This window comes from Protomyctophum bolini (assembly GCF_963924005.1).
Source record: "Protomyctophum bolini genome assembly, chromosome: 8".
NCBI lineage: Eukaryota > Metazoa > Chordata > Actinopteri > Myctophiformes > Myctophidae > Protomyctophum > Protomyctophum bolini.
The window spans coordinates 35,860,175-36,004,353 of NC_137869.1; the positions used below are offsets into that span (position 1 = coordinate 35,860,175).

General features: G+C 38.0%; 7 protein-coding genes across 7 annotated transcripts; 2 read left to right on the plus strand and 5 right to left on the minus strand.

The window, feature by feature from the left end:
• Positions 1-8,780: 8,780 nt before the first annotated feature.
• On the minus strand, positions 8,781-18,657 carry phb2b (prohibitin 2b). The gene is made up of 10 exons (XM_080769960.1): positions 18,589-18,657; positions 17,549-17,684; positions 16,688-16,772; positions 15,543-15,622; positions 15,076-15,260; positions 13,700-13,829; positions 12,598-12,701; positions 12,207-12,284; positions 10,893-10,969; positions 8,781-10,335 (listed from the first exon to the last, which is right to left on the minus strand). The coding sequence occupies exons 1-10, from the start codon at positions 18,607-18,609 to the stop codon at positions 10,308-10,310; spliced, it is 924 nt and encodes a 307-aa protein (XP_080626086.1). The 5' UTR covers positions 18,610-18,657; the 3' UTR covers positions 8,781-10,307.
• Positions 18,658-26,863: 8,206 nt separating this feature from the next.
• Positions 26,864-41,609, minus strand: pde6d (phosphodiesterase 6D, cGMP-specific, rod, delta). Its single transcript, XM_080769981.1, has 5 exons — positions 41,283-41,609; positions 29,651-29,739; positions 28,779-28,904; positions 28,243-28,348; positions 26,864-28,095 (listed from the first exon to the last, which is right to left on the minus strand). The coding sequence occupies exons 1-5, from the start codon at positions 41,336-41,338 to the stop codon at positions 28,014-28,016; spliced, it is 459 nt and encodes a 152-aa protein (XP_080626107.1). The 5' UTR covers positions 41,339-41,609; the 3' UTR covers positions 26,864-28,013.
• Positions 41,610-42,913: 1,304 nt separating this feature from the next.
• Positions 42,914-54,542, minus strand: slc5a9 (solute carrier family 5 member 9; the record flags this gene model as incomplete). Its single annotated transcript, XM_080770535.1, has 14 exons — positions 42,914-43,255; positions 43,411-43,557; positions 45,014-45,182; positions 46,004-46,154; positions 47,336-47,443; positions 47,865-48,000; positions 49,319-49,524; positions 50,117-50,197; positions 50,740-50,845; positions 51,279-51,443; positions 51,842-51,946; positions 52,749-52,820; positions 53,673-53,797; positions 54,530-54,542. The coding sequence occupies 14 exons, from the start codon at positions 54,540-54,542 to the stop codon at positions 42,914-42,916; spliced, it is 1,926 nt and encodes a 641-aa protein (XP_080626661.1).
• Positions 54,543-57,032: 2,490 nt separating this feature from the next.
• Positions 57,033-58,820, minus strand: mrpl55 (mitochondrial ribosomal protein L55). The gene is made up of 3 exons (XM_080769556.1): positions 58,684-58,820; positions 57,544-57,832; positions 57,033-57,406 (listed from the first exon to the last, which is right to left on the minus strand). The coding sequence occupies exons 1-3, from the start codon at positions 58,728-58,730 to the stop codon at positions 57,257-57,259; spliced, it is 486 nt and encodes a 161-aa protein (XP_080625682.1). The 5' UTR covers positions 58,731-58,820; the 3' UTR covers positions 57,033-57,256.
• Positions 58,821-58,959: 139 nt separating this feature from the next.
• Positions 58,960-70,620, plus strand: ctns (cystinosin, lysosomal cystine transporter). Its single transcript, XM_080769555.1, has 11 exons — positions 58,960-59,207; positions 59,815-59,942; positions 60,405-60,483; positions 60,642-60,732; positions 61,431-61,534; positions 62,369-62,512; positions 62,978-63,077; positions 64,728-64,847; positions 68,307-68,477; positions 69,599-69,716; positions 69,940-70,620. The coding sequence occupies exons 2-11, from the start codon at positions 59,879-59,881 to the stop codon at positions 70,089-70,091; spliced, it is 1,143 nt and encodes a 380-aa protein (XP_080625681.1). The 5' UTR covers positions 58,960-59,207; positions 59,815-59,878; the 3' UTR covers positions 70,092-70,620.
• On the minus strand, positions 70,448-83,220 carry LOC308320218 (high choriolytic enzyme 2-like; the record flags this gene model as incomplete). The annotated part of the gene is made up of 2 exons (XM_080770536.1): positions 70,448-70,482; positions 82,701-83,220. 2 exons carry the CDS (start codon positions 83,218-83,220, stop codon positions 70,448-70,450), a joined length of 555 nt encoding a protein of 184 aa, XP_080626662.1.
• A 1,682-nt stretch (positions 83,221-84,902) lies between these two features.
• LOC308320220 (hatching enzyme 1.2-like) lies at positions 84,903-85,787 on the plus strand (the record flags this gene model as incomplete). The annotated part of the gene is made up of 1 exon (XM_080770538.1): positions 84,903-85,787. One exon carries the CDS (start codon positions 84,903-84,905, stop codon positions 85,785-85,787), a length of 885 nt encoding a protein of 294 aa, XP_080626664.1.
• Between the last annotated feature and the right edge of the window lie 58,392 nt (positions 85,788-144,179).

Consider the following 144,179-nt stretch of genomic DNA (forward strand, 5'->3'; position numbering starts at 1 on the left):
GGATCTGTCAGTAGCTTGTACTTCACTTCTCCTCTTGGGAGTTTGACTTGGAGCCACAACTCATGGAGACAGAGGACGAGGGAAAGGGCAAGTCAGACAGAGAATGAAAGCAAGGAAGAAATCATGAATCTTTGCTGCTCTCTGCTGGTTCCTGGTGATACTATACCCTGATAAGCCATTGCATGGTGATAAATGCCAATTATTCTTAGCCTCTTTTTCTCCCCAATTTAGACTAATTCCTCCCCACACACATTTCTGTGTTGTCACTGCTGTTGTATCCTACTGACTCACCTGCCATTGAGGAGCCCCCACCGGGAGGATGTAGGGCCTTCGTTCTGCTCCTCCTGCCCAACACTGCATGCTGACAGGTGCTGCCCCAGTCCATAGGAGTACATGCAAAGACCAATATCACCCTCCCCACCTGGCTATCCCTCCCCCAAACACGAACCAACTGTAGAACAGTTATGCTTTTAGTTATGCTTTTGTCGACAATGTGTCACATGAGACATTGTATAAATCAGACTCTAGACTTACTCGGGTGAACTTCTCAGTATCACTTTCAACTCACACTCATCTTCTAAATCTAATGAACCATCAGGGACAAGATCAAACAACAAGCTTCAATAATGGAATATAATAGATTGCATATTCATAGCGCTTTTCCAAGTGCTCAAAGCACTTTACAATGGTCCATTCATTCATTTAAACATTGATTAAGAGGTGAAGCGGTGAACAGTCGACGCCAGCGTCCTCACTTCCCACATTCACACATCAATGGTGGCTCTCACTGACTGAGTCAATGTGTGAGGCAATGTGTGGTTCAGTGTCTTGCCCAAGGACACTTCGACATGTGGACAGGTCGGAGCCGGGATTCGAGCCGCCGACCTACGGATCATTGGACGATCTGCTTTACCCCTGAGCCACAGCCGCCCCAAATCTGAGCGTATACAGCTCATTTATCCCAGTGGCAAATGACCTTGTCAAGAAACATAATCTGTGCCTTCATCATGTACCGCGGTATGCAACAGCTGCTCATGGGGACGATGGTGACGTGTGCTTGTTGCAGTGGTGGAAAGAGCACTCCAATGTTTTACTTAAAGGACCACTTCACCAATGTTCAACCCATCTTCATATAATAGGTCCTCACTAATAATCATGATAAAATGGCACAATTATATTCTACTCGGTCTGTGTCTCATAGGAGGGCTGTGGGCAATTCAGAAACCCGTCCACCAGTGACATCATCGATGGGGAATCCAAGCTAATAGAAACTGCAGGCTTTCTAGTCCTGAAAAGTTGCAATACGATAATGGAAGCCATCGTTCTCACGATAAAAATCTAGACATTTTGGTAAAGAAATCTTGTTTTAAAAAATATCTATATGAAGATAGGTTGAAAGGTGCTTAAAGGACAACTTTTGTTTTTTTCAACCAAGGTTCATGTTTTAGGTTATTAGAGTAAGGATCTACTGATAGGATCTACTGATTGTGAAGGAGGCCTACTGGGGGCAGCCACACTGTGGGCTGTATTTTGCGTGTCTTAAGTACCAAGTCTTATTCCCTAACTTGAGTAAACTAAAGACCTGGAGGCGTGGTCAATGCTCTTTGGCCACTCAGAATAGCCAAATGGCATTGACCACGCCTCCAGGTCTTTAGTTTACTCAAGTTAGGGAATAAGACCTGGTACTTAAGACACGCAAAATACAGCCCTGTGTGTCATAGGCTCAATATGTCAGTTTGACACATTCAGTAGATCTCGTGATCTTTTGTGGCCAGATGTAATTTCTTGGGGTCTATTAGGACTATAGTAAATAATAAATAAATAAATCGCTATAACATTTTGTAAAAAAACACATTTTTTGCCCCATGCTCGAATGCCCCCGCCCCCCTGTCAAAAACAGCTAAAATCCCTAAAATGAAAGAAAGCAGCAAATGAAAAGAAATTAACACTCATCTTTTACTTTCTCTAATAACATCTGAAAACATGAAAACTAAAGTTGTCCTTTAAGTGGCCCTTTAAGTAAAAGTATAAATACGGCAATATAAAAATACTCCAGAAAAAGTACAAAAGCGCATCAAAGAGTGCAAAAAGTACCAAAGTAAAAGTACTCAAGTTTTCAAATGTATAATAATCTTTAGAAAATTGCAGATCTACAAGCTCACAATGGCCGAAATGTGTATAGGGCTGCCGCTGAAGTGTTTAATGCATGTTTTGTAATGATACAAATACAAATCTACAAAGCAACTAGCAACTGAAGTTTCACATAATTGTAGTGGAGAAAAAGTACAATATTTGCCTCTGAAAGAGGCAAATATTGATTGTACTGGATCTGGACCTTTGGTTCCTTGTAGAAGTAAAAGGAACCAAAGGGTCCATTTGGTTCCATTTGTACACTCTCTGAGTTACAGAAACATAAAGGTCCCCACACACTGAGCATGTTTTTCGGATTTTTTGCGGCGTTTCTCCATCGGTTTTCCGAAAAACGCGTCCAGTGTACAACCACCTTAAGGGTCCATTTGTAACTATCTCTAATTGAGCTAGGTACCCCCTGGAACTCCCTCAAGTACCCCCAGAGGTCGCCGGACCCATGTCCTACACGCATACTGCATGTTACAGAGATGCACTGCTGTCTGTACGACGAATGGGCTCTATGTGCACACGCCATTTTGGAAAGAACTTTGGGGCCCCTTCTCTACTTCCTTCACAGCCTCACAGGTGTTATATGGCCTACTGATGATATTAATGAAGGCTCTGTTCCATTCTGCTCAAACAGAGTCTGCTATTGTGCATGGTGGCCCACTGGAAACACTCTGCTACACCAGTGGGTCTCTTAAAGTGTCCTTGAGTGGGTTCCAAATGGTCCCGTACGGGCGGCGAATATTGTGTCTGGAGGAGACCATTTTAAAAAAATGGTTAAATGTGGTTAAATGCCTAAACCTAACCTCACAAAAACTATGACTAAACCTAACCTTAACCTAACCTCACAAAAACTATGACTAAACCTAACCTTAACCTAACCTCACAAAAACTATGACTAAACCTAACCTTAACCTAACCTCACAAAAACTATGACTAAACCTAACCTTAACCTAACCTCACAAAAACTACTTCATTGTCCAAAAAAGTAGTTGTTGGGTTGTTGAAAAAACAGTGGTAGTAGCGGGAGGTGTGGCCTGGAAGTCTATTGACTAGTCCAGCACGCTTGCAAGGTGGCTGCCAGAACCTCTGGCTGTGTTAGAATGTGAGAAAGCCCTGCCCACTTCCCACTACTTGCTACTAGGGCTCTGAAAGTGTACAAATGGAACCAAATGAACCCGGAAGTAGGAAGAGTTATTGTGTGCATAGAGCCCAATTGCTGCAGGGATAACGTTAAACTCAGCTAGTTTTGTGTCTTTTAAGTGTTGCATAGCCTATCATGGTCTGTAGTCATAACTAATACATGTAAAAGTTGTTTTAAAATGCAGCAGACATTAAATCTGGTCTAAACTACGTGGAACTTATCTATTATTAACAGTTCCCCTAAGCGCCCTAGTCTCTTGCTACATCTACATCAATAAAACATCAACAAAGCAGATATCTACATTACAGCAGCAGTGGGTTTAAATATTCACCTGGCTGGCGGGGGAGGCGTCTGTCTCTTACTACACAATTATATATTCAAGACTGGTAGGAAATCGGATCAAAGTACAAGTGTGTGTTTGATTCATATGGGCTGCTGCTGTTTGACACATGCTGCCTCTCTCTGCTGCCCTCCAGTGATGCAAAGTCAAACCTACAGCTCAAGTATCCATGGCAACAGAAGGCCCACTCCCTCCCCCCTCCCCCAGCCACCCACACAGGGCAGACCTCTCAGAACAAAGTCTAAATACTTCTAACATACTGTATGAACTTTGATGATGTGACCCAGATATGTTGTTTCCGTTTGGGCGTTTGAGAAGTAATTTGTCCCATTGCAAATACACAAAAAAGGGGGGAGAAAAGGTTGAAAGGCCAGCTCTCCGAGAGAGAGTCCATTATAAATGTCGACTGCTAATGTAGCCATTTTGTCGTTTGTTGTGGCTTTCATCTCATTTATTCACTCTCTAGAGGAGAGAAAAAATAAAGTACCAAATATTCCTTCAACACATGTAAGAAAGAAAATAGACCACAAAATCCCAGTGGAAAGGAAAATGTGATTTAACTGTAGAACCTGGGGGTGGTGGCTCACCTGGTGAGAGCTCACATAAATAAGGCTATATAGTCTTTCCCACCGCTGGCCCGGGTTTGAATCTGTCATTCCCTCTCTCTGACTCTCTCCTGTCTGTCCTCTCTCTCCACTAGCCTACAACTATCAAATGAATGTATAAAATCCCCCCCAAAAAACGAAATAAAAAAAGTGATTGCTGAACACCCACAAAGAAGTAGTCCTACTTGTAGACTAAACCACTATTCACTATGTGTGACTGTGTTGACACCAGCCTATCAAGGGAACTCTGGACAAAGTGAGCCCTTGAGCAAGGCACATCATATAATGAGCAGATCAGTAACCGATAGTACTGTTATTTGCTTAAACAAATATGTGTGCTCTGTCAAAGTTTCAGGGATGTTTATTTTCTTTTTGGTGTGGTGGGTTTCCTACCAATGAATACTTGTCTTTGCAAAGACTTAATTTCCTTTCTTCACTCACTATGCCTCCCCTCTATCCCACCTTTCCTCATCTCTCCTCTCCCTGTTCTCTCTCTCTTACGGTCGTCTCGTTCTTGACTCCCCTCTCTTTTTCTTCTGCGGAAACAAAGCCCTATCTTTCTTCCTCCATCACAGAGCAGAACACAGCAGGTTGGTGTGAAATGGCGGCTGAGAGAGAGAGCATGAAGAGGGGAAGGGAGAGATATTTGACACTGCAGAGTGCTAGCTGTGTGGCGGCAGGGAAAGCCTGGAGTGGAGCTACAACCCAGACTGGATCTGGACCGACTGATCTTGGCGAAAGACTGTCGGTTGTTATGACAACCCGGAGACTGACACTGTGCAAGGGAGATGGATCGGAGGAGAGGAAGGAGGACAAGACGGGAGGGGAGAGGAGAAAGGAAAAGAGAGCATATATGACTAGAGAATAAGGCGAGTAGAGAAGGAACAAATGAGCAAGATATATGAGGCGAAAGGAGGGCAGGGGAATAAAAAGGAGAGGACAGGAGGGGAGAAATATGGAAAGGAGTTGAGAGATGAGGACAAGACAAGAAGGGGAGGAGAGAAGCCAGATGAAGAGTGGGGAGGGATGGAGTGTGCTGTGAACCACAGTGTCATTAGTTTTTGCTTAGAGACAAGCAACTCCTTTACATCGAGCATGGGCTGCTAATGCATAAGTCACGTCTGCAATAGGTCTCCGATTCTACCACAGAAATATGGGGCGTTCATTTATATTCTGGTAGCACAATGGAGAGAAGAGGCCGCACTTTAAAGTAAAATCCATTACTCTGTAATTCATTAGCTTGTTTTACAAAGAAGCTAAATCCATTAGATATTTCAATTGCCTTGAGGCCATAAGCCTGGGTCATGTCAGAGTTACATGAAAATATGCCAATAGCCACTGTACATTCTGCGATATGGAATGATGTAGTAGCACAATATTCAGTCTAATCTAATCTGAAGGGCATTCCTTCTCTGTCCAGGCCTGTCTCTCCGTTTAAGTAAGTCAGCCAAGCAAGCAGTGAGCGTGTGAGCCAACCAGACCAATAACCAGTCCGTCAACAAACCAGCCAGCAAGCAAGCCAAGGAGTAAATGTTTTGTCAGTTTGGCTAAAAAGGCCTTTCAGCCTATAATGGATCTAAGGCACTTGGGGCTACACACTATAAACACAATTACTTACTACAATTTTAGGTAAAGAGGGCAAAAATAACCAGGGAGGGAGGGAGAGAGAGAGCGAGAGAGAGAGCACACGGGGGTAGAGAGAGAAAGGTGATGACAGTGCTGTCAGTATGTGTTTCAACATGCCTTCTTGAATTCCTGCTAGAGTGCTTTCTCCCTCTCTCGCAGTCACTCACCTTGAGACATGTTCCAGCCTATACACAGAGCCGAACAACACCTCTACAAGCATACTGACTGACTGATCTGTCTATCTACTGTCCGTAGGTGTTGGATAGCATTACAGAATTGATATACATACATGTCTTCTCTCTATGTCCTTAGAACTTCTGTTAAATTGATTTTCACTGACTGGCTGATTTAGGTTTTTACATGAACAGATGTTGAGTGCTATGAGTGAATGAATGCCAGCAAAACCCAGTCAAAGCCTGTAAATCTGAGGCTGATACATGAGAGTACAAGACGATCCCACTTCTGGACACAGCAGGGTGTATGATCATACAGCAACTTTTCATTCAGTAAAGAGATTGTAAATTATTATTTGTATTTGTGAATAGAAAGGAGTGTAAAGGAACAACAATGGAATGATTGAGAGATAATTAAAAATGAATGAATTAAAAACAATCTCTTACACACGTACACACACACACACACACACACACACACACACACACGGTTCCGGCTCTCAGTCTCTACCCATCTCAGGAGAATCCATTCTCAGATTACCCCCCCCCCCACTCATTTCCATCAGTCAGAAAGAGGATTATCCTTGGAGGTGTTCCTTCTTCTTTCCCCCCTCCCTCTCCCCACTGCCACATAGTACACACACACACACACACACACACACAGACAAACACTCGTATCAGATTACCTGACCACTCCCCTTACTGTCACTCTCACACACACACGCCGTAGCACTACTACTGCTGACCTTCCCTCAGCCTGTAACTCCCCCGCCCTTGTCTTCCTTTATTTCAGTGTACTTACTCCTCCTAGTGCTTAATTTATAATCCTCTGTGCGGCGGTGCCACTCGCCAAAAATAGATCGTCATACGACAAAATATAAATCAGGCTTAAGACTGATATGGATCATATGGATGCCATGTACCACTGCTGCTGCTGCACGACAGTGCCGGTTGCATAGGGAAATAATGATATGGATATTACTGCTATGACGATGACATCTCACAGAATATGGTTTCGGTACAAGAGGCTCAAGGCTGTGCACGACGAGTGCAATCCATTGTTGAAAGAAGGGCATGTTAGAAGTGATCACAATATCAATGTCCCTGTTCTAGTGTTTTTGGATGCACCGTACCATATCTAAGGATACAATGCACCAAGGACAACACATTAAGGTCAAACTGAGCCTGGTTCTCTGTTCCTCCTCTTTTGTGCTTCTCACCAGTGCAATGAAACCCTTCTCCTCCCATCCCCTCCTCCTCCTCTTCGTCACCATCCTCTCCTCTTCTTGTTCAGTCCAACATGCTAACAATGGTCCCATTATGGTCAACTATCAGCATCATTCTAATGTCATTAGGCCTTTTGTTTAAGCTACAGTTGTAAACAGCCGGCTCAGCTCTCTCTCTCTCTCTCTCCCCCCACACACCCCCTGAACTGCCAGAGGCTGCTCTGGAGTACGGCTGTAGTCTAGAGGCGCACTTCCTCCTCTGAAACAGGAAATGACCTTATAGCAAGTCATTTTGTTCCTCTATCTGGCTCCCCCCACGCTCTCTCTCTCTCGGTACTCTGTAGAAGTGTTCTGGTGGGGGTGTTATAACTGAAATAGATGCCTGCTAGGCCGGTAGCCGTGTTACCATAGCAACTGACCATACCTGCTCTGAAGTCACACAACCCATAATAACCATAGCAACCGTTCACAGCATGAGGTCACCGTTACCATAGCAGCACAGCAGCTGAGACAGCAAACACAATCCACTGGGGAGGAGAGGGGTGTGCGTGTGTGGGGGGGGGGGCTGGGGGGGGTTTGAGAGAAACGGAGAGAGACAGAGGCAAGCAGAGCGATAACCATATTGATTTACAACAGTCTCAGCACACAGGCAGAGGTAACCGTTTTCCTTTACAACAGTCAGCACACAACCATTTTCCTTTACAAGAACAGTCGGCGTGCGCACACACACGTGCATTGATTCGCTGCAGATGATTTGGGATGAAATAATCTGGCACTACATGCACAGCTGTAACAACAGTCAGTGATAGGGGCGGCGGTGGATAAGCGGTAGGGTGGCCAGATGGTAACCGCAAGGTTGCCAGTTCGAACCCTGTGGGCTCCCCCAGAGTTAGTGTCGAAGTGTCCTTGAGCAAGACCCTGAACTAATTGCTCCTGATGTGCAGGTCGGTGCCTTGCATGGTTACCTCCACCGGTCCACCATCAATGTGTGAATGGGTGAATGTAATGGACAGTATGTAAAGGTGTGTGTGAATGGGTGAATGTAATGCACAATCCATGTAAAGCACCTTGGATAAAGGCGCTATATAAATGCACCATTTACCATTATAGCAGCTGACCTCCACGCTGTACTTCAGCTCCACCTGCTGGAGACAATAGGAATCTAGTGCTCAGGCAGTTCTGGCAGTGTCATAGTACTTTGGATGTTATAAACAAGCCAAACATAATGCCAGCTTGGTTTATACAACATATGCATCCAAATTTAAGAGCGGATTTATAGCTCATGATCATGATTTATCTATTAACATTACCCAAAACCCAATTAAATAGCTGTAGTAATACTTGTTTGACAAAGGACAAATATGCAATTACATACAGTATGCGATTTTGGAAAAAGCAATAATTTGCATTTAAGTTTAGTATTAATAAACAAACTAATTAATGCTGTGGTAAGTACTTGAACGCTACACCAACACCCACCCCCCCAAAAAAGGCAGAAGACACACTTAAAGAAAGACAAAGTAACAGATGTTGGAATTTTAAAAAAAAGTCTTTGTTTCCGTCAAGCAGATGTTATTAGATCAACTCGAACCAGAACAGCTCTGACCAATAGTAACTCAGACAACACAGCCTTAGAGCCAATAGGAGCTCAGACAGCACAGCCTTAGAGCCAATCTAGGACACAGAACATTAACAGCACAGAACCTTCAATCAGCAACCATTCAGTCAATCAAATAATTTACGATAACTGCAGTGGTAACAAACAGAGTCTGCAGCCTTACTTCATTTTCCCAGGCATCCATCATGGCACTTACTCTGAACATGGACAATTGTAAGTTGATCTGGATGAGGGTATCTGGTAAATGTCGGAAATGTAAATTTACAATTTAGGCACTTAGCATCGGTATCAGCAGATATGATCCTGCAAATGATCGGATATCGGTCATCATTTTATAATCGTGCAGCCCTACCAAATTGTACATTTACATTTCTGAAATTCTACTACTACTATGTGTTACTGTGTAGAATGTCTAAGAACTGTAGAACGCCAATCACATAAAAACGTGCCCTTCCAATGAAATAGCCAACCCCAGAATAGAGCACCGAAGTCTGACGTCAATATCGGTAGAGGGCGCAAATCTACGGGGTCATGTACTTTTTATTTGCATTGTAATCCCCATAGATTTTAGATCGCCTCATATAATAACTGTGTTATTCAGACAGTCAGTTGATTCTTTATATGGATATGAAGAAACAGACTGTATCATATACAGTATGCGTGACTGACTGTCTCAAGCGATACAGACACCTCCCCGACAATAACGCAGAGACAGCTTGTTTCTTTTTGGACCACAATGCTTATATGAAACGATTTGAAGATGAGCCCATGTTATTCTCCACAGAGAAATGACTTCCATGAACCAGGCAGAACCAGGGGATGAGCGAGTGACGGCAGGACTTCGGAGCTCTATGGTGAGAGCGCTTGGCTTTCATTGTCTTACGACTACGCAATTTGTTTTATTGGGGGTTTGTTGTGACCCTTTTCGCTTTATAAAGCTCAGACTAAAAATGCCCAAAATAAGGGGAGAGTGCCTAGATTTAATTTGGATCGAGTAACGTACATTTCAAAGCTGCAGCAGCAGTTGTAGTTATGGTGGCTAGCAGGTCCATGACCTTGAGATGATTCCAGAAGGTTGCAGTACTGTTTAGGTGGGTATGGCATCAAGCCAAATTTACAATGTGTAAATGTGTATACTGGTGAAAAATAAACTTGTAGAATTTACAATATGTTCATACATTGCAATATGTTAGTTCACACACTGTCAAATCTACAGCTTTATTCTAGAATGTTTATGTACAATTATATTTGATTTACTTATGCAGTTCCGTTAATGATACGCACGTACACTCACAATTCTCCAAGGTCACATTCCATGTACAAAGTCTGACATAGTTTTGCATAAATGTAAAATGTCAAATGACGAGAACGACACTAGTGCCTCTTTCTCCTGCAGCTTTACCGATCCCTTCCTCCTCTTCTCCCTACATCTCCTCTCATCACTTTTTCAGGCCCAGTGACAGACTACTGCAGAAAGGGAAAAATGGAAGCAAACACTTTAAACCAGTCGCCATATTTAAAGTCTCACAGAGACAGACACTCAGAGAGCTCCGCCTACTGATACATCTGGTCAGCAGTGGTGTCATGCTCGCTGCATGGGGTACCATCATGGCAAGTAAACCCAAGTAAAAAAATAATATTACGGTAATCACGACATTATGTATCACCATTACACCAGTGCTGGTGAGTCTGACATCTAATTTCAATTAATCACGAATGGGATACAACTGGGTAATTTTTTTTGTGGGTAATCGGGTAAACTGGGTAATCTGTTTGTTTATATACTGTCAACTCTCTAACAGCGATTGATAAATATACAGCACATTTTATTGACTCCACCAGGCCGAAGGCATGGGGAGAGAGTATGTTTTGCACTCCGTCCGTCCGTCCGTCCGTCCGTCTGTTACCAGCTAATCTCCGGCACCTCTAACCCGGTCGATGCCAACATAAGCATTATTTTTTTTTGGTCAGCAGTGACATACTGCAGTGTCTGTCTGTCTGTCTGTGAGTGAATATAAACCTACCTGTTAAATGAATCATCTTGCAGATTGAGAACCAAACTGTCAGCACTAAGATAAATTTTGTTCTGCGATTGTGCTACCTGGAAACAAGACACAAAAAACAAACGATAAAGAATGTAAATAAAGCTACATAGACAACAAGGGAACAAAATGCTTTTACGTGCAAAATTAACAGCATTAACAGCAGTTAACAGCAATCAATCTTTGACAGACAACCGCAACTTTATGCATACTTGAAATCAGGGCTCAAACTCGACAATCTTAGTCGCATACGCTCCCAACATGTAATCTGTGCAAGCTCAAAATATAATTTGGAGCAAACAATTATTCTGCAAATAATTCTAAAGCAGAAGGCAATCAAAACTGGATTTCGTGTTAGGTTTGCACATTGGCAACCAAAGGCAAATTAGTTTTTATAAAGAAAATGGGCTGCCAAAAAACTAGTCCCTCATAATATGGGGTTGTGGTATAAAAACGTTTGAGGCTGAATCCCCTCCTGAATCCCCTCCTCATACGTGTTAAAAAAACTGAATAAACTGAACCAAATATAGAATAGATATTAACAAATGTACTGCTTCTGACGGAAGGTTCCGCCAGTTGGAATTCAACCGGCAACAGCTTCTGGCGTAACGTTCCATCTAATATATATATTATAAATATATATTAATGATATCAAACCGGATCGCTGATTTCTTTTTTTTGGCCTTTCCTAGTTTAGCGATCCTAGACTGGATTGCACAACCGTGCTTCTGTTTACCTCCCTTTATACAGGCTGACTAAAAAGTTGAATAACTCGAAATCTACGGAGCTCTCCATGGTTTGGATAAAACGTGCAATGTTCGGAGGTCTTTGCTGATTATCCGGGGGTCTAGATGGGAACATTGGCGCTTTCTAGAGCAAGGATGGCTTTATTTTAGCTCGCTAGCATTGACGCTATTTATTTAGCATCTAAGATCCAAACAGGATGTGAGTCCAGCGTCTACGGTTGGCTCTGTGTCCACCAGGAGGCAGCAGATGGGTTAACAATGGAAAATATATACATTTCAATAAGGCGCGCACACACACACACACACACACACACACACACACACACCTGGGCAGGCATCCCGGCCTGGCGGTTCATAAATAGCCTATGTACAGACAGAGCGTGTAGCTCTGCCAGGTAGCTGAAAGGTTACGGTTTTGTACATACAAGTTTACAAACAACACCAACCCGCATCGGTCCTGACGTGCAAATCAGTCGTCCGACCTGGGAAAGACTAAAAAACATTCTAGCAGCTGGTAGCTGTACACAATATGAGAGGAAGTACTACTGACCGTCTTAGCAATGTTCTGTGCAGCGCGGATCCGCCTCAGCTTCAGATAACCTGGGTTCTTCGTCACTGCTTGGCCCAACTACAAAAAGACAGATCCAGTTATACAACACATTTCCCATCATGCATAATGGGTCGATTTCGCTTAAGTTCACATTACTCTGCACCAGCACTATGGACTAGTTGTATGCTCACATTTCATCCCTTTGTGTACATAAAGCTCATAATATCTATCTGTCCACTAGCATGAAGGTGAGTAGACATTGACAGAATTTATTTTGTATATTTTCCAATCGCAAGTTTTGTAACACCAGCATTTTAAATATGCCCATTGTCTAATCATCAGAGACGCACAGTGCTAGACTATAAAGCCAGTTTAGTTTGGTGGTTATTACCATTTTTGCAGCCTCCGCCTCTCCCTCTGCCTGGATGATCTTCTGTCTCTGCTCCTGTTTGGCCTTTTCTACATAGAAGATGGCTCTCTGGGCCTCCTGTTGGGCTACACACACACACACACACACACACACACACACGCACACAAACTCATTGTTCCGGACGGTGTATACGAGACCAATAAGTGTACACTGAACAGCCGTCTTAGGTGGGACAGAGGACAAAGAGAAATCAGGCAGAAATCTTTTTATCTCTATATGCATGTTCTAACTTTTTGCGTTTTATCGTACATTAAATGGTAAATGATGCATTTATATAGTGCTTTTATCCAAAGCACTTTACATAGATTGTGCATTACATTCACACACACACTTTCATACACCGACGGTGGGGGGAACCATGCGAGGCACCAACCTGCACATCGGGAGCAATTAGGGGTTCAGCGTCTTGCTCAAGGACACCAACTCTGGGGGAGCCCGGGATCGAACCTTGAGGTTCAGATCCGGCCACTCGACCCCTGAGCCACTGCCGACCCTTTAACCCATTCTGACCGGGCACCCATTTTGGTGTTAGCATCATGTTATGCTTTACCTATTGAAAAATAGCAGATCTACAAGCTCATATCGCGCCACCGAGTGGCGCGATACGAGCTTGTAGGTCTGCTATTTTTAAAAAATTCGAAGAACGACTGACATTTTTAGAATCTGATCTCAGGTCAGAATGGGTTAATCAGACCAGTGTGTGTCCAGTGGAAACCTCGTATGAATCTGATCTCAGGTCAGAATGGGTTAACGCTGTACTTTATACAACGTCACACAAAAGCATCAAATGTAGATCTGCTACTTTGGCTATTTTTGAGTGGTGCAACCACTCCTACAACCAGCAATGTCCGTGTACACCTATGTATGTATGTAAATAATATTCAAAGATTTGTGCCGCATTTCTACGATTTTTCAAAAATAGCAGACCTACAAGCTCGTAGCGGGCCACTCGGTGGCGCGCTATGAGCTTGTAGATCTGCTATTTTTCAATAGCTAAAGTATAACATAATGCTTAGTTAAAACACCAAAAGGGGTTCCCGCCCAGAATGGGTTAAGTCCTTACCGACTTGTTTGGCCTCCACAGCTGCAGTGTATTGGCCACTGAAGCTGAGCTCAGTGATGGACACATCATCCAGGATGATGTTGAAGTCTTTTGCTCTCTCATACAGCTCCCTTCGCACCAACAGTGACACCTAGCACACAGAGATGAATAAGCTATTCTGGAGGAAATGCATCTTTTACAGATTAATTCATAGATATTTCTATTTATTGTTGGACAATACAGTGGACAGAAGACATTGAAAGAGTTGGTAGAGCAAAAGGCCGCAAGAGTAAATCACATTCATTGATTTAATAGATTATAAAAACTAAAAAGTCAATGATTTGATTTTGTGTCGATACTTTTAAGAATACATTTTTTGCTGATGAAAGTTATGAGTGCATATGGTTTGTGATTGAAATGTAAGCTGACTCGCATCAAATTCAAAGGAAAAGAGGGCACTGTTTTTCCTTTGTTTTGCCGATGGGTACCCAGATTGGTCCAGACTGACAATGACACATAGGCTTTTTTAGACGAGAACAGTGTTCATAGAAAACTGCAAAATACGGCCAGCGGGCGCTCGTTTGAGGTACCCGCTGGCCAAGTGGTCCAGGTGGCTATTTGTGACATATAGGCTTTGGTCTGACAGCGCGCTGCGTGTTCCGAGGTCCGTTCATGACGACCTTGGCTGCATGTCTCTTCCCTTCTCTCTCTCCCTCTTTCATGTCCATCTTCACTTGATGCTATCAATAAAAAGGCAGAAAAGCCAAAAACAAATCTAAAACAAAAAAATAAAAGTATTGTTTGCTGGGGTCCCTTTAGACAAGGACAGCGTTTCGCTGTGAAAATAACTTCCAGAGTGGAAATCTTTGAAAACGCTGTTTCATCCCGTCTCCATGTAAACGGGCGAAATGGTGAATCCGCAAAACTTGTGACATCATGGCTCACGTGGGTTCACACAACACAACGCATATGTTAATTACATTGATGCAGAGCCCAGTGACGCAAATAGCCTGCATCCTTAGACTCACAACATTGAGAAAGGACTCAATCATGTCACCCTCCGGGGGTCCTTGGATGCAATGCTGTACTCAATACTCAGCTAAATTGAAGTAGGACTCATAAAATGTCCCTGGCTGGGACCCATCTAAAAGACCACCCCTGGTCCTTTAGATGTTCCTAGAATGAGCAAGCGCTCCCTTGCCCCGCTCATCCATTTTACATTCACCGATGGTGAAAGTAAAACCACGATGTAAACAAAAAGCCTTGTAGGAAGTCGAACGGAGCGGTGGTTCTTCTTGTACATGGGTGACTGGTCTATCTGGCAGTCCGTCACCGCCACCTAGCGACCTGGCATGCTGGCAATGTATAAATGTATGTAGCAGTAAAGAAAATAATACCTGAGCTCTTTGTGTGATGAGTTGAGAGGCATTGAATTTGGCGACCACAGACTTGAGAACTTCATTAACAATGGACGGCAGAACTCTCTCGTCGTAATCCTTCCCCAGCTGCTGGTACATGATTGGCAGGTTGGCGGCCAAGGGCCTGGACAACACACGCACCGCTATGTTCACCATCTGCAGGTCTACAGAAATAAGACTTATTATGTTCTCATCATCATCATCATCCATCTCCAAATACAAATGCCACTGATTTACTCAAATATGTCAATAGAAAATGTAAATCAAAATGCTGCATCAGAAAAAAGCCTCATAAAACCTCATAAAATGGGTGCTGCAAGATAAGGTCAGCGTGACTTACAGCAATTTGTTACTCAGTGACACTTTGAGGACACTCTTGATTTGTCAGCTCAACAGCGGTGCAATTGTTTTACTTTCAGATTAAATGTGCGGTGTGTGTCCTCTACCTTTACTGCCTGTCAGAGAAGATATCTTCCTGGGTTTGGCTCGGATGTCATAGATGATAGGGTACTGGAACCATGGAATCCTACAACACAAAGCGTCGGTTATCAAAACCTTCAGATCATACAGCAGACAGCCAGAAGGATGCACCGATACCAATACTAGAAGTACAGCCAGGAGATAAATAAATCATAGCGGTAGTAACCTTGCATCACCAGACTTTCCACCTCAGAGGAAAGCCTGGTGATGGTTCCAAAAATCAAGACTAGGTGTGGTCTAGTTTTGGTGCCCCATGTTTGTTTTTAGTCTCGCCAGTCGCTACGAGTTAGCTATACCAAACAAACTATTCCAAGAAGTACTTCAAGAACCTCGTCGGATTCATACGCCCCCAACATTATGCTGCCCTTGAACACTGGGAACTATTTTGGGTAATTCTGGTTCCGGTTCCGACCTGATGAGTACAAACCAGTGACCCAAGCAAATGGTTGCCAGGCGACGGAGACGCCAAGAACTGGTAAAAATTATACTAGCGAGGCTGGATGCATTATAACACAAATTACTCGTTCAATGTCGTCCTAGACAATCTGGGACTTTTAACAAATAAATCATAGCGCCCAGCGATTTATAGCCGTGGAGCACATTTAGCGACGGACCGGATCTATCCCGGATGTGGCTGAAGTAGCGAGATGTAGCCAAAACACTCTCGAGGCGATCGACAACAACGGGAGGTATGATTAATTCTAACGAGACTAGCGACGGGACCGCGATGGGCTGTCGAACACAATCTTTTCTTAGAATTGGACGGAATGATTTATTGACGTTATTGACATTTTAAGATTTATTGACGTTTTAAGATTTTCGATCTCGTAGGCTAAAATGGGGGGCGAACATTTTCAATGATGTCACACAGGAAAATAACATTGAGTGTTGCGCAACAGACGTGGAGCGATGCGTTTTGATATCAATAATCTCCGTCCTTCCTGAGCGCTGGGCGTTACTAATTGATAGGTTGGAGAACTCCGTCCTTGCCGTTCAGGGTGTTAATAAAAGTTGCCCAATGTCTTTTTTTAGCAGAGAATGAGTTAAGTTATCATCCGCTCCCGACCGGATCAGAAACCCCACAATGTTACCCAGACTGTAGCAGTAGTACCTGAAGTGCAGCCCTTCAGCCAGTACAGTGTCCATCTGCATCCCTCCAATCCTGTTAAAGATAATGGCTCTCTGACCTCCCTCCACTAGAGACACCGTGACATGAACACACACAGATATAGGATAAATTAATGCAAATCTCTAAGAACATGTAAACGTTTTCCATCAAATAAATCAAGAATTAATAAATGATCAACATAATGTAATTGTTGTCCGTATGTTGTCCGCATATTTGATCGAGAGAATAGGAATGAAAGTTAGCAAAAGTAAAACAGAACATGTGTGCCTGAACGGGAGAGAGAGGACAGTGGAGGATGGTAGTAGAGGTGGCGACTGGGTTCAACTATCCAAGCTAACGTTGTAGGAGCCAAAGAGTGCGTTTATATATTTGAGCACTGACTGATGGGTGACTGATTTGTGATTAATGTAGGCACCGCCTCTGTGGGTGGCCTTCAGTAGGCTGCAAATGTCAGTCCTTACCTGCTCACCTTCATGGTTGGATCAAATATGTGGTTCACGGAAGAATAAGTAAACATTTAAACTTGAGCTTTCGTTTGGATATTATGAATCTGCTGGCTGATAGATTTATTGGGGATTGTTATCAGCCACTACAAAAGTAAAGGGGATTGTGAATTAGAGAGTGCAGGACGCTACATACCAAAGCCTACACGGGTTGTGCAGTCGACTCGCTGTGATTGGCCAGTCGCTGTGATTGACAGCCTAAACCTAACCCTAACCTTAACCTCAGTAAAACTATACCTAAACCTAACCTTAACCTCAGTAAACTGAACTTGCCCGGGGGCGTGGTTATAAGCACAACCCGTGTAGGAATTAGTATGTAGCGTGCAGGACGGTTACGTACCTGTGTAGGTGGCTTCTTTAACGCCATAGGCCAGAGCTCCTGCTCCAATTAGAAGCTTTAGCCCCAACCCTGCACCTCTGCCACCCCCTGAGGATGACATCCTCCCAGCCAGATCCCTCAGATGCTGGAGAAGCCGCTAGAGAAATGACAAACGTTTCATAGATTCATCAGTGTTGCTATCTACATTACAATGTTTATTGTAGGTCTAGACGAGGTCTAAAGCCTAAAGACAACTATATATCATTGTATGCCACATAATTCTGTATGTGACATAATCAGACAGTGTACAGCAGCAGATTCATATTGAACTTTTCCATTTGTCACTTCTTGTTTCAGCAAATCATTTGCGACACCTGGTGGTCATCTGTGGTAACTGTTAACGTTACCTGCTACCTTATTTAGATTTTTAAATTAAGATTATTATTTTTTAATAACTAAGTTGCGGTCTATTCCAGATACGTGTAAGATGAATAGCTAAAACGTTTTGCTTTAGACATAGGCCTATGACAGTGCAGCATGAAGAAACTGCTAATTCTCTTCAACATGTTTTTACTTTACTACACTTTACTGACACTAAACAATGCATCAACAACTCAGCATAGCCATACATTGAATGTCTATAACCTTTTATTTGTCTTGCTACATCACTGTCATAAAGGCGATATAAAGTAGTGTTCAAGCAACCTGCTAGCTAGGCTAAGCTAGGCTTGCGACAGCATATAAATCCTATTTATGCCATGATTTATTAGTGTTTGAGACTGGAAAGTGCTTTCGTGGATATACACAGAGAGAGACTTATTTGTAGTTAACATATTAAGTTGCTACGTCAATAAATCTAACGTAAAAGGCACCTTAGGCTAGCTAATGTTTGACAGCAAGCTACGTGGTTAGCTCATTCTCTCAACCCGCAAATATAATAAAGTCAACTCAAGGTTTATGTACAGTAAACAACAGCCTCCTAGCACCCAAATTAACCCTGCGACGTAATAAACTAACGTTACTTGTTTTACTAATAGTTTGATACAATCCAACAAACTCACGGTCGGATCTTTGCCTGCCATGCTTGAGTTTCAGTGAAGCAGCTGAAGCTTCTCCAAGGTCGCCAGTACTGGCACTGTCTAGTGAGCTAATCTAGTGAGCTAATTTAAGGCTTCCGGTGGACGATCTCTTCAAAATAAGAGTATCTCTAGAGTATTGAAAAAAAGTTTAATTTGCACATTAAAACTACAAATTAAGCATTTAAATGATGCTATAAGACACACATTATGTTTCTGTGTAAAAACAAGTAATTAAATAATAATAATAATAATAATAAAGTTATCTAAATGGATAAATGCTATTCACTGGAGTGCATGGACTTCATAAAGTGGACACTGGACAAAAGACGGCTCCGCGAGGCAACTATCTGGACATACCCACGCGTCCGGGGAGATGTCCTCTACCACACCCCACTCTCCGCTAAGCGGGAGAGGTGTAAAATTCACAGCAGCAGAGCTTCTACTGGGGTCAATGCAAAAAAATGTACCGTTTCCGGACCCAGAATGGACACTGGACAAAGAGGCCTCCGCGAGGCAACTATCTGGACATACCCACGCGTCCGGGGAGATGTCCTCTACCACCCTACAGTCTCCGCTAAGCGGGAGAGGTGTAAAATTCACAGCAGCAGAGCTTCTACTGGGGTCAATGCAAAAAAATTACCGTTTCCGGACCCAGAATGGACACTGGACAAAAGACGGCTCCGCGAGGCAACTATCTGGACATACCCACGCGTCCGGGGAGATGTCCTCTACCACCCTACAGTCTCCGCTAAGCGGGAGAGGTGTAAAATTCACAGCAGCAGAGCTTCTACTGTGGTCAATGCAAAAACATGTACCGTTTCCGGACCCAGAATGGACACTGGACAAAAGACGGCTCCGCGAGGCAACTATCTGGACATACCCACGTGTTCAGGGAGATGTCCTGTACCACACCCCAGTCTCCGCTAAGCGGGAGAGGTGTAAAATTCACAGCAGCAGAGCTTCTACTGTGGTCAATGCAAAAAAATGTACCGTTTCCGGACCCAGAATGGACACTGGACAAAAGACGGCTCCGCGAGGCAACTATCTGGACATACCCACGTGTTCAGGGAGATGTCCTGTACCACACCCCAGTCTCCGCTAAGCGGGAGAGGTGTAAAATTCACAGCAGCAGAGCTTCTACTGTGGTCAATGCAAAAAAATTACCGTTTCCGGACCCAGAATGGACACTGGACAAAAGACGGCTCCGCGAGGCAACTATCTGGACATACCCACGTGTTCAGGGAGATGTCCTGTACCACACCCCAGTCTCCGCTAAGCGGGAGAGGTGTAAAATTCACAGCTGGAGCCCTTCTACTGGGGTCAATGCAAAAAAATTACCGTTTCCGGACCCAGAATGGACACTGGACAAAAGACGGCTCCGCGAGGCAACTATCTGGACATACCCACGTGTTCAGGGAGATGTCCTGTACCACAACCCAGTCTCCGCTAAGCGGAAGAGGTGTAAAATTCACAGCAGCAGAGCTTCTACTGTGGTCAATGCAAAAAAATTACCGTTTCCGGACCCAGAATGGACACTGGACAAAAGACGGCTCCGCGAGGCAACTATCTGGACATACCCACGTGTTCAGGGAGATGTCCTGTACCACACCCCAGTCTCCGCTAAGCGGGAGAGGTGTAAAATTCACAGCTGGAGCCCTTCTACTGGGGTCAATGCAAAAAAATTACCGTTTCCGGACCCAGAATGGACACTGGACAAAAGACGGCTCCGCGAGGCAACTATCTGGACATACCCACGTGTTCAGGGAGATGTCCTGTACCACACCCCAGTCTCCGCTAAGCGGAAGAGGTGTAAAATTCACAGCAGCAGAGCTTCTACTGTGGTCAATGCAAAAAAATTACCGTTTCCGGACCCAGAATGGACACTGGACAAAAGACGGCTCCGCGAGGCAACTATCTGGACATACCCACGTGTTCAGGGAGATGTCCTGTACCACACCCCAGTCTCCGCTAAGCGGGAGAGGTGTAAAATTCACAGCTGGAGCCCTTCTACTGGGGTCAATGCAAAAAAATTACCGTTTCCGGACCCAGAATGGACACTGGACAAAAGACGGCTCCGCGAGGCAACTATCTGGACATACCCACGTGTTCAGGGAGATGTCCTGTACCACACCCCAGTCTCCGCTAAGCGGAAGAGGTGTAAAATTCACAGCAGCAGAGCTTCTACTGTGGTCAATGCAAAAAAATGTACCGTTTCCGGACCCAGAATGGACACTGGACAAAAGACGGCTCCGCGAGGCAACTATCTGGACATACCCACGTGTTCAGGGAGATGTCCTGTACCACACCCCAGTCTCCGCTAAGCGGGAGAGGTGTAAAATTCACAGCTGGAGCCCTTCTACTGGGGTCAATGCAAAAAAATTACCGTTTCCGGACCCAGAATGGACACTGGACAAAAGACGGCTCCGCGAGGCAACTATCTGGACATACCCACGTGTTCAGGGAGATGTCCTCTACCACACCCCACTCTCCGCTAAGCGGGAGAGGTGTAAAATTCACAGCAGCAGAGCTTCTACTGCAGTATAGATTGTAGAGTTGCATTTAGCCAACAATTATTTTCATTATTTGCAAACCTGCATATACTATTGCAAAATCCTGTCTCTGTGCCTCTGATTTGTGGCTTTGTTTTGTCTGGCACACTTGCTGAGCTTTGATTTTGTAAGAACATCTTTGAATGTGGGGATGGCCGGTGTTGATAAGAGCCCCTAAGATGTTTAGGCAATTTTCGTTTTTTGTTCCAATTTTCTACAGGTGGTGCTGGGTTTACGCACTCTACCTGTGTTGTTCTGTATGCTGCTTTGTCACATAAATCTATGGCTGACTGGTTGTAAAATAAGCGCATGTGCTGTACACATTCGTCAAGTCTGTGTTTCTCATTTCGTAAAAGCAACACTTTTGTGTTTTTGAATGTGGCCTCAGAAATAGCTGTGCTTTTCTTACACAGGTTTATTTGTGCAGCATAGGCTCCAGAGAATCTCTGCAAATCACCTGAGAGGAGATCTGACCATATTGGAATAGTTGACAGCATCTTGAACAGCTTGTTTAAAATCAGTTCCCCATGGTAGGTATTTTCACCTGTGTCATTGGTGGTTTTCATTGCTTTATTGGCTTCAGTCCTTACTGTTTCAAAATGTTTTTTGAAGGGAGATGTACTTTCACTGACATCCTCAAAATCACCAAAGAAGTCATGATCAATCACAGTGTCATAAGGACTGTCTTGTCGATCATGCTTTGTATCAACAATTTCTTTCTGTGGCGCTAGTTTCTGTGTCTCAGACATGATGGTGTCAATACTGGCTTGCACCACGCTAGAGTTCCTTTTACTACCAAGTACAATACAAGCAGCTTGTACTATTGTACTTGTTTGTTGTAGTGTTTTGGCATTAACTAAAGTGCTGAAGATGTACATAGCCAAATTATACCTCTTATCTCTGTGTATGTATTGTTGTTTGCAAATGTGACTTGCCTGTTTCATTAAAAAAAAACCCAAGTTTGCACGCTCTGTGCTTCTAATATATCTACCTCTCAATTTGTCCTTTGTGTGATGTATGTTGCCAGTGTAAGCTATATGAAATATGCCGTCTTCGAATGAATAGAGATGTATTTTAAAGGTCATCTCACATGAAGTATGCCGACAGGCGCCAATGATTGTCAGACATGGCTTGCTTGATTTTCTAACGACAGCGGTAGAAAAGTAGTGATTAACAAAACGGATTATACAGTATGGATTCGATTCCTTGACTTTGCTGGCAAACAGCTCTTGCCATTCATACATCTTCAAATATTTATTTCCTTTGACTCTTAAGGAGTTTACAGTGTCCCATTCTGAAGACTTCAAAGTAAAGGTAGTAGGTTCAATGGCACTGTGTTTGAAGGGTCCTAATGTAGCACTAGATAGTCCCATGACACTCTGAACAGTACCATCATCTAGACTCAGAGTCTGTACAGACTGATGTACAGTGCTATACGAGTGATCTATTTCTACAGCATCTAGACTCAGAGTCTGTACAGTGCTATACGAGTGATCTATTTCTACAGCATCTAGACTCAGAGTCTGTACAGTGCTATACGAGTGATCTATTTCTACAGCATCTAGACTCAGAGTCTGTACAGACTGATTCTGTACAGTGCTATACGAGTGATCTATTTCTACAGCATCTAGACTCAGAGTGTGTACAGAATGATTATGTACAGTGCTCTCATGAAATGCACATGAACACTGTTGGTTTGATTTAAATGTGATTCATCTACACTAGTGCTGTCTTCCTGCACATGAACACTGCTATTCTTTTCAGGCTTTATAGGCTGCACATGAACACTGTTGGTTTGATTTAAATGTGATTCATCTACACTAGTGCTGTCTTCCTGCACATGAACACTGCTATTCTTTTCAGGCTTTATAGGCTGCACATGAACACTGTTGGTTTGATTTAAATGTGATTCATCTACACTAGTGCTGTCTTCCTGCACATGAACACTGCTATTCTTTTCAGGCTTTATAGGCTGCACATGAACACTGCTATTCTTTTCAGTATATAAAATCCCCTGTGTCAATGGCTCATGATTGCAAGTAGTGGATAAACACGCATAATTGAGTTTGTCAAAGTCTCGACTAGGTGAAACTCCCAGACAGTCCATATGAAACCAGGCTCCACAGAGGTCACATGCAATCATAGCTTTATTTCGGTCATTTGGCGCTTGGCAAATGCAATAGACAGCCCTTTTACTTGGCATGACCCATTCATTAGCATCTAGTGGATGTTTGGCACACCTTCTGTTCACACGCATTTTCATGGGTGTAGCAGATGTGTTAATTTGAATCTCTAAAGCAATCTTGTCAGCTTCATCTGTTTCGTATCTGTGGTCAAGGCATCGCCAATAACTGGACATTCACTAATTCCATCCACATCTCCCCGGACGCGTGGGTATGTCCAGATAGTTGCCTCGCGGAGGCCTCTTTGTCCAGTGTCCATTCTGGGTCTGGAAACGGCACTTTTTTGAGTGTTGACCCCAATAGAAGGTCTGCTGCTCTGAATTTTACACCTCTCCCGCTTAGCGGAGAGTGGGGTGTGGTAGAGGACATCTCCCCGGACGCGTGGGTATGTCCAGATAGTTGCCTCGCGGAGGCCTCTTTGTCCAGTGTCCATTCTGGGTCTGGAAACGGCACTTTTTTGAGTGTTGACCCCAATAGAAGGTCTGCTGCTCTGAATTTTACACCTCTCCCGCTTAGCGGAGAGTGGGGTGTGGTAGAGGACATCTCCCCGGACGCGTGGGTATGTCCAGATAGTTGCCTCGCGGAGGCCTCTTTGTCCAGTGTCCATTCTGGGTCTGGAAACGGCACATTTTTGAGTGTTGACCCCAATAGAAGGTCTGCTGCTCTGAATTTTACACCTCTCCCGCTTAGCGGAGAGTGGGGTGTGGTAGAGGACATCTCCCCGGACGCGTGGGTATGTCCAGATAGTTGCCTCGCGGAGGCCTCTTTGTCCAGTGTCCATTCTGGGTCCGGAAACGGTACATTTTTTTGCATTGACCCCAGTAGAAGCTCTGCTGCTGTGAATTTTACACCTCTCCCGCTTAGCGGAGACTGTAGGGTGGTAGAGGACATCTCCCCGGACGCGTGGGTATGTCCAGATAGTTGCCTCGCGGAGGCCTCTTTGTCCAGTGTCCATTCTGGGTCTGGAAACGGCACTTTTTTGAGTGTTGACCCCAATAGAAGGTCTGCTGCTCTGAATTCTACACCTCTCCCGCTTAGCGGAGAGTGGGGTGTGGTAGAGGACATCTCCCCGGACGCGTGGGTATGTCCAGATAGTTGCCTCGCGGAGGCCTCTTTGTCCAGTGTCCATTCTGGGTCCGGAAACGGTACATTTTTTTGCATTGACCCCAGTAGAAGCTCTGCTGCTGTGAATTTTACACCTCTCCCGCTTAACGGAGACTGTGGGGTGGTAGAGGACATCTTCCCGAACACGTGGGTATGTCCAGATAGTTGCCTCGCGGAGCCGTCTTTTGTCCAGTGTCCATTCTGGGTCCGGAAACGGTACATTTCTTTGCATTGACCCCAGTAGAAGCTCTGCTGCTGTGAATTTCACACCTCTCCCGCTTAGCGGAGACTGTAGGGTGGTAGAGGACATCTCCCCGGACGCGTGGGTATGTCCAGATAGTTGCCTCGCGGAGGCCTCTTTATCCAGTGTCCATTCTGGGTCTGGAAACGGCACTTTTTTGAGTGTTGACCCCAATAGAAGGTCTGCTGCTGTGAATTTTACACCTCTCCCGCTTAGCGGAGAGTGGGGTGTGGTAGAGGACATCTCCCCGGACGCGTGGGTATGTCCAGATAGTTGCCTCGCGGAGGCCTCTTTTGTCCAGTGTCCATTCTGGGTCCGGAAACGGTACATTTTTTTGCATTGACCCCAGTAGAAGCTCTGCTGCTGTGAATTTTACACCTCTCCCGCTTAACGGAGACTGTGGGGTGGTAGAGGACATCTTCCCGAACGCGTGGGTATGTCCAGATAGTTACCTCGCGGAGCCGTCTTTTGTCCAGTGTCCACTTTATAAAGTCCATGCACTCCAGTGAATAGCATTTATCCATTTAGATAACTTTTTTATGTTATTTAATTACTTATTTTTACACAGAAACATAATGTGTGTCTTTACAATAACTGTAATGTAATAATAATACTAATAATGTAATGTAATAATTATTTAATTAACGAATTAAATAACCTTATCTTATTCTGAAGGCAACCGGATGTCTTAAATTAGCTAGCTCTCAGACAGGAAGTTCTAAATTAGCTCATAAGACGGAGCCGACAGTACTACAGTCAGTCACAGTCAGGACACATGTGCCGCAATGACCGCCGGGATTTGCAGTTGTTCAACGTTGACCTGCTCTGCTCTAGCCTCTCTGAGAAGTAAAAATATAAGTTCTTGGAGTTGTTTATTAATTGTATATTGTATCGATTTTTTTCCTTCATTTTTTATCTTTTTTTTTTTGACCTAAATTTAACACAATCAACGGCCTCAAACTCTGCGCGGGCCAGTTTCCCTGAAGGGCCCCTGAGAGGCAAGGGCCCCTGGGCCACCGGACCCACCAGGCCAATGGCTAATTTGGCCCCGATTGTATAGTAATATTCTAATTTGGGGTCATCCTGTTACATGTTTCTTAGCTATATTAGTCCAAAGACTTGCACTGTCTGCCACTAGCCTGGTTAGTCTGCCACTAAACTTGAGGTTAGATCAAAATGTTCATCCGTCCCGGACCATAACTCTATGCTCCGGACCAACAGCAGATCATTACAGGCTTATGACATAGCTCATCGGTTATCAAACAGTATAGCCTACGACGCTTGATAAGTGTCAAATGTGAGAGCGGAGGGTGGAGGTTTATGCAAAAGATCATAGGTTAGAAATCAATCTTACGAGTTGATCAGAAGAATATCAAATTATGACTAGTGTCACTGTGGTCTTGTCCAGACCAGAATAACTTGAATAAGGCATGGACTATATGCCAGGCCAGTTGGTGCATGTCATTCTTATTATTTGATTTCTTTCAGCCTATTTGAGTTTAAGACTACAAAATAGGCCATAATCTGAGATATTTACAGCAAATACATTTTCCTGATAAACTCATACCGACACATTTGAAAGATCTGAACCATCAGATAAGATGGATAAAGCACAATGAACACAGAACAGATGATGACCATTTAAAAAACGATAAAAGAAGACGATTATGTGGTATGGTCAGACTGAAAGGTGGGTGTTATGTTGCCTGTTGCCTCTCCACTACCACTGGAGTGCTGATGTGCTGGGCAGTAAAGATGATAACATGATCAATATGTCTATGGGTGAGATGGTTTGCACTTGAAAGCATCAGCCAAATTAAGTGTAGAGAGCACTACAGTAGATTTGTCCAGTCAAAAATCATCAATTATACAGCTCTATGTGAATAAATAGCAAAAAATCACACCCGTTTTAAGTGAGGGGCGCTAATATACAGTATTAAAGTCTAACTCATCTTGATTAGGTGATGCAATGGTAATGTAAAACAAACAGTGCAAACAGCAATATGACGTAAATGACACATAAATTGTTCCTTCATTGTCAATGCGCCCCTCAAAAAGTGACACTGGGGTTAAAGGCACCACACTTTTGGGAGTATAACTGCTTTAAGACAAGACAGTGGGACAGACTGCAGAAGTGATGAGATAGGCAACACGAAACTAGAAATGTGAAACAAAAAATGCAAGTTGCATCTAGCAGCCTTTTTGAGGCACCAGGGTCACCTTTATTGAATAACTTCAATTGACCAAATTCAGGTCCCATGAAAATGTATTTTCTTGTACACAAGACACCTTCTTATGGAAGCCCAATCAGCCCCAACAATAGCATGAGTCACAGAATAATATCAGACACACCATGAAGTTATTAAACAGTGGACAACTTTAATTCATTAATCCTGTTGTATTAAACACTCCTATTTTACAGAACTCATTAGCAGCTAAAAAAAACAAAAAAAATGATGGCATACACGCCGAGATGATAAGAAACTGAAGTTAAAAATCCAGCGGGGATACATAAAACAGAGCTGCATCCAACAAGCTGTTCGGGGAATTCCATTTAATGACAAACATTCAATGCCACTGCACTTGACCTTATACTAACAGTTACATTACATTTAACTGTTGCGTCGTTTAATTTGTGTCAACTTTTAAAGCCAAATGTTGGCACACATTTACAAGTCCTAACATGTACATGTACCACATCTTCCTGAATGACAGCTTGATAACAACCTAAATACAATGTTTTAATTGGGCAAACATCAACGTGGCTTTCAGGAATGTGAGTGACATCTTGTTGAATGCAGCTATTATTAAGTGAGGTATGGACTGTAACTTAACACAAAACATAACATTTAAGAGTTCAAATAAAATGTACAAATCGGTTAATTTACAGAGCACTCTCCAAGGCTGACTTCAGATCAGTGGCAGAATATTTACAGTGCAACAGTCCAACAGGGAGAGGGAAGAGAGAGTCAATCTGCATGCCGGAGCAACAGTGGAGAAAGATGACCTCTTCATCTCTCTCTCTCTCTCTCTCTCCCTCTCTCTACCCTCCTCTTCCCCCTTCCTCTCTCCCCCACTGCTGTCAGGCATGAGGTCAGAGAGATTGTGAGGATGGGGGTAGGGAGAGCAAGGTTTATAAATTATGCAGGTCAAAAAACAACAAAACAACAGAATTCGGAGACCGCGGGGGAACTCTGCAATTGGACCAGAATTCGGTTTAATAAAACACGCAGGTCCCACGTCAGCAGCACTTGAATTGTTTGCCTCTGCAAATTGTGGCTTGACTTGGTAATTTATAGACCGTGGCTTGAGGGACGAAATGGTCGAAGGTCAGACGTAGAACAGTCGTACCCTGGAGGTGCTCACGTGGAGTTCGGCGTCGTAAAACTTGGTCTCTATGATAACGTTTCCACTGAAACAGAGGAATGAATGCATTAAGTATAAAGGAAACCTCAGGGGCTGTCACAGCGAGGCCAACACAATATCACTACTATTGGAGCAAAGAATAAATATAATTATCATCTATTCTACAGTAAACAAAAGGCAGAAAATGTCTTACGTTAGAACGTTGGCTGGCATCATTTGAGATTCTGGAGCTGCTTCTATCAGAGACTGCCATGTATTGGTGGAGTTAGGAATGACAAAGCCAAACTCAAAGAACCATTCTAGACAGAGAAAGAGGGACAAAGAGAAAAACACTCACAATCGATGGAATTTAGGTTATGTAGATGTGGCCATGAATGATTCTGGTTAGCCTCAGGTTATAATATCCACAGTGTGACAAGTTTTAGACAAAATTAACATCTACAAGAACTAATCGCATTTGGAAGCAAACACAAGGCACTGCTGTTTTAGAACTCACTGAGAAGCTTTCATACAAAGTAAACCCAATGGAGACAACACAATATAATTCCTACACACTACCTGGACAGTAAAGTACTACTTTAGATGCATAGCATTTATACCCTGTAAAGTCCTCAGTGTTAATTTAACTCTGGGAGTACTACAAATGTAACCAAATGGAGTTAAACATCTATAAATAAATACTGAGGATTGTACTGTGTGTGTACAGTTCTTCGGGTGAGCCTTCGGTACCTTCTAGACACTGTCCTTTAAAGAAGACCTTCTGCTCCAGTCTGAACTTTTCTAGTTTCTCTGAAGATGAGAAGTTTAGCTCTCTGGACACTGCTTTACACTTCAGAATCTTCTTAGGAACACGGGCTGGAGTTGGGATAAAGATACAGGCGGTCACAAAAGGGCAAGGACAAGAAGAAGAAACGATAAGCTTCAGAGGAAGCCAAAAGAAAAGAAAAGGGAGCAAGAAATGAGAACATGTATGTAGGTAGGTTATAGGAAAGAACAAACATATGAACTTTACTGCAAGTGTAAAAACAGACGCATTAAAAGTGATGCCACTCCCATTGTTAACTATTGGTCTTTGATTTGCCAAAGCAGTTTTGTCAAAGTGCCGGTAGTCAAAGGTAGGTGAACAGTAGAATGGAGGTCGGAACAGGGGGCTCAGTCACCCACATCTACTGTGTGACATCATCCAAAACACAAATTACATACACTTGCTACTGTTGACCACTAGAGGGAGCAATGAGCTGTAGTTTTCAATGTCAAATGGAAGATTATTCAGCATTTAATTGGGGATGAGAACCACAAGAGGAAGCAGTGTCTGAGCTCTAGTTTTCAATGTCAAATGCAAGATTAATCACACAGCAATGTCACGCTCTCCAAAAGGCCTGTGTATCTTCAATTTAAATAAAATGCATAGTCATAGCACACTTTTACTTATAGTACAAATAAATATATGAAATAAGATTCATGAACAATAATAATAATATATGGAGCGTACGCTGGGTTTGGAGGCCTTAATTGGTAGCATTTTCAAGATATGTCAAACTGTGTGCGCAAATGTAGTAGTGAATTTGTGTGTGTGTGGGTGTGTGTGTGTGTGTGTGTACCTTCGTGTTCTACTCCTGGTAGAGAAAGGTCCTCGGTTCCCTGCCAAAGCACCTTGCCTGTCTCCGCATCTCTAAGATTCATCCAGTTACTGAGAGAGAATTGAGGTTAAGGAAATGAAGAAAAAAAGGAGACCTAAAGCTGAACAGCAATAAAACAAGCTACTACAGATATGAAGAATAATAACATTTAAATATCCAAGAGAGAAATGAGAAATATCCAAGGGGAACACGAGAATCTGTGGGGTTTTTTTCTTTTCGTTTTAAGTAAATACGCACTGCAGAAACCAAACAGAATCAAACATCATTCCGAGGAAGCTGGACACGTGCTTGAAATCTTCAAGCTCCATCCAAGGGCTTTCTGAATTCAATGTTATAACATGCTTCAGTGCAGACCACAAAGACAAAACCTTATTTCACTGCAGACATAAGGACTTTCTAAACACAGGACCTAGCACAGGACAACCTAGCAGCATGCTTTGTCTCCATTGGAATTCCATTGTAGAGGTAAAGACAGCTAACTATAACCTATATACAGTATAGCATCTTAGTATGCAGTCTAACACAACTTAATGATAATTAGTGTAATAATCCTTATGTTCATTTATAGAACTGTCAGATTATTATCTCTATCCAGTCTCAGATTACATGCTAAATGGGAGAACTATAGGGTTAGACCTACACAAAATAAAAACATAAATGTTGAAAGTCGTCATCTGTATTGTAGCCTATTTTATTACTTGGACTACAAACCAACAGTTTATAGGCAGAGAGCCCTGATGAAGCCCTGATGAAGGTCGAAACATGTTGGTTTAATTACTTTAATAAAGACCCTCTTCTGTATCAGTTTCTATTTCACAAAAGCAAAAAAATAAAGTAAAAATAACAATTCTTGAATGTTTGAGATCCAGGTATGTCTGATGTTCAAAAAGTGTTCCTGATTATGTTAAAAGGGATCTGCAATTTAAGTCTTAATTAAACAATGTAAATCAGTGGATTAGTAAACTAAAAGCAGGGTTACCCTGCAACAATCTAATAAACCTAGATGATGCACGCTAGTTGCTATAGCTGTCCTGTCAGCCATCTGGTCCTGACTGCCATGACATGACACATAACGCAAATATAAACAATAGAACCTTCAATCACATACTTGACTACAGGTGGAGGGTGAATGGGCGCTGCAGAAGATACATTGTAAGGAGTTTTTCTGTTTAGGTCGATATATAAAATAAAAAAAAGAAAGACAAATCTAAGATATGTAAATGTATACATTACAAATGGCATTAAAACATGCACGCATGGCCTTCGAGCAAAATATCTGTTTATATCAGTTCAAATGTTTCACGTTTGTGGCACACAGTGAAAACACTTTTGAGGTTCTCTCTAGAAACTCCGCAACATGTGATTCAAGAAAATAAATACCAGATCTACATGCTCACATTGCTCACAATAAAAAGCACATTTCAAGTCTGGAGTTGATCTGGCATTGTATCGTAATAATAGGTATGGAATATCACAAAGCTGCTCATTGTCATAATGTAAATAGTTTACAATATATATTTTTCTTTTATGTATTTCTTTTCTTCCAAATACATAATACAAAAAAAAGCTGAGAGACACTACAGACTGCTCAGTGTTCAGTGCATCACGATGCGTTGTGAGCTTGTAATGATCGATTGGCTATTTTCAAATAGCCAATGTATACATGTTTAAAGGTAAAGGGCAAAGGGCTCGCTTCTTTTGGGCGTGTTTTCATAGACAGTTGGTTGCTTGTTTCTCTTGCAAAACCTAGCAACATTGTTCTCCACTTACAGAAGCAGCCCTGTCACACTCAGACACTACTTAGTGTCACACACACCTGAAAAAGACAGCCACATCTACAAGTGACTTGAAGTGAGGTAAATGTGATGCTCTCGCCCCCCGGGCCCAGACTTCCCATCGTGGCTTATTATCCGCACAACAAACACCCTCCAAGCCCTAGGATGCCGACTTGACATTTTGTCACAGGCATTACTATTTGATGACCACCAGCAGAAAGGAAGAGGGGCCCCATTGGGCCCTCTGCATTAATGAATACTGTTACCACCTAAAGGTTTTTGACAAACAAAAGGCTAAACACATTTTAGCCTCAACCGTCACTGTTTTACTTACAAACTAGAAGTGAAATAATGAATAAAACATGTTTGTTCAGATAACTTGTGATGAGCCATTGCCATCATTTACCATAGAGAGATTTCTGGGGGAAATGCATCAAAGTGGATAAAGGTGCATTTATATAGCGCTTTTATCCAAGGCGCTTTACATAGATTGTCCATTAAATTCACCCATTCACGCCCATTCATACACAGATGGCGGAGGAAACCATGCAAGAAGGCACCAACCTGCACATCAGGAGCAATTAGGGGTTCAGAGTCATGCTCAAGGACACTTCAACACTAACTCTGGGGGAGCCCGGGATCGAACTGGGACCGTGAGGTTCTCATCCATACTCTACCCCGAGCCACTGCCGCCCATAGGGATAAGACATATACCACTTGAGTCAACTTATTTATAACACTATGAACTTGAGCTTGGTTAGAAATAACTTCAACTAAGCTTCAAAGTGAATTGACTGAACAAAGCCAAAATACTCCTGTGGCAGCTAGCGCTTGGGCCATCTTCACCATTCCCCACCATCTCTCTATTGTCTCGTTCTAGAAACGTGCTGCTGGGTTGAACACACGCAGCTAATCCTCTCAAGTCAAACTGAGTCCGATCTCCATTTAAACTCATCCTCCCTCTCTCATCTGTCACTTCCACATCCATCCCCTCCCCCTCTCTTGCACTCCCTGCCTTCTAGAATAATCCAAGCCACCCGGTAGAACACAATCCTGTTCTTAACACGACAGCTTGATCACCGGTAGAACTTCTAGTGTTTGAGTGTACTACCAGTGTCTCTCCTTAACGTCACCAAGTAGTGGGCTCGATCTCAGAGAGCCCAGCTATGATTTGTTACCATTCTTTATTATAACTTTATTTTTATTCATTTATTTTGGAGGCAGACTTAGAACCTAGAAGCTTCATGCAAAATCCTTCAATCCTGGAATGCTTGAATTGTTTGTAATGTTACTCCAACTATGTATTACTGGTGAACAGGGTACAGTTCAGTTTCCCATGGATTCGGCAGCAGATTTACATGTTATGAATGTCATGTGTGTTTCCGGTTTAAATCTCCTGCCAGGCGAATCAAACAGAGCTACAGGAAACTGAACCTGAAACGGGTAATAAAATAATTATGAATAAACTGCAGTTAATACTGTATGCACAGAGCCAATTATACACCGCAACTCTGATTCCTTAAATAATTTCATTGTCTCGTTAGAGCCCACAAACGTTGCAAAAGTGAAATACTACAAATAATACAGTAACCACTTCTTTAGGACTTAAACACTCATGTATGTCCAATCCATCCGTTCAACATTTTCTCATATGACAATCTACATTAAGTATGTAATGCACAGATAAAAGATAATGGGCAATTTGTTCACATTTTGCAATGGACTGGGAGGGCAGATAATAGTGGAGTCAATAATAATCGATTCAGCAATGCATCGTGATCCGGCCGTACACGAATCTGCCTCAATGCAACAACGTGACATAATGGATAATCAAAGCCTAAATATAAATATTTATAATATAATTACCAGTAAGACGCCTGAGGGAGAGAAGGTGCAGCAGACTGTTGGGCGAGTACTGGCGCTTTGGCATGGGGGGTCAGATCAACATATGGAATGAATTCTGTACTGGCCATACAGTATATGGAGCGTGTCTTGAGTGTACAGGTTTTGATGTGGTCAGATCAACATATTGAATGTCAGAACAGGTCAGCTCCATATATGGAGCTCTACGGGTGGCAGTGGGGGCAGTGTCTTGAGTGTACAGGGTTTGATGAGGGTCCAGGTAGGGCCGAATCTGAATTTCCGGGCTTGTTGAGAACTCTAGTTTTCGCCGGCTGCCGGGCACAGCTGCACTAATAACTTTGGGGCAGGTCCGTCTAGAGTTTAAATGGACAGGTATCAGTCAAAAGGGAGACATCGAAGAGGAAGGATGGATGGGGAAGGATCAACATATAGAATGTCAAAACAGGTCAGCTCCATATATGGAGATCTAAGGGTTTAAGGTTTGAGGTCAGATGTAGAGTTGCTGGCCAATATTGATGGCATCAGGGATCTCAAAATCTCCATATATGGGATTTACCATATATGCGATTAATATTGATGACATCATCCCTGATGATGTCACGTGGTGTCACTGTCACAAGGACCATATATGGTCATGCCTGCCAACCAACCAAACAACTGACTGACTGAATGGACATGCACAATTTCACTGCAGTTGCAATAATACCATAATATAATTCTAAATAAAATATGTTGTTTAGTATATGGGACTGCTTGTATTGAGTGATGATGATGCATCACAGAATAGAATCGTTACCTCGTTACCTAGTGTTCCCTGTAAAGCGCTTTGGGTATTCAGAAAAGCGCTATATAAATCTGAGCTATTATTATTATTATTACCTGGTGATTCCTAAAGGAATTGAGTCGTGAGGGCAGTGCCAATAATGCACACGTCTGGCAGATGAACCCTTTGCTTTTCTCTGCAACTGAAAATCTATAAATAAGGCAGAGGGATGTGGTCATATTTGTGCTGATAATGAGGAAAGAGCATCTCATCATCTCCCTCAGATCCCATTCTCTCTAACAGGCCACTGCAGTATGACAAGTGACAAATGTCTGAGGACGAGAACGTCGTAGTCCAACTGAATCTGGTTGGTTGGCTTAGTATGGTTGGCTTATGTACTGACTCACAGTACATCAACTAGGAGTCCCAGGTGGAGGCGCGCGCACACACACACACACACACACACACACACACACACACACACACACACACACACACACACACACACACACACACACACACGTTAATGAGTCCCTAGTCTATTGAGTAGTAGCTTCTGTCAACTTTCAGTCTGTATTCATTTTTAAAGAGACGCTGAGGATTGCAAAAATACTGACAGCAATTACCAAACCACTAAGTGTTGGAGACAAGTTTTTGTTGGATTATATTATGACAGCCTGCCCCATGCCACAATATGACGAGCAATATAGCTGTATGCAAAATCAAGTCGAACCTGGCTTCCTTCAGACAGACGAGATAAGACCTTAATGATGCCATGGGGAAATTCAGTCGCCAAAGCCAAGGCTACATGGCAGTTAAGAAGATACAGTTTCAGGGCAAGACAAGTTACCATGGACACACCGGGGCAAAATACATCAGATTCAACGCAACACTATTCCTCTTCATCACCATCCAACAACACCATCTTTCTCACATCATCATCCTGACCAATGACCATTATTCCAACTTTAAATAACCATCATCAATAATACAATTACCATCGTCACCAACATTCAGACACAGCAGTCAACCAAAAACACAGTATTAGGGCTGTCACGATTACACATTTAAGTTGACGATTAATTATCACACACATAATTGTGATTAATGATGTAATTGTGTTCTTGGCATTGGATATTGGAACATTATGAATAGAAATTACATTTCAGTTTGGCTTTTAGGCTTTGTAATAAAAAGGTGCACAGGGCAGATATGACAAATTACTGAAAAATAGCTGAAATATACCAAGAACTTACTTGCATTTTCGTGAATTTTATTGCTTAAAAGAAATAGCGGAAATACAACGTTGTAAGCTGGTAGATCAGCTATTTCTGCTTTCTTATGTATGACGTTTTTTCAACATGGACACGATTATAAATAAATAATTATAATATAAATAATTATACCTAAAATAATTGCAATTAGACGATTATTATGTAGTAATTGTGACAACCCTACACAGTAACAGTAACCAGCTTGTCCATTTGAAAGAGCATCAATGGAGCTGAGCTTCCCCCCCCCCCATCTAGTATACCGACTGTGTGCCAGTAAAGCCTGCAGGACCCACTCCAGCCAGACCAACCAGGGACTAACCTCGCGTCACCTCGGAGGAAAGCCTGGTCTGTGTTCCAAAATCGCTGTGTGAACCGGTCTGGAGCGGATGGTGATTTATGTCATGTTGTAGTCAGATTTGTAGTCATCAGGCAGGAAACCACAAGGCGGAATAAGAAAGTACCCATTCATAATACTGATTAGTGTCAATGTGGGGGTCCTTAATTCCTTGACATGAACAAGTTTGGGAAGCACTGTAGTATATAACCGACTGTGTGTCAGTCAGTGTGTCAGTAAAGCCTGCCGGACCCACTCCAATCAGACCAACCTACTGTTACAGCACCCGCATGGCTTGGAACCAGCAGGCTCCGACTGGGACAGCTTTTTTCACTCAGGAAACCAGGCTTATGAACAATGCTGCCCTACAAACCCAACGTACAGTAACTACGGGGGACAAAATGGTCCATGTTCTTGAGGTAATCGTTTATCCCCCAAAATCCCGAAGGCAAATTTGACCTTTGAGATACACAAATAAGTTACTTTGGCTTTGACACGGCATGTTGCCTGTGTCAGTCACACTCGAACACAGAGCTATGCACGCACACGCGCACACAGATAGATGGATCTGTTAGTATTCATGTTCAAAGTCTGCAACCTTTTTCACCTTTGTTTTGTGGACTGGTTGATAGACTTCCAAGCTCTGGTAGAGCAACTACACGAGCCTCAATGGTAACGGCACTGTTCCAAGTGTAAGAACTCATTCGGACAGTCTGCCTTTTCAGTAAAGTGGGCAAACCTTTGGAACTCTTTGTCTACGGTACTAAAACTAGAGCCGGAATGTACGTATGTAAATACAAACTCAACAATTCAGGATTTTGAGGTCACTACTGTAGAACTATAAGCTGATCTTAACCGCAACAAACCCGTGCCTAAATAAAATCAAAAACCATTTGTGATGCAATACCTAAACACAGACCTTTCTATCAGAATGTAGGTGGCCTGTGCTAGCCTATGGCTGTATATGAACTGCATCCTGGGTGTTGGACAGCTGGATGGACAGAAAAGGCTACACACTGTACACAGCACCTAACAAAGGAAGCACCTCATCCCCCAACACGTGGCACTCAAGCCCGAAAGTGAGGCCTGCCAACGTTGAAGCTGCCACTACCTACTGGCTAAAAGTGTAACTGCAGCACGTTCATGGAGGTCGACGGACGTTCAGTGGCGTCATGTGCATAACGTGCGTCATCCCGGGCCTCAAATTTGAGGTCCTGGTTGCTCTTCTACTTTTACAGTCTTCATCATTCAAAGCTGACTATGACTATCCTTCATGGGCATGGGCCGACTTTAAAAGGGATTAATATTGTAGAGCTCTTAAGAGGCTGGTTGGCTTGAATATACGGTCTAGCAGTTTCCGATGTAGCGTGACAACATGCGATGTGGGTAGATGATGAGTACCAACATAAACAACAGCAACTGTATAGCTAGCAGCATCCATATTATCCATAGTATAATGTGTAGAAAGTTCTAGCAACATCATGAACATCGTTAGCCTTAGCCAGAAAATCCCTGCCACAGTAAATCATGGATTTAGGATTTACTGGGCTTCACATGAGGCCTGGCTTCATGCAGGAAGGTCACATGCAGACACACCCTCACATGTAAGGGTGTGTAAGACATGTCGGTTGTACATGTTATCCTACAATTTGAGTGATAAGGAACAAGAAGCTGGCAGGAAGACAAGCAGAAAAAGCAAGTAACACTAGTACATACATGCCCTGATGAAGACCAGTGGGTCGAAACATGTTGGCTTTTTAACTTTTTTTGTAAATGAATATAGTACCATGATTTTACACCCGCCCTCTCCTCTTTTACTTTTTTAGTGCTCGGATCGCTCCTCTTCTTTCAAGTAACACCACAGCTTTGACACATAGACAGTAAGGTTTAGTGTTTAGGATATAATCGAGAGTAAAGTTGTGTGAAATGCAATAGGGAATTGGCAACCTACAGATTGGTTGCAGCAAAATGTTGTCAAATATATACATTTTGAATCTTAGGCTTTGAAAGACAGGTGTTAAAACAGTTAAGTTGTCTAGTCATTCTCTTGTTTCTAGCGCAGTAGGGGCAATATACTATGTCACAGACACAGTACAGGACTAATATACAGTATATAACCTTAGCTGTAGCCATGATGGTAGCAATAGGCTGCAGTGCAGGTGTGCTGTTTATTCTAGAGGGTATTACCGAGGCTATTTCAGTCTCCTGCCTGGTTACATAAGGAGACAGTAGGGAGGACGAGGTGAAATGGAAGAGAACATAAACATAACTTGCAGTCCTTGGTTTTTGATGGACAAAACTTGAGCAATCCCTCTCCCCCTCCGCTCCCGATTTCTCCCAACAGATCTTATGTATGGGCTACAGAAGTTAACACGGCAACCAATGCCATACAGTCCTCCGAAAATCTAATCTAATAAATGATCACTTTAAAGACAAAGCATGTAGATAAAGAATGAATAAAAAGGTACAACAGAAAATGTTATAGTGCTACTGCTAAATGCAGCTCTCTAGGTCATCCTTGACTATCACTGTGAGTGTGAGAAAGTCACCTTCTGCACAGCTAACATCAACAGATGTTTCCTAGAATCCTTACTTAGATTAATTTTGTTTTCAAATATGATGCTTTGTACGGTCCTGTTAATATTAACCTTCCAGCAATATTTAAAAAAAGATGCATCATCATCCCTGATAATGATGCATCTTTTTTTTTAAATATTGCTGGAGTGGTGCACTGACAGTGAGATCAGGTATTTCCACAATTCTTTCACACATTTTGAGTATAAAATTAGTAAATATGGCCTATTTTGGCCACAGTCTATTGAGGTTATTAATATACCTGTATGTCGCATGCAAAAAACATTACAAAGCCTAAAAGCCAACAGAAAATGTTCCAATGTTCAATGGGAAAACTGTTAATCTCAATTATTTGTATGACAATAAAAGGTAGAGTAAGTGATATGTTTTTGTTCAAATAAGTGTTAAATATCTATATTTAACACTTAACAGCGGACAAGCATCGGCTGACACATCGCCCAATCACCCAAAAAGATAAATTATTTGTATCTTTTCGGGCGTAAAACGTACTGTAACAGTAGTAGTAGTGTTTGTTCAGGAACAAGAGTCTCATTTGTCTCTCCAGCTCATTGGTAAACCGAAAACACATTTTCAGGTCAAAACACCAATTTTACCCAATCAGGAAAGAGAACTCACACAGGATGAGGATACAGGACAGAATTTGGAAGTGATGTCACAAAGAAATGGGCAGACATAATTGGAACTAGAACAGTATAACATTTTAGCTGATAAATGGGTACTCTCTCCAGTGGCCTTGTGGCAGAGTGTCCGCCCTGAAACTGAGAGGTCGGGTTCGATCCCTGGCTGGGTCATACCCAAGACTGTAAAAATGGGACCCAAATCACCAATGCCTCCCTGCTTGGCACTCAGTATCAATGGGTTGGATTGGGGGGGTCAAATCAACTAATCAAATGATTCGCACGTGTGGCTTGGGTTGGCTGCTGCTCACCACTCCAAGAGATGGGTCAAATGCGGAGAACAAATTTCACTGCGGTAAAAAACACCTAAAATTGTCTTTTCTGTTTATTAAAGAGCTGGATGGAGAGGAATAACCCTGAATACTGAACAAACACTCTAGCAATGAATAGCCTACTGTAATGATTAAAAGGGCGACCATCTATAAGGCCTCTATAAAGTCTCCATATATTCCCTTTAGGTGGTGGGTGAAGATCCATCGTGAGTCGCAGGTGTGGAGAACACATGCCAACACAACAGTAATGAGGGACTGACTGTACGTACAATAGATATGAGATGCAAGTGTTCGTGCTCATTCTGTTCTTGTCATGGTTTCCATAATCTACTAGGGATACTGTCCTACTGTATATGTTGCTCTGTGTGTGAAATAAACTTCAGAATGTGTATGAAATAGACTTCAGAATGCATGGTAACATATCACTGTTGTGTTGGCATGTGTTCCTTATAGATGGTCGCCCTTTTAATCATTAAACTTAGTATCCGAATTTACTCAATTTAGTGCTTTAACCTAGCCTGAATTTCGATTTGGTTTCACTTCATTATTCAGCCCAGCTGAACATATTTCTTAATGGCCGCGGCTAGCGATTCAGGGGCTGGAGCCAGGCTAGCTTTAACCTGTAACAAAGCCATTTAAAGCTCAGATGTAATATAAAACTTTAGTTTATAGTTACTTTATTTTGTAGTAGATTATTACAAAACATGCATTACCAACTTCAGCCGATCTACAAGCTCACGGTGCGTGGTAGAGCTTGCAGATCATGATGAGTCGTTCAAAAGATGTTTTGACATTTCATACATTTGAAAACGTATGAAATGGGATATTCTGCATAATAGCACTTCTACTACTACTTTCTACTGTTGATACTATAAACTACATTTTGATACAAAAAAAATACCAATACTTTTGTACTTTTACTCAGAAAAATGTTGTTTCTACATTGCAGTGTTGATACTTTTAAGTAGGAAATGTGAGTACTGTGAGCACCACTGCACTGCTTCCGACATATCCTCATTAGCTGATCTGGCATCAGTGACTTGAGCAGAGCACAGTCTGTCCCTTTTTAAACAATTACAGACATCAACCATGCAGTGCTGTCCAACTATAATGGGATCCTAGCCTTGGATCAAGACGATATATATGGCACGGCCCGCAGGTAGGCTACTCAGACCGTTTCCAGCCTACCCTACCCAGAAGAGTTGAGATGAACAACCATAAATTATTCTGACAGCTCCCCAAAAAGCCCCATCTGTCCTGCTGACCCCTTATACATAATTTATAAATGATGGATAATTACTTAAATGGTTCTTCATCTCAACTCTTATTATTTGCTCTTCTTCACACAAATGTATAGGCCTATAGTATATTTTCAAGGCACAGACAACCTGGTCTTATACTGTAAACCAAATGCATAACACGTGCATAGCCAGTATAACAATATGGTTAATATCAGACAATTATTACATTTCCAAAGTTGACACATTGCCTCACTATGCCTCGCATTTTAGTAAGGAGGCTACAATGTATCCTTCTTGATACATTACATACCTTCCAACTTTCCACTTGGATGCTCTGCTCTGAGATTACAGTGTAATCTCGCGTAGCCTGCGTCCCATACAGATCGAATTGTATTGTTGGGTCTGTGTAGTCTCCGCGAGATTACATTATAGTCAGACTTAGTCAGGTAACGGTTAGGTTAGCATCCCGGCAAGGCCTGACACGTCAAGTGTGGCGCCAAATGAAATCTTTCAAAAAATAGTGAACCAATATCCAATAGTGGACCATATCTGACTGGTGTCAGTTGTCTGCCCCGGCTAAACAAAAGGACACGTGAACGGATCATCATGTCAGATAACGGTCAACGCTGGCTAGCAAACGTTAGCCCAGAAAGCTGCGTGTGTGTACGTGTGTGTGCGCACATATACATACCCACACAGCGAGCTGCCTTTCAGCTGGTCTAGTAATACAGTTATTACTACACAACAAGCTGATATTAAACAACCACAGCAAACAGACACCACAGTATTAAAAGGATACAGTTTAAAGCCCTTCAAAATATCCCCGGCCCTGCTGTCTTCTTCGTCTAAAGACATTTCGGAGATCTTCAGTTCTTCCGAGATATTCAGTTTCTTCGGATAACAGGGAGCCACAAAAAGGTGATGGTGTTGTTGCCTCGCAAACTGCCAAGGAGGGATCTATAACAACAATGTGCATATACACACACGCTCCCGCAAACAGCATGCAGTCCGCGGACTATGCAGCCCACACAATATGTAGTTCACTTGTAGGATTCTATCCAGGTTTAATCTGACGGGCAGCTCAACTGATCCGATAATAAACCAAGCTAAGCTAAATAGCGTCAGACAGCTACGTTGACTGGCGGTTGTGTTTACCACGCAGAGAGGCGCTGCATGGGTCGTAAACAGCCAGTCAAGGTGGGCCGTGGGGGCGGGCTCAAACTGCACGGGGACGCGTCACCAGGGGCAACGGCGAGCAAGCGCGTGGGCGTGCACACGCGCTCGGGGGCCTCCCTTCTTTACCTCCCATGTGATTTTCTTTTTTTGCCCCGTAGTTTTGTTGTGCGGTGCCGGTGGAAAATGAACGTCATGATGTGGCTCTGCTGGTTATGTTTATAACTAGGTGTAGTCAGTGTGTGGTATTACTGTTACTGATTCATCATATGTTTATGATCTCTGGTGATTATGCTATAACAGCTTGCATAAAAAGTACAAGTCAATGCTCTCTGCTGATCCCACACGGGTTATTTTCTAAATTAAAAAAGGTGACAATAAATAAATAACTCCCTACTCCAAAACAACATTCATATCATAGGCTATAATCTAATTAGATTTCAGTTACAAAAAAATGAATACAATGCATAATGATAAACACAGCTAACTGCGAATGCTTAGTTTAATCATATTTGTACTAGAGAGAATGCTCCCACAGGCTTAAAAAGAACCACATCGACATAGTGCTTAATTAATACATTGTTGCCTATAAGTAAGTAGCCTGTGCATTAACAGTTAATAGATAATGTGTGATAGTTGATAATTGAATCAAATAATTGAATCATAAGTGATCCTATTTTGTTCAGCTCCTGGGAAAAGTAAAAAACATAAAGAGTCAAATTGCAAGCTTGTAGATGTGCTATTTTCACTATTTTGGCACAATACCATATTGTGCAATGAAGTATAAAACATGGCTTACGTTTATAAAGTAAAAAAATAATGAATCTGAGAATTAACAGATAATTGCTAAGTAAATAATTGAGTGGCACACCAACTAAATATATTTAGTTCACACTACCAATTCTCAATTATTTTGACATTTAGTACATCCAAATACTGTAGCTATAATAATCAAAGAAGTATACATGCGGTCAAAACTGATTAGAGTAGTGGTTGATTCACATATACACATACTGTATTGCTGTTTGTTGAATCCCACCATATTGTCAAGCACACTTTAACGTTATTATATAATCAGATGTAAGTAGAACTTGGCTAAAAGTGCACTGCAGGCTATAGGTAATGACTCATGAGTTATAATTGATCAGTATTTAGGGAATATATATCTAGATCAACAGACAAGAATTTTGTAGGTGGCTATTATAATTTCTGCCAAAGCAAACTCATTGACGTTCTGCTATACCCGAAACCCAAATATCAGGAGAAGTATCCCCATAGAAACACATTAACAGCCAATAATATTATCGCATGAGCGTCACAGACGTTCCTCCACACTGCCCTCTCGTGGAGGGAGGTCAGTTTGATGGCCTGCAGTGCCTGCTCCTCGGGGCTCAGGACAGGGACGGAGCCAGAGGTGGAGCTGCTCAGGCCGCAGAACCACAGAGCTGCTCTGCGCCACCACGACACCGCTGCGGCGTCGGCGTCCGAGACAGAGGCGCTCTTAGAAGAGCTCGCAGCGGGCTCACTGTCGCTCCAGGGATCGGGGAGGTCAACGCGAGGTTCCCGGCTATGCCTTGACCACCAGGTTAACCTGTACAGCTGTGGAAGAGACGGACGGAGGTAGAATGTTCAGACGAGAAAATATTTAAATTGAGCCATTTAGAAGATTCAAATGTGTGTGTGTGTGTGTGTGTGTGTGTGTGTGTGTGTGTGTGTTTGTGCGACGTGCGTGATTAATGTGCTTTAATGCTCACATGATCTTTAGGTATCGGGGGCGTGGCCAAGCTGACGGCAACAATGACGAGGCAAGTGACAGCCAATAGGATGAGAGCAAAGTACAGGTAGTGAACATCGGCTACTATGGCTGCATAGTAGTTCTGCAATGTAGAACTATACTCCGCCTGTGGGCGAGATCGCGTGCACTGCACCATATATGGAGTGTATCTTGAGTGTACAGGGTGTGATAAGGTCAGATCAAGATATGGAATGTCAGAACAGGTCAGCTCCATATATGGAGATCTAAGGGTGGCAGCGGGGGCAGTGTATTGAATATACAGGGTTTGATGAAACCCTGTATATACCCAGGCCTTAATTTTCAGGCCTCTAGTTTTTGCTAGCTGCCGGGCGTGGCTGCACAAATAACTTTGGGGCAGGCCCGTCTAGAGTTTAAATGGACAGGTATCAGTCAAAAGGGAGACATCGAAGAGGAAGGATGGATGGGGAAGGATCAATATGGAATGTTAGAACAGGTTCTGACATATATCCATATACTAATATTGATGACATCAGGGATCTCCATATATGGGCTAAATTGCGACAGCAGGTCGCATTTACTATGATCCCTGATGTAGTATCATTCCTGATGATGTCATAGTGATGTCACGAGACCTGGGCACAATATATGGGGGCTTTCCCCATGTATGGGGATTTTGAGTGACAAAAAACTCCCCATGTATGGGGATTTTGAGTGAAAAACGCAAGATTCTATAGTTAACTAAACCCTAACGTTTTCTATACGTTTTCAAATAAATGTAGTGCATGGAGTAAGCACATTTGCCCTGAGATGTAGTGGAGGTGAAGTAAAAGTTTTGGAAATTGTACATACTCAAGTAAAGTACAAATAACTCAAAATTGTACTGAAGCACGCACGCACGCACCACTGCACGCACGCACGCACCACTGCACGCACGCACGCACACACCACTGCATGCACCACTGCACGCACGCACACACGCACACACGCACCACTGTACGCACACACGCACGCACCACTGCACGCACACACACACGCACCACTGTACGCACACACGCACGCACCACTGCACGCAGCCACGTACGCATGCACGCACGCACGCACACACACACACACACACACACACACACACACACACACACACACACACACACACACACACACACACACACACACACACACACACACACACACACACACACACACACACACACAGAGTTCTTGTTTATGTTGTGTTTTTGTGGTTTGTGTGTACAGATATGGTGGATCATACCAAGTTATGCATTTTACGATAAATGACCGTATATACAGTATGTACCAGTAAGACGCGCAAACGCGGGAAGCGAACGCAGCTGCAGATCATGTCTGTGTGTCTGTCCCGCTGTTACTGTATATGTGGACCTGGCCCCTTTTGTGCCCATATATGGAGCTGAGTGATTTGTTTGTGATTGATGCAACACACTCCATATTTGGACGTACACTCCATATTTGGACGTATAGCGGGACAGACAGACAGACACACACACAGACAGACAGACAGACATGATCTGCTAGGTCTCATAGTAAGTGCTCACTGCATTCGCAACAATATATGTGTGTGAGACCTGCTCGTTGGCACGTGGCCAGAAGATTGCCAGTAGAAATACGGACGTGATGGGTGGGGCTAGGAAGCTGGTCACTGACTGGATGTAATCAAAGAGTTGCCCACTGTTGGATGACTGGATAACTGGAATCCACAATAGACTAATGCACACCAACACCAAGATGAATATCCTGAAAACACACATGATTATTATTATTACCAATTTTCTAACCATGAGATAAGGTGTACTCGTGATGATCTACTGTGTACTCGTATTAATCTAGAACTTAAGCTCCAGAGATTTTTACCCCCAAATTGATTTGGGTGTGTCCCAAATGATTATATTGTCCATGTTTTTCCTACTCCAACCTAAAAGCGAAACCACATGATCTCCTGCATTTTCTTTGTATGTAAAACTCCTCTTACTGATGTCAAAGCATCTTTTATACGTACCGTTTTTTGTGCGTGTCCATGTGTGCGTTTGGTCGTGTACGCAATGTTTAATTTTAGTCACATTTTTGTCATCTGAAATGTTTTAATTTCAGTCTAGTTTCAGTCGACTAAATATCATAAGATTGTAATCGACTAAATCTACTGTTGCTTTTGTCAACTAAAATGTATTTTGGCAGGCCTCGATGGCGTTGTAATGCCTGATTTTACACTTGGTTGTAGCCTATGCTGAAAATAGCCAATCTGCTATTTTCAGAGTGTTTTCATTGAAGTGTATATTTGTACGTCTTTAAATGTTCTGATGAATTGAAAATGGAGGACCCCGTATTTGTATTGACCTTTCTTTTGAACTGCACCCATTCTACAAACTGTGAATACAAGTTTCAATCAATCAAGTCTAGTTTTTATTTGTTGACAAAACTGTCAGTAGTCATAGATATTTTAGTCACCATAGCATAGTTTTAATTCAGTTTCTCTCTGTGAAAAAAAGGTAGTCGACGAACATTTTTCGTCATAGTTTTAGTCGGCGAAATCAACGCTGCATGTGCGTGTGTGCATTTACCTTCCCACCACCATGAGCTCTCTCTCGGTAGCTTTGGGTCTTGCTCTTTTGTAAAGGTCCAGTGTAAACAGAGTAGAGCTGCTGTTAAAGATAGAGGTCAAAGAGGACATCAGAGCAGCTAGCATCACCGCTATCATCAGACCTCGCAGCCCTGCGGAGAGAACAACAACTAGCGCTGTCACCGTTACACATTTCACTTGACGACTGATTGTCACACAAATAATTACGATTGATGATTTACGATCTACGAGCTCAAAAAGCATGACATTGTGATGGGTTTTGAGCTAGATCTGCTGTTTCCACTATTTTTTGAAAATCCAACATGGAAATGATTATGACGATTATGCAAAAAAACTATTGTGATTATCTCAAACAATTGCGATTTAGAGGATTATGTAATAATTGTGACAGGCCTAACAACAACAGCAACACTATGCTGTATTTTGCTTTGTCTTAAGTACCAGGTCTTATTACTTAACTTAAGACCTGGAGGCGTGGTCAATGCTCTTTGGACACTCAGAATAGCCAAATGGCATTGATCACGCCTCCAGGTCTTAAGTTAAGTAATAACACCTGTTACTTAAGACACGCAAAATACAGCCCTATGGCTCTTTTCCACAGTGAAGAGAAAACCAAGATCCTCAGAACTCGTGATGTTCTGTGATAGTTTATTGTATTTATTTCTTTACATTTATTATATTATTATACATTATAACCAGAACCACTCCTGAAGGTGAATATGGTACGTCATCAAAAGGAACAAGTGAAAGTAGAAGATCTATATTGCTCTCAACATGTCGCCTCACGGTACATGTGAGCTTGTAGATCTTCTATTTTTTCTATTTTAGAAAAGATCTGAAAGTATATATACTGTACATTCTGAGTTCTGCGTTACTAGTGGTAAAACCTCCTGAGCTTGACCCAAATTAGATTCTGAGAACCGTATCTGATAACCGTATCTGAAACCGAGCCAAACTAATCCAGAACCTATGAAATACACTAGACAGCACGGCACAGTTTGGATAGTTCTTGCAGTGGAAAAGAGACAATAAAATAAGCATAATGGAGAAAAAGAGAAATCCAGTGAAGAAGAATTGACTTTTCCATGTCAGAGTACAGATAATTATGGAACCCACCCGGAACCACTGTTCACATTCCACTTTGCTCACACTCAAATAATGTAGAATACTTTAAAATGCCATCATGTTACTAAGTAACAGGGTTGTTACTTAGCAACGGCAACGAAGCAGGATTACAGCATCTAAAGCATGGTTTTTCAAATGTGACAATTAATTGCGTGTGTGTGTGAGTGAGAGAGAGAGTGTGTCTTACCCACAGGCATTAACTGCACCACTAGTTTAGGGTAGGCGATGTTGGAGCAGCCTACTGATGCCCCACAAACACTCTGACAGATTGCTGGGTCCACACAACCTACCTCATCTATGCACGCACGCACGCACGCACGCACGCACGCACGCACGCACGCACGCACGCACGCACACACACACACACACACACACACACACACACACACACACACACACACACACACACACACACACACACACACACACACACACACACACACACACACACAAATGCGTGGTACATTTATATATTTTCATTCACGTGTATAATTAGCCCTTAGATAGTATTAGAATAGATAGAATTGCACCAATAGTATTAAAGACCACCTTTTCCAAGTGGACCTAGGTACGGATGTTGATCCCCGGTACCTCACACAGTGTTTACACTAAATCAAACCAACTGAACTGGACCGGATTTAAGTCCCTCAGTGTGAATACATCCTAAAAGACCATTCCAGTCACACTTCAAAAAATATACTGTACTTATTCCTCACCTGGAAACAGTGCACGGCTAATCATGCCTGGCATGACGATGAAGAACATTGGCAGCAGTTTGAGATATGCACCCAAAACACTTCCTCCTTTGGCATGAGAGAGAGACCTGGCTGACAGAGACCTCTGGACAATAACCTGGAGACAGAGGCCGCAGATATATAGAGGAGTGTCAGAGACATTATTATTATTATATTTTCTTAATTTTTGTTTTAACATTCAGTAGATTTTCTGTGGTCTGGGGTTTTCTGGCTCAAACAAGTGCCCTGATTTTCCTGCTGTTTGTGATGTCACAGCCTGCAAATTCCATTATGTCAATGGGATTTGCCAGCAGATGTCACTGTTTTCACTGTTTTGCCTGTTTTCATTGCAACAGCTTCCAAACCCCAGAGAAAACTCCAGACCGCTTAATGACTAGTACTATAGTCTTTTTTATGTATTTGCATTCAAGTTCATAAAGTTAACATAAGAATATATAAATATATTTGAAATTAAATACATTTTTACTTTTCAGGATTCCAATTAAAAAAGAGCTAAAATAATTCAGGATTCCAACCAAAAAATAGCAAAAAAAGCAAATCATCAAGCTCAAAATGCATCGCACTGCATCGTGTTTTGAGCTTGTAGATCAGCTATTTTTTGACTATATGCATTGTACTCCATACACTCACTCCATACTCTGGAGTGAGTGTGAAATACAGTGGCCCTCTCTATCATCAAAGTTGCAAACCCCTGCCCTATTCAATGTTTTGTTTTGTACTGGTGTTCTCTCGTGCTGAAGTTGACAAATGGCAATAATAGTACAGTAAAGATGATAATAATCTAATATGATGTGTGTAGTTCTTTATAGATCTAGCCTCTTAATTTGTATCTCAAAGTGCACCAGCATTTTCATCGCAGCCCAGGGGGGATACCCCCCCCCCCCCCGACGGGGCAGGGCTAGGATTCCCTCAGTAATTTATGAAGCCTGGCTACGACCCTGGTGGGGGGCCACCAAAAATAATTCTGTCCTACAACTGGCACTGCCTGTTTGATTTAACAACGCAATATGACATAAAACATTTTCCCCCATCAAAAATCTGCAGCCGGCTGTGGAGTGACATCATCGTACCCGGAAGTTATGCAGGAACGCCTACTAAGTAGCAAAAACAAAAAAAACGTTCTGGCCTTGACAGCCCATACATCCAAACAGAAAAGTCCTATCTTATTATATTAAACAACGTTAAACTCACCAACATTGTAGCTGTACGGAAAGCTTGAATTATCCTCTTTCTATCTGCAAAATCTTTGTTTCAGAAAAATCCACCTTAATAGACATTTCACTCTACTCAAGTCATCTCCACTTCAACTTTTTATATAAAGTATGTGGTCTTTCCTCGTGAATAATGATGATGATAATGACGATGATCAGTATGGTGATTATAATGATGATGATGATGGTGGTGATGGTGAATACCTGATCCATGCACCAGACCCATGTGGATAGCACAGTGAGACCAAATATCAAACCGGGCCAGGGTAAATCTCCCGTGACGGGGTGTCTTAGCAAATGGAAGGCGTCGGCACGCGGCACGTGACAGGTCGTGTTTGGAACCGTTACCGAGGGAACGGCCGAGGGATAGCGGTCCAGGAGACCCTCGTACCAACCCACCTCGTCAAAGGCTGGGAAGAAGACACACACACACACACACACACACACACACACACACACACACACACACACACACACACACATTATCCTACCTATATGTGTATACAGTAGAGTAGTTAGTCGTCTTATAAGAGAAAATTTACATGAACATATTTAATTTAGTACCATATGTTAATACTACTGGATCAGCTCTTTGCCCAAGGAAGAATGTCACCCATTTAGACCTGAGGCTGATTTAAAAAAGGCTTCTAAATCCTGACAGTTTTCAGAAAAACCCATGTTTCTATATCAGTGGTTCTCAAACTATTTCATGTCAAGGACCCCAGAAACCATGTAATTATGGCCACCGACCCCCATCTCAACATATGTTGTTCCAGGGACACCCAAGAAGCAAAGATTTGAGTTGAAAACGTTCGCACTGGAATAATTTATAATCAAAGATTTGCGCCATGCACATTTTTGCGATTATGAGCTTGTAGGTCTGCTATTTTTCAATAGCTAAAGTATAACATAATGCTTAACACCAAAAGGGGTTCCAGTACAGAATGGGTTAAGGTATTACTGAGCTACCCCAAAATGTATCAATGGCATTGAGTTACCTACCTATGAACATGAGTGTGAAGGCTCCTACCACCATTATAACAGTCTGCAGGGCGTCAGTGTAGATCACTGCTGTCAGACCACCTACACACGCACGCACGCACGCACGCACGCACACACGTACAAGAAAAACACAAGGTAGAGCAATTGGGTTTCGGCTCCTCTGCATTGTACCAATACAAATGATACGCAATACAATTAAAGAAATAGCCAAAATGCAATACAAAAGCTATTGCACAATATCGTCAATAATCAAACGTTGTGATTTGGGTTTAAAGGTCAAAAATTTGAAAATGTAAAGGTATACTATCCACCACTATTATCGCAAAACAACAGATAGGCCTGGTACTAATGCAATGTCAAATACATAAAACATTGTGACATTGCTTAATGCAGAGGCAGTGTCTGTGCATGGTTGGTATTGTATGTACCTAAACGATGAAGGCCAAATGACAGAAACGTTGTGTACCCTAGTGTCATGTCTGTGTTTTAAAAACAAAACACTGATGAGCAATGCTGTTTTTACTTGAATTTAGCTCTTTTAAACTGTCATTTCGTGTCAACCAGCACCAGCAAAGAACCGGATGTGTGCATTGCAACCCATTGTTTTGAGCACGGCATTGTACCTGCCACAGTGTAAGCAGCAGTGACCACCAGCAGTATGCCAGTAGACAAGTACAGGTCCCAGCCTAACGATATCTGGATGAACAACGCTCCAGAGAAGATATCTGTCTGGACAAAAAACAACACACAGCAGGCAGTGTACAGGTTTGCGTTCCATGACGGTATTCATAAATTGTAAATGGTGCATTTATATAACGCCTTTATCCAAGGCGCTTTACATATAGTGCATTACATTCACCCACACATTCATACACTGATTGCGGCAGAAGCCATGATGCAAGGTACCAACCAGCACATCGGGAGCAATTTGGGGTTCAGTGTCTTGCCCAAGGACACTTTGACATGTAGACAGGAGGAGCCGGGATTCGCACGCACGCACGCACTATCGCACTATCACACACACACACACACACACACACACACACACACACACACACACACACACACACACACACACACACACATACACACACACACACACACACACACACACACACAGAGTTCTTGTTTATGTTGTGTTTTTGTGGTTTGTGTGGCTTACAGATATCTTGGTAAAGATGTAGAGTATTAGAGAGAGAACGGACATGTAGATCCGTATCCTCTGGCCTCCAAAGCGTTTGGCGAGGTATTCTGGCATGGTCACCACGCCAGAGGAGATGTAGACGGGCACAAATATCCACCCCAGAGCCACCAGAACCCACGCTGCCTGCAGGAATGTACACACGCAGTAAATAACATAATAGGCCTACAGTTCTACAGTACACTGCAGTACACACACTCCAATACTTACACACGACACAGTATGATGACCATCAACTACTTTATCAGAGACTGAAAGTCTGTTCTTCTTATCCTTATTTACAGATCTTCCAGGCACGTCATGTATCCACTGTCCAATACTGTATAATTATATATTTCTATGTTGGCTGTAATAAACTAGAATGTGTCGTGCAAGACCACCTGGTGTCATGTTCTCTGCACGAGCGCACATGTGTCTGTCTCAGCTGAATCCTATTCCTCACCAACCCTTGTTTAGATGGAGGCTATAAGGTCAGAAAAAGTCGTACGCACGCACGTGCATATTATATACGTAGTGTTTCCTACATTCCACTCAAAGCCGCCAACTGCAATTCCTCCTGCTGCTCCTGTGCCAGCCAGTCCAATGAACAGACCGCTTCCAACATTACTGGACATCAATGAAGCTCCAATCTGTGGATATAATAATGGTGCATTTATATAGCGCCTATATCCAAAGTGCTTTACGTAGATTGTGCATTACATTCACCCATTCACTGACACACCGATGGCGGAGGAAACCATGCAAGGCACCATCATGCACATCGGGGGTTCAGAGTCTTGCTCAAGGACACTTCGACACCGGAAGGTTCCCAGTTCCATCCCGGGCTCCCCCAGACAGAGACTAACTCTGTCTGGGGGAGCCCGGGATCGAACTCGGAACCTTCCGGTTGCCATGTGGCCACTCTAGTCTACCCCTGAACCACTGCCTCCCATATATGTAGCAGAGTGGCTCACAGCCTCAGTCTGATGCCCTCACAAGTCTAATATCTCCCTAGAGCCATAGGCAATTGCCTTTGGCTTAGTGGTTAAGATGTTGGCTTTTCACGCGGGAGACCCGGGTTTGATTGAGGAGGTCAAAAGGGGGGTGAATGTAGCAGAGTGACTCACTGCCTCAGCCTGGTTTCTTAAAAAGTCTAATACAGTAGGGATATTCCTTTGGTCTAGTGACTAGTGGTTAAGATATTGGACTTTAACCATATATGGAGGCGTGACGGATCGACTGACGGACGGATGGACTACAAAACCTGTCAAGGTTTTGTAGGTTTTCATAGTAATCGGCGACCTATTATAATTTTTTGTGATGATATTGAATTTTGTTGTTATTTTTCACGTCATGTTTATGAATTGAATACATATAGGACTCACTGTACTCTGTTCCTGTTTTACATTTCGGTCTAATAAAGTATTTAATCAATCAATCAATCATACTTACAGGCCACCAGCTCATTGAACGGCCAGCCAGGAAGTATCCACTCACTGTGCTGCGATTGGCTCGCACTGATGACTGGAGGAGAAATTAATTAAAGATAAATATGATGCCATAATAAGGTTATTATTTAATGGGTGAATGACACATCCAAATACCCATGATGACAATAATATAATATTGAACACAAAATATTAAACAACACATTTTTTAATTATTGTTTATAGCAATTTCATGGCAAAGTTATAAGGGGTCCTAGAATAAGAAATACAAAATAACAGATTAATCATTTCATTGGAGCAAATAGCATAATGATCACACAGACATAGACACAGACACATTCTTCATCCTCTCCTGACAGGAAATGTAGTAAAAGTACAAAAGTATTGGTATCAAAATGTACTTAAAGTACAAAAGTAAAATAAGTCATTATGCAGAATGTCCCATTTCACAAGTTTTCTAATGTATACAATTCTATTTACAAATACAAAGTAACTAGTAAGTTTGCAAATAATTGTAGTGGAGAAAAAGTACAATAGTTGCCTCTGAGATGTATGGAGTAGAACTTAAGTAACAGTATAGTAAATTGGAAATATCCTATTAATTGTGCTGAATATAAGACTATATGTTTTTATTCCCATGGAAATATCCTAGAAAACGTGGTCGTATTATAATCGGGGACTAGACTATTTGGTCTTCAATGTACTTTTTCCACTTGAGTCTTGAAAAATGGGGGTTGTCTTATAATAAGTTGTCTCATATTCGGCACAATATGGTACTAAGTAAAAATACCTAAAAATGTACTTAAGTACAATTTACTTGAGTAAATGTAGGCTACTTTAAGTTACTTTACACCACTGAAGATCAGATTTGCTACTATGACTTCTACTAATACTGTGACAACATCGATCTTTTGAAGTGAGATCTTACCCAGATGCCAACCACCATGACAAAGACAAAGTAGATCACAACCACAGCAATGTCAGCCGCTTCCAGTCTGAAAGTGCTGCTTGGGGGTGCCGTAGGGGGCAGGACAGTGGGGACGCTGAGCCTGACTATGGACAAAATATAGCACATTTAAAGCAACTAGAGCGGTGCCCGTTGGTTGGGCACTGGCCTACTTGGTTAGGGTTAATTGTAAATGCATGACCCACACAGTTATTATGTCTGTGTCCCTTTTATGCCCACATATGGAGTTCTTTGTCAGGCATGAGTCTATGCATGATGTCAGAACAGGCCAGCATGCACTCCATATATAGCGGTGATCAGGCCCAGAACCCGGGCAGAGGCTTTTGTGCTGGTTCTGGACAACCGGCTATAACCGGCTATCCAACAGACTCGACACCACGCACTGCACTCCCTGTGGGGGGGTTCAATTTGAAGTCGGTGGGGCGAGTTCTCGAGTTACGCGGATTACAGTACACACAGAGACTTGGTGCATTTATACATACGTTGCTTTGATCAGGCAACTAGCATTCATTATTATTTTGTTAACCCAGTATAGTACTTAACGCAACAATTGTCATATTGATCGTTCAGTATTCAGCCACATCAATACAAGGAACAATTTTGCCTTTTTTTCAATTGTTGAGTAAAAGCTATAGGGAGAAAAAAATAAGCTTTCAAACACTGGAGGTTGGTTCTGCTGATCTTGAAATAGATGGGTTGATGATAGAAATGTTAAATAAATAAAATATGTGCCGACAGGGATAAATAGGCCTACACTACTGCACTAAAGCAACATTGTCTGCACAGAATCAGGAAACACTGGAAAACAGGATACACACCTGCGGCTGACATCTTGAGTCCAGATCTCAACTGGCTTCAGGATCCTCCAGATGTTGACTTGTTATGTATCGTCAGCCCTGGCTGCAACTAGTCTTACACAATTTTTTCTCTAACTATTCCTTTACTTAAGCGGGTATGAGACTCGATCCCTGTGTTTGGGTGTGAATGCGGAGTGTGTGTGTGTGTGTGAGTGAAAGTTATGGTTGTTTCTGCATGGTATCTCTCTGCAGGTGACTGAGAGTTAATCTGTGCTGTCAACTCTTAAATTGTCAATCATTAATCAGTGATGTTATCAAGACAAGTCAGTAAACCTGTTTCATTAGTCACGTATTATCACCAGGAAATACGGAGAGAAGTTAAATATTAATGTTAAATATTCCCACTTAAGGGTAGAGTGGAGAGAATCAATGAATTTATTCTGCAAAAGTCGAGAGCTCTCAGAGACTATGGTCCATGCAAAATACAGACCAGACCATACATGGCACTTCTTATTTTTACTACCATTCTTGTAATGTGGACAAACTATTTCACTGGTTTGGAAAGTGGCGACCACTGTGGTGCATCAGTAAAAATGCAGAAGGGCTTCTTCTTCTCTTTTAAGCTGTTTATTGTAAATCCTTGTACAGAAAAGGCTGCCCAAAACAGCCCTGTGTTGCAGATAATAAACAAAAAGTATCCTCAATGAGAAAGTCCAAAAACAAGGTATTCTATGTCCAACAGAGTCTTCACTCTGTGAAAGCTGCAAACTGACTCACAAACTAAAAACTCTCCTTATAAAGAACAAACTGATTGCTGCCTCTCTCTCTCTGAGCTGAACACTCAATCATCAAAGAAGTGCTTCAACACACATAAGGTCACACTGGCTCACTTAAGGTCATAGTGACCCAACTAATTAAACATCAAAGAGAACAATTAGTAAACATCAAACATCAAAGAGTCCTTAAAAAATGTTTTATCTATTAAATCTCAATATAATTCAAGGAATTTAATAAGTTGCGGGGCGGGTGGGCACCTTAAAATATATAGGCTACTCTAAGGTGGGCACCCACTGTCGTTAGGGGAACCTTCCGCCACTGCCCTCAAGAATAAAAGAATGGTCAGTATATGGTACCTTCTGACTGAGACAGCATCAAATCCTGCCCTTGCTGGCAGGGTGACATGAAACCATTCACTTTATCCTGGAACTCTCCCACTTCCAGAGGCCTGATTTACACACTATTACATGGAACTGTCCAATTCCAGATCCCTGGCCTTCATCATATTAAGGAATATCCATTCTATTGACTTCTTTCCCTATTACAAGGAGAGACTCACAGTCCTGAAGGAAATGACTGTGTAATAAAGACTTAATCCCATTCATTGGATTACGTGTTATCGCCAGATCACACTCTGACTTTGGATAACTATTTAATATGTCATAATGTTTGAACTTTCCACTCATTCATAAAATCATTCATGGAAATATGACATTCACAGTACAATAAATGTTGTTGCAGATTGTGTGTTACGTGGAATCTAAAAGCCATGAGCGAGTGCATGCTATGACAGTCAGTGCAATGACCTTTCCCAAAATGAACTTCTAAGACTGCCTCACAACAACATGTGTACTTCTTGGAATACATGTTGCAAGAGCCTTGTGTCCATCTTGCAATGAGACCTCCATATGGAAACTATATTATATATATAACTATGAGAATAGAGTTCTCTATTGACAGGAGCAGTATAATAATCCATAATATTTTCCTGTCTATCGACCTCCTTTACGAACATACCGCTGTTTTATTTGAAACTCCCACGATTTTGCAACCCATTATTTTCACTCAGTGTCAATTATCTAATGTAAACCTGGACGCTACACTTCCTCTGCCAACCTGGGGAGGGCAGTGGACTGACCTCATGCTTCCTTCTATGCATGAGGAGTCCAAGCTGCATCTTTTCACCTGACAGGGGGGAGATTACCCGAACGGATGTAGCGAGTGGAAGGAACTGACCAGTTCCTTTCCCCTCCATCGGGTGCCCCGGCTGGCCAGGGGGAGGTAGTTTAGAGACCAGGATTACTGCATTTTTTTTGTGAGGGTACCTACCCTAGGGGACACGGGGAGAACATGCAAACTCCACACAGAAAGGCCCTTTCGCCAACACCGCCTCGGGTATGGGCACTGATGACACAGAGGAGAGAACACACCACCAGCGGGAATCGAACCCAGGACGTTCTAACGGTGAGGCGACACAGCACTAGTACAGACTGTGCAACCGTGACCCCTGAAATCACACTTGAACTGGAAAATTACAGTTAATATATAGGATTTTGAAATTATAAAGTAAATAATTACTGGTTATAGTTTACTTTAGTGATTTGTGCCAATGAAACAAGTCAACAAGTGACTGTTACTTATAATTGCAGTTCAGTTCAATATTGAACATATATTGTATTTATTTCCCATCTCTGAGGAACAAAGTCTATAACGTGGCCGTGAAACGGAAGACAGTATCAGATTCATATTGTCCAAGCAGATGTTTTATTAACACCACATCTGATGATAACAAGATGAAAATTGAAAACCTTAATTAAGTTAATGAAGTACAGCTATGGCTTAAGTCTTCTTCCAGGAGAGAACACAGAGTTTGCCGTTTGAAAATCTCACTTCAAAATCTAAATGTTTGACAGACCGCATCAAAGTCCAGACAGATACATGAAAGCAGCACCTGCTCCTCCCTCCCAACTGTTATTTCCTCTTCCAGAACTGGCTGTAATCGTCTGTCTTGAAGTCGTCTTCGTAGTGGACTTCTTCCTTTTTCACTGTCTTCTTCACCTCTCTCTTCTTCTGACGAGCTCTACGCTCCTCATCCGGCAGAGTGGACAGGTCTACCGGCATCTGTCTCGCACACACACGCGCGCACACACACACGATTGCAATTAACAATTTAATTGTGTTTTCTGCATTGGAACGTTACAATTTGTAAAGCCTTTTTGCTTAGTAAAACAAAAAATAGAACATATTAATATACTAACCATAAGTATCCGCCTTGGTTTTTTGTATCGTATGTTTATAGTGGAACCGTCGGTCCTGATCAAAAGGACCGGATACTGCCTCTCGTATTTCTGCCTGCCGTAGCGCACCACGGACGTCTTATTGGAATTATGCTGAGGAACGTGTGTGTGGAAGAGAGAGGCACCACAGACCACGGCAGATGGACAGGGTTTGAACGGGGGGGACACAGGTTGAGATGTGCGTGGGGCGAGAGAGAGTGGTGATGATGACAGGGATCCAGTCTGCCTCCTTGTGATATGATGGACACACCTGCATGGACACATTAGACATTAAGGCAACGCTATATTAAATGGTAAATGGTGCATTATTTATATAGCACCTTTATGCATGGCACCCATTCATGCACCGATTGCGGCGGAAGCCATGTGAGGTACCAACCCACCAGCACATCGGGAGCAATTTGGGGTTCAGTGTCTTGCCCAAGGACACTTCGACATGTAGACAGGAGGAGCCGGGATTCGACCTGCTCTACCTCCTGAGCCACAGCCGCCCCTTGAGGTATTGATCTTGAGGTCATAACAGTAGCAGCAAAAGCACCCAAGAGTTAAAGCGAAGAATTATCAAACCATCAGAAGAAGGTTACATTACGGTCAAACCAGATACAACTGCTGCACATGCTACATGCGAAAAAAGATCTCTCTCTCTCACTCACACTCACACTCTCACACACACACACACACACACACACACACACACACACACACACACACACACACACACAAAATAAAACCACATGAGTTTTGGTGATGCTCTATATTATCTGAATCTTTGTTTGTTTATGTACTAAAAGAGTGACTTTGAGAGCTGTTTATGAGGAGCATATTTTGAATTATCAATATTTCTAATCACTTTTTTAAATTTCTTGTTCACATTTGGACTGGAATTACATCATGGCATTGGCAAGGTAACTTACAAGCCAAACCTCTAAAAAAGTGGTCTTACCACAAAGTGGTCATCATTCAATCTGTTCAATGTGTGTAAATAAAATCTGTCAACTAAATTAACTCACTCTAAAGATCTACAGAAACGCTACACAGAAATATAGGAATATAATGCTAAGTATGAGTTTTCCGTTAACAAAGACATTCACACAAGTTTACCGTAAGAACGGAGATCGAGGCATCCAGATCTTCATTAAGGACATCATATGTTTCAGAAGAAATAAAAACGTCTACCGGTATATTATTTTATGACAACAGCATGAGCTTAACCGGAAATAGAAGGTCATACAGTGGAGTTCCCACATTAGTTGTCGTACCGAAACAACTAATGCATTTCACAATGGTTCCACATTAAATTATTCTGCACACACGCTTGCATGACGTCGTCGTCATGATGACGACAATACATAATTTATTCGTTTAGACGATCGTTGATGGCAAAGTCGCTGAAAACAAGGCATTCCGGGTGCATATCTGTTCATGTAATGTACTGTGTAAATAAAAACATACTTCTATATGGGCGACGCGATGGTGCGTGAGTCAGTCAGTCAGTCAGCCAGCAGGCACATGACATAAATGACAGCTTGAGCTAGGTCATATGACTTTAGTCCTCATCACACACTGCACAACACAAACTGAACCTGTGAGAAGACAGACATATGGTAGCAAGACTTCAGGGTAAGGTAAGTGCGTGATGTAATGGTTTTTTTTAAAAGATTGTTATTAACAAAGGATTTGATATGCAGTGTTCTTGGTGTGAGCAAGAACACTGTTGTATTTATTTTCATAAAGAGCTTTGAATGAATAGCTACTTCTGACAGTGTGGCTAGCCAGAAGAAAGCAGTTTGTTTAGTAAATTAAACATTTTAACTGTATGATCAGACTTTCCAGTTCCCCCCCTTGTTGCAAAGCACTATTTCGCGAATATGCTAACATTCTAGCCATGTTATGCTATACCCTGAATTTTACTGTCTGAAGTTCTGAACTGAACATAATGCTATCTCAGCTTGCTTGTGGCTACATTCAGAGCAAGCATTTTTGTTGATACAACTCCACCAACTTCGACTCCTGGCCTTCGAGATCCTGGCATGGATCCAGTCCGACTTGATTGTTCACTATTTGTCTTTTAAAGTGAGCTAGTATAAATGTTACTTAGTATAATTAACTGTAATGTTCTCTCCCGCCGCCAGATGTCAGTGGTGGACTGTGAGAACGACCTTTCTAAGAAGTTAACAATGTTCTGTGCTAATATATATTATTGTATTTGTGCCTTTCTTTCATCACTTCTAGGTTAGCTACCCTAACCCATTCTGAATCGGCAGGCTGCCTCTGAGCACATCTGTTCTCACTGAACATGGCAGGGCGAGGTCTGCTAGCAGCACTGCTGTTGCTTTCCTGGACACCTAACAGCACATCTGGTGTGTTTTTTGATTGATTGAATACTTTATTAGACAGAAATGTAAACGGTAGAGAGTACAGTCAGCACAAAAAAAACTAGATTAAAAAAAAAAAAAAGGGTTGAATCTAGAGTTGCAATAGCCTACCCTCCATTTACAGCCAAACTCCAACACTTAAAAATAATCACCTGCACGGAATTTCTTGACAGAAAGTAGCTCAGAACATTTCGACGACTCAACGATTGATTTTTATTAAATGTGTCAGTGATTTCTTTGTATATTTAAGTTAGTTGTCATATCTGCCCTGTGCAACTTGTGATTACGAAGTCTAAAAGGCAAACAGAAATACAAATTGTAACGTTCCAATGCAAAAAACACAATTTAATCGCAATTATTTGTGACAGTTAATCGTCAACTTCAATTTGTAACCGTGACAGCCCTATACAATTTAATTAAAGATGTAGTACTGTTTCTGTCTTGTAGGATCCGCAGTGTCTCTGTCTGTTCCTGATGCTGTCACCTTGGAAGAGAAATCGACAGTCAACATTGTCATCGGTGCCAGGTAACATTGACAATTTTTATATCAGTGTAATTCATAAACGACAACAAAATAATTATACAATGCCTGTCCTTGTGGTCCAGCTAGACTTTATACTCATTAGTTTGTTTGGAGAAGGTCTCTCTGCCATTTTGAAATGGTCTTTCTGTCCTTTCCTGCAGACCGCCTATTAACCAGTCGACGGTCATCGAGTTCAATGTGACCTTTAGCTCCATCCACAACTACTCCTTCATCATCACTCTCCCTCAACAGGTAGTGGAGACCTGTCTAGCTCTGTCTAGACTCTAGGCAAGACTACAGTAACCACTTGAACCCTAGCATCCATATTTTGGGGGGCGAAGATACTGTACATTTTACAACAGGTTGTTTCGAGGAAGCAGTCTAATTGGTTGAAACAGGCTTCTAGCCGTTGTTCCAACGAGCATGATGGAACACCTAATCAAAACAAAGAAATCAGCTGCTCCATTCTCCCAGAGCGCAGCATACTGGGTTGCTAGGCTAGCGTGTTTCTTGGGACATTTGTGGTCGTAGTGGCTACATCTGTCATTAGAAAAATATGATGATTTAGTGATTATCTTAGAGGTTAACTGTTGGATAATTACAATATTACACTCGAGGGGGTGCTTTAACGTCATTAATGCACTTCTGCACTGACTTTTGGAACTCAACCTGCGGGCAAGTTCCTGCAGCATCGCAGGCGTGCAATAATGGCGTTAAACTACTCCCTCTCATGTAATATTGCTTAAATCCGTCACAACGTGTCTCATAATCTTGAGTCCTAGTATAAAGTCTGGCCCCTGGGGGCCTCCGGTCATCTAAGAATATAGGGTTTAAGTCAGGTTAACAAATACAGTAGAAAACATTTCAACATGAATATACAGGGCATCATACTGTGTGTATGTATGTATGTATATATGAGAGAGAGAGATTGAATGCTGTTTATGTGTTAGGTGCTGTTGCCAGCGGAAACGACCTCGGTCAGTTTTGAGGTGGCAGCCCACAGGGTTGGTCGAGTGACCGCGTACCTCCTAAACAACAACACAGACGTGCAGAGGTAAGCTCTTGCTGTAACGGTGACATTGATGAAATCCACAATGTATCTGCCCGTTTGAAAAGTCATCCCTCATCGATCTACCTATCAAACCTGCACTGCGTGAAAAGAGGAGTTAACGGGCAATTATGGGCACTGTATTGCGCCCGTAAACGTCAAGTTTAGCAGGCATATACAGTTAATATACCGTAATATACAGGTGTGATGGTACAATTCGGGAGTTTACCGTTGTTTGTTGGAAAGTTTAACGGGAGTTTCCTGTAATATACACATCCGTATTCCATGCTTTTTGCACAGTGCTGCAGACCTTTGTATGATGTCATGTAAGGTGGTAAACGACAATGGCAGTGGTCAATTCAAAGCGACATTGAATCACTGCTGGGCTCTTTTTTTGCAATGGCAGAGAAATTCTCATCGCAGTGATCGCACCATCAACTTTTTGACTTTCACTTTCCCTCCCTAGTGTTTTCACGTGCACTCTCGGTTCAAAGTATTTTCACATGCATTCTCAGTTCAAAGTATTTTCACGTGCACTCAGTTCAAAGTGTTTTCACGTGCACTTTCTCAGTTCAAAGTGTTTTCATGTGCACTTTCTCAGTTCAAATATTTCCACATGCAGTCCCAGTTCAAAGTGTTTTCACATGCACTCTCAGTTCATGTGAGGGGCGGGGAAATCTGGAAATGTGAAAAAGGTCTAATTGGGTGGATAAAATGCTGTCTTTTTATCACTTTTCACCTGTCCTCTCTGTATATGGTATCTATCTAATTCATCTAAGGCAGCTACAGTATGTATTCATCCCTCCAACCCACCCACTGTGATCTCCTTTTCTTTTACAGTTACAGTCGGACCACAAGGATCCGTTTCCTGGTTATCCATAGCAACATTCTGTCGATATTCATTCAGGTGATTGGATGGATCTACTTTGTGGCCTGGTCGATCTCCTTCTATCCACAAGCTTGGGAAAACTGGAAAAGAAAAAGGTAGCCTACCGACAGTATGATATGATGGACATACACAGGACAGACTATCTTCTGTACAAACATAAGTCAATATCAGATTGACTAATGGCTACAAGCATGACAAGTCCAGTTCTGTCTGTCTGTCTGTCTGTCTGTCTGTCTGTCTGTCTGTCTGTCTGTCTGTCTGTCTGTCTGTCTGTCTGTCTGTCTGTCTGTCTGTCTGTCTGTCTGTCGGTCGCAGCCTTCTGCCTAGGACATGCACATAGTTTGGTTGTAAGAGACTTCCAACAATTTGGGATGCCAAAAGAATCAGCTAAACAGCTTGCAAAATTCTGTGCAACCTCGGTAGCCACCAAATATGGTGAAGACGCTGTTACTTGTACCCCTGAAGGGTGTGTGGGTATTTGTCCGGGATTTGCGGATTGCATTCTGTACAGCACCTTGTAAATATTTGTGTGTGTGTGTGTGTGTGTGTGTGTACGACAGTGTTGTAGGTCTCAACTTTGACTTCTTGGCTTTGAACTTGACTGGCTTCGTTGCCTACAGTGTCTTCAACATAGGGCTTTTCTGGGTACCCTATATCAAGGTAATTCTATGACATAACCACGTTTTTGTGTCACGGTCAGTTTCTCTTTGTGAGTTAGGGACCACTTTTCAATCTATCTTTTAATTGGTCCTCCACTAATGTTCATGGTAAAATAGTAAATACTAGGGTTGTCCTGATCCGATCACGTGATTGGAAATCTGGTCCGATCACGTCATTTTCAAATGATCGGAATCGGATCGGGAGCAAAATAATTTGATCCATATCAATATTAGACTGATACTCAGCAGATACTCAAAATCAAATGATCTAAATCAGATCGGGAGCAAAAGAAACTTGATCCCTATAAAATAAATGTTCCCCCCCTACTCAGTCTGTCTCATTGTAGGCCAGTCAATCTAAGGCCTCATTTAGACGGCGACCATCTCCAGATAAAACGAAAAAGTCCCGTTGCGTTCTCTTTTTTTTTTACCCTTTACACGAGAACGCACACGTTATGCTATAATGTGCTATTATGCTATAATGTCGCTAGGTGGCGAAAACGGGCTGCCAAATAGACCAGTCACGCAAGCCTGCGCAACATGGCTCCGTCTTTTTGGCAAATCTAGAACTTCCTGTTTGAGAGCTAGCATGCGGTTGCTTTCAGAATAAAAGTGTCGTTAATTAAATAATTATTACATTACATTATTAGTATTATTATTACATTACAGTTATTGTAAAGACACACATTGTTTCTGTGTAAAAGAATAAGTAATTAAATAACGCAGAAACATGCGTGTGCATTTAAATGCTTAATTTGTAGTTTTAATGTGCAAATAACCTTTTTTAAATACTCTAGTGTACTCTTATTTTGAAGAGATCATCTTAAATTTGCTGGCTTAGATTTGCCAAAGAAACAGTGCCGTGCAACATGCTCTGTGCTGACAGGCAGCCCAGAGCATGCAGGCAAAGCGCGCCACGGGATGGTTATATATTTTATAATACATTAGGCTACATAAACGCTGCTGATGAGCAGCACTTTGTAGGCGAGGAGGGAGGCTTGTTCAGGAACTCCATTATATCATATATGGCTCTGCATCAATGTAATAAACATATGCGCTGTGAGCCAACGTGAGCCATGATGTCATAAGTTTTGCGGATTCACCGTTTGGCCTGTTTACACGGAGAAGGGATAAAACGGCGTTCTCAAAGATCTCCACTCTGGAAGGTGGTTTCACTTTGTTGCGTTTTCACCTACTGAGAACATGGTTCTCGTCTAAACGGACCACGGCAAACGATACTTTATTTTGCCGTTTTCTATGAACACCATCCTCGTGTAAATAGCACCTAAGATTTGACCCAAAAGACATTGCAGTAGTAATCGTTCAAGGTTTTTTTTTATCCTTAGGGTCATCCAAATAGATAATAATAATAATAATAAAAATGTATTATATAAATTCCCTTCTATAAAATCCCCATCGACGATCTGATGTCAATGGTGGACGGGTTTCCGAACTGCTCACAGCCCTCCGCTGAGACACAGACAGAGTAGAAAAAAACTTGTTGTAAAAGTGGTGAAGTGGTCCTTTAAACTCACATAATTTATTAACGGTATATTCAGCCCGGGGGATAAAAAAATGAATGCATCCACCCCATCGATCAATCTAACTGCATGCGTGCCCTTGTCTCTGTTTGTCTATTTGTGCGGTATAGGAGCAATTTTTGGACAAGTTCCCAAATGGAGTCAATCCTGTAGCTGCCAATGATGTCTTCTTCAGTCTTCACGCAGTCCTGTTCTGTTTGATCTACGTGTGTCAGGCTGCAGCATATGAGGTAGGTGCATACACACACACAGGGGTCTCAGGCTGCTGTCTATGAGGTAGTTACACACACACACACACACACACACACACACACACACACACACACACACACACACACACACACACAGGGGTCTCAGGTTGCTGTATATGAGGTAGTTACACACACAGGGGTCTCAGGCTGCTGTATATGAGGTAGTTGGAAAACTTGGAATGTTTTAATTCTATAATGTTGTTTTCCAGTCATCGAAACTGACAAAATGGTCCAATTGTCCTGGAACATCCGGGAGATGGGGGGGGATTATTGCTGTAATGATCATTATAACGATGTGAAAGAAAATATTGAAAAATAATTGAAAAGGTAAACTTTCGTGGACAATCAAAATATCAAAAATCAAAACACTACACGTTTGTTGATGTGATGCAAACATCATGTTGAGATGTGATTACACTTGTTTTCAATTAATCAGTTTAAATAAATAAGTAGCCTGTGTATACTATAGTAACATTCTTCCTTGATTTCTGAAACCGCAGCCACTTTGATAGCAAGCTTGTAGTTGGCAAGCTGGTTAGTTCAACACCAAGTGACCAGTCGTTAATCTGATGAAAAGACTGCTGCGTCCTTTACATCTACTGTTATTGTTGTAATGTTTCCCTACGTGAAATTGCATTGCAATGTATAATTTATTAATTTTATTAACACAAATGACAACAAATTGACGTTGGAGGGAAAGAGCTGTGGGGCTGGGCTGTAAAAGGGGAATATATGAGCTAAGACTTTACCAATAACAAAAGATTATCCCAATCTCCAATAAAATGGGTGGTAGATCCAGCAATACTGTACGTAGATTAGAACGGAAAGATCCACATACCAAATAGTTCTCATCAAGAGGATATTTATTTAATGCAATGACGTGACGTGAAGGTTTTCCTCAGATGCTGGTATGGACAGAAAGTCTCCATCTTAACAACATGAACCCTAGCGTTCTGGACGTAATGGGCTAAAATAGACAAACAATTTGGCGAAAACAGACAAACATCGACAAACATTACATTGCTATTTTCGCTATTTGATGTGTAACTAGTTTAAATACCTATTGTTTCGTTATAAAATGATGTGATATTGCCATCAGTCAATTCAAATTGTATGAAACAATGCATTTCATTTCACATACACATATGTTCAACACAGAATAGCTATGGTATGTATACAAGGCACACCCTATGTGTAAATGTGAATAGAACGGGTTGTTTGCTACAATTTGATGGCATTATGCAACAAATGTTTTTATCGTGCACATTTGTATTTGAGACAATGTGTATTTAAGAGGGCGCCTTTCTGTCTATAAGAGGAGATCAACATGCACAATCTGAAAAGAATGTTGTGGCGCTGGGAGTAAATCCCCTTAGATAAAAACTTTCACTAAAATGCATACACTCCAAACTCTTTTTGTCTGAGGTAAAGCTTGTTGCTTGAATTGTCACGTCGTGGCATTAAATCAAAGCCTAGCTATTTGATGTGCGGATCATTCTGCTGTCATCCCCAAAACTATTTCCACTCATATGAGTTATATCAGAAATATGTAGTGCTTCTCAAAAGAAAATATGACCAATTTGAGTTACTTATTACTTACTTATTTCTACAGTAAAACATTAAGATTGCATTTTATTTTTCCAACTCTGTCTGTGTGCTCTGAACCGTCTAGTAGTTCTCGCAATATAGGGGAAGAGGGATGTAATATTTGTTTGTCAGTTAAGTTAAGAGTTGTCATGGGTGACATTTCATCACTGAAAAGGTTAGCAGAAATGTGCTGACACACAATCCCTGTGGTGACGCTGACTTGGCTCAGGGGTAGAGTGACCGTATGGGAACCGCAAGGCCCTTTTTGAAACTAGCTCCTCGCCACTCGCCCTACACACTTCCACTCGGTTTCAGCATAGATATATAAATAACCGAGACGCAATGCAATGCAAGTGGATGGAAGGGATTCCGGTGCCGTCTCTATTATTTATATATCTATGCTCAAACCAAGTGGAAGTGTGTAGGACGAGTGACGAGGAGCTAGTTTCAAAAAGGGGGCTAGGTTCCCAGTTCAAACCTGGGCTCCCTCAGAGTTGGTGTCGAAGTGTTCTTGAGCAAGACTCTGAACCCCTAATTGCTCCCAATGTGCAGGTTGGTGCCTTGCATGGTTTCCTCCGGCATCGGTGTGTGAATGGGTGAATGTAATGCACAATCCATGTAAAGCGCCTTGGATAAAGGCGCTATATAAATGCACCATTTACTTGGGAATCTTGCCACTGATTGGATATATTGTAACCAAATAGAAACGGGGACAGTTGAAAGGGCTTGTCTTTTACAGGTGTGAGATAATGGTCTTTCAACTCATATTTTTACCGCTCTATTCTAAATGGTCTAAAGCAGTGGTTCCCAAAGTGGGGTCCGGGGACCCCCAGGGGTACCTGAGGGAGTTCCAGGGGGGACCCATCTATTTTGTTCATGTTCATAAAGTGCTAAAGTGTTTAAAGCAGTGGTTCCCAAACTTTTTCATGTCAAGGACCCCCAAATTGACACTACTTAGCCCGTGGACCCCCATTTGAAAAGATATGCCAGGGACCCCCATAAGAGAAGACGTACACATTTAGACGTCTACATTTAGACGTCTACATTTAGACGTACACATTTAGCGTCTACATTTAGACGTACACATTTAGACGTCTATATTGACGTCTACATTTAGACGTCTACATTTAAACGTCTACATTTAGACGTATACATTTATTTGTTATCCGTGTTGCGAGGATGAGGGGGTACCTGGAAAAATATCTACCCCAAAAGGGGTACCTGGTCCAAAAAAGTTTGGGAACCCCTGGTCTAAAGAGCACAGTACGATGTATTATATTTATATATATGTTAGTGCTGCACAATTAATCGAAAAAAGATCCGAGATCTAGATTCAGACGCCTATGCAATCTCATCTTGTGAAAATCGTGCAGCACTAGTTTGCTGTCCAATTCATTTTAGTTACACTCATGTTTTTTTGTTTTTTTTTAATAAATATTTTAATGGAAAAAAAGAGAATCGTGATCTCAACTTTTGTGGAGGAAAATGGAGATTCACATTTTAGCATGAATCGTGCAGCACTAATTAAGGTGTAAAAAAAGAGGAACTAACCAGGTGCTCAATGGAGTAATGATGATAAAAGGTGCTCACACTGATCAAAATGGGATCAAGGCATAGATAAAAAGAGACGATCCGGCCACTCAAAGTTAAAAAGAGGAGGGAAGCCTTTATTAAATTAAAAAAGCGACTGCCACTCTCGTGCCACTAATTGGGGTGTGTTTGTTTATGATATATCTGGCACATGATTGTATACAAGATGGGCACGTGCATTTCTTGTTGAGAAAGTATGAGTTATTGTCTTAACGTGTGTGTGTGTGTGTGTGTGTGTGTGTGTTCGTTCTTTCTCTCCAGAGAGGTGGTCAGAAGGTGTCCAGGGTAGCCCTGATCTTGCTGGCAGTTGGCTGGGCATTTGCATCTGCTACCCTTTTTGTGGCAGTAGCCAGGGCTATTACATGGTTGAATTACCTCTACTACTTCTCTTACATCAAACTAGCCATTACTGTGATCAAGTACATGCCACAGGTAAGCAACACCCAAGAAATGTATTCAGACTCACAGATAATGTCGTTGTTGTTGTCTTTGTTTGTTATACAATTTACAATTTAGCTATTTAGCAGACACTTAATCCAGAGCGATTTACAGAAATGAATGAAACTATGAGCATACAGTATACACTATAGAGTGCTATGTCTACATAAAATGCTATTTAAGTTTAAGTTACATAAGTTGAGCCTATACATACGCCTGTAAGGTCGTTGGCTACGGCAAGTTCTATGGGCTATGACGGCGGAAGATTAGGAGTGAGTCTGTAGTTCTGATTGCTATGGGAAGTACATTCCATATTTTTGGAAGATGAGTTTGGGATGTGTGGAGTGTTGTCCCAGTGTTTTTAGCGAAGGTACTTCCAAGGTACTTTATTGTCTCTGCCAGGCCTTCCGTCGGTCTATCTGTTTGTAGCCACGGAAACCCAGACGTTTTAGTCTGTCTGTGGACAGCTAAACTTCTCTGGTACCGTTGGCCTGATCAACATAAAACTGTGCATACCCACACTCCCTGGATGCCAGAGCACAACCTCTGCCCTAAAAGTTTCACATGGGCCTGTTATAGTGCCACCAGGAGGCCGTTTTTTGCGAAACAATATTTTTGCAAGAACATGCCGCCCTACATTTTTCAAATTGGTCATATAGTGCAAAAACGCCGTCAACATTGATCGTCAACTAATACAGATTCCACAAAGCTCTATAATGACTGAATTCCGAACAACAACAACAACAACCTACCAGACCTGGCGGAGACCTGTGCTCCTTGGAGAACTTTGAGTGGTGCAGCCACTCCTATAGACGGCTATGTGTGTCCCTGGCTGGATCGGTCTATCGGAGCACGAAATGGCGTTTGGTTGGTTTTCACAACCATTTGTCTCTGTTGCGCAGCCACACACACACACACACACACTTCTCGACCGTTTCGGACGTGGCGGGGCAGCTCGCCGGAACCGGGCCGGCACCCTGGCTGCGTTCCTGTGGGTCTGGAACTTCCGGGGACCCCCACACAGAGTTGCACCACTCACTTCACACGGGTGTGATTTTTTTTCCCCTAGTTGTCTGTTGTCTTTGATATCTAAATATTGTGCTCGCTTGCTCTAGGCCTACATGAACTACAGGAGACAGAGTACTGAAGGTTGGAGCATTGGCAACGTGCTGCTGGATTTCACTGGTGGATCGTTCAGCATTCTGCAGATGATCCTGGAGTCGTACAACAACGGTAAGCAAAAATATTTGATTTAGTTCAGTTATTTCAAGCTCAAGGTCATCGTTTTCATGTTATATTTTAGCTATTGAAAAGTGCCGCCCTACGAGCTTGTAGATCTGCTATTTTTGAAAAATCGTGAAAATGTGGTGCAAATCTTTGAATATATATGACGAACGTGTGTGTGAGTGTGTCAGCCACACATTAATTCTCTCTCTATGTCTGTCTGTCTTACCAGATGAGTGGAATTTGATATTTGGCGATCCAACGAAGTTTGGCCTGGGACTTTTCTCTGTGATGTTTGATGTGCTGTTCATGATTCAGCACTACTGTCTTTATAGACCCAGAAACCAGCACTATGAACCTTTGGTAGTGGAAGACGAGGAATGACGCACACACACACACACACACACACGCACGCATATGCGAGCGCACACACACGGAGAGAGATTTTGTACAGCAGTCTTTCCCAACCTGGGGGTGACATGCATATACACAGACAACCTTATTACAGTAGTTAAGCACACAATTTGCACAACTCAGCTAATAACCCAAACCAAGGTTTGCATTCGAGGCCTTACTTTTTCAGAAGCACAGTTGTGGATAGTTTGATGCTTCAGAAGCTGCATTTGCACAGTCACAGAATATCTGAATTTAAAGGGACCCATTTGTGAATGTCAAATTCTCTCTCTGAACAAGGGCAGCGAGTGGCTTTGTTTTCTACTGTAGCTATGTAACTGCAGCCTTTACAGCTTAAAGTCTGGCTGGCCAGTGTAGACACCTAAAACACAAATGTTTGTTTTTCTTTACTTTTTTTTGTATAAAAAGTGTATTTTTATATTTTCAAATGTCAAATTTGAAAAAACTAAAAACTATTTTAAGCTACGTGGCACTTCTAATAAATCAGTTTTCGAGTTGATCTAAGTGCTGCCTCTTATTCTTTAGGCTCTATGCCGCTTCATCCTTTAGGTACTACTGTGTTTGGAAATAGTTTTACAGGGCCTGTTTTTAAGTTGTTCAGAAAGAAATTCCGTAATAAAGTCCATTAGTCTTTCTATTGCATTGGCGGTAATCTGGTAGAGGGCCAAACGGTGTGAAGCCCATGACGATTGGCCAAATGGTGGCGCTATAGCAATTGAAAATGCAAACTTTGAACGTGAATATCTCATGAACTGTTTGACCGTTAGCAATGACACTTTGATACACATGTGTCTCCTCATGCTGAACAACTTTCGTGTTCTGACTTTTGACCTCTGACCTTTAGATCACCCGCCATTTTTAATTATATGAAAAACTGTTAAAATCTATCTCCTCCCTAGCCTGATTATCAGACTGTAGCTTTCTTGAAGCTTCTTTGAAGAGATTCAGTCCACTCAGAGAGTGGGCGGGGTATTTGGGCTGGATCCAGGCTATCTCCTCCCAGGATCTTTGATTAAAATGCACAAAAACGTCTACAAGTGAACTTTGGACCTATACGGACAAATAATCGTAGTACATTTATTTTAAGTCCCTAATACATACATGCAGCGTCATGCTTTTGCAACTTTACAGTATGGTAGAGGGTCATGCTACATGATACTATAGCACGCCGTTTTTCATAATTTTTGATGATTTGACAAAAATGAAAAAATGAAAAAAACGATGGGTTATAGACGTACGGCATACTATAGCGCGCCGTTTTTCATCATTTTTGACGAAAAAAAGAATCCGCAAATTCCGCAATTCCGCAATTTGACAAAAACGATGGGTTATAGCCCATGTTTTTTGAAATTTTGAAAAAAAAAGTTAGCCTCGTTTCTCATCATTTTGGACCATGGGCTATAGCCCATATCGTACGGCATACTATAGCGCGCAGTTTTTCATCATTTTTGAAGATTTGAAAAAAATGACGAAATGACAAAAACGATGGGTTATAGCCCATGTTTTTTGAAATTTTGAAAAAAAAAGTTAGCCTCGTTTCTCATCATTTTGGACCATGGGCTATAGCCCATATCGTACGGCATACTATAGCGCGCAGTTTTTCATCATTTTTGAAGATTTGAAAAAAATGACGAAATGACAAAAACGATGGGTTATAGCCCATGTTTTTTGAAATTTTGAAAAAAAAAGTTAGCCTCGTTTCTCATCATTTTGGACCATGGGCTATAGCCCATATGGTACGGCATACTATAGTGCGCCGTTTTTCATCATTTTTGAGGATTTAAAAAAAATGAAAAAAAGAATCCGCAATTCCGCAATTTGACAAAAACGATGGGTTATAGCCCATGTTTTTTGAAATTTTGAAAAAAAAAGTTAGCCTCGTTTCTCATCATTTTGGACCATGGGCTATAGCCCATATCGTACGGCATACTATAGCGCGCCGTTTTTCATCATTTTTGAGGATTTGACAAAAATGAAAAAATGAAAAAAACGATGGGTAGCCCATGTTTTTAGAAATTTTGGGAAAAAAAGTTAGCCTCGTTTCTCATCATTTTGGACCATGGGCTATAGCCTATATCGTACGGCATACTATAGCGCGCCGTTTTTCATCATTTTTGATGATTTGACAAAAATGAAAAAATGAAAAAAACGATGGGTTATAGCCCATGTTTTTTGAAATTTTGGATACAAAAGTTATCCTCGTTTCTCATCATTTTGGACCATGGGCTATAGCCTATATCGTACGGCATACTATAGCGCGCCGTTTTTCATCATTTTTGATGATTTGACAAAAATGAAAAAAACGATGGGTTATAGCTTATGTTTTTTGAAATTTTGGAAAAAAAAGTTAGCCTCGTTTCTCATCATTTTGGACCATGGGCTATAGCCCATATCGTACGGCATACTATAGAGCGCCGTTTTTCATCATTTTTGATGATTTGACAAAAATGAAAAAATAAAAAAAACGATGGGTTATAGCCCATGTTTTTTGAAATTTTGGATACAAAAGTTATCCTCGTTTCTCATCATTTTGGACCATGGGCTATAGCCTATATCGTACGGCATACTATAGCGCGCCGTTTTTCATCATTTTTGATGATTTGACAAAAATGAAAAAATGAAAAAAACGATGGGTTATAGCCCATGTTTTTTGAAATTTTGGAAAAAAAAGTTAGCCTCGTTTCTCATCATTTTGGACCATGGGCTATAGCCTATATCGTACGGCATACTATAGCGCGCCGTTTTTCATCATTTTTGATGATTTGACAAAAATGAAAAAATGAAAAAAACGATGGGTTATAGCCCATGTTTTTTGAAATTTTGAAAAAAAAAGTTAGCCTCGTTTCTCATCATTTTGGACCATGGGCTATAGCCTATATCGTACGGCATACTATAGCGCGCCGTTTTTCATCATTTTTGATGATTTGACAAAAATGAAAAAAACGATGGGTTATAGCCCATGTTTTTTTAAATTTTGGAAAAAAAAGTTAGCCTCGTTTCTCATAATTTTGGACCATGGGCTATATCCTATATCGTACGGCATACTATAGAGCGCCGTTTTTCATCATTTTTGATGATTTGACAAAAATGAAAAAAACTATGGGTTATAGCCCATGTTTTTTGAAATTTTGGAAAAAAAAGTTAGCCTCGTTTCTCATCATTTTGGACCATGGGCTATAGCCTATATCGTACGGCATACTATAGCGCGCCGTTTTTCATCATTTTTGATGATTTGACAAAAATGAAAAAATAAAAAAAACGATGGGTTATAGCTTATGTTTTTTGAAATTTTGAAAAAAAAAGTTAGCCTCGTTTCTCATCATTTTGGACCATGGGCTATAGCCCATATCGTACGACATACTATAGCGCGCCGTTTTTCATCATTTTTGAGGATTTGAAAAAAATGAAAAAATGAAAAAAAACGATGGGTTATAGCCCATGTTTTTTGAAATTTTGGAAAAAAAAGTTAGCCTCGTTTCTCATCATTTTGGATCATGGGCTATAGCCTATATCGTACGGCATACTATAGCGCGCCGTTTTTCATCATTTTTGATGATTTGACAAAAATGAAAAAATGAAAAAAACGATGGGTTATAGCCCATGTTTTTTGAAATTTTGGAAAAAAAAGTTAGCCTCGTTTCTCATAATTTTGGACCATGGGCTATATCCTATATCGTACGGCATACTATAGAGCGCCGTTTTTCATCATTTTTGATGATTTGACAAAAATGAAAAAATGAAAAAAACGATGGGTTATAGCCCATGTTTTTTGAAATTTTGGAAAAAAAAGTTAGCCTCGTTTCTCATCATTTTGGACCATGGGCTATAGCCTATATCGTACGGCATACTATAGCGCGCCGTTTTTCATCATTTTTGATGATTTGACAAAAATGAAAAAATGAAAAAAACGATGGGTTATAGCTTATGTTTTTTGAAATTTTGAAAAAAAAGTTAGCCTCGTTTCTCATCATTTTGGACCATGGGCTATAGCCTATATCGTACGGCATACTATAGCGCGCCGTTTTTCATCATTTTTGATGATTTGACAAAAATGAAAAAATGAAAAAAACGATGGGTTATAGCCCATGTTTTTTGAAATTTTGGAAAAAAAAGTTAGTCTCGTTTCTCATCATTTTGGACCATGGGCTATAGCCTATATCGTACGGCATACTATAGCGCGCCGTTTTTCATCATTTTTGATGATTTGACAAAAATGAAAAAAACGATGGGTTATAGCCCATGTTTTTTGAAATTTTGAAAAAAAAAGTTAGCCTCGTTTCTCATCATTTTGGACCATGGGCTATAGCCTATATCGTACGGCATACTATAGCGCGCCGTTTTTCATCATTTTTGATGATTTGACAAAAATGAAAAAATGAAAAAAAACGATGGGTTATAGCCCATGTTTTTTGAAAATTTGGAAAAAAAAGTTAGCCTCGTTTCTCATCATTTTGGACCATGGGCTATATCCTATATCGTACGGCATACTATAGCGCGCCGTTTTTCATCATTTTTGATGATTTGACAAAAATGAAAAAAACGATGGGTTATAGCCCATGTTTTTTGAAATTTTGAAAAAAAAAGTTAGCCTCGTTTCTCATAATTTTGGACCATGGGCTATATCCTATATCGTACGGCATACTATAGAGCACCGTTTTTCATCATTTTTGATGATTTGACAAAAATGAAAAAATGAAAAAAACGATGGGTTATAGCCCATGTTTTTTGAAATTTTGGAAAAAAAAGTTAGCCTCGTTTCTCATCATTTTGGACCATGGGCTATAGCCTATATCGTACGGCATACTATAGCGCGCCGTTTTTCATCATTTTTGATGATTTGACAAAAATGAAAAAATGAAAAAAACGATGGGTTATAGCTTATGTTTTTTGAAATTTTGAAAAAAAAAGTTAGCCTCGTTTCTCATCATTTTGGACCATGGGCTATAGCCCATATCGTACGACATACTATAGCGCGCCGTTTTTCATCATTTTTGAGGATTTGAAAAAAATGAAAAAATGAAAAAAAACGATGGGTTATAGCCCATGTTTTTTGAAATTTTGGGAAAAAAAGTTAGCCTCGTTTCTCATAATTTTGGACCATGGGCTATAGCCTATATCGTACGGCATACTATAGCGCGCCGTTTTTCATCATTTTTGATGATTTGACAAAAATTAAAAAATGAAAAAAACGATGGGTTATAGCCCATGTTTTTTGAAATTTTGGAAAAAAAAGTTAGCCTCGTTTCTCATCATTTTGGACCATGGGCTATAGCCCATATCGTACGGCATACTATAGAGCGCCGTTTTTCATCATTTTTGATGATTTGACAAAAATGAAAAAATGAAAAAAACGATGGGTTATAGCCCATGTTTTTTGAAATTTTGGAAAAAAAAGTTAGCCTCGTTTCTCATCATTTTGGACCATGGGCTATAGCCTATATCGTACGGCATACTATAGCGCGCCGTTTTTCATCATTTTTGATGATTTGACAAAAATGAAAAAATGAAAAAAACGATGGGTTATAGCCCATGTTTTTTGAAATTTTGGATACAAAAGTTATCCTCGTTTCTCATCATTTTGGACCATGGGCTATAGCCTATATCGTACGGCATACTATAGCGCGCCGTTTTTCATCATTTTTGATGATTTGACAAAAATGAAAAAAACGATGGGTTATAGCCCATGTTTTTTGAAATTTTGGAAAAAAAGTTAGCCTCGTTTCTCATCATTTTGGACCATGGGCTATAGCCCATATCGTACGGCATACTATAGAGCGCCGTTTTTCATCATTTTTGATGATTTGACAAAAATGAAAAAATGAAAAAAACGATGGGTTATAGCCCATTTTTTGAAATTTTGGAAAAAAAAGTTAGCCTCGTTTCTCATCATTTTGGACCATGGGCTATAGCCTATATCGTACGGCATACTATAGCGCGCCGTTTTTCATCATTTTTGATGATTTGACAAAAATGAAAAAAACGATGGGTTATAGCCCATGTTTTTTGAAATTTTGAAAAAAAAAGTTAGCCTCGTTTCTCATCATTTTGGACCATGGGCTATAGCCTATATCGTACGGCATACTATAGCGCGCCGTTTTTCATCATTTTTGATGATTTGACAAAAATGAAAAAATGAAAAAAACGATGGGTTATAGCCCATGTTTTTTGAAATTTTGGAAAAAAACGTTAGCCTCGTTTCTCATAATTTTGGACCATGGGCTATAGCCTATATCGTACGGCATACTATAGCGCGCCGTTTTTCATCATTTTTGATGATTTGACAAAAATGAAAAAATGAAAAAAACGATGGGTTATAGCCCATGTTTTTTGAAATTTTGGAAAAAAAGGTTAGCCTCGTTTCTCATCATTTTGGACCATGGGCTATAGCCTATATCGTACGGCATACTATAGCGCGCCGTTTTTCATTTTTGATGATTTGACAAAAATGAAAAAATGAAAAAAACGATGGGTTATAGCCCATGTTTTTTGAAATTTTGGAAAAAAACGTTAGCCTCGTTTCTCATAATTTTGGACCATGGGCTATAGCCTATATCGTACGGCATACTATAGCGCGCCGTTTTTCATCATTTTTGATGATTTGACAAAAATGAAAAAATGAAAAAAACGATGGGTTATAGCCCATGTTTTTTGAAATTTTGGAAAAAAAAGTTAGCCTCGTTTCTCATCATTTTGGACCATGGGCTATAGCCTATATCGTACGGCATACTATAGCGCGCCGTTTTTCATCATTTTTGATGATTTGACAAAAATGAAAAAATGAAAAAAACGATGGGTTATAGCCCATGTTTTTTGAAATTTTGAAAAAAAAAGTTAGCCTCGTTTCTCATCATTTTGGACCATGGGCTATAGCCCATATCGTACGGCATACTATAGCGCGCCGTTTTTCATCATTTTTGAGGATTTGAAAAAAATGAAAAAATGAAAAAAAACGATGGGTTATAGCCCATGTTTTTTGAAATTTTGGAAAAAAAAGTTAGCCTCGTTTCTCGTAATTTTGGACCATGGGCTATAGCCTATATCGTACGGCATACTATAGCGCGCTGTTTTTCATCATTTTTGATGATTTGACAAAAATGAAAAAATGAAAAAAACGATGGGTTATAGCCCATGTTTTTTGAAATTTTGGAAAAAAAAGTTAGCCTCGTTTCTCATCATTTTGGACCATGGGCTATAGCCTATATCGTACGGCATACTATAGCGCGCCGTTTTTCATCATTTTTGATGATTTGACAAAAATGAAAAAATGAAAAAAACGATGGGTTATAGCCCATGTTTTTTGAAATGTTGGAAAAAAAAGTTAGTCTCGTTTCTCATCATTTTGGACCATGGGCTATAGCCTATATCGTACGGCATACTATAGCGCGCCGTTTTTCATCATTTTTGATGATTTGACAAAAATGAAAAAAACGATGGGTTATAGCCCATGTTTTTTGAAATTTTGAAAAAAAAAGTTAGCCTCGTTTCTCATCATTTTGGACCATGGGCTATAGCCTATATCGTACGGCATACTATAGCGCGCCGTTTTTCATCATTTTTGATGATTTGACAAATATTAAAAAATGAAAATAACGATGGGTTATAGCCCATGTTTTTTGAAATTTTGGAAAAAAAAAGTTAGCCTCGTTTCTCATCATTTTGGACCATGGGCTATAGCCTATATCGTACGGCATACTATAGCGCGCCGTTTTTCATCATTTTTGATGATTTGACAAAAATGAAAAAATAAAAAAAACGATGGGTTATAGCTTATGTTTTTTGAAATTTTGAAAAAAAAAGTTAGCCTCGTTTCTCATCATTTTGGACCATGGGCTATAGCCCATATCGTACGACATACTATAGCGCGCCGTTTTTCATCATTTTTGAGGATTTGAAAAAAATGAAAAAATGAAAAAAAACGATGGGTTATAGCCCATGTTTTTTGAAATTTTGGAAAAAAAAGTTAGCCTCGTTTCTCATCATTTTGGATCATGGGCTATAGCCTATATCGTACGGCATACTATAGCGCGCCGTTTTTCATCATTTTTGATGATTTGACAAAAATGAAAAAATGAAAAAAACGATGGGTTATAGCCCATGTTTTTTGAAATTTTGGAAAAAAAAGTTAGCCTCGTTTCTCATAATTTTGGACCATGGGCTATATCCTATATCGTACGGCATACTATAGAGCGCCGTTTTTCATCATTTTTGATGATTTGACAAAAATGAAAAAATGAAAAAAACGATGGGTTATAGCCCATGTTTTTTGAAATTTTGGAAAAAAAAGTTAGCCTCGTTTCTCATCATTTTGGACCATGGGCTATAGCCTATATCGTACGGCATACTATAGCGCGCCGTTTTTCATCATTTTTGATGATTTGACAAAAATGGAAAAATGAAAAAAACGATGGCTTATAGCTTATGTTTTTTGAAATTTTGAAAAAAAAGTTAGCCTCGTTTCTCATCATTTTGGACCATGGGCTATAGCCTATATCGTACGGCATACTATAGCGCGCCGTTTTTCATCATTTTTGATGATTTGACAAAAATGAAAAAAACGATGGGTTATTATAGCCCATGTTTTTTGAAATTTTGAAAAAAAAAGTTAGCCTCGTTTCTCATCATTTTGGACCATGGGCTATAGCCTATATCGTACGGCATACTATAGCGCGCCGTTTTTCATCATTTTTGATGATTTGACAAAAATGAAAAAATGAAAAAAACGATGGGTTATAGCCCATGTTTTTTGAAATTTTGGAAAAAAAAGTTAGCCTCGTTTCTCATCATTTTGGACCATGGGCTATATCCTATATCGTACGGCATACTATAGCGCGCCGTTTTTCATCATTTTTGATGATTTGACAAAAATGAAAAAAAACGATGGGTTATAGCCCATGTTTTTTGAAATTTTGAAAAAAAAAGTTAGCCTCGTTTCTCATCATTTTGGACCATGGGCTATAGCCTATATCGTACGGCATACTATAGCGCGCCGTTTTTCATCATTTTTGATGATTTGACAAAAATGAAAAAATGAAAAAAACGATGGGTTATAGCCCATGTTTTTTGAAATTTTGGAAAAAAAAGTTAGCCTCGTTTCTCATAATTTTGGACCATGGGCTATATCCTATATCGTACGGCATACTATAGAGCACCGTTTTTCATCATTTTTGATGATTTGACAAAAATGAAAAAATGAAAAAAACGATGGGTTATAGCCCATGTTTTTTGAAATTTTGGAAAAAAAAGTTAGCCTCGTTTCTCATCATTTTGGACCATGGGCTATAGCCTATATCGTACGGCATACTATAGCGCGCCGTTTTTCATCATTTTTGATGATTTGACAAAAATGAAAAAATGAAAAAAACGATGGGTTATAGCTTATGTTTTTTGAAATTTTGAAAAAAAAAGTTAGCCTCGTTTCTCATCATTTTGGACCATGGGCTATAGCCCATATCGTACGACATACTATAGCGCGCCGTTTTTCATCATTTTTGAGGATTTGAAAAAAATGAAAAAATGAAAAAAAACGATGGGTTATAGCCCATGTTTTTTGAAATTTTGGGAAAAAAAGTTAGCCTCGTTTCTCATAATTTTGGACCATGGGCTATAGCCTATATCGTACGGCATACTATAGCGCGCCGTTTTTCATCATTTTTGATGATTTGACAAAAATTAAAAAATGAAAAAAACGATGGGTTATAGCCCATGTTTTTTGAAATTTTGGAAAAAAAAGTTAGCCTCGTTTCTCATCATTTTGGACCATGGGCTATAGCCTATATCGTACGGCATACTATAGCGCGCCGTTTTTCATCATTTTTGATGATTTGACAAAAATGAAAAAATGAAAAAAACGATGGGTTATAGCCCATGTTTTTTGAAATTTTGGATACAAAAGTTATCCTCGTTTCTCATCATTTTGGACCATGGGCTATAGCCTATATCGTACGGCATACTATAGCGCGCCGTTTTTCATCATTTTTGATGATTTGACAAAAATGAAAAAAACGATGGGTTATAGCCCATGTTTTTTGAAATTTTGGAAAAAAAAGTTAGCCTCGTTTCTCATCATTTTGGACCATGGGCTATAGCCCATATCGTACGGCATACTATAGAGCGCCGTTTTTCATCATTTTTGATGATTTGACAAAAATGAAAAAATGAAAAAAACGATGGGTTATAGCCCATGTTTTTTGAAATTTTGGAAAAAAAAGTTAGCCTCGTTTCTCATCATTTTGGACCATGGGCTATAGCCTATATCGTACGGCATACTATAGCGCGCCGTTTTTCATCATTTTTGATGATTTGACAAAAATGAAAAAAACGATGGGTTATAGCCCATGTTTTTTGAAATTTTGGAAAAAAAAGTTAGCCTCGTTTCTCATCATTTTGGACCATGGGCTATAGCCCATATCGTACGGCATACTATAGAGCGCCGTTTTTCATCATTTTTGATGATTTGACAAAAATGAAAAAATGAAAAAAACGATGGGTTATAGCCCATTTTTTGAAATTTTGGAAAAAAAAGTTAGTCTCGTTTCTCATCATTTTGGACCATGGGCTATAGCCTATATCGTACGGCATACTATAGCGCGCCGTTTTTCATCATTTTTGATGATTTGACAAAAATGAAAAAAACGATGGGTTATAGCCCATGTTTTTTGAAATTTTGAAAAAAAAAGTTAGCCTCGTTTCTCATCATTTTGGACCATGGGCTATAGCCTATATCGTACGGCATACTATAGCGCGCCGTTTTTCATCATTTTTGATGATTTGACAAAAATGAAAAAATGAAAAAAACGATGGGTTATAGCCCATGTTTTTTGAAATTTTGGAAAAAAACGTTAGCCTCGTTTCTCATAATTTTGGACCATGGGCTATAGCCTATATCGTACGGCATACTATAGCGCGCCGTTTTTCATCATTTTTGATGATTTGACAAAAATGAAAAAATGAAAAAAACGATGGGTTATAGCCCATGTTTTTTGAAATTTTGGAAAAAAAAGTTAGCCTCGTTTCTCATCATTTTGGACCATGGGCTATAGCCTATATCGTACGGCATACTATAGCGCGCCGTTTTTCATCATTTTTGATGATTTGACAAAAATGAAAAAATGAAAAAAACGATGGGTTATAGCCCATGTTTTTTGAAATTTTGAAAAAAAAAGTTAGCCTCGTTTCTCATCATTTTGGACCATGGGCTATAGCCCATATCGTACGGCATACTATAGCGCGCCGTTTTTCATCATTTTTGAGGATTTGAAAAAAATGAAAAAATGAAAAAAAACGATGGGTTATAGCCCATGTTTTTTGAAATTTTGGAAAAAAAAGTTAGCCTCGTTTCTCATAATTTTGGACCATGGGCTATAGCCTATATCGTACGGCATACTATAGCGCGCTGTTTTTCATCATTTTTGATGATTTGACAAAAATGAAAAAATGAAAAAAACGATGGGTTATAGCCCATGTTTTTTGAAATTTTGGAAAAAAAAGTTAGCCTCGTTTCTCATCATTTTGGACCATGGGCTATAGCCTATATCGTACGGCATACTATAGCGCGCCGTTTTTCATCATTTTTGATGATTTGACAAAAATGAAAAAATGAAAAAAACGATGGGTTATAGCCCATGTTTTTTGAAATGTTGGAAAAAAAAGTTAGTCTCGTTTCTCATCATTTTGGACCATGGGCTATAGCCTATATCGTACGGCATACTATAGCGCGCCGTTTTTCATCATTTTTGATGATTTGACAAAAATGAAAAAAACGATGGGTTATAGCCCATGTTTTTTTAAATTTTGAAAAAAAAAGTTAGCCTCGTTTCTCATCATTTTGGACCATGGGCTATAGCCTATATCGTACGGCATACTATAGCGCGCCGTTTTTCATCATTTTTGATGATTTGACAAATATTAAAAAATGAAAATAACGATGGGTTATAGCCCATGTTTTTTGAAATTTTGGAGAAAAAAAGTTAGCCTCGTTTCTCATCATTTTGGACCATGGGCTATAGCCTATATCGTACGGCATACTATAGCGCGCCGTTTTTCATCATTTTTGATGATTTGACAAAAATGAAAAAATGAAAAAAACGATGGGTTATAGCCCATGTTTTTTGAAATTTTGGAAAAAAAAGTTAGTCTCGTTTCTCATCATTTTGGACCATGGGCTATAGCCTATATATCGTATCGGCATACTATAGCGCGCCGTTTTTCATCATTTTTGATGATTTGACAAAAATGAAAAAAACGATAGGTTATAGCCCATGTTTTTTGAAATTTTGAAAAAAAAAGTTAGCCTCGTTTCTCATAATTTTGGACCATGGGCTATAGCCTATATCGTACGGCATACTATAGCGCGCCGTTTTTCATCATTTTTGATGATTTGACAAAAATGAAAAAATGAAAAAAACGATGGATTATAGCCCATGTTTTTTGAAATTTTGGAAAAAAAAGTTAGTCTCGTTTCTCATCATTTTGGACCATGGGCTATAGCCTATATCGTACGGCATACTATAGCGCGCCGTTTTTCATCATTTTTGATGATTTGACAAAAATGAAAAAATGAAAAAAACGATGGGTTATAGCCCATGGTCTGCTCGTGCTGGAAGCCCAGGGCATGGTTGATCTCGTGCTGGATGATGCCTTGCCACATGCAGCCGCCCTTACGGTTGAGAGAGATCATTTGCTTGCCTCCTACTCTGCCTAGATCAGACCAGCATCCATCACTGTTCTCAAAGCTGAGATAGTCTTCCTCGTCCTGACGTGGCTCAAAGCGGACACAGGTGCTGTCGGTGAAGGTCTGCATGGCTCTTTCAATCTTCTTCTTGTCCCATTTGTTATAGTCGCTGCTCACCGTGTAAGGGATCGTCACTGAGCCATCAAAGAAGTCTTTCTCCCACAGGCAGTTGTAATAGAAACAGTTCATGGCGTTTCTGGTTCTGGGAGCGACCATGTCTCCCTCCACAAGGAGCTGCCTGGAGCCGTTGTTGGAAGTTAGAATGATGGTGCTGATGTCTGCCTGGACTCCAGATTCACTTCTTTCTTCCAGGATAGGATGGGCCTGGGAGAGGCCCAGCAGTAGCAGGAGGCTGAAAAAGATCTTCATCTTCTGGGTCCTTCAGGGGTCTTTCTTGGTCCCTGATGGCGATGCTGTGGAGAGGATGCCGGGAGCTTGGTGAATGAGTCTGCTGAGTCCTTAGCTTTTATACTGACCGGTGTAGGTGTGTCTGCTGGAGGATTAAGGGTTGTGCCCAGGCCACTAAAGCCTAAACAAACCTGTGAAGGCAGAACTCCTCAGACCAACCTGTTGTTTCAACAGGGTCTGTATTCCCCAGTCATTACAGGGACAACTACTGTTGGTTAATGGGGTGGGAAGGTTTGCATTACATCTTAGACATTGAGCTGACTCTGAATTTGAAAACTACATTTTGCTTTAACATTTTAATATATCCATAATATTTTACATGACTGTTGCATTCATGAATTGAAGTAGGACTATCGATTTAGCCAACACAAAAGTAAAACAACAGTGTATAAAAGTATATCCCATGTTACTAATATGACAGACACAACCAAGTGAGCAACAATCTGCAAGTTTAATAATAGAAATAAATGACATACAGCAAACAATGAACATTTACTTTTACTACACTTAGTAAATAGAATAGAATTGTATTGTGTGCTTCTATTTTTTATCGTTCGTAAGTATGTTTAAGTGTTATTAAACAACTCTCTTAGTTTAGTTTTCCATAGTGTAACATTAACTGTGTCAGTATGACCTTAAACTGAGACTGTGTTTTTCAAAATACTAAAATTAGATCATATTATTGCTGCCAAGTATCTGGTACAAACAGATAAGGTCAGATCACAGCTCTTTTCGTCCTAATTAGTAATTACTGTATGTACCAAGCATACCAATCATTATTAATTTGCTTTCAGTTTGTAATAATAGCTTTGCATGTTTGGCACGGCTGCAATCAACAACAAATATATCATTTAAATCAACCAATCAAATGAAGCTGTGGGAAAACAAAACAAAAAATGCTCCCCGGAGCCAGGTCAGGCAGCAGCGGGGGCAGTGTCTTGAGTGTACAGGGTTTGATGAGGGGAGGGCACATTAATAATACATTAAATAAACTTAATTTATAGAGCGCTTTACATTGCATATAAAATGCAGTACAATAAAGGCATTTGGTGGCATAAAACAACAACAAAACATCATTAAACAGACAATATAATAAAACAACACCATGCACATAATAAACAATAAACAGGCTATCTGTGGGAAAGCCTGTGTTAAAAGGAAGGTTTTTAAAAGTGTTTTGAAGACAGCCACTGAGGTTGCGTCCCTCAGGTTCTGTGGTAGGGCCTTCCATAGTTCTGGTGCCCCATCACCCATGGCATCGTTAAAAGGAGTCAGTAGACCGGATAGCTCAGCTAGGGGCAGGCCTTCATTTTCCTGTTGAGAACTCTAGTTTTCGCCGGCTGCCGGGCACGGCTGCACTAATAACTTTGGGGCAGGCCCGTCTAGAGTTTAAATGGACAGGTATCAGTCAAAAGGGAGACATCGAAGAGGAAGGATGGATGGGGGAGGATAAAAAATCGGGTTTGTTTAGGCTTTAGTGGTCTGGACACAACCCTTAATCCTCCAGCAGACACACCTACAGTCCTATAGGTCAGTATAAAAGCTACGGACTCAGAAGACTCATTCACCAAGCTCCCAGCATCCTCTCCACAGACTCTCCAGCGCCATCAGGGACCAAGAAAGACCCCTGAAGGACCCAGAAGATGAAGATCTTTTTCAGCCTCCTGCTACTGCTGGGCCTCTCCCAGGCCCATCCCATCCTGGAAGAAAGAAGTGAATCTGGAGTCCAGGCAGACATCAGCACCATCATTCTGACTTCCAACAACGGCTCCAGGCAGCTCCTTGTGGAGGGAGACATGGTCGCTCCCAGAACCAGAAACGCCATGTACTGTTTCTATTACAAGTGCCTGTGGGAGAAAGACTTCTTTGATGGCTCAGTGACGATCCCTTACACGGTGAGCAGCGACTATAACAAATGGGACAAGAAGAAGATTGAAAGAGCCATGCAGACCTTCACCGACAGCACCTGTGTCCGCTTTGAGCCACGTCAGGACGAGGAAGACTATCTCAGCTTTGAGAACAGTGATGGATGCTGGTCTGATCTAGGCAGAGTAGGAGGCAAGCAAGTGATCTCTATCAACCGTAAGAGCTGCATGAGGCACGGCGTCATCCAGCACGAGATCAACCATGCCCTGGGCTTCCAGCACGAGCAGACCAGGAGCGACCGTGACAACTACGTCCTCATCAACTGGGACAACATCAACGACGACATGAAATACAACTTCCACAAGCAGAACACCAACAACCTGGACACCCCCTATGACTACTCCTCCATCATGCACTACGGTAAAACGGCCTTCTCTATCCAGTCCGGCAAAGACAGCATCACCCCCTTCCCAAACGCCAACGTGCAGATCGGCCAGAGAGACGGCATGTCTGATATCGACATCCTGAGGATTAACAAGCTGTACGAATGCAAAGACTTCCTTGAGCAAAGGGAAATCGCGAAACAGGGAAACCTGGACAAGAAAAAAGCAGAAAAGGCTGAATCAAATTCCATGTCCAGATTGTTTGATTTGTCTCTCTGATCACATTTCTCATACTGTACACTGTGTCTGATACTGTACTTACATTGAAACAAATCTACTGCAATGTGAGCTGACCTCTCTTCTACCTCATATAGCTTTCTCTCAACAAGTCACTATAATAAAGTTTGGTTCATAGACTTTACAAAGTGTAATTGTGTCATATTATTCGTATTCCTGAGACCAACAAATTATTAATCATCTTGTCTAACTCCTGAATACTGTTCATTTGATTTAAACTCAGTTAAGTTTCATTTATAAAATCAATTATACCAATATAATAATAATATATAGTATATATATATATATATATATATATATATATATATATATATATGTATCCACACATATACCTACTCTCAAAATCACAGAAATGGACAGCATTTTTTAAAACATTCTGAATGTATTCAACCACATCTCTAAAGCATGACATAGAGACGAGTTACAGTAGTAGGTACAGTATATTCCGAAAATAACAGATCTGCAGATCACAGTCCATCAAATCCACTAGAGCTGGATAGAATACTCACATTCTGTACCAATACTGCAATATATAGTAGGCCTACTCTGTTACGTAAAAGTCTGGAATTAAAAAATGAGTAGGTACAAAAGTATTGACATCTAACTGTAGGCCTACTTAAAGTAGCAAAAGTACTCATTACATTATGCAGAATGTTCCGTTTCAAGTTTTCAAATATATAAAAGAATCTTTTGAAAATAGCAGATCTACAAGCTCACAATGTGTTGCATCTTTTTGAGCTTTTATGTCAGTTTGTTTACTGTTGAGTGAGAAAGCAATGTTGCATTTTAGGAAAAAAGAGTTGAAGATACAGGCAGACTTCTACTGAAAAAACACTAGAATTTTATAACCATCAAAATAAATAGGACTATTCAACACTAACTAAATATCACAGCACATTTTAGATATTTCATTAGAAAGGAACTTGTAACTATATTATGTATTACTGTTGTATTGGTAGACACTATTAAAAGTGGGTTTCAGGTGTGGTAATCTGAACACAGCCGTCTTTACAGATTGGAGAATTACAGTACAAAGGGAAAGTAGAAAAATTCTACATAGGCCGCCGCCTACTGTGAAATAAACATTTCAACAGTCAATCAATTAAAATGTGTTAAAAATATGTCACACCCCCCGCCCCTTTTCCTTATTTCTCTCTCAAACTGGCAACACTGATGAATCAGCAGCCAATCAGAGCATTGCCAGTGCCACCTGTCACTGTGTTTGTTTGTAATTCTCACACGGTAGTTAGCAGCGTCTTCGAGAGTTTGTTACTTTGGTCATCTTCTAACAACATCTCCTCAGAGTTCCTCTCCTCAGAGTTCGGCTCCATAGCCCACTGTCCGTACCTCCGTTTATTATTTCAGAAGATATAGCAACTGTTTATGATGGCGGAGGAATCGGCAGTAAAGGTCTGCATCCGTGTCAACCAACATTAACAAACCGACTGTACACTAACAACTCTTAAAGTGTTGCCTGCGCTAGCTGCTTTCAGTGTTTAATGGGAACTATTAAGTACACCTTTTACTTTTCACAGAAACAACTTGAACTCACTGTGCCAGTTATTTTAAGTTTATTTTTTTTGAAGTTCAAGTTAGCTAGCGGCTAGCATGCTATCATTAGCCTTTATTCAAGACTCCGAGACGTTCTTGATCCACGTTTGGTTCAGTAAACTGACCAAGAGTATTGAACTCTTGATTGAATACTTTTAATTTGCACGGCAGTGTGACAGCACGATGTACAGTCGGACATTTGAAATAAAACGGGTGACACAAACGTCCTACAGCAACTCGTTTCCATTGTGGACCTATGTATTTTGTCATTCACCTGTCTTAGCCCTGAAATTAGATTAAAATCATCTAAAGTCTAGTCTAAATCATTAAATGATTTACTCTAAATCTTAGGCTTAGGATAGTAGTGGCTTATGTACAGTGGTTCAACCGTTGTCAAACATGCCAGACAAGGAATCGGATCTCCAAATGTATATGCGCAGGGCCAGGGCTTGTGAAAGTAATTAGATGATCCATGCTTGGATGCCCCGCCCCATACATCCTATTGACTCTGCACTATCTAGCCTTATCTGCATGGCAATAACCAACATTGGTTACAGGGTGAGAGACAGACACCATCCTACCACACTGGATTTGTTATAAAGAATACAAATATACATACATACGCATGTTAAATGTATATCCACCTGCTGACATTTAATATCTTCCATCTTCCATTCCCACAACAATATATGGTCATGGACATGGTTCTAATGGTGATTCATTCATTTTGAAGCTGTGATTAATCTGATTTAAATGTGTAATTTGACAGCCCTAATTCAAACATTTATTCACCAAATTAACTTAGTTAGTTGATTTAAAATGAATGTGTTGTGTGTGCTCGTGCTCTGGACAAGTGACTTTTGTGTCCGGACAAGTGACAGGGGAAATTGCCTCAAATTTAATGCCAAGCTCTGATGTGTATTTGGTGCGGACCCGATCCGAAAATATTTGGTGCAAGACTGGCCCCACACAAGTTGTTCAAATTGTGTCACATTTTGCATGTGTTGTGAGCTTGTACGTTAGATTGCTATTTCCAAATGGCTGATATTTTGTTGCATTCTGAAATGCGTTTCTGCTATGTTTCACCAGGGAAGAGGCAACAGCTAAAGAAGGCACCAAGCCGGTGCTGTATTGGAAGACTGACGATAAATCCGTGCAGAACTGCGTTGATGCGACAAAGTGTTTTAACTTTGGTATGTTTTAACTAAGCCATACCTATATTGTGCATTGTCAAATTAAGCAGAGCCAAGGTAGAAGATATGCTAGCTCTGGTCCATACACGGCTCTAATGCCTTTGCATTAGAGCTATGCTACTCTCGTCAATATATTTTCAATATCTGTAGAGTGCAGTGCAGCGGAGTAACTAAAAGTAGTTTTCTTCCGGTGAGAAAAAAATCCCATTCTGGACAGCGTGCATTTTATAAGTGTGGTGGCATTAGAGTTATGGAGTATGGACCAGAGCTAAGGATATGCTCAGCTGCATGTTACCAACTTACCATTATGTTTTGTCAGTCTGATGTAGTCTTAAATGTCAGCCTTCTGAAACTTTTAAAGCATTTAATCCCCCCAAAATGCCTGTTTCCAGCATTCCTCCCTCGCCCTGCTACCACAACTTAGTTTGTGGTGGTGGCGGCTCAGGGTTAATGTGGCTGGATGGTAACCGCAAGCTTGCCAGTTCGAACCCGGGTGTCAAGTGTCCTTGAGCAAGCTGAACCCCTAATTGCTCCAGATGTGCTAGTTGGTGCCTTGCATGGTTTCTTCCGCCATCGGTGTATGTGTGGGTGAATGTAATGCACGGTCTATGTACAGGCGTCTTATAAATGCACCATTTGTTGCTTCATGAGCCAAAAGCCTGTGCTTTTTGGTAGGAATTCCAAAGTAGACATAAATGTCTGCTTGCCTTGAATTTATTATGGTATTTTATTTGTTCACCCATTTGTAGAAACTGTTTTATTATCCCAAAGGAAATTCCTGTTGGAACTGGCAGCCGTGTCTAGTCTAGCAATCTTCTGTGTGATCACTCTGTAGTGTGTATATATCTAAATCTAGCATCATGATTTCTCTTAATCCCTAGTAGTAAAAGTGTTGAATAAACAAACGACTGCTTGTTGTGCTTAACCCTTTATCCTTTTTTATCTAGCACTTATCTTTCTTATTTATGTTCTTAAAGTTGGTTCATCACCTTTCTTTCTTTCTAAAGCAACTTTGGGTATTTAGAAAAGCGCTATATAACTCTGAGCTATTATTGATGTTTTTTGTATTTTAGTTACTGTATATTTTAGGCAAATGTCAATGATTCTATTTGAATAGCCATAGTTTTATTATAATAAGTAATCAAGTGTTTGTCTTACTAACTTCTCTGATGTATTCAACAGATCGTGTGTTTGGAGCTAACGAATCAACTGCTCAGCTCTATCACGATATCGCGATGCCTCTGGTTGCATCTGCGGTTCAAGGATACAATGGTATGTGTGTGTGGGGGAAAGGCATATTGAGATCTGCCTCACAAAACCCTACACTGTTTGTTGTTTAACCCCCAAGTTAGCCCCAACCTAGAACCCACTTACAAAAAGTATATAATGCTTGTATATTTCTGTCCATATTGTCTTATCACTAGGAACCATATTTGCTTATGGGCAGACCTCGTCTGGCAAGACATTTACCATGATGGGCAGTGACGGTACACCAGGAGTGATACCCCTGGCCATGGAAGATGTCTGGAAGACTATCAAGATCAAGGTGAAAAGTCTTTCATATAATATTAGAAATGGTGTTCTAATCTTGGGTTGTTATCAGTACACTGGTGCAAACCTCATTGATGTTAATCAAAAATGAATGGTTTCTCTTCATTGTAGTATCTTTTTTTCCCTTTTTTTTTTTGTCAAATATGTTTTTATTGAACAGATAAATTATTACAAACATTATAATATGAAATACTTTTTTTATGAAACAAAATGAAAGAAAAGATAAAGACAAAAAAGATAAAGAAATCCCTTAACCCTCCCACCCATACTGCTCAGTGACATTGCATACTATAATAATAAGATGATAGAAATCTCGTGGAAAACATCTGAAAAGAAAATGGCGTACAGTCAACCATATCAATGGTATCCTGTCTATTAATCGTTTCTACTCAGGTAATGGACAAGGGGCAGCCAAATCTTCATTGTAGTATCCTAAGAAGGAGTTCCTTCTCAGGGTATCCTATATGGAGATCTATAATGAGACGGTAGCTGATTTGCTGGTCGATAACTGGAAGAGGAAGCCGTTGGAAGTCCGTGAGGACTCCCATGTAAGTGGCATAGATTCATTTTAGCTTTTGTTTGCAAAGAGATGTGCATTGTTTTGTGTTGCGTTAACTTGTGTATTCGCAAATCCATTGTCTTGACAGAAAACCGTGTATGTGGCTGATCTGACTGAGGAACTAGTGATAAACCCTGCTCAAGCCCTGGCCTGGATTAGAAAAGGAGAAAGTGAGAGGTCTTAACAAAAGTAAAGACTATTCTTTGCACAGCTGTTGAAACAGAATTTAATTTGTATGTGTTTTACTCAACTCATCTGTGCAGAAAACCGGCATTATGAAAAGACAAAAATTAACCAGCGGAGCAGTCGGTCACACACCATTTTCCACATGGTAAGCCAAATTGTGCCTGGGGAATTCCTAACAAATTTAAAAATCTGACTGCATCTTTACATGTTCATTAAATTCAAACATCTCAAAATCTTGCATCAAAAGCATAACATTGATATATTCAACGTAATACTTATATGCATCATGCAATATAACATAATGGACTCCGTTTTGTAATTCAGCCTGGTCAAACGAGCATAATTTGATTTCTTAGGTGCGCGCTTCATTGAGGCGTGTAACATCAATAAAAGTCTCTTCACGCTTGGACAAGTAATCAAAAAGCTCTCTGAGGAGAACCAGCGGTGAGTGAACGACTCTCACGTTTTATTCTAGTGGGGTGAAAGCACGCTTTCCTTGTCTGTTTGGGCCGACAATATTCCCCTTTACATGATGCTCTCCTTTACTTTGTTCCCTTCAGGCGATGTGCTTTAAGTTTATATACGACCAGACATGACCTGATTTGACTGAGGGGCTGCCATTGGATTTTTTAAAAATTGATATATTTGTTCGTTTTGGAATATGACTTCTAGAGTAATGACTTTCAGTAAATGGCGAGTTGAGAAAACCAGTTTGAGCTACATCTGCCTGTGCTTTACTCATTTTGGATAAAAAAATAAATGTCGTTTTTCTCCTCTGGTGAAAAGCTGCATCATGGCAGCCACTCAGTCAAATCTGGTCACATATGTTCAGATACTTGGATAGCTCCATAACCGCCCTACTGATGGTTTTATCATTAAATTAAAGAAGAATTGTTTCTGTAAATTATGCTCTTTCCACACAGTGGCTTCACAAACTACAGAGACAGCAAACTCACCCGCATCCTCCAGAACTCCTTGGGTGGAAACGCCAAAACGGTTATCATTTGTACCATCACTCCTGCAACACTGGATGAAACCCTCAGCACCCTTCAGGTGGGTGGAATCCTTTACTGTGTGCCCTCGAAGGAGGCAGGACTGCAATAGGGCTGTCAGAACGAATTTCATAATATGAAAGAAATTCGAATATTAAAAAATATATATATATTCGAAAGCTAAAATTGCCATTCGAATGGAGCTTTTATCATTTATTAATTCTATTTAATATTTTTATTTTGTTTTATGTTATTTTATCCGCTCACTAAATGTATTGAGTAACGAATCTACCGCTGTGAAATCTCCCATCTGCACGCACGCACACACGGTCACACGCGCGCCTCGTCACCTCCTCCCTCCTCTGCACGCATGCACACACGCAGTCGCACAGCGCGCTGCAACTAAGAAGAATCACTCGCATGTTTTATTAGTACCGTCGAGTCTGTCGCATATTGTGGACAGTTTGAAAATGCGGGTCCTACGTGCATTAAACCATTAACGTTGGTCCGGCTGGTTTCATTTTGTCCTACGCGATTACGTGAATCAGCATGGCTGCGCCTGCAGTAGGCTATTACCAAAACAAACACATGGTAGGCTACTTTTGTGTTGCACATGGAAAGCAACTGAAAACGACCATGGATATATTAAAGACAGTTCCCCTGTGCTGCTGTGCACAGCGGAGATAATGCAAAACTCCAGGTACGAACCAAAACACTGACTGTCTGAAGCTGATCATCCACGACTATATCTCCAGACTAGTCCTGCAGTCCCGCAATGAAGGAAAGACAATCTCGCCTCTCACTATAGTCCACTACAATGCCATTCTAGCCTTAAAACCTACATTTATGTGTTATTCAACAATTACTTTAGCGCAAAATATAGGCATCTCTATATATCTTCATTGCTATTTACTAATGATGGCCTGTTCATCGTGACAGCATTCCGTTTAAAAAGAAAAAGTTCATGATTCCTGACTAGCCTACTCACTACTCGGACTATACTGTATCAGAAGTATACAACGTTCACTGTAAAATGCATTTGCACTATAGACAGACAACAATCTTACCGTGCTGAGTGCACTGTGCTCAATAAAACAACAGTTTAAACGCTATTTTGTGCCGAAAACCATTATTACATGTTCTGAAAGTACTGCTTTGTCGTTTGGAAGGGGGGGCCCTCTAGTGGACAGAACGTGCATCGTCAAAACCTTGTTATTCTGTGTATTATTATAGGCTAAATATGAGCTAAAATACAATGTAAATATTCGAATATATTCGAAAATTACAAATAATTAAGCAATGAAATTCGAATTGGATTATAGAGGTGAACTGACAGCCCTAGACTGCAATGCTCTATACTAGTGGCTTGGTGACAAATTCATTTTCAACTTCTGTATGAGGAGTTGCATCATACCTGTATCTGTCATTATATGTTTTGTAGTTTGTGCATACTGTTCGTCGCTCATAACCTGCCCAAACTTGGGTTGGGGATGTGCATGTTGCCCTTTTCTTGTAGCCTCACTTCACCTGTACTTTTATTTTTATTATTTAGTTCGCTAGTACAGCAAAATGCATGAAGAACGATCCTCACGTCACAGAGGTTTCTGATGATGGGGCCCTGCTGAAGAGGTATCGCAATGAGATCGTTGACCTGAAGCGACGGCTTCAGGAGGCAAGTAACATTTTTCTGGGATTGGAGATGATGGATGATAAAAAACAATCATTGTTTACATCCTTGCGCTATTTTATATTTATAGGTCTTGCATAATGCAGAACAATCGAACAAATTGTTTTCATTCTTGAGGCATTGTTGCAACATTGGTAATGATAGTAACCGTTTTTTTCAAGGCATTGTTGCAACATCACTAATAATAAACATACATTTTTACAACAAGAAAACGTTAAGTGTGACCGTTGTCTTAGCTGCTTGAAGGTGCTGTGCACAATGATCTTACCCCTAGGTTATAAAGGAATCTATTAAACTTTATTGTATCACCCAATTTTCCCCCCAAAATGGCAAAGTAAGATGGTATCCATTGGCCAATCGTACAATTGACAATTTCAGCATTTAGCAGACTCTTTTAATCCAGAGTAAAAAGTAGTTATCATGAAACATGCGTAAGCTAAGAACGTAACAGTGGAATATTTATATAATGACACTACATATGTATAGCATAGTACAGTATATATGTACTATGAAGTGCTATCACTACATGCAATGCAATTCTAGTGCTGTCTACATAACATGCTATAATTCTGTATCAAATGCTATCTAATTCTACAAAAAGCAGCTAAACAGTCATTGTGGGCGGTCAGAAGAATGAGGAGATGTCTATGAACTTTAATGCTTGAAGGCCGTTTTATGTTTGTCATTTAATTAACTACAGTACATGCTCTTGTAGGCTGTTCCACACCCGGACAGCAGTGTTGACCTGTGTGCAAATTAATTGACCTCTCCCATGGCAGGTTTCATCAGTTACCCAGACGACAGCAACGGAGAAAGAGTCCCTGTTTCTACTCCTACAGGAGAAGGAACAGCTCCGCATAGAACAGACTGACAAGATCCGCAACCTCACTAGACTCCTTGTCACCAGTACATCTTTTGTCGCCAGTAATAAGGTACAACCGGCACAAGATCCAAAATTGGGAGGACCATGGAAACGCTCGTATTTACGTTTTTTAAATGACATATGCATTATAATGCCTCTTATCCGCATGCACAATTTGAGTCTCGTTGGGAAAGTCATTATGAGTCGTCTTTTTGCCCAGAGATGAACCAAAACTCTTTTTCCAGCTTTGGAGACAGGTGAATTTTACCCTGCAGGTGTAGAGAACACATTTCTCTCTTTGTTTAAATACTTGTAGGGATGGAATGCCCCACTAACCAGACTTCCTTGAGAACTTTTGGTCTATCTTTTTTTTTTCCCAGCCCTCAAATATCCATCAAAGTGTCCGAGCTGGAGAGTCGGCTCAAGGCGGAGACCGATCAGAAGGAGGAAGCGGAGAGTCGGCTCAAGGCGGAGACCGACCAGAAGGAGGAAGCGGAGAGTCGGCTCAAGGCGGAGACCGACCAGAAGGAGGCAGCGGAGAGTCGGCTCAAGGCGGAGATCGACCAGAAGGAGGAAGCGGAGAGTCGGCTCAAGGCGGAGACCGACCAGAAGGAGGAAGCGGAGAGTCGGCTCAAGGCGGAGATCGACCAGAAGGAGGAAGCGGAGAGTCGGCTCAAGGCGGAGAACGACCAGAAGCAAGGACTGTATAAAGAGGACAGGAAGCGAAGACCGTAAGGGCGCCGCCATGTTGATCACATGGTGCTCCATGGAAGGAAAGAAACATGCGCAGTTGAGACCAAGAAGTTGGACATGCATATGGCACAAATGGCCCAGCAGATGGTGTGAGGTGATTAAAGACCTTGCTGAAAGTAGGGACGCTTGTTATTTCTCACTCTTCTGCCAGCTTATATGCTGAAGCCAGCTTGGCTCAGTGCTCACCATGAACGGACTGATCAACAGGCAAAAGTTGAAAACCACTGTATTACATACAAATTATATAGATATATTATAGTTGCACTGATCATGACACGGCTGTCTCAGTCAGTCCGTTCATGGTGAGCACTGAGCCAAGCTGGCTTCAGCATATAGGCTGGCAGAAGAGTGAGATACAAGCGTCCCTACTTTCAGCAAGGTCTTTAATCACCTCACGCCATCTGCTGGGCCATTTGTGCCATATGCATGTCCAACTTCCTGGTCTCAACTGCGCATGTTTCTTTCCTTCCATGGAGCACCATGTGATCAACATGGCGGCGCCCTTACGGTCTTCGCTTCCTGTCCTCTTTATACAGTCCTTGACCAGAAGGAGGAAGCGGAGAGTCGGCTCAAGGCGGAGACCGACCAGAAGGAGGAAGCGGCGAGTCGGCTCAAGGCGGAGACCGACCAGAAGGAGGAAGCGGAGAGTCGGCTCAAGGCGGAGACCCATCAGAAAGCGGAGGCGTTGGCAAAGGCTGAAACACTCCATAGGAGAGTTGAGGAGTTGGATGCTCTACTGGCGATTGAAGCTCTGCAGACCCATGGTGCCATGGAGAAGATGGCGGCAGCCGAAAACGCAGCAGTAGAGCTTAACCTCCAGCTGAAAGTGGAGACTCAGCAGAAGCTGGAGTCTGTTGTGATGTTGGAGTTGAGAGTCGCCGATCTCGAGAGACAGCTTCAGGAGTGGACTGACTCAACCAGTAAAGCTGATGAGGTCAACCTCCCCCTTTTTAATCACGTCACTTTACATAAATGGTACTTTGCATGTATAAAACATCTGTGAAGCAAAGTAACCCAGTTTTCTTTCAGATACAAAAACGTTCTGATGATACCATGCAGCTGTTTGACAGCCTGGTTTCTAATCAGGTAATGTAACGTAATTGGTCAACTTTTGAATGAACCAGACAAAAAAATGTTTCCTCCTGACTAGGATCGCTACGATTGTTAAACCAACACCTGTTAATTACATGCTGCTTAATAGTCAGAATAACTTTGAGGAGAGACCTGGAAGAGTTTAACTCTCTAGAAAAAGACGCGCATGAGGTTAAGCTTAATAATGAGAACCTACATCAACTAACGGTGTCAAACGGTGTCATACAGAAAAAGCCCATCTATAAGCTTGCATCATGATGCAATGAACTTGTAGATCTGCTATCTTCAGTGTTTTAAAATGAAACAATTAACGTGTATAATATCAATTTGTTTCTTTCCTCCACATTAAGCTCGTTTTGTAAATGGTTGTTGATCAACCATTCAATGATATGTGATTTCAAGCCATAAAATGATGTTCTGTGACGCTCACTCACTATACTTGCGTGCTCTCAAGGAAGAAATGTCCCTCTTCAGCTCTTGCTGAGTACAAATGCCAGGAGTTTGAGGCAAGTCCTCTTTCCACAAACGACACATGGGTCACCGGTCTGACTCTGCATTTGCTTGTTAACCTGCACTCTGGTACACAGTAAGTGAGCACATACTCTGAACTTTTCTATACATTTCCTTTATTTATTTTTGTACTATCTGTTTTGTCTTCTGTCTGTGTTTTAGTTGGCACACTAATCAGACTGTATCTCTGAAACTGAACAAAGAGATCATTAGGACTAATTGCTATCAACTGAGCCATCAACAACAGCTCATTTGAACTATTCGCTCCACCTACATTTGTAGAAAATCTCTTTCCAGCCCTATATATAGGGCCCACTTTCACATACACTCTGACTACCGGTCTGACTCTGCATTTGCTTGTTAACCTGCACTCTGGTACACAGTAAGTGAGCACATACTCCGAACCTTTTCTATACATTTCCTTTCTTTATTTTTGTAAAAAATCACATGGGCCATTCTGCGCAGTCAAAATATCAGTCTGAATGAGAGAGATGTGAGTTACCAGTGTACACACACCTAGTTATGACTTTAGACATTGTATGTGTATAATCGGCGTGGGAATATGTGATCTCATATTTGTATTTCGCTGATGTAATTGCCATTATTGAACAAAAGTACTAGTGTTATGTCCTATGGAACCTGTTTTCCAGGTGGCACAAACTGCCAATTATGAGAAGATGGAGGCTGGGGTCAGTGGCCTGCACCACCAGATGGAGACTGAGAAATCACGCTACAAGAAGATGCAGGCTGACCTCCAGAGAGAACTGAACATGGCCTTCGAGGAGAACACATAACTCACCACTCTGTTGAATGGCAAAGTCCCCAAAAGTAAGTGTTATTTTGCCAAGGAAGACACCACAATTTGTTTTAACCTTGTGGTTATAATAACCCTCATGTTTTGGCCTATAACTCTGCAACCATAAGTGGATTGTATTTCTTAAAAACTGTTTGCTGTTACTCCTACTGATTTTGTCAACACTCTCAACACATTATCTCTACAGTATGTTAAACAACTTGCATAATTCAGATTTATCATGTTTCATAACTTATTTCTTTCCAAAGTTTGCGGGAAGGGCCTACTCTACAAATTATATATTTATTTTTACTCCAGACCAGTAGCATGTTAAATTAACCACTGCAGTACTATCTATGGAGTCTGGACAAAATAAAGTACCGTAATTAATGATATTTTTCCCAGACCTCATTGACAGCATGACCCTTGAGAGAGAGGTGACTAACCTCAAGAAGGAGCTGACTGTTTGCCATGACAAAGAGGGAGAACTCCAAGCTCAGCTGAAGGAGTTGTCACCACTACAGCATCTTCCAGACAAAGTGGATAATTTGTTGAAACAGGTGAGGTTACGCTGCGGTAGCCAACACTAAAAAATAAAAGTTATTCAAATAATTGTTTTACATTTGATCAATGTCATTTATGTAAAACATTTTAATGTACCATTTATAACTTGAGAACATGCTTTTCTTTGTTGCTACCAAACAATTTCAAATAATGGTTAGAAGCTGTTTCTCAATAACCAAAAGTGTAAAATAATGTTTTAGGAGCTGTTTCTCAACAACCAAAGTGTCAAATAATGGTTAGAAGCTGTTTTTCAACAACCAAAAGTGTCAAATAATGTTTTAGGAGCTGTTTCTCAATAACCAAAAGTGTAAAATAATGTTCTAGGAGCTGTTTCTCAACAACCAAAGTGTCAAATAATGGTTAGAAGCTGTTTTTCAACAACCAAAAGTGTCAAATAATGTTTTAGGAGCTGTTTCTCAATAACCAAAAGTGTCAAATAATGTTTTAGGAGCTGTTTCTCAACAACCAAAGTGTCAAATAATGGTTAGAAGCTGTTTTTCAACAACCAAAAGTGTCAAATAATGTTTTAGGAGCTGTTTCTCAACAACCAAAAGTGTAAAATAATGTTTTAGGAGCTGTTTCTCAACAACCAAAGTGTCAAATAATGGTTAGAAGCTGTTTTTCAACAACCAAAAGTGTAAAATAATGTTTTAGGAGCTGTTTCTCAACAACCAAAAGTGTAAAATAATGTTTTAGGAGCTGTTTCTCAACAACCAAAGTGTCAAATAATGGTTAGAAGCTGTTTTTCAACAACCAAAAGTGTCAAATAATGTTTTAGGAGCTGTTTCTCAATAACCAAAAGTGTAAAATAATTTAAATAATTTGCCTCCCAAAATAATTTGCCAAAATAATTTGCCTCCCAAAATAATTTGCCTCCCAAAATAATTTGCCAAAATAATTTGCCTCCCAAAATAATTTGCCAAAATAATTTGCCTCCCAAAATAATTTGCCTCCCAAAATTATTTGCCAAAATTATTTGCCTCCCAAAATTATTTGCCTCCCAAAATAATTTGCCTCCCAAAATAATTTGCCTCCCAAAATAATTTGCCTCCCAAAATAATTTGCCAAAATTATTTGCCTCCCAAAATAATTTGCCTCCCAAAATAATTTGCCTCCCAAAATAATTTGCCTCCCAAAATAATTTGCCTCCCAAAATAATTTGCCTCCCAAAATAATTTGCCAAAATAATTTGCCTCCCAAAATAATTTGCCAAAATAATTTGCCAAAATAATTTGCCTCCCAAAATAATTTGCCAAAATAATTTGCCAAAATAATTTGCCTTCCAAAATAATTTGCCTCCCAAAATAATTTGCCTCCCAAAATCATTTGCCTGCCAAAATAATTTGCCAAAATAATTTGCCTCCCAAAATAATTTGCCTCCCAAAATAATTTGCCTCCCAAAATAATTTGCCAAAATAATTTGCCTCCCAAAATAATTTGCCAAAATAATTTGCCTCCCAAAATATTTTGCCAAAATAATTTGCCAAAATAATTTGCCTCCCAAAATAATTTGCCAAAATAATTTGCCTCCCAAAATAATTTGCCAAAATAATTTGCCTCCTAAAATAATTTGCCAAAATAATTTGCCTCCCAAAATAATTTGCCAAAATAATTTGCCTCCCAAAATAATTTGCCTCCCAAAATAATTTGCCTCCCAAAATAATTTGCCAAAATAATTTGCCTCCCAAAATAATTTGCCAAAATAATTTGCCTCCCAAAATAATTTTCCTCCCAAAATAATTTGCCAAAATAATTTGCCTCCCAAAATAATTTGCCTCCCAAAATAATTTGCATCCCAAAATAATTTGCCTCCCAAAATAATTTGCCAAAATAATTTGCCTGCCAAAATAATTTGCCTCCCAAAATAATTTGCCAAAATAATTTGCCTCCCAAAATAATTTGCCAAAATAATTTGCCTCCCAAAATAATTTGCCTCCCAAAATAATTTGCCTCCCAAAATAATTTGCCTCCCAAAATAATTTGCCTCCCAAAATAATTTGCCAAAATAATTTGCCTCCCAAAATAATAATAATCACCAATAATAATAACCAAAAGTGTCAAATAATGTTTTAGGAGCTGTTTCTCAATAACCAAAAGTGTCAAATAATGTTTTAGGAGCTGTTTCTCAACAACCAAAGTGTCAAATAATGGTTAGAAGCTGTTTTTCAACAACCAAAAGTGTAAAATAATGTTTTAGGAGCTGTTTCTCAACAACCAAAAGTGTAAAATAATGTTTTAGGAGCTGTTTCTCAACAACCAAAGTGTCAAATAATGGTTAGAAGCTGTTTTTCAACAACCAAAAGTGTCAAATAATGTTTTAGGAGCTGTTTCTCAATAACCCAAACTGTAAAATAATGTTTTAGGAGCTGTTTCTCAACAACCAAAGTGTCAAATAATGGTTAGAAGCTGTTTTTTAACAACCAAAAGTGTCAAATAATGTTTTAGGAGCTGTTTCTCAATAACCAAAAGTGTAAAATAATGTTTTAGGAGCTGTTTCTCAACAACCAAAGTGTCAAATAATGGTTAGAAGCTGTTTTTCAACAACCAAAAGTGTCAAATAATGTTTTAGGAGCTGTTTCTCACTAACCAAAAGTGTAAAATAATGTTTTAGGAGCTGTTTCTCAACAACCAAAGTGTCAAATAATGGTTAGAAGCTGTTTTTCAACAACCAAAAGTGTCAAATAATGTTTTAGGAGCTGTTTCTCACTAACCAAAAGTGTAAAATAATGTTTTAGGAGCTGTTTCTCAACAACCAAAGTGTCAAATAATGGTTAGAAGCTGTTTTTCAACAACCAAAAGTGTCAAATAATGTTTTAGGAGCTGTTTCTCAATAACCAAAAGTGTAAAATAATGTTTTAGGAGCTGTTTCTCAACAACCAAAGTGTCAAATAATGGTTAGAAGCTGTTTTTCAACAACCAAAAGTGTCAAATAATGTTTTAGGAGCTGTTTCTCAATAACCAAAAGTGTAAAATAATGTTTTAGGAGCTGTTTCTCAACAACCAAAGTGTCAAATAATGGTTAGAAGCTGTTTTTCAACAACCGAAAGTGTCAAATAATGTTTTAGGAGCTGTTTCTCACTAACCAAAAGTGTAAAATAATGTTTTAGGAGCTGTTTCTCAACAACCAAAGTGTCAAATAATGGTTAGAAGCTGTTTTTCAACAACCAAAAGTGTAAAATAATGTTTTAGGAGCTGTTTCTCAATAACCAAAAGTGTAAAATAATGTTTTAGGAGCTGTTTCTCAACAACCAAAGTGTCAAATAATGGTTAGAAGCTGTTTTTCAACAACCAAAAGTGTCAAATAATGTTTTAGGAGCTGTTTCTCAATAACCAAAAGTGTAAAATAATTTAAATTTGCCTCCCAAAATAATTTGCCAAAATAATTTGCCTCCCAAAATAATTTGCCAAAATAATTTGCCTCCCAAAATAATTTGCCTCCCAAAATAATTTGCCTCCCAAAATAATTTGCCTCCCAAAATAATTTGCCTCCCAAAATAATTTGCCAAAATAATTTGCCTCCCAAAATAATTTGCCTCCCAAAATAATTTGCCTCCCAAAATAATTTGCCTCCCAAAATTATTTGCCTCCCAAAATAATTTGCCTCCCAAAATAATTTGCCTCCCAAAATAATTTGCCAAAATAATTTGCCTCCCAAAATAATTTGCCAAAATAATTTGCCAAAATAATTTGCCAAAATAATTTGCCTTCCAAAATAATTTGCCTCCCAAAATAATTTGCCTCCCAAAATCATTTGCCTGCCAAAATAATTTGCCTCCCAAAATAATTTGCCCCCCAAAATAATTTGCCTCCCAAAATAATTTGCCTCCCAAAATAATTTGCCAAAATAATTTGCCTCCCAAAATAATTTGCCAAAATAATTTGCCTCCCAAAATAATTTGCCAAAATAATTTGCCTCCTAAAATAATTTGCCAAAATAATTTGCCTCCCAAAATAATTTGCCTCCCAAAATAATTTGCCAAAATAATTTGCCTCCCAAAATAATTTGCCTCCCAAAATAATAATAATAACCAATAATAATAACCAAAAGTGTCAAATAATGTTTTAGGAGCTGTTTCTCAATAACCAAAAGTGTAAAATAATGTTTTAGGAGCTGTTTCTCAACAACCAAAGTGTCAAATAATGGTTAGAAGCTGTTTTTCAACAACCAAAAGTGTAAAATAATGTTTTAGGAGCTGTTTCTCAACAACCAAAAGTGTAAAATAATGTTTTAGGAGCTGTTTCTCAACAACCAAAGTGTCAAATAATGGTTAGAAGCTGTTTTTCAACAACCAAAAGTGTCAAATAATGTTTTAGGAGCTGTTTCTCAATAACCAAAAGTGTAAAATAATGTTTTAGGAGCTGTTTCTCAACAACCAAAGTGTCAAATAATGGTTAGAAGCTGTTTTTTAACAACCAAAAGTGTCAAATAATGTTTTAGGAGCTGTTTCTCAATAACCAAAAGTGTCAAATAATGTTTTAGGAGCTGTTTCTCAATAACCAAAAGTGTAAAATAATGTTTTAGGAGCTGTTTCTCAACAACCAAAGTGTCAAATAATGGTTAGAAGCTGTTTTTCAACAACCAAAAGTGTCAAATAATGTTTTAGGAGCTGTTTCTCAATAACCAAAAGTGTAAAATAATGTTTTAGGAGCTGTTTCTCAACAACCAAAGTGTCAAATAATGGTTAGAAGCTGTTTTTCAACAACCAAAAGTGTCAAATAATGTTTTAGGAGCTGTTTCTCAATAACCAAAAGTGTAAAATAATGTTTTAGGAGCTGTTTCTCAACAACCAAAGTGTCAAATAATGGTTAGAAGCTGTTTTTCAACAACCAAAAGTGTAAAATAATGTTTTAGGAGCTGTTTCTCAATAACCAAAAGTGTAAAATAATGTTTTAGGAGCTGTTTCTCAACAACCAAAGTGTCAAATAATGGTTAGAAGCTGTTTTTCAACAACCAAAAGTGTTAAATAATGTTTTAGGAGCTGTTTCTCAACAACCAAAAGTGTAAAATAATGTTTTAGGAGCTGTTTCTCAACAACCAAAGTGTCAAATAATGGTTAGAAGCTGTTTTTCAACAACCAAAAGTGTCAAATAATGTTTTAGGAGCTGTTTCTCAATAACCAAAAGTGTAAAATAATGTTTTAGGAGCTGTTTCTCAACAACCAAAGTGTCAAATAATGGTTAGAAGCTGTTTTTCAACAACCAAAAGTGTAAAATAATGTTTTAGGAGCTGTTTCTCAATAACCAAAAGTGTAAAATAATGTTTTAGGAGCTGTTTCTCAACAACCAAAGTGTCAAATAATGGTTAGAAGCTGTTTTTCAACAACCAAAAGTGTTAAATAATGTTTTAGGAGCTGTTTCTCAACAACCAAAAGTGTAAAATAATGTTTTAGGAGCTGTTTCTCAACAACCAAAGTGTCAAATAATGGTTAGAAGCTGTTTTTCAACAACCAAAAGTGTCAAATAATGTTTTAGGAGCTGTTTCTCAATAACCAAAAGTGTAAAATAATGTTTTAGGAGCTGTTTCTCAACAACCAAAGTGTCAAATAATGGTTAGAAGCTGTTTTTCAACAACCAAAAGTGTCAAATAATGTTTTAGGAGCTGTTTCTCAATAACCAAAAGTGTAAAATAATGTTTTAGGATCTGTTTCTCAACAACCAAAGTGTCAAATAATGGTTAGAAGCTGTTTTTCAACAACCAAAAGTGTCAAATAATGTTTTAGGAGCTGTTTTTCAATAACCAAAGTGTCAAATAATGGTTAGAAGCTGTTTTTCAACAACCAAAAGTGTAAAATAATGTTTTAGGAGCTGTTTCTCAACAACCAAAAGTGTAAAATAATGTTTTAGGAGCTGTTTCTCAACAACCAAAGTGTCAAATAATGGTTAGAAGCTGTTTTTCAACAACCAAAAGTGTCAAATAATGTTTTAGGAGCTGTTTCTCAATAACCAAAAGTGTAAAATAATGTTTTAGGAGCTGTTTCTCAACAACCAAAGTGTCAAATAATGGTTAGAAGCTGTTTTTCAACAACCAAAAGTGTCAAATAATGTTTTAGGAGCTGTTTCTCAATAACCAAAAAGTGTAAAATAATGTTTTAGGAGCTGTTTCTCAACAACCAAAGTGTCAAATAATGGTTAGAAGCTGTTTTTCAACAACCAAAAGTGTAAAATAATGTTTTAGGAGCTGTTTCTCAATAACCAAAAGTGTAAAATAATGTTTTAGGAGCTGTTTCTCAACAACCAAAGTGTCAAATAATGGTTAGAAGCTGTTTTTCAACAACCAAAAGTGTTAAATAATGTTTTAGGAGCTGTTTCTCAACAACCAAAAGTGTAAAATAATGTTTTAGGAGCTGTTTCTCAACAACCAAAGTGTCAAATAATGGTTAGAAGCTGTTTTTCAACAACCAAAAGTGTCAAATAATGTTTTAGGAGCTGTTTCTCAATAACCAAAAGTGTAAAATAATGTTTTAGGAGCTGTTTCTCAACAACCAAAGTGTCAAATAATGGTTAGAAGATGTTTTTCAAAAACCAAAAGTGTCAAATAATGTTTTAGGAGCTGTTTCTCAATAACCAAAAGTGTAAAATAATGTTTTAGGATCTGTTTCTCAACAACCAAAGTGTCAAATAATGGTTAGAAGCTGTTTTTCAACAACCAAAAGTGTCAAATAATGTTTTAGGAGCTGTTTCTCAACAACCAAAAGTGTAAAATAATGTTTTAGGAGCTGTTTCTCAACAACCAAAGTGTCAAATAATGGTTAGAAGCTGTTTTTCAACAACCAAAAGTGTCAAATAATGTTTTAGGAGCTGTTTCTCAACAACCAAAAGTGTAAAATAATGTTTTAGGAGCTGTTTCTCAACAACCAAAGTGTCAAATAATGGTTAGAAGCTGTTTTTCAACAACCAAAAGTGTAAAATAATGTTTTAGGAGCTGTTTCTCAACAACCAAAAGTGTAAAATAATGTTTTAGGAGCTGTTTCTCAACAACCAAAGTGTCAAATAATGGTTAGAAGCTGTTTTTCAACAACCAAAAGTGTCAAATAATGTTTTAGGAGCTGTTTCTCAATAACCAAAAGTGTAAAATAATTTAAATAATTTGCCTCCCAAAATAATTTGCCAAAATAATTTGCCTCCCAAAATAATTTGCCAAAATAATTTGCCTCCCAAAATAATTTGCCAAAATAATTTGCCTCCCAAAATAATTTGCCTCCCAAAATTATTTGCCAAAATTATTTGCCTCCCAAAATAATTTGCCTCCCAAAATAATTTGCCTCCCAAAATAATTTGCCTCCCAAAATAATTTGCCAAAATTATTTGCCTCCCAAAATAATTTGCCAAAATAATTTGCCTCCCAAAATAATTTGCCAAAATAATTTGCCTCCCAAAATAATTTGCCAAAATAATTTGCCTCCCAAAATAATTTGCCAAAATAATTTGCCAAAATAATTTGCCTCCCAAAATAATTTGCCAAAATAATTTGCCAAAATAATTTGCCTTCCAAAATAATTTGCCTCCCAAAATAATTTGCCTCCCAAAATCATTTGCCTGCCAAAATAATTTGCCAAAATAATTTGCCTCCCAAAATAATTTGCCTCCCAAAATAATTTGCCTCCCAAAATAATTTGCCAAAATAATTTGCCTCCCAAAATAATTTGCCAAAATAATTTGCCTCCCAAAATATTTTGCCAAAATAATTTGCCAAAATAATTTGCCTCCCAAAATAATTTGCCAAAATAATTTGCCTCCCAAAATAATTTGCCAAAATAATTTGCCTCCTAAAATAATTTGCCAAAATAATTTGCCTCCCAAAATAATTTGCCAAAATAATTTGCCTCCCAAAATAATTTGCCTCCCAAAATAATTTGCCAAAATAATTTGCCTCCCAAAATAATTTGCCAAAATAATTTGCCTCCCAAAATAATTTTCCTCCCAAAATAATTTGCCAAAATAATTTGCCTCCCAAAATAATTTGCATCCCAAAATAATTTGCCTCCCAAAATAATTTGCCAAAATAATTTGCCTCCCAAAATAATTTGCCAAAATAATTTGCCTCCCAAAATAATTTGCCAAAATAATTTGCCTCCCAAAATAATTTGCCAAAATAATTTGCCTCCCAAAATAATTTGCCTCCCAAAATAATTTGCCTCCCAAAATAATTTGCCAAAATAATTTGCCTCCCAAAATAATAATAATCACCAATAATAATAACCAAAAGTGTCAAATAATGTTTTAGGAGCTGTTTCTCAATAACCAAAAGTGTCAAATAATGTTTTAGGAGCTGTTTCTCAACAACCAAAGTGTCAAATAATGGTTAGAAGCTGTTTTTCAACAACCAAAAGTGTAAAATAATGTTTTAGGAGCTGTTTCTCAACAACCAAAAGTGTAAAATAATGTTTTAGGAGCTGTTTCTCAACAACCAAAGTGTCAAATAATGGTTAGAAGCTGTTTTTCAACAACCAAAAGTGTCAAATAATGTTTTAGGAGCTGTTTCTCAATAACCCAAACTGTAAAATAATGTTTTAGGAGCTGTTTCTCAACAACCAAAGTGTCAAATAATGGTTAGAAGCTGTTTTTTAACAACCAAAAGTGTCAAATAATGTTTTAGGAGCTGTTTCTCAATAACCAAAAGTGTAAAATAATGTTTTAGGAGCTGTTTCTCAACAACCAAAGTGTCAAATAATGGTTAGAAGCTGTTTTTCAACAACCAAAAGTGTCAAATAATGTTTTAGGAGCTGTTTCTCACTAACCAAAAGTGTAAAATAATGTTTTAGGAGCTGTTTCTCAACAACCAAAGTGTCAAATAATGGTTAGAAGCTGTTTTTCAACAACCAAAAGTGTCAAATAATGTTTTAGGAGCTGTTTCTCACTAACCAAAAGTGTAAAATAATGTTTTAGGAGCTGTTTCTCAACAACCAAAGTGTCAAATAATGGTTAGAAGCTGTTTTTCAACAACCAAAAGTGTCAAATAATGTTTTAGGAGCTGTTTCTCAATAACCAAAAGTGTAAAATAATGTTTTAGGAGCTGTTTCTCAACAACCAAAGTGTCAAATAATGGTTAGAAGCTGTTTTTCAACAACCAAAAGTGTCAAATAATGTTTTAGGAGCTGTTTCTCAATAACCAAAAGTGTAAAATAATGTTTTAGGAGCTGTTTCTCAACAACCAAAGTGTCAAATAATGGTTAGAAGCTGTTTTTCAACAACCAAAAGTGTCAAATAATGTTTTAGGAGCTGTTTCTCACTAACCAAAAGTGTCAAATAATGTTTTAGGAGCTGTTTCTCAACAACCAAAGTGTCAAATAATGGTTAGAAGCTGTTTTTCAACAACCAAAAGTGTCAAATAATGTTTTAGGAGCTGTTTCTCAACAACCAAAAGTGTAAAATAATGTTTTAGGAGCTGTTTCTCAACAACCAAAGTGTCAAATAATGGTTAGAAGCTGTTTTTCAACAACCAAAAGTGTAAAATAATGTTTTAGGAGCTGTTTCTCAACAACCAAAAGTGTAAAATAATGTTTTAGGAGCTGTTTCTCAACAACCAAAGTGTCAAATAATGGTTAGAAGCTGTTTTTCAACAACCAAAAGTGTCAAATAATGTTTTAGGAGCTGTTTCTCAATAACCAAAAGTGTAAAATAATTTAAATAATTTGCCTCCCAAAATAATTTGCCAAAATAATTTGCCTCCCAAAATAATTTGCCTCCCAAAATAATTTGCCAAAATAATTTGCCTCCCAAAATAATTTGCCAAAATAATTTGCCTCCCAAAATAATTTGCCTCCCAAAATTATTTGCCAAAATTATTTGCCTCCCAAAATAATTTGCCTCCCAAAATAATTTGCCTCCCAAAATAATTTGCCTCCCAAAATAATTTGCCTCCCAAAATAATTTGCCAAAATTATTTGCCTCCCAAAATAATTTGCCTCCCAAAATAATTTGCCAAAATAATTTGCCTCCCAAAATAATTTGCCAAAATAATTTGCCTCCCAAAATAATTTGCCAAAATAATTTGCCTCCCAAAATAATTTGCCAAAATAATTTGCCAAAATAATTTGCCTCCCAAAATAATTTGCCAAAATAATTTGCCAAAATAATTTGCCTTCCAAAATAATTTGCCTCCCAAAATAATTTGCCTCCCAAAATCATTTGCCTGCCAAAATAATTTGCCAAAATAATTTGCCTCCCAAAATAATTTGCCTCCCAAAATAATTTGCCTCCCAAAATAATTTGCCTCCCAAAATAATTTGCCTCCCAAAATAATTTGCCAAAATAATTTGCCTCCCAAAATATTTTGCCAAAATAATTTGCCAAAATAATTTGCCTCCCAAAATAATTTGCCAAAATAATTTGCCTCCCAAAATAATTTGCCAAAATAATTTGCCTCCTAAAATAATTTGCCAAAATAATTTGCCTCCCAAAATAATTTGCCAAAATAATTTGCCTCCCAAAATAATTTGCCTCCCAAAATAATTTGCCTCCCAAAATAATTTGCCAAAATAATTTGCCTCCCAAAATAATTTTCCTCCCAAAATAATTTGCCAAAATAATTTGCCTCCCAAAATAATTTGCCTCCCAAAATAATTTGCCAAAATAATTTGCCTCCCAAAATAATTTGCCAAAATAATTTGCCTCCCAAAATAATTTGCCAAAATAATTTGCCTCCCAAAATAATTTGCCAAAATAATTTGCCAAAATAATTTGCCTCCCAAAATAATTTGCCTCCCAAAATAATTTGCCTCCCAAAATAATTTGCCTCCCAAAATAATAATAATCACCAATAATAATAACCAAAAGTGTCAAATAATGTTTTAGGAGCTGTTTCTCAATAACCAAAAGTGTCAAATAATGTTTTAGGAGCTGTTTCTCAACAACCAAAGTGTCAAATAATGGTTAGAAGCTGTTTTTCAACAACCAAAAGTGTAAAATAATGTTTTAGGAGCTGTTTCTCAACAACCAAAAGTGTAAAATAATGTTTTAGGAGCTGTTTCTCAACAACCAAAGTGTCAAATAATGGTTAGAAGCTGTTTTTCAACAACCAAAAGTGTCAAATAATGTTTTAGGAGCTGTTTCTCACTAACCAAAAGTGTAAAATAATGTTTTAGGAGCTGTTTCTCAACAACCAAAGTGTCAAATAATGGTTAGAAGCTGTTTTTCAACAACCAAAAGTGTAAAATAATGTTTTAGGAGCTGTTTCTCAACAACCAAAGTGTCAAATAATGGTTAGAAGCTGTTTTTCAACAACCAAAGTGTCAAATAATGGTTAGAAGCTGTTTTTCAACAACCAAAAGTGTCAAATAATGTTTTAGGAGCTGTTTCTCAATAACCAAAAGTGTAAAATAATGTTTTAGGAGCTGTTTCTCAACAACCAAAGTGTCAAATAATGGTTAGAAGCTGTTTTTCAACAACCAAAAGTGTCAAATAATGTTTTAGGAGCTGTTTCTCACTAACCAAAAGTGTAAAATAATGTTTTAGGAGCTGTTTCTCAACAACCAAAGTGTCAAATAATGGTTAGAAGCTGTTTTTCAACAACCAAAAGTGTCAAATAATGTTTTAGGAGCTGTTTCTCAACAACCAAAAGTGTAAAATAATGTTTTAGGAGCTGTTTCTCAACAACCAAAGTGTCAAATAATGGTTAGAAGCTGTTTTTCAACAACCAAAAGTGTAAAATAATGTTTTAGGAGCTGTTTCTCAACAACCAAAAGTGTAAAATAATGTTTTAGGAGCTGTTTCTCAACAACCAAAGTGTCAAATAATGGTTAGAAGCTGTTTTTCAACAACCAAAAGTGTCAAATAATGTTTTAGGAGCTGTTTCTCAATAACCAAAAGTGTAAAATAATTTAAATAATTTGCCTCCCAAAATAATTTGCCAAAATAATTTGCCTCCCAAAATAATTTGCCTCCCAAAATAATTTGCCAAAATAATTTGCCTCCCAAAATAATTTGCCAAAATAATTTGCCTCCCAAAATAATTTGCCTCCCAAAATTATTTGCCAAAATTATTTGCCTCCCAAAATAATTTGCCTCCCAAAATAATTTGCCTCCCAAAATAATTTGCCTCCCAAAATAATTTGCCTCCCAAAATAATTTGCCAAAATTATTTGCCTCCCAAAATAATTTGCCTCCCAAAATAATTTGCCAAAATAATTTGCCTCCCAAAATAATTTGCCAAAATAATTTGCCTCCCAAAATAATTTGCCTCCCAAAATAATTTGCCAAAATAATTTGCCAAAATAATTTGCCAAAATAATTTGCCTCCCAAAATAATTTGCCAAAATAATTTGCCTTCCAAAATAATTTGCCTCCCAAAATAATTTGCCTCCCAAAATCATTTGCCTGCCAAAATAATTTGCCTCCCAAAATAATTTGCCTCCCAAAATAATTTGCCTCCCAAAATAATTTGCCAAAATAATTTGCCTCCCAAAATAATTTGCCAAAATAATTTGCCTCCCAAAATATTTTGCCAAAATAATTTGCCAAAATAATTTGCCTCCCAAAATAATTTGCCAAAATAATTTGCCTCCCAAAATAATTTGCCAAAATAATTTGCCTCCTAAAATAATTTGCCAAAATAATTTGCCTCCCAAAATAATTTGCCAAAATAATTTGCCTCCCAAAATAATTTGCCTCCCAAAATAATTTGCCTCCCAAAATAATTTGCCAAAATAATTTGCCTCCCAAAATAATTTGCCAAAATAATTTGCCTCCCAAAATAATTTGCCAAAATAATTTGCCTCCCAAAATAATTTGCCTCCCAAAATAATTTGCATCCCAAAATAATTTGCCAAAATAATTTGCCTCCCAAAATAATTTGCCTCCCAAAATAATTTGCATCCCAAAATAATTTGCCTCCCAAAATAATTTGCCAAAATAATTTGCCTCCCAAAATAATTTGCCAAAATAATTTGCCTCCCAAAATAATTTGCCAAAATAATTTGCCTCCCAAAATAATTTGCCAAAATAATTTGCCAAAATAATTTGCCTCCCAAAATAATTTGCCTCCCAAAATAATTTGCCTCCCAAAATAATTTGCCAAAATAATTTGCCTCCCAAAATAATAATAATCACCAATAATAATAACCAAAAGTGTCAAATAATGTTTTAGGAGCTGTTTCTCAATAACCAAAAGTGTCAAATAATGTTTTAGGAGCTGTTTCTCAACAACCAAAGTGTCAAATAATGGTTAGAAGCTGTTTTTCAACAACCAAAAGTGTAAAATAATGTTTTAGGAGCTGTTTCTCAACAACCAAAAGTGTAAAATAATGTTTTAGGAGCTGTTTCTCAACAACCAAAGTGTCAAATAATGGTTAGAAGCTGTTTTTCAACAACCAAAAGTGTCAAATAATGTTTTAGGAGCTGTTTCTCAATAACCCAAACTGTAAAATAATGTTTTAGGAGCTGTTTCTCAACAACCAAAGTGTCAAATAATGGTTAGAAGCTGTTTTTCAACAACCAAAAGTGTCAAATAATGTTTTAGGAGCTGTTTCTCAATAACCAAAAGTGTCAAATAATGTTTTAGGAGCTGTTTCTCAATAACCAAAAGTGTCAAATAATGTTTTAGGAGCTGTTTCTCAACAACCAAAGTGTCAAATAATGGTTAGAAGCTGTTTTTCAACAACCAAAAGTGTAAAATAATGTTTTAGGAGCTGTTTCTCAACAACCAAAAGTGTAAAATAATGTTTTAGGAGCTGTTTCTCAACAACCAAAGTGTCAAATAATGGTTAGAAGCTGTTTTTCAACAACCAAAAGTGTCAAATAATGTTTTAGGAGCTGTTTCTCAATAACCCAAACTGTAAAATAATGTTTTAGGAGCTGTTTCTCAACAACCAAAGTGTCAAATAATGGTTAGAAGCTGTTTTTCAACAACCAAAAGTGTCAAATAATGTTTTAGGAGCTGTTTCTCAATAACCAAAAGTGTCAAATAATGTTTTAGGAGCTGTTTCTCAATAACCAAAAGTGTCAAATAATGTTTTAGGAGCTGTTTCTCAACAACCAAAGTGTCAAATAATGGTTAGAAGCTGTTTTTCAACAACCAAAAGTGTAAAATAATGTTTTAGGAGCTGTTTCTCAACAACCAAAAGTGTAAAATAATGTTTTAGGAGCTGTTTCTCAACAACCAAAGTGTCAAATAATGGTTAGAAGCTGTTTTTCAACAACCAAAAGTGTCAAATAATGTTTTAGGAGCTGTTTCTCAATAACCCAAACTGTAAAATAATGTTTTAGGAGCTGTTTCTCAACAACCAAAGTGTCAAATAATGGTTAGAAGCTGTTTTTTAACAACCAAAAGTGTCAAATAATGTTTTAGGAGCTGTTTCTCAATAACCAAAAGTGTAAAATAATGTTTTAGGAGCTGTTTCTCAACAACCAAAGTGTCAAATAATGGTTAGAAGCTGTTTTTCAACAACCAAAAGTGTCAAATAATGTTTTAGGAGCTGTTTCTCACTAACCAAAAGTGTAAAATAATGTTTTAGGAGCTGTTTCTCAACAACCAAAGTGTCAAATAATGGTTAGAAGCTGTTTTTCAACAACCAAAAGTGTCAAATAATGTTTTAGGAGCTGTTTCTCACTAACCAAAAGTGTAAAATAATGTTTTAGGAGCTGTTTCTCAACAACCAAAGTGTCAAATAATGGTTAGAAGCTGTTTTTCAACAACCAAAAGTGTCAAATAATGTTTTAGGAGCTGTTTCTCAATAACCAAAAGTGTAAAATAATGTTTTAGGAGCTGTTTCTCAACAACCAAAGTGTCAAATAATGGTTAGAAGCTGTTTTTCAACAACCAAAAGTGTCAAATAATGTTTTAGGAGCTGTTTCTCAATAACCAAAAGTGTAAAATAATGTTTTAGGAGCTGTTTCTCAACAACCAAAGTGTCAAATAATGGTTAGAAGCTGTTTTTCAACAACCAAAAGTGTCAAATAATGTTTTAGGAGCTGTTTCTCACTAACCAAAAGTGTAAAATAATGTTTTAGGAGCTGTTTCTCAACAACCAAAGTGTCAAATAATGGTTAGAAGCTGTTTTTCAACAACCAAAAGTGTAAAATAATGTTTTAGGAGCTGTTTCTCAATAACCAAAAGTGTAAAATAATGTTTTAGGAGCTGTTTCTCAACAACCAAAGTGTCAAATAATGGTTAGAAGCTGTTTTTCAACAACCAAAAGTGTCAAATAATGTTTTAGGAGCTGTTTCTCAATAACCAAAAGTGTAAAATAATTTAAATTTGCCTCCCAAAATAATTTGCCAAAATAATTTGCCTCCCAAAATAATTTGCCAAAATAATTTGCCTCCCAAAATAATTTGCCTCCCAAAATAATTTGCCTCCCAAAATAATTTGCCTCCCAAAATAATTTGCCTCCCAAAATAATTTGCCTCCCAAAATAATTTGCCTCCCAAAATAATTTGCCAAAATAATTTGCCTCCCAAAATAATTTGCCTCCCAAAATAATTTGCCTCCCAAAATAATTTGCCAAAATTATTTGCCTCCCAAAATAATTTGCCTCCCAAAATAATTTGCCAAAATAATTTGCCTCCCAAAATAATTTGCCAAAATAATTTGCCTCCCAAAATAATTTGCCAAAATAATTTGCCAAAATAATTTGCCAAAATAATTTGCCAAAATAATTTGCCTTCCAAAATAATTTGCCTCCCAAAATAATTTGCCTCCCAAAATCATTTGCCTGCCAAAATAATTTGCCAAAATAATTTGCCTCCCAAAATAATTTGCCTCCCAAAATAATTTGCCTCCCAAAATAATTTGCCTCCCAAAATAATTTGCCTCCCAAAATAATTTGCCAAAATAATTTGCCTCCCAAAATAATTTGCCAAAATAATTTGCCTCCTAAAATAATTTGCCAAAATAATTTGCCTCCCAAAATAATTTGCCTCCCAAAATAATTTGCCAAAATAATTTGCCTCCCAAAATAATTTGCCTCCCAAAATAATAATAATAACCAATAATAATAACCAAAAGTGTCAAATAATGTTTTAGGAGCTGTTTCTCAATAACCAAAAGTGTAAAATAATGTTTTAGGAGCTGTTTCTCAACAACCAAAGTGTCAAATAATGGTTAGAAGCTGTTTTTCAACAACCAAAAGTGTAAAATAATGTTTTAGGAGCTGTTTCTCAACAACCAAAAGTGTAAAATAATGTTTTAGGAGCTGTTTCTCAACAACCAAAGTGTCAAATAATGGTTAGAAGCTGTTTTTCAACAACCAAAAGTGTCAAATAATGTTTTAGGAGCTGTTTCTCAATAACCAAAAGTGTAAAATAATGTTTTAGGAGCTGTTTCTCAACAACCAAAGTGTCAAATAATGGTTAGAAGCTGTTTTTTAACAACCAAAAGTGTCAAATAATGTTTTAGGAGCTGTTTCTCAATAACCAAAAGTGTCAAATAATGTTTTAGGAGCTGTTTCTCAATAACCAAAAGTGTAAAATAATGTTTTAGGAGCTGTTTCTCAACAACCAAAGTGTCAAATAATGGTTAGAAGCTGTTTTTCAACAACCAAAAGTGTCAAATAATGTTTTAGGAGCTGTTTCTCAATAACCAAAAGTGTAAAATAATGTTTTAGGAGCTGTTTCTCAACAACCAAAGTGTCAAATAATGGTTAGAAGCTGTTTTTCAACAACCAAAAGTGTCAAATAATGTTTTAGGAGCTGTTTCTCAATAACCAAAAGTGTAAAATAATGTTTTAGGAGCTGTTTCTCAACAACCAAAGTGTCAAATAATGGTTAGAAGCTGTTTTTCAACAACCAAAGTGTCAAATAATGGTTAGAAGCTGTTTTTCAACAACCAAAAGTGTCAAATAATGTTTTAGGAGCTGTTTCTCAATAACCAAAAGTGTAAAATAATGTTTTAGGAGCTGTTTCTCAACAACCAAAGTGTCAAATAATGGTTAGAAGCTGTTTTTCAACAACCAAAAGTGTCAAATAATGTTTTAGGAGCTGTTTCTCACTAACCAAAAGTGTAAAATAATGTTTTAGGAGCTGTTTCTCAACAACCAAAGTGTCAAATAATGGTTAGAAGCTGTTTTTCAACAACCAAAAGTGTCAAATAATGTTTTAGGAGCTGTTTCTCAACAACCAAAAGTGTAAAATAATGTTTTAGGAGCTGTTTCTCAACAACCAAAGTGTCAAATAATGGTTAGAAGCTGTTTTTCAACAACCAAAAGTGTAAAATAATGTTTTAGGAGCTGTTTCTCAACAACCATAAGTGTAAAATAATGTTTTAGGAGCTGTTTCTCAACAACCAAAGTGTCAAATAATGGTTAGAAGCTGTTTTTCAACAACCAAAAGTGTCAAATAATGTTTTAGGAGCTGTTTCTCAATAACCAAAAGTGTAAAATAATTTAAATAATTTGCCTCCCAAAATAATTTGCCAAAATAATTTGCCTCCCAAAATAATTTGCCTCCCAAAATAATTTGCCAAAATAATTTGCCTCCCAAAATAATTTGCCAAAATAATTTGCCTCCCAAAATAATTTGCCTCCCAAAATTATTTGCCAAAATTATTTGCCTCCCAAAATAATTTGCCTCCCAAAATAATTTGCCTCCCAAAATAATTTGCCTCCCAAAATAATTTGCCAAAATTATTTGCCTCCCAAAATAATTTGCCTCCCAAAATAATTTGCCAAAATAATTTGCCTCCCAAAATAATTTGCCAAAATAATTTGCCTCCCAAAATAATTTGCCTCCCAAAATAATTTGCCAAAATAATTTGCCAAAATAATTTGCCAAAATAATTTGCCAAAATAATTTGCCTCCCAAAATAATTTGCCAAAATAATTTGCCTTCCAAAATAATTTGCCTCCCAAAATAATTTGCCTCCCAAAATCATTTGCCTGCCAAAATAATTTGCCAAAATAATTTGCCTCCCAAAATAATTTGCCTCCCAAAATAATTTGCCTCCCAAAATAATTTGCCTCCCAAAATAATTTGCCAAAATAATTTGCCTCCCAAAATAATTTGCCAAAATAATTTGCCTCCCAAAATATTTTGCCAAAATAATTTGCCAAAATAATTTGCCTCCCAAAATAATTTGCCAAAATAATTTGCCTCCCAAAATAATTTGCCAAAATAATTTGCCTCCTAAAATAATTTGCCAAAATAATTTGCCTCCCAAAATAATTTGCCAAAATAATTTGCCTCCCAAAATAATTTGCCTCCCAAAATAATTTGCCTCCCAAAATAATTTGCCAAAATAATTTGCCTCCCAAAATAATTTGCCAAAATAATTTGCCTCCCAAAATAATTTGCCTCCCAAAATAATTTTCCTCCCAAAATAATTTGCCAAAATAATTTGCCTCCCAAAATAATTTGCCTCCCAAAATAATTTGCATCCCAAAATAATTTGCCTCCCAAAATAATTTGCCAAAATAATTTGCCTCCCAAAATAATTTGCCAAAATAATTTGCCTCCCAAAATAATTTGCCAAAATAATTTGCCTCCCAAAATAATTTGCCAAAATAATTTGCCTCCCAAAATAATTTGCCAAAATAATTTGCCAAAATAATTTGCCTCCCAAAATAATTTGCCTCCCAAAATAATTTGCCTCCCAAAATAATTTGCCAAAATAATTTGCCTCCCAAAATAATAATAATCACCAATAATAATAACCAAAAGTGTCAAATAATGTTTTAGGAGCTGTTTCTCAATAACCAAAAGTGTCAAATAATGTTTTAGGAGCTGTTTCTCAACAACCAAAGTGTCAAATAATGGTTAGAAGCTGTTTTTCAACAACCAAAAGTGTAAAATAATGTTTTAGGAGCTGTTTCTCAACAACCAAAAGTGTAAAATAATGTTTTAGGAGCTGTTTCTCAACAACCAAAGTGTCAAATAATGGTTAGAAGCTGTTTTTCAACAACCAAAAGTGTCAAATAATGTTTTAGGAGCTGTTTCTCAATAACCCAAACTGTAAAATAATGTTTTAGGAGCTGTTTCTCAACAACCAAAGTGTCAAATAATGGTTAGAAGCTGTTTTTCAACAACCAAAAGTGTCAAATAATGTTTTAGGAGCTGTTTCTCAATAACCAAAAGTGTCAAATAATGTTTTAGGAGCTGTTTCTCAATAACCAAAAGTGTCAAATAATGTTTTAGGAGCTGTTTCTCAACAACCAAAGTGTCAAATAATGGTTAGAAGCTGTTTTTCAACAACCAAAAGTGTAAAATAATGTTTTAGGAGCTGTTTCTCAACAACCAAAAGTGTAAAATAATGTTTTAGGAGCTGTTTCTCAACAACCAAAGTGTCAAATAATGGTTAGAAGCTGTTTTTCAACAACCAAAAGTGTCAAATAATGTTTTAGGAGCTGTTTCTCAATAACCCAAACTGTAAAATAATGTTTTAGGAGCTGTTTCTCAACAACCAAAGTGTCAAATAATGGTTAGAAGCTGTTTTTCAACAACCAAAAGTGTCAAATAATGTTTTAGGAGCTGTTTCTCAATAACCAAAAGTGTCAAATAATGTTTTAGGAGCTGTTTCTCAATAACCAAAAGTGTCAAATAATGTTTTAGGAGCTGTTTCTCAACAACCAAAGTGTCAAATAATGGTTAGAAGCTGTTTTTCAACAACCAAAAGTGTAAAATAATGTTTTAGGAGCTGTTTCTCAACAACCAAAAGTGTAAAATAATGTTTTAGGAGCTGTTTCTCAACAACCAAAGTGTCAAATAATGGTTAGAAGCTGTTTTTCAACAACCAAAAGTGTCAAATAATGTTTTAGGAGCTGTTTCTCAATAACCCAAACTGTAAAATAATGTTTTAGGAGCTGTTTCTCAACAACCAAAGTGTCAAATAATGGTTAGAAGCTGTTTTTTAACAACCAAAAGTGTCAAATAATGTTTTAGGAGCTGTTTCTCAATAACCAAAAGTGTAAAATAATGTTTTAGGAGCTGTTTCTCAACAACCAAAGTGTCAAATAATGGTTAGAAGCTGTTTTTCAACAACCAAAAGTGTCAAATAATGTTTTAGGAGCTGTTTCTCACTAACCAAAAGTGTAAAATAATGTTTTAGGAGCTGTTTCTCAACAACCAAAGTGTCAAATAATGGTTAGAAGCTGTTTTTCAACAACCAAAAGTGTCAAATAATGTTTTAGGAGCTGTTTCTCACTAACCAAAAGTGTAAAATAATGTTTTAGGAGCTGTTTCTCAACAACCAAAGTGTCAAATAATGGTTAGAAGCTGTTTTTCAACAACCAAAAGTGTCAAATAATGTTTTAGGAGCTGTTTCTCAATAACCAAAAGTGTAAAATAATGTTTTAGGAGCTGTTTCTCAACAACCAAAGTGTCAAATAATGGTTAGAAGCTGTTTTTCAACAACCAAAAGTGTCAAATAATGTTTTAGGAGCTGTTTCTCAATAACCAAAAGTGTAAAATAATGTTTTAGGAGCTGTTTCTCAACAACCAAAGTGTCAAATAATGGTTAGAAGCTGTTTTTCAACAACCAAAAGTGTCAAATAATGTTTTAGGAGCTGTTTCTCACTAACCAAAAGTGTAAAATAATGTTTTAGGAGCTGTTTCTCAACAACCAAAGTGTCAAATAATGGTTAGAAGCTGTTTTTCAACAACCAAAAGTGTAAAATAATGTTTTAGGAGCTGTTTCTCAACAACCATAAGTGTAAAATAATGTTTTAGGAGCTGTTTCTCAACAACCAAAGTGTCAAATAATGGTTAGAAGCTGTTTTTCAACAACCAAAAGTGTCAAATAATGTTTTAGGAGCTGTTTCTCAATAACCAAAAGTGTAAAATAATTTAAATAATTTGCCTCCCAAAATAATTTGCCAAAATAATTTGCCTCCCAAAATAATTTGCCTCCCAAAATAATTTGCCAAAATAATTTGCCTCCCAAAATAATTTGCCAAAATAATTTGCCTCCCAAAATAATTTGCCTCCCAAAATTATTTGCCAAAATTATTTGCCTCCCAAAATAATTTGCCTCCCAAAATAATTTGCCTCCCAAAATAATTTGCCTCCCAAAATAATTTGCCAAAATTATTTGCCTCCCAAAATAATTTGCCTCCCAAAATAATTTGCCAAAATAATTTGCCTCCCAAAATAATTTGCCAAAATAATTTGCCTCCCAAAATAATTTGCCTCCCAAAATAATTTGCCAAAATAATTTGCCAAAATAATTTGCCAAAATAATTTGCCAAAATAATTTGCCTCCCAAAATAATTTGCCAAAATAATTTGCCTTCCAAAATAATTTGCCTCCCAAAATAATTTGCCTCCCAAAATCATTTGCCTGCCAAAATAATTTGCCAAAATAATTTGCCTCCCAAAATAATTTGCCTCCCAAAATAATTTGCCTCCCAAAATAATTTGCCTCCCAAAATAATTTGCCAAAATAATTTGCCTCCCAAAATAATTTGCCAAAATAATTTGCCTCCCAAAATATTTTGCCAAAATAATTTGCCAAAATAATTTGCCTCCCAAAATAATTTGCCAAAATAATTTGCCTCCCAAAATAATTTGCCAAAATAATTTGCCTCCTAAAATAATTTGCCAAAATAATTTGCCTCCCAAAATAATTTGCCAAAATAATTTGCCTCCCAAAATAATTTGCCTCCCAAAATAATTTGCCTCCCAAAATAATTTGCCAAAATAATTTGCCTCCCAAAATAATTTGCCAAAATAATTTGCCTCCCAAAATAATTTGCCTCCCAAAATAATTTTCCTCCCAAAATAATTTGCCAAAATAATTTGCCTCCCAAAATAATTTGCATCCCAAAATAATTTGCCTCCCAAAATAATTTGCCAAAATAATTTGCCTCCCAAAATAATTTGCCAAAATAATTTGCCTCCCAAAATAATTTGCCAAAATAATTTGCCTCCCAAAATAATTTGCCAAAATAATTTGCCTCCCAAAATAATTTGCCAAAATAATTTGCCAAAATAATTTGCCTCCCAAAATAATTTGCCTCCCAAAATAATTTGCCTCCCAAAATAATTTGCCAAAATAATTTGCCTCCCAAAATAATAATAATCACCAATAATAATAACCAAAAGTGTCAAATAATGTTTTAGGAGCTGTTTCTCAATAACCAAAAGTGTCAAATAATGTTTTAGGAGCTGTTTCTCAACAACCAAAGTGTCAAATAATGGTTAGAAGCTGTTTTTCAACAACCAAAAGTGTAAAATAATGTTTTAGGAGCTGTTTCTCAACAACCAAAAGTGTAAAATAATGTTTTAGGAGCTGTTTCTCAACAACCAAAGTGTCAAATAATGGTTAGAAGCTGTTTTTCAACAACCAAAAGTGTCAAATAATGTTTTAGGAGCTGTTTCTCAATAACCCAAACTGTAAAATAATGTTTTAGGAGCTGTTTCTCAACAACCAAAGTGTCAAATAATGGTTAGAAGCTGTTTTTCAACAACCAAAAGTGTCAAATAATGTTTTAGGAGCTGTTTCTCAATAACCAAAAGTGTCAAATAATGTTTTAGGAGCTGTTTCTCAATAACCAAAAGTGTCAAATAATGTTTTAGGAGCTGTTTCTCAACAACCAAAGTGTCAAATAATGGTTAGAAGCTGTTTTTCAACAACCAAAAGTGTAAAATAATGTTTTAGGAGCTGTTTCTCAACAACCAAAAGTGTAAAATAATGTTTTAGGAGCTGTTTCTCAACAACCAAAGTGTCAAATAATGGTTAGAAGCTGTTTTTCAACAACCAAAAGTGTCAAATAATGTTTTAGGAGCTGTTTCTCAATAACCCAAACTGTAAAATAATGTTTTAGGAGCTGTTTCTCAACAACCAAAGTGTCAAATAATGGTTAGAAGCTGTTTTTCAACAACCAAAAGTGTCAAATAATGTTTTAGGAGCTGTTTCTCAATAACCAAAAGTGTCAAATAATGTTTTAGGAGCTGTTTCTCAATAACCAAAAGTGTCAAATAATGTTTTAGGAGCTGTTTCTCAACAACCAAAGTGTCAAATAATGGTTAGAAGCTGTTTTTCAACAACCAAAAGTGTAAAATAATGTTTTAGGAGCTGTTTCTCAACAACCAAAAGTGTAAAATAATGTTTTAGGAGCTGTTTCTCAACAACCAAAGTGTCAAATAATGGTTAGAAGCTGTTTTTCAACAACCAAAAGTGTCAAATAATGTTTTAGGAGCTGTTTCTCAATAACCCAAACTGTAAAATAATGTTTTAGGAGCTGTTTCTCAACAACCAAAGTGTCAAATAATGGTTAGAAGCTGTTTTTTAACAACCAAAAGTGTCAAATAATGTTTTAGGAGCTGTTTCTCAATAACCAAAAGTGTAAAATAATGTTTTAGGAGCTGTTTCTCAACAACCAAAGTGTCAAATAATGGTTAGAAGCTGTTTTTCAACAACCAAAAGTGTCAAATAATGTTTTAGGAGCTGTTTCTCACTAACCAAAAGTGTAAAATAATGTTTTAGGAGCTGTTTCTCAACAACCAAAGTGTCAAATAATGGTTAGAAGCTGTTTTTCAACAACCAAAAGTGTCAAATAATGTTTTAGGAGCTGTTTCTCACTAACCAAAAGTGTAAAATAATGTTTTAGGAGCTGTTTCTCAACAACCAAAGTGTCAAATAATGGTTAGAAGCTGTTTTTCAACAACCAAAAGTGTCAAATAATGTTTTAGGAGCTGTTTCTCAATAACCAAAAGTGTAAAATAATGTTTTAGGAGCTGTTTCTCAACAACCAAAGTGTCAAATAATGGTTAGAAGCTGTTTTTCAACAACCAAAAGTGTCAAATAATGTTTTAGGAGCTGTTTCTCAATAACCAAAAGTGTAAAATAATGTTTTAGGAGCTGTTTCTCAACAACCAAAGTGTCAAATAATGGTTAGAAGCTGTTTTTCAACAACCAAAAGTGTCAAATAATGTTTTAGGAGCTGTTTCTCACTAACCAAAAGTGTAAAATAATGTTTTAGGAGCTGTTTCTCAACAACCAAAGTGTCAAATAATGGTTAGAAGCTGTTTTTCAACAACCAAAAGTGTAAAATAATGTTTTAGGAGCTGTTTCTCAATAACCAAAAGTGTAAAATAATGTTTTAGGAGCTGTTTCTCAACAACCAAAGTGTCAAATAATGGTTAGAAGCTGTTTTTCAACAACCAAAAGTGTCAAATAATGTTTTAGGAGCTGTTTCTCAATAACCAAAAGTGTAAAATAATTTAAATTTGCCTCCCAAAATAATTTGCCAAAATAATTTGCCTCCCAAAATAATTTGCCAAAATAATTTGCCTCCCAAAATAATTTGCCTCCCAAAATAATTTGCCTCCCAAAATAATTTGCCTCCCAAAATAATTTGCCAAAATAATTTGCCTCCCAAAATAATTTGCCTCCCAAAATAATTTGCCAAAATAATTTGCCTCCCAAAATAATTTGCCTCCCAAAATAATTTGCCTCCCAAAATAATTTGCCAAAATTATTTGCCTCCCAAAATAATTTGCCTCCCAAAATAATTTGCCAAAATAATTTGCCTCCCAAAATAATTTGCCAAAATAATTTGCCAAAATAATTTGCCAAAATAATTTGCCTTCCAAAATAATTTGCCTCCCAAAATAATTTGCCTCCCAAAATCATTTGCCTGCCAAAATAATTTGCCAAAATAATTTGCCTCCCAAAATAATTTGCCTCCCAAAATAATTTGCCTCCCAAAATAATTTGCCTCCCAAAATAATTTGCCAAAATAATTTGCCTCCCAAAATAATTTGCCAAAATAATTTGCCTCCCAAAATAATTTGCCAAAATAATTTGCCTCCTAAAATAATTTGCCAAAATAATTTGCCTCCCAAAATAATTTGCCTCCCAAAATAATTTGCCAAAATAATTTGCCTCCCAAAATAATTTGCCTCCCAAAATAATAATAATAACCAATAATAATAACCAAAAGTGTCAAATAATGTTTTAGGAGCTGTTTCTCAATAACCAAAAGTGTAAAATAATGTTTTAGGAGCTGTTTCTCAACAACCAAAGTGTCAAATAATGGTTAGAAGCTGTTTTTCAACAACCAAAAGTGTAAAATAATGTTTTAGGAGCTGTTTCTCAACAACCAAAAGTGTAAAATAATGTTTTAGGAGCTGTTTCTCAACAACCAAAGTGTCAAATAATGGTTAGAAGCTGTTTTTCAACAACCAAAAGTGTCAAATAATGTTTTAGGAGCTGTTTCTCAATAACCAAAAGTGTAAAATAATGTTTTAGGAGCTGTTTCTCAACAACCAAAGTGTCAAATAATGGTTAGAAGCTGTTTTTTAACAACCAAAAGTGTCAAATAATGTTTTAGGAGCTGTTTCTCAATAACCAAAAGTGTCAAATAATGTTTTAGGAGCTGTTTCTCAATAACCAAAAGTGTAAAATAATGTTTTAGGAGCTGTTTCTCAACAACCAAAGTGTCAAATAATGGTTAGAAGCTGTTTTTCAACAACCAAAAGTGTCAAATAATGTTTTAGGAGCTGTTTCTCAATAACCAAAAGTGTAAAATAATGTTTTAGGAGCTGTTTCTCAACAACCAAAGTGTCAAATAATGGTTAGAAGCTGTTTTTCAACAACCAAAAGTGTCAAATAATGTTTTAGGAGCTGTTTCTCAATAACCAAAAGTGTAAAATAATGTTTTAGGAGCTGTTTCTCAACAACCAAAGTGTCAAATAATGGTTAGAAGCTGTTTTTCAACAACCAAAAGTGTAAAATAATGTTTTAGGAGCTGTTTCTCAATAACCAAAAGTGTAAAATAATGTTTTAGGAGCTGTTTCTCAACAACCAAAGTGTCAAATAATGGTTAGAAGCTGTTTTTCAACAACCAAAAGTGTTAAATAATGTTTTAGGAGCTGTTTCTCAACAACCAAAAGTGTAAAATAATGTTTTAGGAGCTGTTTCTCAACAACCAAAGTGTCAAATAATGGTTAGAAGCTGTTTTTCAACAACCAAAAGTGTCAAATAATGTTTTAGGAGCTGTTTCTCAATAACCAAAAGTGTAAAATAATGTTTTAGGAGCTGTTTCTCAACAACCAAAGTGTCAAATAATGGTTAGAAGCTGTTTTTCAACAACCAAAAGTGTAAAATAATGTTTTAGGAGCTGTTTCTCAATAACCAAAAGTGTAAAATAATGTTTTAGGAGCTGTTTCTCAACAACCAAAGTGTCAAATAATGGTTAGAAGCTGTTTTTCAACAACCAAAAGTGTTAAATAATGTTTTAGGAGCTGTTTCTCAACAACCAAAAGTGTAAAATAATGTTTTAGGAGCTGTTTCTCAACAACCAAAGTGTCAAATAATGGTTAGAAGCTGTTTTTCAACAACCAAAAGTGTCAAATAATGTTTTAGGAGCTGTTTCTCAATAACCAAAAGTGTAAAATAATGTTTTAGGAGCTGTTTCTCAACAACCAAAGTGTCAAATAATGGTTAGAAGCTGTTTTTCAACAACCAAAAGTGTCAAATAATGTTTTAGGAGCTGTTTCTCAATAACCAAAAGTGTAAAATAATGTTTTAGGATCTGTTTCTCAACAACCAAAGTGTCAAATAATGGTTAGAAGCTGTTTTTCAACAACCAAAAGTGTCAAATAATGTTTTAGGAGCTGTTTCTCAATAACCAAAGTGTCAAATAATGGTTAGAAGCTGTTTTTCAACAACCAAAAGTGTCAAATAATGTTTTAGGAGCTGTTTCTCAACAACCAAAAGTGTAAAATAATGTTTTAGGAGCTGTTTCTCAACAACCAAAGTGTCAAATAATGGTTAGAAGCTGTTTTTCAACAACCAAAAGTGTCAAATAATGTTTTAGGAGCTGTTTCTCAATAACCAAAAGTGTAAAATAATGTTTTAGGAGCTGTTTCTCAACAACCAAAGTGTCAAATAATGGTTAGAAGCTGTTTTTCAACAACCAAAAGTGTCAAATAATGTTTTAGGAGCTGTTTCTCAATAACCAAAAAGTGTAAAATAATGTTTTAGGAGCTGTTTCTCAACAACCAAAGTGTCAAATAATGGTTAGAAGCTGTTTTTCAACAACCAAAAGTGTAAAATAATGTTTTAGGAGCTGTTTCTCAATAACCAAAAGTGTAAAATAATGTTTTAGGAGCTGTTTCTCAACAACCAAAGTGTCAAATAATGGTTAGAAGCTGTTTTTCAACAACCAAAAGTGTTAAATAATGTTTTAGGAGCTGTTTCTCAACAACCAAAAGTGTAAAATAATGTTTTAGGAGCTGTTTCTCAACAACCAAAGTGTCAAATAATGGTTAGAAGCTGTTTTTCAACAACCAAAAGTGTCAAATAATGTTTTAGGAGCTGTTTCTCAATAACCAAAAGTGTAAAATAATGTTTTAGGAGCTGTTTCTCAACAACCAAAGTGTCAAATAATAGTTAGAAGATGTTTTTCAAAAACCAAAAGTGTCAAATAATGTTTTAGGAGCTGTTTCTCAATAACCAAAAGTGTAAAATAATGTTTTAGGATCTGTTTCTCAACAACCAAAGTGTCAAATAATGGTTAGAAGCTGTTTTTCAACAACCAAAAGTGTCAAATAATGTTTTAGGAGCTGTTTCTCAACAACCAAAAGTGTAAAATAATGTTTTAGGAGCTGTTTCTCAACAACCAAAGTGTCAAATAATGGTTAGAAGCTGTTTTTCAACAACCAAAAGTGTCAAATAATGTTTTAGGAGCTGTTTCTCAACAACCAAAAGTGTAAAATAATGTTTTAGGAGCTGTTTCTCAACAACCAAAGTGTCAAATAATGGTTAGAAGCTGTTTTTCAACAACCAAAAGTGTAAAATAATGTTTTAGGAGCTGTTTCTCAACAACCAAAAGTGTAAAATAATGTTTTAGGAGCTGTTTCTCAACAACCAAAGTGTCAAATAATGGTTAGAAGCTGTTTTTCAACAACCAAAAGTGTCAAATAATGTTTTAGGAGCTGTTTCTCAATAACCAAAAGTGTAAAATAATTTAAATAATTTGCCTCCCAAAATAATTTGCCAAAATAATTTGCCTCTCAAAATAATTTGCCTCCCAAAATAATTTGCCAAAATAATTTGCCTCCCAAAATAATTTGCCAAAATAATTTGCCTCCCAAAATAATTTGCCTCCCAAAATAATTTGCCTCCCAAAATTATTTGCCAAAATTATTTGCCTCCCAAAATAATTTGCCTCCCAAAATAATTTGCCTCCCAAAATAATTTGCCTCCCAAAATAATTTGCCAAAATTATTTGCCTCCCAAAATAATTTGCCTCCCAAAATAATTTGCCAAAATAATTTGCCTCCCAAAATAATTTGCCAAAATAATTTGCCTCCCAAAATAATTTGCCAAAATAATTTGCCTCCCAAAATAATTTGCCAAAATAATTTGCCAAAATAATTTGCCTCCCAAAATAATTTGCCAAAATAATTTGCCAAAATAATTTGCCTTCCAAAATAATTTGCCTCCCAAAATAATTTGCCTCCCAAAATCATTTGCCTGCCAAAATAATTTGCCAAAATAATTTGCCTCCCAAAATAATTTGCCTCCCAAAATAATTTGCCAAAATAATTTGCCTCCCAAAATAATTTGCCAAAATAATTTGCCTCCCAAAATATTTTGCCAAAATAATTTGCCAAAATAATTTGCCTCCCAAAATAATTTGCCAAAATAATTTGCCTCCCAAAATAATTTGCCAAAATAATTTGCCTCCTAAAATAATTTGCCAAAATAATTTGCCTCCCAAAATAATTTGCCAAAATAATTTGCCTCCCAAAATAATTTGCCTCCCAAAATAATTTGCCAAAATAATTTGCCTCCCAAAATAATTTGCCAAAATAATTTGCCTCCCAAAATAATTTTCCTCCCAAAATAATTTGCCAAAATAATTTGCCTCCCAAAATAATTTGCCTCCCAAAATAATTTGCATCCCAAAATAATTTGCCTCCCAAAATAATTTGGCAAAATAATTTGCCTCCCAAAATAATTTGCCAAAATAATTTGCCTCCCAAAATAATTTGCCAAAATAATTTGCCTCCCAAAATAATTTGCCAAAATAATTTGCCTCCCAAAATAATTTGCCTCCCAAAATAATTTGCCAAAATAATTTGCCTCCCAAAATAATAATAATCACCAATAATAATAACCAAAAGTGTCAAATAATGTTTTAGGAGCTGTTTCTCAATAACCAAAAGTGTCAAATAATGTTTTAGGAGCTGTTTCTCAACAACCAAAGTGTCAAATAATGGTTAGAAGCTGTTTTTCAACAACCAAAAGTGTAAAATAATGTTTTAGGAGCTGTTTCTCAACAACCAAAAGTGTAAAATAATGTTTTAGGAGCTGTTTCTCAACAACCAAAGTGTCAAATAATGGTTAGAAGCTGTTTTTCAACAACCAAAAGTGTCAAATAATGTTTTAGGAGCTGTTTCTCAATAACCCAAACTGTAAAATAATGTTTTAGGAGCTGTTTCTCAACAACCAAAGTGTCAAATAATGGTTAGAAGCTGTTTTTCAACAACCAAAAGTGTCAAATAATGTTTTAGGAGCTGTTTCTCAATAACCAAAAGTGTCAAATAATGTTTTAGGAGCTGTTTCTCAATAACCAAAAGTGTCAAATAATGTTTTAGGAGCTGTTTCTCACTAACCAAAAGTGTAAAATAATGTTTTAGGAGCTGTTTCTCAACAACCAAAGTGTCAAATAATGGTTAGAAGCTGTTTTTCAACAACCAAAAGTGTCAAATAATGTTTTAGGAGCTGTTTCTCACTAACCAAAAGTGTAAAATAATGTTTTAGGAGCTGTTTCTCAACAACCAAAGTGTCAAATAATGGTTAGAAGCTGTTTTTCAACAACCAAAAGTGTCAAATAATGTTTTAGGAGCTGTTTCTCAATAACCAAAAGTGTAAAATAATGTTTTAGGAGCTGTTTCTCAACAACCAAAGTGTCAAATAATGGTTAGAAGCTGTTTTTCAACAACCAAAAGTGTCAAATAATGTTTTAGGAGCTGTTTCTCAATAACCAAAAGTGTAAAATAATGTTTTAGGAGCTGTTTCTCAACAACCAAAGTGTCAAATAATGGTTAGAAGCTGTTTTTCAACAACCAAAAGTGTCAAATAATGTTTTAGGAGCTGTTTCTCACTAACCAAAAGTGTAAAATAATGTTTTAGGAGCTGTTTCTCAACAACCAAAGTGTCAAATAATGGTTAGAAGCTGTTTTTCAACAACCAAAAGTGTAAAATAATGTTTTAGGAGCTGTTTCTCAATAACCAAAAGTGTAAAATAATGTTTTAGGAGCTGTTTCTCAACAACCAAAGTGTCAAATAATGGTTAGAAGCTGTTTTTCAACAACCAAAAGTGTCAAATAATGTTTTAGGAGCTGTTTCTCAATAACCAAAAGTGTAAAATAATTTAAATTTGCCTCCCAAAATAATTTGCCAAAATAATTTGCCTCCCAAAATAATTTGCCAAAATAATTTGCCTCCCAAAATAATTTGCCTCCCAAAATAATTTGCCTCCCAAAATAATTTGCCTCCCAAAATAATTTGCCTCCCAAAATAATTTGCCAAAATAATTTGCCTCCCAAAATAATTTGCCTCCCAAAATAATTTGCCAAAATAATTTGCCTCCCAAAATAATTTGCCTCCCAAAATAATTTGCCTCCCAAAATAATTTGCCAAAATAATTTGCCTCCCAAAATAATTTGCCAAAATAATTTGCCTCCCAAAATAATTTGCCAAAATAATTTGCCTCCCAAAATAATTTGCCAAAATAATTTGCCAAAATAATTTGCCAAAATAATTTGCCTTCCAAAATAATTTGCCTCCCAAAATAATTTGCCTCCCAAAATCATTTGCCTGCCAAAATAATTTGCCAAAATAATTTGCCTCCCAAAATAATTTGCCTCCCAAAATAATTTGCCTCCCAAAATAATTTGCCTCCCAAAATAATTTGCCAAAATAATTTGCCTCCCAAAATAATTTGCCTCCCAAAATAATTTGCCAAAATAATTTGCCTCCTAAAATAATTTGCCAAAATAATTTGCCTCCCAAAATAATTTGCCTCCCAAAATAATTTGCCAAAATAATTTGCCTCCCAAAATAATTTGCCTCCCAAAATAATAATAATAACCAATAATAATAACCAAAAGTGTCAAATAATGTTTTAGGAGCTGTTTCTCAATAACCAAAAGTGTAAAATAATGTTTTAGGAGCTGTTTCTCAACAACCAAAGTGTCAAATAATGGTTAGAAGCTGTTTTTCAACAACCAAAAGTGTAAAATAATGTTTTAGGAGCTGTTTCTCAACAACCAAAAGTGTAAAATAATGTTTTAGGAGCTGTTTCTCAACAACCAAAGTGTCAAATAATGGTTAGAAGCTGTTTTTCAACAACCAAAAGTGTCAAATAATGTTTTAGGAGCTGTTTCTCAATAACCAAAAGTGTAAAATAATGTTTTAGGAGCTGTTTCTCAACAACCAAAGTGTCAAATAATGGTTAGAAGCTGTTTTTTAACAACCAAAAGTGTCAAATAATGTTTTAGGAGCTGTTTCTCAATAACCAAAAGTGTCAAATAATGTTTTAGGAGCTGTTTCTCAATAACCAAAAGTGTAAAATAATGTTTTAGGAGCTGTTTCTCAACAACCAAAGTGTCAAATAATGGTTAGAAGCTGTTTTTCAACAACCAAAAGTGTCAAATAATGTTTTAGGAGCTGTTTCTCAATAACCAAAAGTGTAAAATAATGTTTTAGGAGCTGTTTCTCAACAACCAAAGTGTCAAATAATGGTTAGAAGCTGTTTTTCAACAACCAAAAGTGTCAAATAATGTTTTAGGAGCTGTTTCTCAATAACCAAAAGTGTAAAATAATGTTTTAGGAGCTGTTTCTCAACAACCAAAGTGTCAAATAATGGTTAGAAGCTGTTTTTCAACAACCAAAAGTGTAAAATAATGTTTTAGGAGCTGTTTCTCAATAACCAAAAGTGTAAAATAATGTTTTAGGAGCTGTTTCTCAACAACCAAAGTGTCAAATAATGGTTAGAAGCTGTTTTTCAACAACCAAAAGTGTTAAATAATGTTTTAGGAGCTGTTTCTCAACAACCAAAAGTGTAAAATAATGTTTTAGGAGCTGTTTCTCAACAACCAAAGTGTCAAATAATGGTTAGAAGCTGTTTTTCAACAACCAAAAGTGTCAAATAATGTTTTAGGAGCTGTTTCTCAATAACCAAAAGTGTAAAATAATGTTTTAGGAGCTGTTTCTCAACAACCAAAGTGTCAAATAATGGTTAGAAGCTGTTTTTCAACAACCAAAAGTGTAAAATAATGTTTTAGGAGCTGTTTCTCAATAACCAAAAGTGTAAAATAATGTTTTAGGAGCTGTTTCTCAACAACCAAAGTGTCAAATAATGGTTAGAAGCTGTTTTTCAACAACCAAAAGTGTTAAATAATGTTTTAGGAGCTGTTTCTCAACAACCAAAAGTGTAAAATAATGTTTTAGGAGCTGTTTCTCAACAACCAAAGTGTCAAATAATGGTTAGAAGCTGTTTTTCAACAACCAAAAGTGTCAAATAATGTTTTAGGAGCTGTTTCTCAATAACCAAAAGTGTAAAATAATGTTTTAGGAGCTGTTTCTCAACAACCAAAGTGTCAAATAATGGTTAGAAGCTGTTTTTCAACAACCAAAAGTGTCAAATAATGTTTTAGGAGCTGTTTCTCAATAACCAAAAGTGTAAAATAATGTTTTAGGATCTGTTTCTCAACAACCAAAGTGTCAAATAATGGTTAGAAGCTGTTTTTCAACAACCAAAAGTGTCAAATAATGTTTTAGGAGCTGTTTCTCAATAACCAAAGTGTCAAATAATGGTTAGAAGCTGTTTTTCAACAACCAAAAGTGTCAAATAATGTTTTAGGAGCTGTTTCTCAACAACCAAAAGTGTAAAATAATGTTTTAGGAGCTGTTTCTCAACAACCAAAGTGTCAAATAATGGTTAGAAGCTGTTTTTCAACAACCAAAAGTGTCAAATAATGTTTTAGGAGCTGTTTCTCAATAACCAAAAGTGTAAAATAATGTTTTAGGAGCTGTTTCTCAACAACCAAAGTGTCAAATAATGGTTAGAAGCTGTTTTTCAACAACCAAAAGTGTCAAATAATGTTTTAGGAGCTGTTTCTCAATAACCAAAAAGTGTAAAATAATGTTTTAGGAGCTGTTTCTCAACAACCAAAGTGTCAAATAATGGTTAGAAGCTGTTTTTCAACAACCAAAAGTGTAAAATAATGTTTTAGGAGCTGTTTCTCAATAACCAAAAGTGTAAAATAATGTTTTAGGAGCTGTTTCTCAACAACCAAAGTGTCAAATAATGGTTAGAAGCTGTTTTTCAACAACCAAAAGTGTTAAATAATGTTTTAGGAGCTGTTTCTCAACAACCAAAAGTGTAAAATAATGTTTTAGGAGCTGTTTCTCAACAACCAAAGTGTCAAATAATGGTTAGAAGCTGTTTTTCAACAACCAAAAGTGTCAAATAATGTTTTAGGAGCTGTTTCTCAATAACCAAAAGTGTAAAATAATGTTTTAGGAGCTGTTTCTCAACAACCAAAGTGTCAAATAATAGTTAGAAGATGTTTTTCAAAAACCAAAAGTGTCAAATAATGTTTTAGGAGCTGTTTCTCAATAACCAAAAGTGTAAAATAATGTTTTAGGATCTGTTTCTCAACAACCAAAGTGTCAAATAATGGTTAGAAGCTGTTTTTCAACAACCAAAAGTGTCAAATAATGTTTTAGGAGCTGTTTCTCAACAACCAAAAGTGTAAAATAATGTTTTAGGAGCTGTTTCTCAACAACCAAAGTGTCAAATAATGGTTAGAAGCTGTTTTTCAACAACCAAAAGTGTCAAATAATGTTTTAGGAGCTGTTTCTCAACAACCAAAAGTGTAAAATAATGTTTTAGGAGCTGTTTCTCAACAACCAAAGTGTCAAATAATGGTTAGAAGCTGTTTTTCAACAACCAAAAGTGTAAAATAATGTTTTAGGAGCTGTTTCTCAACAACCAAAAGTGTAAAATAATGTTTTAGGAGCTGTTTCTCAACAACCAAAGTGTCAAATAATGGTTAGAAGCTGTTTTTCAACAACCAAAAGTGTCAAATAATGTTTTAGGAGCTGTTTCTCAATAACCAAAAGTGTAAAATAATTTAAATAATTTGCCTCCCAAAATAATTTGCCAAAATAATTTGCCTCCCAAAATAATTTGCCTCCCAAAATAATTTGCCAAAATAATTTGCCTCCCAAAATAATTTGCCAAAATAATTTGCCTCCCAAAATAATTTGCCTCCCAAAATAATTTGCCTCCCAAAATTATTTGCCAAAATTATTTGCCTCCCAAAATAATTTGCCTCCCAAAATAATTTGCCTCCCAAAATAATTTGCCTCCCAAAATAATTTGCCAAAATTATTTGCCTCCCAAAATAATTTGCCTCCCAAAATAATTTGCCAAAATAATTTGCCTCCCAAAATAATTTGCCAAAATAATTTGCCTCCCAAAATAATTTGCCAAAATAATTTGCCTCCCAAAATAATTTGCCAAAATAATTTGCCAAAATAATTTGCCTCCCAAAATAATTTGCCAAAATAATTTGCCAAAATAATTTGCCTTCCAAAATAATTTGCCTCCCAAAATAATTTGCCTCCCAAAATCATTTGCCTGCCAAAATAATTTGCCAAAATAATTTGCCTCCCAAAATAATTTGCCTGCCAAAATAATTTGCCTCCCAAAATAATTTGCCAAAATAATTTGCCTCCCAAAATATTTTGCCAAAATAATTTGCCAAAATAATTTGCCTCCCAAAATAATTTGCCAAAATAATTTGCCTCCCAAAATAATTTGCCAAAATAATTTGCCTCCTAAAATAATTTGCCAAAATAATTTGCCTCCCAAAATAATTTGCCAAAATAATTTGCCTCCCAAAATAATTTGCCTCCCAAAATAATTTGCCAAAATAATTTGCCTCCCAAAATAATTTGCCAAAATAATTTGCCTCCCAAAATAATTTTCCTCCCAAAATAATTTGCCAAAATAATTTGCCTCCCAAAATAATTTGCCTCCCAAAATAATTTGCATCCCAAAATAATTTGCCTCCCAAAATAATTTGGCAAAATAATTTGCCTCCCAAAATAATTTGCCAAAATAATTTGCCTCCCAAAATAATTTGCCAAAATAATTTGCCTCCCAAAATAATTTGCCAAAATAATTTGCCTCCCAAAATAATTTGCCTCCCAAAATAATTTGCCTCCCAAAATAATTTGCCAAAATAATTTGCCTCCCAAAATAATAATAATCACCAATAATAATAACCAAAAGTGTCAAATAATGTTTTAGGAGCTGTTTCTCAATAACCAAAAGTGTCAAATAATGTTTTAGGAGCTGTTTCTCAACAACCAAAGTGTCAAATAATGGTTAGAAGCTGTTTTTCAACAACCAAAAGTGTAAAATAATGTTTTAGGAGCTGTTTCTCAACAACCAAAAGTGTCAAATAATGTTTTAGGAGCTGTTTCTCAACAACCAAAGTGTCAAATAATGGTTAGAAGCTGTTTTTCAACAACCAAAAGTGTCAAATAATGTTTTAGGAGCTGTTTCTCAATAACCCAAACTGTAAAATAATGTTTTAGGAGCTGTTTCTCAACAACCAAAGTGTCAAATAATGGTTAGAAGCAGTTTTTTAACAACCAAAAGTGTCAAATAATGTTTTAGGAGCTGTTTCTCAATAACCAAAAGTGTAAAATAATGTTTTAGGAGCTGTTTCTCAACAACCAAAGTGTCAAATAATGGTTAGAAGCTGTTTTTCAACAACCAAAAGTGTCAAATAATGTTTTAGGAGCTGTTTCTCACTAACCAAAAGTGTAAAATAATGTTTTAGGAGCTGTTTCTCAACAACCAAAGTGTCAAATAATGGTTAGAAGCTGTTTTTCAACAACCAAAAGTGTCAAATAATGTTTTAGGAGCTGTTTCTCACTAACCAAAAGTGTAAAATAATGTTTTAGGAGCTGTTTCTCAACAACCAAAGTGTCAAATAATGGTTAGAAGCTGTTTTTCAACAACCAAAAGTGTCAAATAATGTTTTAGGAGCTGTTTCTCAATAACCAAAAGTGTAAAATAATGTTTTAGGAGCTGTTTCTCAACAACCAAAGTGTCAAATAATGGTTAGAAGCTGTTTTTCAACAACCAAAAGTGTCAAATAATGTTTTAGGAGCTGTTTCTCAATAACCAAAAGTGTAAAATAATGTTTTAGGAGCTGTTTCTCAACAACCAAAGTGTCAAATAATGGTTAGAAGCTGTTTTTCAACAACCAAAAGTGTCAAATAATGTTTTAGGAGCTGTTTCTCACTAACCAAAAGTGTAAAATAATGTTTTAGGAGCTGTTTCTCAACAACCAAAGTGTCAAATAATGGTTAGAAGCTGTTTTTCAACAACCAAAAGTGTAAAATAATGTTTTAGGAGCTGTTTCTCAATAACCAAAAGTGTAAAATAATGTTTTAGGAGCTGTTTCTCAATAACCAAAAGTGTAAAATAATTTAAATAATTTGCCTCCCAAAATAATTTGCCAAAATAATTTGCCTCCCAAAATAATTTGCCAAAATAATTTGCCTCCCAAAATAATTTGCCAAAATAATTTGCCTCCCAAAATAATTTGCCTCCCAAAATAATTTGCCAAAATAATTTGCCTCCCAAAATAATTTGCCTCCCAAAATAATTTGCCTCCCAAAATAATTTGCCTCCCAAAATAATTTGCCTCCCAAAATAATTTGCCAAAATTATTTGCCTCCCAAAATAATTTGCCTCCCAAAATAATTTGCCAAAATAATTTGCCTCCCAAAATAATTTGCCAAAATAATTTGCCAAAATAATTTGCCTCCCAAAATAATTTGCCTCCCAAAATAATTTGCCTCCCAAAATCATTTGCCTGCCAAAATAATTTGCCAAAATAATTTGCCTCCCAAAATAATTTGCCTCCCAAAATAATTTGCCTCCCAAAATAATTTGCCAAAATAATTTGCCTCCCAAAATAATTTGCCAAAATAATTTTTCTCCCAAAATAATTTGCCAAAATAATTTGCCTCCTAAAATAATTTGCCAAAATAATTTGCCTCCCAAAATAATTTGCCTCCCAAAATAATTTGCCTCCCAAAATAATTTGCCAAAATAATTTGCCTCCCAAAATAATTTGCCTCCCAAAATAATAATAATAACCAATAATAATAACCAAAAGTGTCAAATAATGTTTTAGGAGCTGTTTCTCAATAACCAAAAGTGTAAAATAATGTTTTAGGAGCTGTTTCTCAACAACCAAAGTGTCAAATAATGGTTAGAAGCTGTTTTTCAACAACCAAAAGTGTAAAATAATGTTTTAGGAGCTGTTTCTCAACAACCAAAAGTGTAAAATAATGTTTTAGGAGCTGTTTCTCAACAACCAAAGTGTCAAATAATGGTTAGAAGCTGTTTTTCAACAACCAAAAGTGTCAAATAATGTTTTAGGAGCTGTTTCTCAATAACCAAAAGTGTAAAATAATGTTTTAGGAGCTGTTTCTCAACAACCAAAGTGTCAAATAATGGTTAGAAGCTGTTTTTTAACAACCAAAAGTGTCAAATAATGTTTTAGGAGCTGTTTCTCAATAACCAAAAGTGTCAAATAATGTTTTAGGAGCTGTTTCTCAATAACCAAAAGTGTAAAATAATGTTTTAGGAGCTGTTTCTCAACAACCAAAGTGTCAAATAATGGTTAGAAGCTGTTTTTCAACAACCAAAAGTGTCAAATAATGTTTTAGGAGCTGTTTCTCAATAACCAAAAGTGTAAAATAATGTTTTAGGAGCTGTTTCTCAACAACCAAAGTGTCAAATAATGGTTAGAAGCTGTTTTTCAACAACCAAAAGTGTCAAATAATGTTTTAGGAGCTGTTTCTCAATAACCAAAAGTGTAAAATAATGTTTTAGGAGCTGTTTCTCAACAACCAAAGTATCAAATAATGGTTAGAAGCTGTTTTTCAACAACCAAAAGTGTAAAATAATGTTTTAGGAGCTGTTTCTCAATAACCAAAAGTGTAAAATAATGTTTTAGGAGCTGTTTCTCAACAACCAAAGTGTCAAATAATGGTTAGAAGCTGTTTTTCAACAACCAAAAGTGTTAAATAATGTTTTAGGAGCTGTTTCTCAACAACCAAAAGTGTAAAATAATGTTTTAGGAGCTGTTTCTCAACAACCAAAGTGTCAAATAATGGTTAGAAGCTGTTTTTCAACAACCAAAAGTGTCAAATAATGTTTTAGGAGCTGTTTCTCAATAACCAAAAGTGTAAAATAATGTTTTAGGAGCTGTTTCTCAACAACCAAAGTGTCAAATAATGGTTAGAAGCTGTTTTTCAACAACCAAAAGTGTCAAATAATGTTTTAGGAGCTGTTTCTCAATAACCAAAAGTGTAAAATAATGTTTTAGGAGCTGTTTCTCAACAACCAAAGTGTCAAATAATGGTTAGAAGCTGTTTTTCAACAACCAAAAGTGTCAAATAATGTTTTAGGAGCTGTTTCTCAATAACCAAAAGTGTAAAATAATGTTTTAGGAGCTGTTTCTCAACAACCAAAGTGTCAAATAATGGTTAGAAGCTGTTTTTCAACAACCAAAAGTGTCAAATAATGTTTTAGGAGCTGTTTCTCACTAACCAAAAGTGTAAAATAATGTTTTAGGAGCTGTTTCTCAACAACCAAAGTGTCAAATAATGGTTAGAAGCTGTTTTTCAACAACCAAAAGTGTAAAATAATGTTTTAGGAGCTGTTTCTCAATAACCAAAAGTGTAAAATAATGTTTTAGGAGCTGTTTCTCAATAACCAAAAGTGTAAAATAATTTAAATAATTTGCCTCCCAAAATAATTTGCCAAAATAATTTGCCTCCCAAAATAATTTGCCAAAATAATTTGCCTCCCAAAATAATTTGCCTCCCAAAATAATTTGCCAAAATAATTTGCCTCCCAAAATAATTTGCCTCCCAAAATAATTTGCCAAAATAATTTGCCTCCCAAAATAATTTGCCTCCCAAAATAATTTGCCTCCCAAAATAATTTGCCTCCCAAAATAATTTGCCTCCCAAAATAATTTGCCAAAATTATTTGCCTCCCAAAATAATTTGCCTCCCAAAATAATTTGCCAAAATAATTTGCCTCCCAAAATAATTTGCCAAAATAATTTGCCAAAATAATTTGCCTCCCAAAATAATTTGCCAAAATAATTTGCCTCCCAAAATAATTTGCCTCCCAAAATCATTTGCCTGCCAAAATAATTTGCCAAAATAATTTGCCTCCCAAAATAATTTGCCTCCCAAAATAATTTGCCTCCCAAAATAATTTGCCAAAATAATTTGCCTCCCAAAATAATTTGCCAAAATAATTTGCCTCCCAAAATAATTTGCCAAAATAATTTGCCTCCTAAAATAATTTGCCAAAATAATTTGCCTCCCAAAATAATTTGCCTCCCAAAATAATTTGCCTCCCAAAATAATTTGCCAAAATAATTTGCCTCCCAAAATAATTTGCCTCCCAAAATAATAATAATAACCAATAATAATAACCAAAAGTGTCAAATAATGTTTTAGGAGCTGTTTCTCAATAACCAAAAGTGTAAAATAATGTTTTAGGAGCTGTTTCTCAACAACCAAAGTGTCAAATAATGGTTAGAAGCTGTTTTTCAACAACCAAAAGTGTAAAATAATGTTTTAGGAGCTGTTTCTCAACAACCAAAAGTGTAAAATAATGTTTTAGGAGCTGTTTCTCAACAACCAAAGTGTCAAATAATGGTTAGAAGCTGTTTTTCAACAACCAAAAGTGTCAAATAATGTTTTAGGAGCTGTTTCTCAACAACCAAAAGTGTAAAATAATGTTTTAGGAGCTGTTTCTCAACAACCAAAGTGTCAAATAATGGTTAGAAGCTGTTTTTCAACAACCAAAAGTGTAAAATAATGTTTTAGGAGCTGTTTCTCAACAACCAAAAGTGTAAAATAATGTTTTAGGAGCTGTTTCTCAACAACCAAAGTGTCAAATAATGGTTAGAAGCTGTTTTTCAACAACCAAAAGTGTCAAATAATGTTTTAGGAGCTGTTTCTCAATAACCAAAAGTGTAAAATAATTTAAATAATTTGCCTCCCAAAATAATTTGCCAAAATAATTTGCCTCCCAAAATAATTTGCCTCCCAAAATAATTTGCCAAAATAATTTGCCTCCCAAAATAATTTGCCAAAATAATTTGCCTCCCAAAATAATTTGCCTCCCAAAATAATTTGCCTCCCAAAATTATTTGCCAAAATTATTTGCCTCCCAAAATAATTTGCCTCCCAAAATAATTTGCCTCCCAAAATAATTTGCCTCCCAAAATAATTTGCCAAAATTATTTGCCTCCCAAAATAATTTGCCTCCCAAAATAATTTGCCAAAATAATTTGCCTCCCAAAATAATTTGCCAAAATAATTTGCCTCCCAAAATAATTTGCCAAAATAATTTGCCTCCCAAAATAATTTGCCAAAATAATTTGCCAAAATAATTTGCCTCCCAAAATAATTTGCCAAAATAATTTGCCAAAATAATTTGCCTTCCAAAATAATTTGCCTCCCAAAATAATTTGCCTCCCAAAATCATTTGCCTGCCAAAATAATTTGCCAAAATAATTTGCCTCCCAAAATAATTTGCCTCCCAAAATAATTTGCCTCCCAAAATAATTTGCCAAAATAATTTGCCTCCCAAAATAATTTGCCAAAATAATTTGCCTCCCAAAATATTTTGCCAAAATAATTTGCCTCCCAAAATAATTTGCCAAAATAATTTGCCTCCCAAAATAATTTGCCAAAATAATTTGCCTCCTAAAATAATTTGCCAAAATAATTTGCCTCCCAAAATAATTTGCCAAAATAATTTGCCTCCCAAAATAATTTGCCTCCCAAAATAATTTGCCAAAATAATTTGCCTCCCAAAATAATTTGCCTCCCAAAATAATTTTCCTCCCAAAATAATTTGCCAAAATAATTTGCCTCCCAAAATAATTTGCCTCCCAAAATAATTTGCATCCCAAAATAATTTGCCTCCCAAAATAATTTGGCAAAATAATTTGCCTCCCAAAATAATTTGCCAAAATAATTTGCCTCCCAAAATAATTTGCCAAAATAATTTGCCTCCCAAAATAATTTGCCAAAATAATTTGCCTCCCAAAATAATTTGCCTCCCAAAATAATTTGCCTCCCAAAATAATTTGCCAAAATAATTTGCCTCCCAAAATAATAATAATCACCAATAATAATAACCAAAAGTGTCAAATAATGTTTTAGGAGCTGTTTCTCAATAACCAAAAGTGTCAAATAATGTTTTAGGAGCTGTTTCTCAACAACCAAAGTGTCAAATAATGGTTAGAAGCTGTTTTTCAACAACCAAAAGTGTAAAATAATGTTTTAGGAGCTGTTTCTCAACAACCAAAAGTGTAAAATAATGTTTTAGGAGCTGTTTCTCAACAACCAAAGTGTCAAATAATGGTTAGAAGCTGTTTTTCAACAACCAAAAGTGTCAAATAATGTTTTAGGAGCTGTTTCTCAATAACCCAAACTGTAAAATAATGTTTTAGGAGCTGTTTCTCAACAACCAAAGTGTCAAATAATGGTTAGAAGCAGTTTTTTAACAACCAAAAGTGTCAAATAATGTTTTAGGAGCTGTTTCTCAATAACCAAAAGTGTAAAATAATGTTTTAGGAGCTGTTTCTCAACAACCAAAGTGTCAAATAATGGTTAGAAGCTGTTTTTCAACAACCAAAAGTGTCAAATAATGTTTTAGGAGCTGTTTCTCACTAACCAAAAGTGTAAAATAATGTTTTAGGAGCTGTTTCTCAACAACCAAAGTGTCAAATAATGGTTAGAAGCTGTTTTTCAACAACCAAAAGTGTCAAATAATGTTTTAGGAGCTGTTTCTCACTAACCAAAAGTGTAAAATAATGTTTTAGGAGCTGTTTCTCAACAACCAAAGTGTCAAATAATGGTTAGAAGCTGTTTTTCAACAACCAAAAGTGTCAAATAATGTTTTAGGAGCTGTTTCTCAATAACCAAAAGTGTAAAATAATGTTTTAGGAGCTGTTTCTCAACAACCAAAGTGTCAAATAATGGTTAGAAGCTGTTTTTCAACAACCAAAAGTGTCAAATAATGTTTTAGGAGCTGTTTCTCAATAACCAAAAGTGTAAAATAATGTTTTAGGAGCTGTTTCTCAACAACCAAAGTGTCAAATAATGGTTAGAAGCTGTTTTTCAACAACCAAAAGTGTCAAATAATGTTTTAGGAGCTGTTTCTCACTAACCAAAAGTGTAAAATAATGTTTTAGGAGCTGTTTCTCAACAACCAAAGTGTCAAATAATGGTTAGAAGCTGTTTTTCAACAACCAAAAGTGTAAAATAATGTTTTAGGAGCTGTTTCTCAATAACCAAAAGTGTAAAATAATGTTTTAGGAGCTGTTTCTCAATAACCAAAAGTGTAAAATAATTTAAATAATTTGCCTCCCAAAATAATTTGCCAAAATAATTTGCCTCCCAAAATAATTTGCCAAAATAATTTGCCTCCCAAAATAATTTGCCTCCCAAAATAATTTGCCAAAATAATTTGCCTCCCAAAATAATTTGCCTCCCAAAATAATTTGCCAAAATAATTTGCCTCCCAAAATAATTTGCCTCCCAAAATAATTTGCCTCCCAAAATAATTTGCCTCCCAAAATAATTTGCCAAAATTATTTGCCTCCCAAAATAATTTGCCTCCCAAAATAATTTGCCAAAATAATTTGCCTCCCAAAATAATTTGCCAAAATAATTTGCCAAAATAATTTGCCTCCCAAAATAATTTGCCAAAATAATTTGCCTCCCAAAATAATTTGCCTCCCAAAATCATTTGCCTGCCAAAATAATTTGCCAAAATAATTTGCCTCCCAAAATAATTTGCCTCCCAAAATAATTTGCCTCCCAAAATAATTTGCCAAAATAATTTGCCTCCCAAAATAATTTGCCAAAATAATTTTTCTCCCAAAATAATTTGCCAAAATAATTTGCCTCCTAAAATAATTTGCCAAAATAATTTGCCTCCCAAAATAATTTGCCTCCCAAAATAATTTGCCTCCCAAAATAATTTGCCAAAATAATTTGCATCCCAAAATAATTTGCCTCCCAAAATAATAATAATAACCAATAATAATAACCAAAAGTGTCAAATAATGTTTTAGGAGCTGTTTCTCAATAACCAAAAGTGTAAAATAATGTTTTAGGAGCTGTTTCTCAACAACCAAAGTGTCAAATAATGGTTAGAAGCTGTTTTTCAACAACCAAAAGTGTAAAATAATGTTTTAGGAGCTGTTTCTCAACAACCAAAAGTGTAAAATAATGTTTTAGGAGCTGTTTCTCAACAACCAAAGTGTCAAATAATGGTTAGAAGCTGTTTTTCAACAACCAAAAGTGTCAAATAATGTTTTAGGAGCTGTTTCTCAATAACCAAAAGTGTAAAATAATGTTTTAGGAGCTGTTTCTCAACAACCAAAGTGTCAAATAATGGTTAGAAGCTGTTTTTTAACAACCAAAAGTGTCAAATAATGTTTTAGGAGCTGTTTCTCAATAACCAAAAGTGTCAAATAATGTTTTAGGAGCTGTTTCTCAATAACCAAAAGTGTAAAATAATGTTTTAGGAGCTGTTTCTCAACAACCAAAGTGTCAAATAATGGTTAGAAGCTGTTTTTCAACAACCAAAAGTGTCAAATAATGTTTTAGGAGCTGTTTCTCAATAACCAAAAGTGTAAAATAATGTTTTAGGAGCTGTTTCTCAACAACCAAAGTGTCAAATAATGGTTAGAAGCTGTTTTTCAACAACCAAAAGTGTCAAATAATGTTTTAGGAGCTGTTTCTCAATAACCAAAAGTGTAAAATAATGTTTTAGGAGCTGTTTCTCAACAACCAAAGTATCAAATAATGGTTAGAAGCTGTTTTTCAACAACCAAAAGTGTAAAATAATGTTTTAGGAGCTGTTTCTCAATAACCAAAAGTGTAAAATAATGTTTTAGGAGCTGTTTCTCAACAACCAAAGTGTCAAATAATGGTTAGAAGCTGTTTTTCAACAACCAAAAGTGTTAAATAATGTTTTAGGAGCTGTTTCTCAACAACCAAAAGTGTAAAATAATGTTTTAGGAGCTGTTTCTCAACAACCAAAGTGTCAAATAATGGTTAGAAGCTGTTTTTCAACAACCAAAAGTGTCAAATAATGTTTTAGGAGCTGTTTCTCAATAACCAAAAGTGTAAAATAATGTTTTAGGAGCTGTTTCTCAACAACCAAAGTGTCAAATAATGGTTAGAAGCTGTTTTTCAACAACCAAAAGTGTCAAATAATGTTTTAGGAGCTGTTTCTCAATAACCAAAAGTGTAAAATAATGTTTTAGGAGCTGTTTCTCAACAACCAAAGTGTCAAATAATGGTTAGAAGCTGTTTTTCAACAACCAAAAGTGTCAAATAATGTTTTAGGAGCTGTTTCTCAATAACCAAAAGTGTAAAATAATGTTTTAGGAGCTGTTTCTCAACAACCAAAGTGTCAAATAATGGTTAGAAGCTGTTTTTCAACAACCAAAAGTGTCAAATAATGTTTTAGGAGCTGTTTCTCACTAACCAAAAGTGTAAAATAATGTTTTAGGAGCTGTTTCTCAACAACCAAAGTGTCAAATAATGGTTAGAAGCTGTTTTTCAACAACCAAAAGTGTAAAATAATGTTTTAGGAGCTGTTTCTCAATAACCAAAAGTGTAAAATAATGTTTTAGGAGCTGTTTCTCAATAACCAAAAGTGTAAAATAATTTAAATAATTTGCCTCCCAAAATAATTTGCCAAAATAATTTGCCTCCCAAAATAATTTGCCAAAATAATTTGCCTCCCAAAATAATTTGCCTCCCAAAATAATTTGCCAAAATAATTTGCCTCCCAAAATAATTTGCCTCCCAAAATAATTTGCCAAAATAATTTGCCAAAATAATTTGCCTCCCAAAATAATTTGCCTCCCAAAATAATTTGCCTCCCAAAATAATTTGCCTCCCAAAATAATTTGCCTCCCAAAATAATTTGCCAAAATTATTTGCCTCCCAAAATAATTTGCCTCCCAAAATTATTTGCCTCCCAAAATAATTTGCCAAAATAATTTGCCAAAATAATTTGCCTCCCAAAATAATTTGCCAAAATAATTTGCCTCCCAAAATAATTTGCCTCCCAAAATCATTTGCCTGCCAAAATAATTTGCCAAAATAATTTGCCTCCCAAAATAATTTGCCTCCCAAAATAATTTGCCTCCCAAAATAATTTGCCAAAATAATTTGCCTCCCAAAATAATTTGCCAAAATAATTTGCCTCCCAAAATAATTTGCCAAAATAATTTGCCTCCTAAAATAATTTGCCAAAATAATTTGCCTCCCAAAATAATTTGCCTCCCAAAATAATTTGCCTCCCAAAATAATTTGCCAAAATAATTTGCCTCCCAAAATAATTTGCCTCCCAAAATAATAATAATTAATACCAATAATAATAACCAAAAGTGTCAAATAATGTTTTAGGAGCTGTTTCTCAATAACCAAAAGTGTAAAATAATGTTTTAGGAGCTGTTTCTCAACAACCAAAGTGTCAAATAATGGTTAGAAGCTGTTTTTCAACAACCAAAAGTGTAAAATAATGTTTTAGGAGCTGTTTCTCAACAACCAAAAGTGTAAAATAATGTTTTAGGAGCTGTTTCTCAACAACCAAAGTGTCAAATAATGGTTAGAAGCTGTTTTTCAACAACCAAAAGTGTCAAATAATGTTTTAGGAGCTGTTTCTCAATAACCAAAAGTGTAAAATAATGTTTTAGGAGCTGTTTCTCAACAACCAAAGTGTCAAATAATGGTTAGAAGCTGTTTTTCAACAACCAAAAGTGTAAAATAATGTTTTAGGAGCTGTTTCTCAACAACCAAAAGTGTAAAATAATGTTTTAGGAGCTGTTTCTCAACAACCAAAGTGTCAAATAATGGTTAGAAGCTGTTTTTCAACAACCAAAAGTGTCAAATAATGTTTTAGGAGCTGTTTCTCAATAACCAAAAGTGTAAAATAATGTTTTAGGAGCTGTTTCTCAACAACCAAAGTGTCAAATAATGGTTAGAAGCTGTTTTTTAACAACCAAAAGTGTCAAATAATGTTTTAGGAGCT

Bases quoted from the DNA above. Each gene is read 5' to 3' on its own strand.
- phb2b (XM_080769960.1), bottom strand. From the start codon at position 18,609: ATGGCAGGCAAAGATCCGACC. The intron at 12,285-12,597 runs GTAATAACCACC...GTCTTTTTGTAG, and splicing joins AGGCGGAGGCTGCAAAAATG to TTGGGCCAAGCAGTGACGAA. The intron at 10,970-12,206 runs GTCAGTAGTACT...TCTTGTTTCCAG, and splicing joins CACAGAACATTGCTAAGACG to GTAGCACAATCGCAGAACAA.
- pde6d (XM_080769981.1), bottom strand. From the start codon at position 41,338: ATGTCTTTAGACGAAGAAGACAGCAGGGCCGGGGATATTTTGAAGGGC. The intron at 29,740-41,282 runs GTATCCTTTTAA...ATTCTCTCTCAG, and splicing joins ATTTTGAAGGGCTTTAAACT to TAACTGGATGAATCTTAGAG. The intron at 28,096-28,242 runs GTAAGACATTTT...CCTCTGTTTCAG, and splicing joins ATGCCAGCCAACGTTCTAAC to TGGAAACGTTATCATAGAGA.
- mrpl55 (XM_080769556.1), bottom strand. From the start codon at position 58,730: ATGATGTCCTTAATGAAGATCTGGATGCCTCGATCTCCGTTCTTACG. The intron at 57,833-58,683 runs GTAAACTTGTGT...GTGTCCATGCAG, and splicing joins CCTCGATCTCCGTTCTTACG to GTGTGTCCATCATATCACAA. The intron at 57,407-57,543 runs GTTAGTATATTA...TGTGCGAGACAG, and splicing joins AACCAAGGCGGATACTTATG to ATGCCGGTAGACCTGTCCAC.
- ctns (XM_080769555.1), top strand. From the start codon at position 59,879: ATGGCAGGGCGAGGTCTGCTAGCAGCACTGCTGTTGCTTTCCTGGACA. The intron at 60,733-61,430 runs GTAGTGGAGACC...TTTATGTGTTAG, and splicing joins TCATCACTCTCCCTCAACAG to GTGCTGTTGCCAGCGGAAAC. The intron at 69,717-69,939 runs GTAAGCAAAAAT...CTGTCTTACCAG, and splicing joins CCTGGAGTCGTACAACAACG to ATGAGTGGAATTTGATATTT.